At 42.5% G+C, this 130,269-nt stretch overlaps 1 protein-coding gene and 1 non-coding gene across 3 annotated transcripts; one reads left to right on the forward strand and one right to left on the reverse strand.

Annotated features, from left to right (window-relative positions):
* Positions 1–154: 154 nt before the first annotated feature.
* On the reverse strand, positions 155–358 carry LOC114501134. The gene has a single exon (XR_003684899.1). It is a non-coding gene; the product is annotated as a small nucleolar RNA SNORA74 (small nucleolar RNA).
* A 36,084-nt stretch (positions 359–36,442) lies between these two features.
* On the forward strand, positions 36,443–99,815 carry RMDN2 (regulator of microtubule dynamics 2). Of its 2 annotated transcripts, none has more exons than XM_028516331.2 (11): positions 36,443–36,572; positions 48,157–48,623; positions 68,070–68,244; positions 69,548–69,650; positions 75,470–75,530; positions 82,037–82,112; positions 82,983–83,060; positions 86,455–86,553; positions 92,277–92,330; positions 92,417–92,497; positions 99,446–99,815. In XM_028516331.2, the coding sequence occupies exons 2-11, from the start codon at positions 48,172–48,174 to the stop codon at positions 99,497–99,499; spliced, it is 1,233 nt and encodes a 410-aa protein (XP_028372132.1). In that variant the 5' UTR covers positions 36,443–36,572; positions 48,157–48,171; the 3' UTR covers positions 99,500–99,815. The 2 variants fall into 2 exon arrangements, with proteins under 2 accessions (XP_028372132.1, XP_035883768.1); XM_036027875.1 differs by lacking the exon at positions 36,443–36,572 and adding an exon at positions 41,228–41,349.
* Positions 99,816–130,269: the final 30,454 nt, after the last annotated feature.

Raw genomic sequence — 130,269 nt, forward strand, 5'->3', positions numbered from 1 at the left:
GCCTTCGCCCCCAGGGCTGGGTGAGCCAGCTGGCTGGGGCGCAGGAGAGAACAGGTGGGTGAATAACGTTTTCTTGGGTGGGTGTAAAATGCTATGACAACCATGAGAGCTTTAAAAAAAAGTGTGTGTGTGTGTGTGTGTGTGTGTGTGTATAAGTGCCTTCTCCCATTCTAGAACTAAGCAGCCAAAGCGAATGCCTAGCACACTCTCAAGGAAGCACAGTCCTGCCTTGCACCAGCACCAGATGCCACCAGGACAGTGGCAGAGGCACCTGGAGGAAGGAGGCAGGACGTTCCTCTCCCAGCAGTGTGACCCCGTCCCGGCGGTGAGTCTGTCTGCACAGCTCACGGCTGCTTGGGGCCAGTGAGGCTTCAGACAGGAGACTGACGTGATCTGGTTTATATTCTTCAAAGATCACTCTGAGTTATATTTTTATATTTATGTTTTTAATTTTTATTTATTTTACTTCACTTTTTTATATTTTTAATAATTTTTCTAATTTTTTCTATTAGAGTTGACATTCAATATCAGTTTCAGGTATACAGCATAGTAGTTAGGTATTTATATACCTTACAAAGTGATCCCCCAAATAACTCCGCTGTGGGGTCTCCTTTAAAAGGGTGTTAATCCCATTCAGGAGGGCTTTACCCTCATGACCTAATCACTCTCAAAGGTCCCCACCTTTTATCTAGTTCTAATTGAATTTATTTGGGTGACATTGGTTAATAAAAGTATGTACGTTTCAGGTATACACTTCTCAATGCCTCATCTGTACAGTGTGTGTTCGACACCCCAAGTTAAGTCTTCCATCCCCATTTATTCCTCCTAGGCCCTCTTCTACCCATCCCCACCCCACTCCCCCTCTGGAGACCACTCCGTGGTTTGACATTTGCAGTGATATTTGAGCTGTGTCTTGAGAGCAGGTAGGATTTAGACCAGCGATTTTCAACCGGTGTGCTGCAGGAATCTTTAAAACATGCAATAGCTGACTGTTTAGTCAGGGGCACTCATCTCTTTTCAAAGCTTTTATCATTTTTTCTTTTCTTCTCTTTTCTTTCTTTTGTTCTCATTTCTCTTTTTTTCTCTCCCTTTTTTACCCCTTTCCTTAGACGTTCCTAATGAATTGACCATTATATTTCCTAAGTTCTGAAATGACCAAAAGACCCAGAAAGACATTTCTTTAGGCTTCTGCTTGAAAACGTTGTTATTTTTAAAATTCGACAATCTAAGGGAAAGGGGTCAGTGCCCCTGACTAAACAGTCATATATTTTCATGTTTTAAAAATGTGTGTCACACCGGATGGAATTCGCTCCTTTAGACAGATGAAGAGGGGAGCTGTGCCTCAGGTGCGGAGAGTGGGAGCACAGCCAGGGGGCAGGAGAGACGAAGACACAGACCGGAGCACCGCCCCGCAGAGGCCCGGGAGTGAGGGGACAGGCAGGGGAGCAGGAGACCCTCCATGAAGAAGGAAGGGCAGGAAAAGGGGGCCTTCCATAGAGGAAGCAGGGCAGGGGAAACAGGAGGCCAGGAGAGGGGCAGAACAGGGGGGACAGGGGACCCTGGGAGGGGCAGGGATAGGAAATGGGACCTTCCATGGAGAGAGTAGTATCCTCTGTCACCTGTCCTCATCCCCTGCCCTTCCAGCTCTTCCCCATCCATAAAAGGTCCCCTGTCATCCTTGCCCTCTTCCCGCCATGGAGGGTCCCCTACCCACTCTGCCCTGCCCCCTCTATGTTAGGGTCCCTTACTTGCTCTGCCCTGCTCCCTCAAAGCAGGTGTCCCCTGTCCCCTCTGCCCTGTCTTCTCCATGGAGGGTCCCCTATCCCATTTGCCTGTCCCGTTCGAGGAGGGTCTTCTCTACCCACTTCCCTGCCCACTCCACAGAGGATCCTCTATCCCTCTGCCCTGCACCCTCCAAGGGGGGTCCCCTCCCCACTCTGCCCTGCACCCTCCATGGAGGGTTCCCCATCCCCCCCGCCCTGCACCCTCCGTGGGGGGTCCCCCATCCCCACTGCCCTTCTCCCTCCATGGAAGATCCCCCCACCCCTGCCCTGTCCCATTCATGGAGGGTCTCCTGTTCCCCTGCCCTGCCCTGTCACTCACAGGCCTCTTACTGGCATGCGCTCTGGTCTCTGGTCTCCGGTCTCCGTGTCTCCTGTCTCCGGGCTGCGTCCCCGGTCTCTGTACCCGAAGCACACTTCTCACCCTCTTCATCTGTCTAAATCCCACCTGTGCTCTCAAGGCACATCTCAAATACCATTTCTAATGTCAAATCACCGCGTGATCTTCAAAAAGTGTAAATGAGATTATGTCATTCTCATGCCTAAAAGCCTTAATGGTGTGGTAGCATTTTCAACCCACCCAAGGGCCCTTCATCTGCCCACCCGCCCTGCCCTGCACCCCAGCCAGCCTGCTTCTCCCTGCCCTGGGGGAACTTGCTGTAGCTTTGGGGGCGGCTTCCCCAGTTCTCCCTGTGGGCAGCTCTGTCTCAACAGCCAAGCCTGAGTTTGAATATGACGAGATGTTGGCGAGCCCTTCCGTGCCCCTGCTGGGCAGCCACTGCAGAGGTCCCAGCCCCGCACTGTGGGGTGCACCGCAGCAGCAGGTCACAGAAGGAAGACAGGTCACAGTGGTGAGACTGGTCATACAGGTCTCACCTGGCAACCGTCCCGGGTCAGCCAGGTGGGCCAAGTAACCAGTTGAAGCTGGAGGAAGGGACCACAGGCCAAAGTTTTTGGGGCCCCTGGAAGCTGGGGTGGCTTTGGCAGGGACATGGGAAGGAACCTTCCCGTAAGGAGCAGATTCGGCCAGCCCCCATGAGCAAGGGAGGGGCCTCCCAGAGCCTGCGGGGAGGAGCACAGCCCGATGAACCCACCTCAGGTGTCCGACCCACAGCACCTGCGGCCCCACACTTCGTGGTGTGGGCCACCCGTCTGAGGTCATTTGTTCGGGCCACAGTGGAAATCCAATATTGTCCCCATCACTCCCTAGTCACATCACCCAAGTCCGTTTTCTTCATGGCTGTTAGTGTCCTCTGAAACGAAGTGTGGTTCTGGTTCACTGTCTGCCTCTCAGCCCCTCTCAGCACCCGAAAGGCCTCGCCCCGCGACCCAGGCTCGGTGAGGAGTGGAGGGCACACACGTTTCTGATTTCATACAATTTTATTTTTGTGATAAAACATTAACAGATGATGCCTTAAACATCTTTAGGACATCCCCCAAAATAAATTCACAAATGAAAAAAATCTTTTTTTTGGTCAAAACCTTCATCTTAACGTTCGGTCAGAGATGCAGTTGCCACTTTGTGAGCTGCTCGTGGAGGCTGAGACTGACAGCAGACCCGGTTCACACTAGGATTCGCCTCCCGTCCCCACAGGCCAGCCCGTTGGTCTTTGGTGGCCGGCTGACCCTGGCGTTGCTTCCGGCAGGGCCGGGGGACTCCCATCCTGGGGCTGTGACAGCTCCTTGAGTTTGAGTTTTCCCTCATTTCTTGCTTGGGGACCAGGAATTGCAGCCATTGAAAGTGGGGGCAGCTCGGGGGCTGTGTGCTCTGTATGCTCATGGCTACCGGCCTGTAGGGGGCGCAAGTGGTGCCAGGGTAGGGGGGTCCTCGTAACCCCCCCCCCCACCACTAGTTGGCTTGCTGCCTGGCCACCCCTTCAATAGCAGCTCCCCTCCAGTTCCGTTCAAGGTTCCCAGGGACGGTGTCAGGGATTGAGTGATGTCAGGCCATGACGGGACAGTCTGTGCCTCTGGCCACACGGGTTCCTTCACAGAATGAAGACAGGTCACAGTGGTAAGACTAGTCATATAGCTATCCTGGCAACCATCCCGGGTCACCCAGGTGGGCCAAGTAACCAGTTGAGGCTAGTTGAGGCTGGTGAACCTGAGTGTGGATGACCTTCCTCAGGCTGCGGTCTCGGTGGTAAGGGCCAAGCAGGGGGGTCAGAGGGCCTCCCAGCAGGCAGAACTTGGGGCACTGGAGCTGGACTGAGACTCAGAGTCTTTGGGTGTAAGGGGTGGCTCCAGCAGGAGGGCCATGTGCCCTCGCCCCCAGGGGCGGCCAGGGAGCCGGCCCCTCCAGCTCCTGACCTGCCTCCGGGGCTGTGGAGGCTCAGCTCTGTGGCTGGACATGTCTGGCTGCCAGATACAGCCAATCAAACAAAATTCTGCATGAGACATGTGTATTCTGAAAGATTATTTGTTGTTTATCTGAAGTTCACATTTAATTGGGGGCCCTATTGACAAGGCCATTGAATCCAGAGTCCCAGGAGCCCAGCCAGCAGGGGGCAGCAGGACTGAGTACTTGAGGCTCCTCTGCTGGTTGGGGGCCCTGACCAAGTTGTGGGGTCCCTCAGCCACTCAGCGAATGCTGGCAGAGCCGACTGGGACAGGAGGGCTGTGGGAACAGGAGTGTGGCTGACCCAGGGAGACCCAGGACCTGCCACATCAGGATATCCAGGGCTTTAAGGGGCTCCAGGCAACCTTGTCCCCAAACCAGGCTGCTCCCCACAACTCTTCCCGGGCCCCCACAGCCCAGCCCTGGCCCTCCTGCCTCCTTCACAGTGAACAGCTGGTGCGTCTTTGTGGTCCCCTGACTGTGGGGAGTGGGTGATGCCCTCCCCTTCCAGTCACTTCCTGAAGTGCCCGCAGGGCCCCTGCAGCCCTGGGCCCTGCTCACAATCTTTCCCCGCCCTGGCGGTGTTTAGGTGAGTGCTGGGAAAAGCAGAGGGTGCCATCCTCCCCCATCGTCCAACCACTGGGCCAGCCCTGAAATCACCAGTCCCCGTGTCGCCTCCTCCCCAACTCTGCAAGGCTCCATCTGAGCTCGTCCCACACTGGGGCTGCCCGGACAGGGCGCCTGCTCCCAGCCCTGGCTCTGGCCCCACATCTAGGGGAGCCAGGGCCCACTCCCGGAGCTTGCTCTGAGCCAGAGAGTCAGGGCAAATCCTGGTCTATGGGGAGGGGATTCACATACCCCAGGGATTTTTGCATATCCCTTCTAGCACTAGCTGCTCAGCATGGCTATGATCGTGTAGGCCTGCCTGACCACAGGAGCCAGGAGGCTCTGACCTCGACCAGCAGTCCCAGAATTCCTGGATCTCAGAACGGGGAAGGCTGGGTGAGCATGTGTACCACCTGCCATTCATTTGCCACCTTAGTCCAGTTGCTGAAGACATTCTTGCCTCTCAAACTGCAATGCCCACAAATGACTGGACTCCCGTTATAGTACAGGTTCTGGTGCCATGGATCTGGGGTGAGGCCTGAGGGTCTGCACTGCCAATCAGCTCCCCGGTGATATCAACGCTGCTGGTTCAAGGACCATGCTGGGAGTAGTGGGGGTCGAGAGCTCTTCAGCTTCCAGAGAGACAAATTTGGTAGATGTGTTGCCCGTAGCCAGTGCTTTAGGCAAAAACTGGATGATGCAACTCTGAAACCAGAGTGCAGCTGCCCTGAGGGTCGTGTGGGAGGGTTCTGAGCAAAGTCTTCACCTAGGAAAGAGTTCAGGGACTCAGGGACACACACAAGGGGGCTGGGAATCCAGGCTGCAGTGCTGTCCTTGGGGCACCCAAGCCTGCGCCCTGCTCTTGGGTCCCAGGCTCAGCACAACCACGGCTCAGTGTCCTTGGGTGACAAGGCACCTTCTCTCTGGGCCTCTGCCCTCCTCTGGAAGTGTCTGCCATGGGAGAGAGAGGTTACGCCTCAAAAGGAAGAAGGGCGGCATAAATAGCACTTACCACGTGCTTTTCTTGTGCTAGTGTCTTTAATGCTCACAGCAACCCTCGGACCTGGGTGCTAGACCTCTCGTTACCGTCTCACGGGTGGGGAGCCTGGAGCCCCCAGAGAGGAAGTGCCCAGGTCTCCCAGTGTCATAAGGCCCCAGGCAGCCTGGCTCCAGAGCCTAAGTCCTCACCCATCTCTTCCCTCAGCCTGTCCAGGGTGAGGCTGGGTGAAGACCGTGAGGAGAGGGATCCTATCCGCCCCCTCGCCCCACAGCCCTGAGGCTCCGCTGCAGACACAGCTGCACACCGGACTTCCCCTCTACTCCCGGGCTGTTTGTAGACTGGGACCAGCCCGTGTGGGAGAACACCCCTGGGCCCCTCTCACCCCTGATTTGGGGCTGCCCTGCTTTAAACCAGCCCTGCTATGTGACACCTGAGCTCCCCCAGCCAAGCCCCTACCTCATTACATGGTCGTGGTCTGTGTCCTCTTCTGTCCCGCCCTAAACTGCACACTCAGAAACAGGGTCATTTTCCTTCGTTTCTGATCTTCAACTCAGCCCCTGGTGCACAGTAGGTGCCTAACTGACTTGATGCCCACAGGTTCCATGACAAATGTGGGAAGGAGAGTGGGTCCCCTGACGGGTGTGGCTCAGTTGGTTGGGCATCGTCCAGCAAAGTGAAAGGTCACCCATTTGATTCCCAGTCAGGGCACATGCCTAGGTTGCAGGTTTGGTCCCCGGTTGGGTGGTGTGCGAGAGACAACTGATCCCTGTGTTTCTCTTGCATTGATGTTTCTCGTCCTGTCTTTCTCCCTCCCTTCCCCTCTCTCTAAAAAGTAAGTAAATAAATATATATATTTTTAAACTGCCAGGGTAGTGGAGGGCATGGGGAGGGGTACCGTGGAGAAGCATTCCCAGATGTCGCCACCAGAGGGCAAGCGTGCACAGCAGCTGGAGCACTGGCCCGGCCAGGGAGAAGGTAGGTGGGTCCCTGGCAGCCCAACCTCCAGGCCTGGAGGCAGAGGAAGGCCAGACAGAGGGGCTTGGGCATCTGCCCACTCCTGCAGATTCCAGCCTGAGCTCCAGAGTCCTGCGTTTCTCTTCCTCCCTTTTTCCTGCCATCTCTCTTCCCTTTCCTCTCTCCCCTTCCAGGTTCCTGGGTCAGTCTTGACTTTGTGTGACTTTGGGCCAGGCACCTTTTCTCTTGAAGCCTTAGTTTCTTCATCTTACAACAGGAAAATAATGATAAGACCCTGCTTTTGTGCACTTTCCCTAGCTGGGGATTTGGCGCCCTTGATGTAGGGCTACACTTCCCTTAGCACAGACCCTTCTCTGCTCTCAGGAAGGAGGTCCAGGCTGTGGAAGAGGCACAGTCAGGTGCCTCAGGTGTCCTCCCTGGTGGGCGGTGTCTCCAGGCAGGTCCGTGGGGCTGGCTGGGGCTGGCTGGGGTGGCTGGACCAGAACCGCCACCCCCTCCTCAGCCTGGATGCTGCTGTATCCACTGGTGCTAGGATGTTCATAGGACGTCACCTGGGTGTACTCCGTTCAGGAATAGATGAGCAGGCAAGAAGGAAAGCACTGAAAAGGTAACCTGTGAAGGCCTCTCCCGTGAGACCCAGGTCCATCCAGGACCACAGAGGAGCAGGTGGCACACCTGCATTGAATGAGTTTGGGAGTGAAGGGCTATTTTCTGATTTTATAAAATTAGTTTTGCAATAAAACCAATTCATTAACATATAAATACATATGATTTTTTTAAAAGATTTTATTTATTATTGCAGAGAGGGGAAAGGAGTGAGAAAGAGGGAGAGAAACATTGATGTGTGAGAGAAGAATTGATTGGTTGCCACTCACATGCCCCCAACTCCAACTGGGGACCTGGCCCGCAACCCAGGCATGAGCCCTGACTGGGAATCGAACTGGCAGCATTTCGCTTTGCAGGCTGGCACTCAACCTACTGAGCCACACCAGCCAGGGCTACATATGATTTCTTAAACCTCTTTAGGAAATCCCAAATACATAAATTCATGAATAGAAAACTGAGGCCTTGTTTACGTGTGATATACAAGACAATGTGACCCTTCCAAGGTCGCATACCTTGGTAGTAGTGTCAGAATTAACATCTGACTTGTAACATCTGAATGTGTGACTTAGATGAAGGGAATCTGTTATCATCATCTGCACCTCTGCTCTGTATACAGAATGATTTCAATGATGTGAAAATACTTGAGCCAGCAGCAGCAGCAGATTTTAGAATTAGAGAATGATTGTTTTCATCATACTTCTGAGGTTCTATTTCCTTATTATGATTTTTAACATCTATTTTGGAAGAGCCACGTGGCTTGAAGGCACACAGATTTTTAGTGAAAACAACATCCTTAGAAGTATCTTCAAATTTCAGGACAGGTGGTGGCTCTTTTCCTCAGGAGATCCTGGGACCTAGACAGCTACTTAGAGGTGGGGACTCCAGGGTGGAGGTTTTACATCTGGAATCGGGAACCTGCGGTGGATGTCCATCTCAGAAGTCCATGGAGACGCCCTTTCAGAGCATTTGTCCCTGAACTAGTCTGTGCCACTCTGATGTCTTTAACTTCCCCAGGGCAAATACATGCAGCCCAGGTCTGGATGTGAAGGAGTCTTACTGCCCTTAACTAATCAGGGGCCAGTACATCTTTGTTTTGCTTTTTTTGTTCTTCAGAGATTATAAAGGACAGAGAGTAGTGATTAACAAAGCTTACCACTTGGCTGGATTAAAAGAGAAACAGACTCATAGATACAGAGAACAGACGGATGGTTGCCAGATGAGAGGGAGTTTGGGGGCTGGGTGAAAAAGGTGAAGAAATGAAGTACAAATTGGTAGTTACAAGACAGTCATGGAAGTGTAAAGTACAGCACAGGGAATCTAGTCAATCATAGGGTAATAACAATGCATGGTATCAGGATACTAGGCTTATTGGGGCATCACTTCAGAAGTTCTGTAAATGTCTAATCACTGTACAACTGAAACTAATATAATACTGTATCTCAACTGTAATTAAAAATAAATTTAAAAACAGAAGCAAAGCCATTGCTTTCCAATGAAGACCAATAATAAATTTTACAAACTTAAGGAGAAATACAGTTTCTTCTAAAGGCTAAGAGAGTAGTTATTATCAGGATCCAAATGGCACTAAAGTCCTGGTTCTCGTGACGGGAGATACGAGAATAATAAAACCCCAACTGCATCCCACTGGGAGATTAGGTTTGGGCGGCTTTCATCTTTAATCATGGACTTGGGGACTTCGTGGTGCCCGAGAGGTGGGGGAGGGGTTCGTACACGTTGCTCTGTGGGTGCCTCACATGTGGTGCCTTCCCACCCTCCTGCCACAGGGCTGTGATTGTCACGGTCAGTGTTCCCTATAGATGAGTCCGTGTCTGGTCGTTATCTCCGGATTGAACTTGATTCGCCGCGGTAGTCCCACAAATGCCGGGACTTTGAGAGGCTCAGAAACAGGCCTCCAATTCTTTGAGAGGGATGAGGAGCAGGGAGATGCAGAGGGGTTGAAGGATCAAGGCACTACCCAGGCTGGGGTCTCAGGACGGAGGGTGTCTAGAGGGCCACCCACCGGGCAGCCAGGGCCAGCAGGGGACCCTGCGGGGCACAGGGGCAGAGGGGCTACGAGGGGGGAGCAGCGATGGGTGCGTTACACTGTGCTTTCGCAGCACCGTGTGTCTGGTGGAGCTTGAAGGTTATCAGAGTGCTTTTCTACAAGACTTTGTTTTTGAATGAATTGACGTGGCAAAAATGAACAGAATTTGGTTAACCTAACAAACTAAAGAAAAGCAGTCATCCAACATGGTAGAAGGGCTCTTTGTTCCAGACATTGAAAAGCGGGCTCAGGAAGTAGCCTGAATGTTCCTTTCAGGGCTTCTCTGGTGCGGGCTGCCCCCCACCGGGCTCAGCACAAACCAGGCCTGTGCTGCACCCGCGCACGCCTCCGTGCCCGAGCACCCTCATCCTCATTTTGTTGTTGCCCAACACGATCAAAGCTCCTGAGCAGTTTATTTGAAAAACAGTTGAGTAATTTAGCTCCTAATGGCTTCAGTATGTTTGGTATTTCAAACACTAAATACATTACTTTAAAAATGAAAGGGAAAAATGTTTTCCCAGTGGTTCCATTAAACAATGTCTATTTCCTGCATAAAGAAACCAAATTAAAGAACACAACCTTCAATATGGGACAACAGTGTGTCTGAAAATGATTAACCTTATTTGAAAGACCTCCCCCCACCAAAAAAAAAAAAACCACACACACACACACACACACACACACACACACACCAAAAAGCCCAAAAGAGCAAAATAACACAAGAACTTGTATTTTCTAAAGACAGTCAGTTGGAGTCTATCTAACAATGTAACATTTCCCATATGGTTAAGAGAAGTAATGGCAGCTGTGTAAGACCAGAGATTTCAAGATCAATATCAGGATAGGCCCCCTAAAGGGCTCCTACTGTCCTCAGCCCTGCAAAGACCAGCAGAGCTCAGCGGTCCAGAGGCTAGCGGGGCGGGGAGATGGGGAGCAAACCACACCAGAGCCTTCTTTACCATAATGCCTGTACTCTAGCAGGGGAGGGGGAAGCAGGAAGGAAGGAGGTTGGGTAAGGGGTGTGGAGAATAGAGGCAACCAGCTAGCCAGGGCACCTGTGTCCCATGGATGCATGAGTCCTGTGGCCCGGACTCCTGCTCCAGGACAATAATGTTGTGGCCGAGGCAAGTGGCCTTGCAGTCGTACAATGCACCTGCTCGCCCCATAACTCACCCAGAGCTGCAGCAGGGCAACCAAGCCAGCTGTTCCCATCCTTCCAGAGGATGCTGTGTCTCCCAGGTAAAGGGATTGAGGCTCAGAGAGGCTGGGCCACCGCAATTCTGGCCTCCATGCATGCCTCCTCTGGGAGAAGAGGCCCCAGGCTCCAGAACGCACCTCACTCCACACGGGGCACACGGCAGTGTGGCCACGCACATGCCCACCCCCTTCTCTGAAAAGCACCCTTTGTAACTTCTTTAAACAGGAAATACCTCTACCAGGGGAGGAGCATTATTTGCTTCTTGTTAGAACAGACTTTTATTTAGGATCAAACTTCGTGGGGGCCCCATGCCCACAGGAAGCAGTGAAGGAAAGAGGAGGAAGAGGTACCCCAGATGCACTTGTGGGGGCTGGTATAGGAGGAAGACTGTGGAGAGCTCAGAGAAGGAGGGGGCTGCAGGCCCACAGACCCGGCCTCTCTCAGCTGGAAACCCTGCTCTCCCCTCCCCAAGCCTGTCCTCTGGAAGGGCCCAAGAAGTAACAGACAGGCAGTCATTCTGGGTGCTTAGTGGTTGGGGTGGCTTAACCCTTAGATGCTTGCCTGTCCTTCCGGGGACAATTGAAGCTAATCATTCTTTCACTGATTGGGCAGCTCTTTGCTGAGCACCTACTTTGTGCCAGGCCCTGTGCCATCATGTGCACACAGCAGGAGAGCAAACAAACTTGCTTCTCATCCCCCCCTGAACTTAGAGGCAGAAATTAAAAACAATCGCACAGACAGCTCTATAATCACACACAGGATAAAGTTCCTGAGGGCCTATGGTGGTGGCCCTGACGAAGGCTAGGCAGGGATTTTCCTGCAGAAGTGAAAGAATCTGTAAAAGTGGGAGGGGAGAGGCAGGGGTGGGAATCTGAGCACTGTACTTTTAGAAGCCAGCGGGCAAGTCACAGTTACACCATAGTAAGGATGCTTTAGGTGCTCAAAACCAAGTTCAAATAGTGGATCAGGGACATGGGTCATTGATTCCTGGCAGGAATTGAGAAGCTGAATCTGTGCCCCCCACCCCCACCCCGTCAATCCCTGGCTGGTGTGGAGGGTGCGTTCTTCTCTTGGAGGGGCAGCTTGAAGCCTGGCAACTGTTGCCATGAGACGCCCGGGCCCTAAAGCAGAAATGACAATACCTACCATCGCCTGCAATGTCTGTAAATCTTTTGTTAAAAGAAGAGCAGAGGATCGTATGGTATGATTCTACTTTTAGTTTTTTGAGGAGCCTCCGTACTGTTTCCTGCAGTGGCTGTGTGAGTTTACACCCCCCCCCCACCCCCCCACCCCCCCGCAACAGTGTGCCACGGGTGCCCTTCCCCTGCATCCTCCCTGATGACACCCACCCTGACAGGCGTCAGGTGGGATCTCCTCCTGGTTTTGATTTGCACTGACGTCATTAAAGACGCTGAGTACCTGATGGCCAGCCATGGGAATTCCTTCTTTCCATTAGTGTCTTTTTTTTTTATGTCAGGCATATTTCAATATAGCTCTTTTAAAAAGAAAAAGAGTGGAGGGAATGTGTGTGCTTTTTGTGAAAGGCCAGGGAGAAGGTCCAAGCAGGCTTCTTGAGGGTTATGGCCACCTCTGCAGCTTGTCTACCCAGTCTGCCGGTCTGAGTCCCACAGACACGCACGCCGGCTGCCTCCGCCCCTGGGCACGCGCGCTACTGCAGAGGACCGGTCAGGAAGGGACGTAGAAGCTAGCTCAGCTCACTTACGTGCTTTGGATTCAAGTGTTCTTTTGTTCAACTTTCTGGGTCGCTGAATAATAAGCTAAATATGCCTTTTATGGCTGAAAATACCTTAGTCCCTTCACTTTCATGAATCTAGTACACCAAATGTTATTATTAAATTACTCGTGGACAAATGAGGAAATTGAACACTCAAAGTCTTTTATTCTGAATTTCAGTTTTCGTTGTATTATGAATTGTACCCATGGGTTGAGTCATGGAAAAAATGAATAAAACCTTATTTGGATATAGGGCATTATAATTCCCAAGGTGTTTATATTACATTACTGTATTTGACCCATGCAATAGTACTGGGGATTAGGCAGGAAATATTTCAGTAATACAGATGAGGAAACTTATGACCTAAGACATTTAAGTAACTTGACCAAAGGTCATATAATTAATTTATTTTGTTTTCATCATATTCCTCTGTATTATCTGCAGAACTCTGGAAGATTCTATTTAGATTACATAACTAAACTCATCATTATCTTAATATTCATCTCTTCCTCAAATTATGGTGCAGAAAATAAAGCTGTCTGTAAAAGAACTCTAAATTTAGTGTTTGTCTGGATAGTGAAATTTTACCATATTTTGTTCTAATAAAAATTTGCAAATACCCCAGGAGATTTCCCCTAAAAATCCAAATTAAACACAGATGGATCATAGGAGGTCTGTCCGGAAGAAGCCTAGCCATTGTTAACCTAACAAGAACAGTTTGTGAGACATCGATGTAATCTGCATCAAATTTTGCGTTAGGCTTGAACATTCATCTACAGAAACTATTCCATAAGTATACGAGGTCTCTTTAGAAGGTATCTGGTCATGTAATATGAAAAATAGAGACATTTTTTGAAGAAGATACAAGATACAAGAAATATTGTACACAGGATAATGATACCTCAGTCCCCTTCAAAGTAGGCACCTTGGGACCTCACACAGTTCTCCCAATCTCCATCAGCTGCTCCATCATATTTTCCTGAATTTCATCAACAGTCTGAAATCTCTTCCCTTTCAAAGGTGACTTTAGTTTTGGGGAAAGCCAGAAGCCACAGGGCACCAAGTCTGGGCTGTAGTGGGGCTGAGTCTCCTGGGTGATTTGATGTTTTTCTAAAAAACTGCACCTGACATGATGCATAAGCTAGTGCGTGGTGGTGATGAAGCTGCCAATCACCAGTTGCCCACAGCTTTGCCCTTCTGAATCATCCAAATAGTTTCCGCAGAGGAATGTTCCTGCTTAAGGCAAAATTTGATGCAGATTTGTTGCTCTACTCGGTCACTCATTTTAAATGTGCCAGACAGCCACACTATACACATGCTCACTCAGTGAGGTCTACTGCCCCCACTGACTAGTACAGTGAAGTCATCACTGTTCACACATGCGCATTCCAGTCCCCTCTCCTTGGCTGCCAGGTTACAGTGATGCCGTGAAAACCATTCTCATTATATTAACAATGGCTGGACTTTTTCCAGACAGGCCTCGTATATACAGTGTTTGACAAAAGTAGGTTTACAGTTGTGAGTGCATGAAACACAGTTCATTCTTGTATTATTAATTAATTATTGTATTATTTATTGTACCACTGTGAACCTACTTTTGTTCATCCTGTACATGCAGCTCATTTGCATGGCAGGTCCATATTTTTAATTCCAATCTTTCATTGGAATAAAAATCTTTATTTTTTCATCAGTTTTTTTTTTCATGGCAAAGGAAAGCAGTGGGAGCTGAGTGGTACATTGGCATCTTTGTCTCATTTGGCAATCACCAGTGCCATCTACTGTCAAGAAATAAAATTATGAAGGATGGCAACAATTTGCTAGTGCAAATCAGGGCTGAAGGAGGCAAAGACAATTTTATAATTCTAGGACTTAACTGATATAGAGTCGTCTTCCCATTTTGATTTTAGATTATGATTATGACTTCCTCAAGCCACCTACAAAGTCAGGTGAAATTAAAACGTAACTATTTATGTAATAGTTAAGAGGACTGACTAGCTTTGGATGAGGATAAAAACACGGTGAGTCCCGGCTAAACCACTCAGTAGATATGGGACTTCTCTTACCGTCAGTCTTTTTATCTGTAAAATACAAATAATTATTGGGTTATTTTGTTGACTAAATGATACATGGAAAGTCTACCCAAAACTAGCAGGACAATGTGGCCATTGTCACATGACACTTACTGAGCACATGCTACGTGTCAGTCTGTGCTGGCAGCTTTCTTTACAGCAGTCGTGAGAGGTGGGGAGACTCTGAAAGATCAGGTACTGTGCCCAGGATTGCACAGCCCAGTGCGAGCCAGGTTCGAATCCAATTTACACATGGTTCCAAAGTTACTATCATTCCCGTCAGCTTCTGAGGGTGTTCACTCTGGGGCCTTCGGTGAGAATACGCTTTTCATTCACTGATGTGAGCCGAGTCCGGTGTGTGCTGATGCACGTGTGGGTATGTGGATGTGCCGAGTTTGCCTGACCGTGTTATACACGCCTGTTTAAGAAAGCAATTTCAGGAAGACTCTTAGTTGGATATGTAACCTTGACCATAACCAGGGATGAAAAGAATGATAAAGCTGCACCTCCATGAGTCCTCACTACATTTTGTACAGATTTCTCTGTTGCTGTTGCCTCGCTATGTCATCGAAGTTTTTTTACAAAGTGCCTTTCTTCCTGGAATAGAATTTCTCAAGGGCAGAATTCATGTTTGCTAAGTACATAAATGGTAACATATTTCTCCCACCGTGAAGAGGTGATGCCTCTGGAGGGTCTTTGAGGACAGGGACCTTCATTCTCTGCACTCCGGCATATAGCATTTATCTGAGATTTACTGACTTGAGTCAGGTTGGCTAAAAACTGCCCTCAAGGTATTTTCTTGCAGATAAACCACTTTAGAGTGCCATTCTTTCCCCTTTTTTAATTAGATCTAAAAAGAAACACTTTTAATTCAAATTTCTTCTGTAGGGAATGTTGAGAGGATTTTACTGAGGTTCAAAAATATCAATAATTGTAAATGGATAAAATACATAATGTAAATCACAAAATTGTATTCCTAAAGTTGGTTTTAAAAGTAGGGATGCTTTGGGAGGTAGGGAGTGGTCCAAGAGGGTAAAGGGGGATAAATGGTGATAGAAGGAGACTCAACTTTGGGTGATGAACACACAATACAATACACAGATGATGTGTTATAGAATTATACACTTGAGACCTATATAATTTTATTAACCAATGTCACCCCCAATAAATTTAACAAAAATTTTAAGATAAACCATTGCAAAGCAACTAAGGGTGTTTTGGCATGCATCTGTTAAAAGTAAAAAGAATGAAACTCAACTGCACAGAAGCATTTTAAGTATTAAGTGAAGTAACATGTAGAGCATCTAGCCAGGGCTTACTGAATTTCATTCTTTCACTTAAAACTGTATTTCCTGAGCTTCTACTGTGTGCTGGGTAGGCGGTGTTTTAGGCACTGGTGTGAGACAGTGAAACAAAGAGAGAAAATCCTGCCCTCACGAAGCTTACACGGGTGTAGTGGATGGGATGGCAGTAGTGCAACTGACAAGTAATCAGATGAAAAGTGCAGAGCAGGGGCAGGAGGCCAGAGGGCCGGGAGGAGCTGGTTTAGACAGAACGGTCACTGAGGGCCTCGCTGAGTGGTGATTCCCGAGCAGAGAGCTGATGAAGTGAGGGAGTGCGCCATGAGGATATGGGGACGGCAGTGGGGACAAGAGTCTCAGACGAAGAGGGCAGGAAAGAGAAGGGCCCCCTACCATGGAAGTATGCCTGGCCCAAGAAAGGCCAAGAGGTGCTCCTTCCCACCTCTGCTCCCACTCCTCAGCCCTTGGGTTTTCCTGAGGATGGTTCCAATGATCATACTGATTTAAGGTGCAAAAGTATTGGCCACACCTGTTACACAGATGTAGGGGCATGAATGACAAAGGCCTGGTCCTTGCAGTGTGCCTCAGAGGATATAAAGAAAAGTAGCCGAGGCGAAGTTCTCTGTGGCAAGACCATTCCAGCTGTATGACTATTGGATTCACCGATTTGTTAGGGCGCCTGGGTTTCCAGACTAGACCACAGGCCCTTGCTTTCTATCTAATGTAGATGGAATATGGGGCATTGGTGATGGAATGCAGTGGAAAACAACTCTGCTACACAGCATTCTAAATTCTGTTTCAGCCCTGACATGCTATAATTCCGTGATCTATGAAAGGAGCAAAGGGGAAATTCATTACCTCTACTGTGGGTTGAATGGGCCTTTGTGGGTTGACTCGGAGACCCGACAAACACTTAGAACATTCTCTCCACAGAAAAATGAGTTCTGGGTTTCACATGCTGCACTCACAGACATTCTGAACGCAGGCCATTCATGAATTGGAGATTTCCTGCGGTGGGTGAGAGCGTCCCCAGTGGCTTGGGCCGGATAGAGATTAAAGAGCAAGGCAAGGAACTACGGTAGCTGGAGCATTATTCGGGAAACACTAATCATGACAGAGGGCCCAGACAGAGTCCTTAGAGAGCTGCGCTGCAGCAGCCATGACTAGCTGCTGAAACATGGGGCAGCCAAACCACAGTTTGTGGAACTCACTGCAGAGCCGCCTCCGGAAGCCCACTGATACAGCTCTATAAGGACAAGCCTAAACATGTCCATGTGCTTTCTCTTTTCAGTTGGGGAGCACAGGCCCCTCTCTGCATGCAGCCTGAGGCATCATCTGTCTCAAGGGTGAACATGGTTGCAGCAGGAATGCAAGTGGGGAAAAATATTTTGAATAATAGCTTTAGTTATTTGAAATAGGACTTTGTATCAGAACACTACGCTTAAAAACCAGGCTTAATTCATACAGTTGTTCCCAATTCTTTTATTTCCTTCCTTTTCTGACATACGAAAATCCACTAGGGTGAACAAAATTCATACAGGAAATAAAAAAGAGGTGAGAGACGAGTCTTTTTCTTGAGACCCAGGAAGTGAGCAACGGCAAGGGGGAAGGATGCTCCCTGAGCGGCTTAGACAGAACACTTCCTCATACCCGCTTTGGTGTGAAGAAGCTTGAGTCACCAATGTGAACCAACTCACTGCTTTTTCATCAAGGAAGTCTTATTAAAAATCCTTAAAAAGCTGCCTTACCTACCACAGTGGGCTTAATGACATAATAAAAACTGAATGTCATCAAGGCCATTATGTTCAATTCAAATCAATCTCTCTATTATGTATGTATTAATATGGGTGCTAATCCATACTAATAGTTGCTTCTTTTTTTAATATTTTATTTATTTATTTTTAGAGAGAGGGAAAGGGAGAGAAACACTGATGTGCGAGAGAAACATTGACCGATTGCCTCTCACACACCCCCAACCGGGGACTGAACCCACAACCCAGGCATGTGCCCTGACCAGGAATCAAACCGGCGACCTCTTGGTTTGCCAGATGACACCCAACCCACTGAGCTACACTGGTCAGGGCAACAGCTGCTTCCTGATGAGGCATAATCGCTGTGGAGGGGAAAAGTTCTACCAAATCAAGAATGTCTGAACTATGAAATGAGTTCACTGTGTTTTTTCATGTTAAGAAACCAGTTTAGTCGCAGCTTTTGTGGATGTGAACTGGACAGTCAGACTTGCTTATTTGTTTGATGTTTTCAATACATTAAAATGTCATAATACTTCATATGAGGAAGGAAGGCAGCGTGACTTCAGTGATCGGTAAGGTCAAAGGGCAACCACACACAGAAACATTAGGAGCTGGGAAGCACAGCTTCGGCATGTTGGATGACCGTAGTCACAGGTGAGGAAGGTGATGATCTTCATGCAGCACACCAAGGAAAAGTGCATGGAACACTTGGGCATTTGGCAGAATGTTTTGAATTTTTCTATTGAGAGAAGAATTACATATAGGAAATGCACGGATATGGAATCTATGTCTTTCATTAAAAGGTTATTTAAGCCCTGGCTGATGTGGCTCAGTTGGTTGGAGCGTCGTCTTGCACACCCAAAGGTTACGGGTTAGATCCCCGGATGGGGGCGCATACCGGAGGCAACCAGCCGATGTTTCTCTCTGACATTGATGTTTCTCTCTCTCTCCTCTCCTCTCTCTCTAAGATCAATAAACGTATTTTTTAAACTTTAAACATTATTTAAATATTCTATTGTAATGAGGGAAGAAAACACTAGAACTTCTACTTTTAAATTAAAGTTTATTACATGTTTAATATTGAAGATATCAGTAAAAGGTTCCACGATTCATGAATAACATGTACGTATACTGGGGATGTGGGCTCCAGCAGTTTTTGCTCATTGGGGTACATGGTCGATAAGGTCTGGAGTCCACTGGATCCGATGAGAGAACTGTCAGGATATTTCAGCCTGGCAGTTAAAGATTTGGTTTCCTTAATTCCCCCTTGTACTTGTTCCTGCTGATAATGTCCTGCCATGTCTACATGGCTATGTGGAAAGAGAACGTTGATGGTACAGACTTTGACTATTTCCAGACCCGTGACCACGATTTCTTATGCTAAAGTAATTAAAATGGTTTCTGGTTATGATTTAATTTGCCATGCTGCTTAACTACAGGGAAAATACCTCAATAGTCCAGCCCATTTTTCTCGTTGGGAATGCAGTTGACATTTCGGTGTTTAATTCAGTTTCCTGAAGTTCGGCTCTAACCCAAGTTAATCTCTCAGGGTCTGAGGAGCCTGAGGCCTTCCCTGAGGGGGTCGGGAATGGGGATCCCCGTAGGGAAGGAGGGCTCGTGCAGGAGGTATCCAGCCAAGACCTGCAGCCGCCGAGGGCCTTCTTTTCACCAATGGTTTCCACTGGAGCATTACCCTTCCTCGGAGGTCTCCGTCCATCCCACCCCCACCTCACAGTTCTGCTTTAATCCCTTTTATATGCTGAGCTTTGGCATCAGGTTTGCTTCCTAGCAAAGCTGGAAAACTCCCGCCTTAGCTGACTGCCACCGTTTGTTTCTCTTCTCCATGCTGAGTTCTCTGGGGTCATCTAATTTGACCTGTCTGTCCCCAGACTGTCTCTTCCCGGGATGAGCGTTCTTTACCCGGCTCCATCTGTCCGCCTCCCTGTCAGTGGGAGCGCTTCCTGCTGTGTGTGATCCTGAAGGGACACTCCCCACTCTCAGCTCAGCTCTTCAAGAAGTCTTGGACTCCCTCAGCAGCACCTGTGCCCACTTCTGCCTGCGGCCTCCTTAAAGCCAGAGGTTCTCTGGTTGTCTGTAGCTCCTGTGGAACCAAGCCCCTTCTACACGGTAGCTGCTTAATGAAGGTTTTTGTTGGTATGAATTACTGATGAACAGAACAAAGTGTAAGAAAATCAAATTCAAGGAAGCAGTAACAAGACTTTAACTGATGAAATAAAGGCTTGTCCCATTATAGGATCCGTTTTATGGTTGCCGTAGAAACCAGGTGGCTCTTCTGGCCTCGCAATTTGAAGGCCAGATGATTGAAGATGGTTGCTGGGGAGAGAATGCAGCAAAGAGGCCATTCCTGGTAAAGAGTGACCGTGGCCCAATTATTCAAGCTCCTCATCTATGAAGCCAGACATCTCCATCCCTGGGCTGGTATTCAGCTTGTGTGTTCCCGTAAAACCACTGCAGGTGTTAATTTATTGAGATGCGGTAAACAGTTACTGGCCCACTTCCCCTAAGGGCTCCCCTCCAACCTCCTTCTCCCCACCCACACTGTCCGGACTGTTTCTGCCCCTCCCTGTTCCCCTTGGGTCTCCCCAGGATCTGGCAACTGGAGAGCTAATGCCTGACTCAGCAGGGATTTTCCAGATCCAATCCAACCCTATGGCCTTGATGAATTACTAGTGTCCCCACCCTAATCAGGCTCCTACCATATGTAGCAATCCAGCCTCCCTAAGTCCACAAAACAAAACAAAACAAAATTGGGGAGACCCCCCCCTTGAAGGATTGGGTTATATCAGGGAGATAAAGATTTGTTTACACGGGAATCACTCAGCCTGGCTGTCCCAGTCACATCTCAATCTGTATGCATGCGAGTGTTGCTCAGGAAAGGCCTGGAGAGAAGGAAAAGGGGCAATCCGTAAGGATAGGCTTGGAGCCTGCAGCCGCAGAGGGGCAGACAGATCCGTTCCAAGTAGTGTGTGGCTCAGTGGGACCTTCCTCTGTGGAGGAAGAGCGGCTTGCTTGGATTTGTTAACTCGGGCCACGGCCAATGCATCACAAACTCGAGGCCATTGTTGAAGATGCAGGAAAGTTTTGTATGAAATACTGAGCCGGAGGAAGGGATTGGAGGCTCACATCCACCGAAATGCACCTGAAGACTCGAGAGAACTTCCTGGATTCCTTTTCCTGCTTTTCACATCTTATTTAGGGCTTGCATTGATGGCTAAACCCTGGCTTAATATGTCAATATCGTAAAGTGATTTGCAGTCTGCCCAGAAGTTTACCAGAAACAACTACAATGCCATGCTGGGAAGTAATTAATTTGACTCAGTTTATGAAGAAACTCAGAGAAGTTCAATAACCTTCCTGTACCCCTTGGGAGTCAGGCCCTCATACTGTAAATGCAATATCTCCTGTTTCATCATGTTCTTACTTAAGTCCTCTTGTTACAGAACACAACAAGGGGGGCCTGGGATGATATACTATTATTGAAAGAAGGCCCTAGGTCCATTATGTCTGCCACCAGAGGAAAGACGTCTCTCAATGCCAGAGATTTGTGAAAAGGAAAGGAAATGTTTATTTAATGCTATACAAACTTCAAGTAGTGACCTAATGTCTTCACCAAAATCCCAAAGTCCCTAAAAACACCCGCAAACACAATCCTTCCTTCCTTCCCCCTTTGCCCAGTCCAGAGTACCGTATCTCAGGAAAGGAAATAGAAGTCCGTGGCTTAGGTAGTCCTCTGGTTCTTCCCAGTTAGTACTCGATCTCGGCTGGGAGACCTCCCTAGGTTCCCGGCACCCTCGGCTGAGTCGCCGGGATCTCTGCTAAAACCAGGTGGTGGTTCCCCCTTCTAAAGCTGTGGCGGTCCCCACTCTGCCAGGCCGTGTGGTTCTCTCCTCCAGGGCTGCGCATGGCTCTCCTTCCTAAAGCAGCATGGTTCTCCCCCTAAAGCAGCATGGTTCTCCTCCCAATGGCCGCCAAGTCTGGGTTTTAAATCCCCGCGGCCAATCTTCCCCTGCAGCCCCATTTCCGACTCCTCCCACATTCGGCTTCACATGCCAGAACTCGTATCCTTCCAGCTTTACTGGGCTGCCATCATGAGTCTGGGCAGGTGTGGCCCCATGTCCTGGAGCCAATCCTCTCTGAGCTCCCACGCAGGCGCTGTAACTCAGGGGACCTGCCCCCCAGTTACATCTGGGTGGGGAAGTTACTTCCATTCCCCTGGCTTAGAGCTGATCACAGCTATTTAACATATCTGAGCGACCAGCCAAAGGCTATAGATATGTTAAATGACCAAGCCAGAGGTTAGCTGCAAGGCTGTTGCTATGCAAAACAGCTCTCAATGGCCCTGCTCCATTTGTCCCTTCCCCCAACCCACACCCTGGGCGGGGAGGATGGAGACATCTTAAAATCTCCTGGACACCTTAAGTTCTGGACCCCATTTCAAATGCCTATTTGGGGCCCCCCTCTTGGCTGCACCCTGTAACACTCTGAATAAAGACAGTGCCCTCTTTTGTATGACGTAGTGGGAAGGAGCCCAGTGAAGCTCAGCGATGCACATCCCTGAAGCGAGGAGGTGGCAGCATGTTAGATTAGGTGGAGGTTGAAAAGAAATATATCCTGGGAGCTCATGGCCTTGTGAGTAAAACAACACATATACACATGAACCTCTTAAAGAAAAATAGGAGAATCCATCTTATTTTTGCCATAGGAACTGACCCGATTCCTCTACACAGGAAATATCAGATGAGTACTATTCATTGCAAAGTTGCCCTTTGAACAGCAAGAGAAACAAATACAAAACCCAGCAGTGAGAAGCTTACTTTTAGGATGTGCACCCATAAGCAAGGAGGAAGAGGGTGGCAAATATGGTCAGTGCAGAAGAATTTCCCAGGATTGAGAAGAATGCAGAAGAAAGAAGGGCAACCTACTCTGTAACGTCGGGAGAGGCATAAAATCCAGGTAAACTTGTTTGCTGACCCCCCTGAGCCTTAGGGGGGGTCACACAGGAGTACTGAGGAGCAGGCTGTACACATCCTCTCATCCTCACCTGTCTGGTTTCTACTGCATGGATCTTCCTCTGTGGAGAAAGAGACTAAATAACTTTGCATGACTTTGTGATCTTTTCGTCTGCCATATGTGTAAAGAGACGAAGATGTTTTTATTATTTCAGGTGAATTCTTTTTCCCAGGACTTCCATCCTTGTTAGGAAAACACTCGGCAGGGCCGCACGGTGCAGGGTTGCCTCTGGGAAGCAGGGGGAGGGTGTGTGTCGGGGGTGCTGGTGCCACAGCCTTGGGAGGAAAGGGCGTGCAGGGCAAGGAGATGGGACACCTGCGCCTCCGCTCCTTGTGGAGGGACGGGGTGGAGCCAGGAAGTCGGGGAGAGAAGAGAGAGAAGGGAAGGTACAGGAGATGGCAGAAGTGGCATCACCTGATCACCTATAACAACTCTGTGACACGATTAACTTCTAGAAACGCTTGGCATGACCAGTCACAGAGACCTCGAAGGGCCTGAATTTCCGGGTTGAGGGGAAGCAAAACACAGACACATTTGTGAAGGCAGGAGCCCAGCCTGGTTCCATGAGAGGGCTCCCGAAACCCCCAAAGGGCAGGGCGGTCTCAGGTGAAACCTGGGCCCCATAATCACCGTAAGACATTTTTAATATCTGAGCCAGTACACATTGCTCGATTTCCTAGTTTTTGATTTGTGGGGTCATACCAGGCATCTTTTCGGTCCTCCTCAACCCCAGACACCGTGATTCTTCCTATGCTCTAAATTCTGTTTCTGAAAATCTGGGTTTTGAAGGCCCTGCAGGTGGCCTGTGGTTGCCCAAGTACAAGAAGTAAGTTTTGTTTGAAGCGTATTTTCTGTTAGAGATTTGGGTTCTCCATAAGGGGTACATGGATAGATATTTGAAAAGTATAACCAGAAAGATGGTCATGTCCTAGACCAAATGCCTCAAATGGTGGAGTGGCAGCAGCGGCAGCGGTGGTGGTGGTGGTGGTGGTGGTGGTGGTGTGGGTGGGTGGCTGAAACAGAAGCTTTCAGGTACTGAGTGATCCAGGGGATTTTCCTTCACTGTGTGTGGCTCACAGTCTAAAATCTCATTTGGGTTACAGTGAAACCACCTATATGACACTAAGAAGTCAAATTACTTTGAGAATCTTTAAAACGAGTGTTTGTAACTGATACTTCAACTGACAAGATATCCTGACCCTACACCTTTGCAATTTCATTTCTGACCACAGTGAAGGGTTATCCTGGCCATGCTGCCCTCGTTTATAGTCTTGTTTCTAGTTGGATAAAACACTACTCCGCTTGGAAATTCAGCGCCGAATCCTATTTATAGGGGGCAGTTAGGGAAGAGATTGTGTAGGAAATCCATTTCCAGAAAAGGTCTTTTGAAAACCTTCATTAATCATTATCATGGTAACTACTTTCTAACTTCAATATTTAGAAATGCTGTTCTATTCACTGTTTTGAAACCATGGCAAGAACGCAGATCATTCAGAGAGTAAGAATTTGGTGGCAGTATAGTTTTGCTTAATCCCTCCAAATCATAAAAAAAAAAGAAAAGAAACAGACATAGCTACTGGGACGATAAAAGAAAAACACAGAGGACATCTTTAACAAAGCTAGTTGAAAAGGAATTCCAACAACCCCAGAATATGGATGGGTGTGCCGAAACAGGAGACAGTAGCAGGTGTGAGAGAGGAAGGAAGTCCAGAAAGTTCTTATGAGCCAGAGAATCAGTAAAGTACCAGCAACACTCTCCCCTGAAAGGAGAGGGCTGTACACTCTGTGAGAACCTCAGTGAGTAAACTTGAAAAACATCCAGTGAGAAAGGCTCGCATGTCGGGGGCAAGGTGGCTGGACTGTGTCATGGTGGGGGGCTGAATCACAGCCCCCCAAACCTGTACTCTATCTCCCCAGTCTTCAGAAGGAGTCCAGCACTGCCCACACTCTGATTTTAGCCCAGCAAAATCCATTTTACACTTCTGACCTCCAGAATCATAAGCTGACAAATTTGTGTTGTTTTAAGCCTGTGGTGATTTGTTACCATAGTAATAGGAAACTAATAGAGATGGAAACTACATTTCCCAGAATCCCCTTTCCTGTATGTCCTGGTTAGAGTTGGCCAAAAGAATGTGAGCAAGATTTTGGAGGCCGGAGTGAGTGGAGCAGGAGCCGTTTCTCTCTGAGGGTCTTTGTGATGAGATAAGGTGCTCTGTAGCATCCTCACTCTCCTCTGCCTGGCATCCAGCTCTTCCTCCAGGCTGCGGGCCCTGCTGCAAACCCATCAGATGATTGGCGGGAACCCACAGCAGTCACAGCTGCACTGAGGCCAGAGCTCCTGGAGAGCCCCCACACGCCCCCCTTCATCAGCCCTCGTTAGTGCTGGACACTCGGCTTCTCGGAATCCATTGCATTCTTGAACCCGTCCTCTGACACCAGAGCCTTGGGGAGATTGGTTAGGAAGGGTCAGCGTTTCTCAGCGTGATCATGCCATGAACTTTGCAGTGAGTGGAAGTCGCTGTTATCCCATGACCTGAACGACACTTGATATTGGCTAATTCTTACATTTTGACCAAACTAGGCTATGTGCTGAGATCTCCTTGTGGCTTTCATCTGCATTTTCCTGATAACTCGTGAGGTTGTGTATCTTTTCATATTTTTAGTGGTCTACTGGATTTGCTTGTTTGTGAAGTGCATGTGGTTTTTGCCCATTTTTTCTACTAAGTTGTCTGCCTTTTTCTTATTGATTCATGGTTCTTCATATACTTTGGATATTAGTCCTTTATCAAGTATACATATTACAAATATCTTGTCCCCGTATGTGGCCTGCCTTTTCACTTCTTAAAAAAAGTTCTTGGTTTTGATGTGATCAAATTTACCGGTCTTTTTTAGTGTTTATTGTGCCTGAACTGAAACCCAGCAATCTACCCCTAGATATATGTGCCCTAGAAAAACTCTTGCAAAATTCTCCACGTGCAAGAATGTCCACAGAAACATTGTCCCTAAGAGGACAAACCTAGAAGCTCCCCAAATGTGCACAAGAGAGGAGACAAACCCAGGTGAGCATGGCCAAGGTAGTGGTCATACGAGGTGATGAACCACAGACACGTGAGTGCACATGGATTTGGGTCACAAACATACTGTTAACTAAAAAAAAAAAACCAAAAACCTAAACATTCAAAATCAGCTCAAGTCAGATAATACATTATTCAGGGATAAAAACAGAGGTGTTAAGCTCTAAAGAGAAGGAAGGGGGCAGTTCTCACAAACCTCAGGACTGAGGTCACCTCTGCGGAGGAGGGGACACGAGATGAGATGGGCACACGGGGGGGGGGGGGGGGGGGGGGGGAGGGGGAATGGGGGGGGCTTCCAAAGTGCTGGCGTTGTTCTGCTCTTTAGCCTCAGAGGGGTTTGCCTGTCTTTATTATCTTCTTTGACAAAAACGTGCTTGAACTACTCATTGTTATGTGATCTATTTTCTCAATAAAACATCTTAACAGACACCGTTCCCCTAACTATTGTGTTTGTCATCCTGGATTAAGGGAGCTGAGTCCAAGCTTCTGAATACTTTGGGGGAACAGTTCCCCAAAGCCAGCTGTGTGGAGCTGCCGCCTGAGAACCGTGCGGGCTGTGTATGAAAACCACAGACTGCCAGCTGCCCCCACCCCCAGGCTCCAGAATCAGAATGTCCAGGGTAGGGCTGAGGAATGGGGGTCATCTTGCCCAGGTAATTTTCTACCTAGGTTTGTCAGACCACTCCCCAGCACCCTGTCCTCTGCAGTAATCCTCCAGGATGCGTCAGTGGCTCCCTACTGCCCTCTCGTGGTCAGCTTTCCACCCAACCTGAGCGGAGTACGGCAGTAAGATGAGCAAGGGAGCAGATTCTGTCCCAGTAATAAGTGGTCTGTCTGGTTTGGTGGCAGCGCTGAGAACTTGCACTGTGGGGCTAGCTGCCAAACACAGCACCTGGAAACCTCTAGCTTGTCCTGTATTTCTGTTTCAAGTCCTCAGCCTGACTAACTTGCCTGAGGCTTATCTGCGCTCCTCCTGACAGGGGTGAATGAGCTCCTGGACCCGTAGTTTCCTTCTTTGTGCTCCAGGCCCTCCTGCTGCTGGGTCCCTGCCCACAGAGATGCCCTGACTCCGGATCCTACTCCCCACCTGGACCCCAAACCCACACACATCTGCCCTCCATCACCTGGTCTTTTCTGCCTGAACAAACTCTGCGGCCTGACCAGGCCACATGACCCCACCCTGCCCTCTGACTTCCACAAGACCGTGGCTGTTGAGAGGGTAAGGAGCCAGAGCTGCAGAGAAAGGCAGCCCTGAGGCAGGCCTGTAGTCTAAGGCTGCCTTGGCGGTGCTCAGTGCCTGCCGCTTCCTGGCCCCCGCCCTCCTCCTCAGGAGGTCAGAGTTTCTGATTCCTGACATTGAGCTTGGAATGGACAAGTTCCCTCTGAAAAATCAAAGGCGGAACCTAGACCAGACCCCCAAGGGCAGATTCCAAGTGTGTAGAGTCCACACTCACCTCGCCCCATCTCGGTCCTAGCACAGACCCCATGGGAGTCCTGGTTTAGACCCTGTTATTGAATAACTGGCCACTGACCTTTGGAGAGAGAATGAGGCCCTGCTTCCTCCCCAGGAGGCCACAGCCCACCCAGTGGAAGGCAGGAAAATGTAACAACTAAAACTATAAGTTTAGAATAAGAATCAAATTGGAATCTCTGCTTGCTTATAAGCTGAGTGTTCTTGGAATGTTATCTGAACATCTCTAAACCTCAATGTCCCCATTTGTAAAATGAAGATAATAATATTCAACTTAAAGTTTGTTGGGATTATCAAATGAGACAGAGCGTAAAATGCTTATCACACCTCATACACATGGAAGTACTTAATAAATACTGCTTGTTATTATTTATTATGAATTCCAGGCTATTCAGGACTCAAAGGGCTCTGTCTCAGGAGTGGGATCACTGCCCAAAGGCTCCTTTTGAAGCGGCCAGGGCCCCCGGACAGTGCTCCAGTCTGACTCCATTCTGACCGTTTCTTCCACACTCCACCGCAGCTCTGCCCTGTCAGCTGGGATCTCACCCTCCGGCCCAGGGCTCGCACTGCCCTCCCTGTCATTGGAGGACAGTGAGCCTCCTCTCCTGTCCTCTGCTCTCCCGCTGGCTCTCCCCCTCTCCTCCTTGGGCGTCCTCCCATTTCCCCTTCCAGCCTGTCAGGAATGAGATGCTGTCCTGCTCACACCCATTCACTGTCCCTCAGTGTCTGGGGACTGAGGCACCCGCTTCAGAGAACACTAGTTACGTGCTCCTAATGTAGGGTTGAATCCCTCAAAAAATTCCTCAGAGCACCCCAGGAAAACAAACAAAAAAACAAAATAACCAAGCAAACATATGTGCTTGATGCTGCTCTGCTGTGAGCCCTGCGCACACACGTCAGCACCCCCAGCAGACCTCTGCTCCTGCCCTCCAGCCTGCCCTGTTCACTCAGCGCTTCCTTCCTCCTGCGCTCACGCGTCTAGTCTCTTTGGTCAGTAGCAGCCTGTTGTGGATGGAAAGGGGGTTCTATGGAGAGCAACCTCACAGGGTGGTCTGATCATAAATTCCTGAGTGGGCAGGTCGTGGTGGGCAGTCACCCCTCAGACTCGTAACTTCTTTAGTAAAAGGCTTATCTTGGCCTTAAGTAAACCCCATTCATTGTTTCTATGTATTTAGGTTAACACACCTTTGAAATGCCCCCTTTCAGATTCCTCCCTCTAACATGTGACCACCCTTTTGAACCCCTCCTCCAAATGCTTGACCACCCCCAAGAGAGCACACAACCTTAGCCAGCCTGTAATCCAATCCTGCCTCGAGTTCTCCCACCTTCATGTACTCTTCCTCACATTCCCTCTTTAATCTCAGATGCATAAAATAAACTGCACATTGTTATTTTCCCAACGATCTGAGGTCTGGCTCCCCTGCCATTGTCATCAGTTTGGGTTCAAATAAACCCACAAACGTTTACAGTAACCATAAAGACTTCACGGTAACCATAAGACCTGAGCTATGGGCCCACTATGCGCTCACTGGCTATGTGACCTTGTGAAGCTAGTTTCTTCTCTCTGCGCTCCTCATCGGCAAAGGAGAGGCCACCATCAGGCTCACCGGTGCGCAAGGATGGCACAGCCGCTCTGTCTACAGCACCGTCCTTCTGAGACGCTGCAGACGTGCAGACAGTGTGTGTATCTGCTTCATTCCCCGGTCCAGCTTCAAGGTGAGGTCCTGGACTCATCTGTGACAAAGACCCTGTAAGGTGGCTTGCTAGAGGTCATGAAGTAAGTCAAATTCAGAGCTCCAGACAGCAACCCAGGTCTCCCTCCCTGCTTTCTTCCATCCAGACAGCTGAAAACAACCTCCTCCCTCCCTCCTACCACCACCACCACCTTCCCCAGGAAAATTCCGACATTTACATCCATGTGAAACTTCTTCTTAACTTAAATCCGAACTTTCAAAAGGATGTGTAGGTGAAATGATATCGGTGCGCTTTTTCTTGCCCTGTGTTGTAAAAACAAGAAACTTTAGTTTCTTTTTCTTTTTTAAAACCTCCTCTTTGTTGTTGGCTTGGGCTTTTTTTGAAACTTGAGTTTCTATGCGCAGTTCCCACGGGCACTCAGGGCCTGGTGGTGCTTTTAGCATTCTGCAGTTCTTCATTTGATTGGCTTAATGCAGTGCAGGCTGGGCAGCCAGGCTCCCTGGGGAGAAAATCACTGAAAGCAAACTTTTTCCTTCCCCCAAGGCAACATTATCTTATCTCAGATTTTGTTCCCTTATCTGAGAAGAGAGGGTCCGATTCTCCCCGGTTTCCCAGAGCAGTAATTGCATTGCAGGGAGCAAGGCTGATTTTCTTATTTTCTTCCCTCTGTCGTAATCTCAGTTTGTATGCAACTGTGCAAAAGGAAATTAAGGATTTTGCAATAGATCATGGTCAGGAAGTCTCTTTTTAGATAGTTGTGCTTAATTGTGTCACCATCATTTTTATGAAAAGGCCACTTTGTCTCCGAAAGTTCTGCTACTTCCCCTGGGGAAGGAAAGCAGGCAAGAGAAGGAAGGGGAGGGAGGGGAAACAGAAATGGCCAGAAAGCCAGGGACCAGAGAAAGCTGATGGTTGGGCCACAAAAGAAACAAAATCCTCAACCTTGAAACTAAAGGTCATGGAAATGACTACAGCCACCAGCAGCTGGAGCCAAAGGCGGGTGTGGAGGGGGGTGGGGGTGGTGGTCAAGGGAAGAGAATGGGAACAGAGCATGGCCACACTAGTGGTGTGCCAGGATGATGCAGGAGCCTCATCAAGAGTTTAGGTCACCCTTAGGGCAAAAGAGAGAAGGTGATGGGAGGCAGCAGCCATGACAGCAGTGTGGGGAAGGGCTCCATGTTTAAAATCTGGAAGTAACTCATTTCTATTCCATTGCTTGCTAATCAGGACTAAGGGTTCAATCACCAAATTCAGTCACAGATTCATAAAGAATGTAGCATTTCTGCATATTTGAATCTTGTGACTGAAAGGCTCATCTGCTATACTAGCAATATTTTGTTTTATTGAAGGATGTTAGAATGGACCTTTATAAGATATTTTTATCCCCCCCCCCAAAGTTAAGGCTGTTGTCAGCATGCCTTATAGTTAAATCTACTTTAGCTTTGATAATATCAAGGCTTTTTCTTAGTATCAAATAATAGAATGGCTCCATACTCCTAATATGTAATGGTCTCATCAGAGTTTCTCATACTTTAGTGACACATGAACCTATTTTAAAGAAAATGAAGCGGAATCCCTAGGTTGACTTATTTCTATTATAGTGCTTCTTAAGTAGGTACAAACATGAAATAAGTATATAAAATCCTTATGTTTGATGTCCCTTTATAACAATACAGGAAAAAACAGAAATATAATTAATACCCATATAACTCAAGGTAACAATATTAATTTAATGATAATTGATGCTGTTTTGCTGAAACTAAACTGCTACTCAAAGAGTGACTGACACTTCCGTTCGGTGTCAGCATGCTGACCCTCTTCCATATGCCCTGGGACCACTCAACCCTTCTGCTCCATTTCTTCGTTTTGCTAACACACAAGAAAGAGCATTCGAAGTTTGTCGTCATTGTAGCCCACGTGGATTGAGGGACCTCCTGGTTCAAGGAGTCTGAAGCCCTGAATCACTTGCTTTTTCTTATAAAACTGGGGCGGGGGTAACCCCATCTTCACTCAAGGTCTACCCTATCTCCGTACAAGGAAATTCATACTGCATCTCATTCTATTATCAGACCTACCACAGACTTCTCAGTGGGAAGTGAATAAAAATGTGTTCTGAGTGCAACTCAGCTTTGAAACCAAGATTTTTTAAATTAGTAAAACAAACAAACAAAAAGCTTAGGCATTCATCCACCCACGTACGCTTATTAACTGAGTTTGAGTGGTTTCACTCAAGTGTGAATATATCACTAACTTATTATTTCTCTTGGACATTTACGGTTTAACCCATTTATTTGTAAGTATAGATTGAAAATTCTTATGTAAAGGCAGTTCAGACATCAGTAATTTCTTCCTGGAGCTTGAGAGGAAGACGTGGATTGAAGAGGAGAAAAGTCAAACGGTGACTCAGAAGGCCTACAGGTAGATCCCACATTGCCCTTGCGACATGTGTGGATCCAGAAGTTCATATCAAATCTCTCTCACGGAAGATGGAGCTGGTCTGGTTAAGTGCCGGGCTTGTTCCCAGAAGTCTTTCGAGGCTGAGAGGAACCCATCAATGACTCCTGAGACCTGGAGTCAGCCCCACCATGTAGGCGGCAGGCAATTCGGCAAGTCTACAGCCTCGGTCCGTCTCTGCCCTCTCCCCACTGATATCCTTCCTGTGAAAGTGCCTGCGGAGTCCTCTGCTCCATGCACTACATAAACCTTGTTCTTTGCCACAAGAATCTCAGGCACGTTCCTGAACAATCTGACAAATTTTGGGAGCCAGTGTTGAGTGATGCCTCATATTATTCAGACCCCTGTTAATGATGTTTCTGGCAACATAATATGTTGCTGGAACACATTCTCCTTTCTTGTACAGGCATTACTCCTCGAAGTGCAAACGCATGGCAGCAGGAGTGTGAGCTAGCTCAGGCTGCTGATCAGCCTCCTGTTCCCTGAAGTCAGTCACCAGCTAGAGTTACTCTCACGAGACAGGACCTCTGGGCCTGAGTCGTTCTCATATGGAGTCACAGGACAGATCAGATCAAAGAGTTACTTATTATCCTGGACATTTAGATATTGTGAACATGGATGTAGATGGTGCATGGCCTCTGTACTATGTTTCCTGACTCCCTCCACCTAGGTTTTCGTTCTTTACCCTTCTCCACCTCCTGCCACAGCTCTTACTGAGTTATTCCCTTGTGCGATGTCCTTCAGTGATTGCGCTGATGACTCAGAAGGTCAGTCTAGTAAGTGCCTAAAACCACAGTGTTCAGGAAAAACAAATGGCATTAGGAGGCATTTTCCCTTTCAGTTGGAATCTTGAGAATGGTTCCTCAGCAACTTCTACAATGCATGTGGGCCTCCCTTGTCTTTGCTGGTTATTGCAGAGTCCATAGGCTACCAAGCGTTATCATTCTTATATTCCTGAGATACACTTCCAGAGGCTCTTCTGAGGACAGTTGTTAGAAACTGAAGCAATACTTCAAGAAGTAAATTTCCAATTCCTCGAGTATTTTGAACCTGCAGACTTAAATTTTCTTTGTCAGTTATTCCAAACTTACACTTGAAAGTATAAATGATTGCTCTATCTGGGTACAACTGTGACAGATTTCCCTCCAAGCTGTGCTGATAAAGGTCACAAGCACACACCCCCACCTTGCATAAGACCTCTAACTTTATTTGTAGAAACCTAGACACACTCACTGAGATGTCATCTGAAGGTATGTGGAAAGCTAAGTGACTTCCATGATGCCTTTCTAACTCTAAGTCTATGAACTTACAAACGTACCTCTGAACTTTGTCGCAAAGGTATAAATAAACTGTGTTTTACAGAAAAGCAGTGGAGTCAAAATAATCTGAAGGTAACTTGAAATCAATGCTAGATAAAGACAATGAACTTGTTTTATCATTTTTGAAGATGTTTCATAAAAAACTTGGCATCACTACAGGCAACTAGTCTGTTGTTAGCCATTTATTAAGAAAGGGTAGGGCATTGGCCAGGTGGCTCATTTGTTTGGAGCGCCATTCCCTACACCCAAAAGTTCTGGGTTCTATCCCTGGTCAGGGCACATACCTGAGTTGCAGCTTCAATCCCCTAGTCAGGGAGTATACAGGAGGCAACCAACAGATATTTCTCTTTCACGTTTATGTTTTTCTTTTTCTCTCCCTCCCTTTCTCTCTCTCAAAAATCAATAAATATATCCTCAGGCAAAGATTTTTAAGAAGTATAGTATTTTTATTCTTTAATATTGTTGAAGTTTTTCTGCTACTAAATAAATAATGCACAAAAAAACCCTTAAAATGAACTTTTAATTTTGTGCACTAAAAACTCTTTAGCACTATTTTACCTTGAAACTCAGAAGGACAGCAATGCAAGAATTAGGAAAGATCATCAAGAACAAAGATGTGTCATTAGAGACCAAGGTTAAGATCATTCATACCATCATATTCTCAATTTACTTTGTACAGATATGAACGTTGAACAATAAAGAAGGCTCATACGAGAAAAAATTGATCCATTTGAGTTATGATGTTGGAGGAGACCTCTACAGATACCCTGACCACCAGTAAGATGAACAAGTGGGTCATAGTGCAAATTAAGCCTGAAACATCACTGGAGGCAAAAATGACAAAGGTGAAGGTGCCCTATTTTGGGCACATCATGAGAAGGCATGCTTCTTTGAAAAAGACAATAGTGCTGGAAAAAATAGGAGGCAGCAAAAAAACAGGAAGACCAAATACGAGACGGATTGGCTCCGTAAAAGAAGGCACAGACAGGGTTCTACAGGAGCTGAGCAGGGCTGTTGCGGACAGGACGTTGTGGGCATCACTCACTCACAGGTTGCCAGGAGTCAGCATGGCCTCAGTGGCATGTAACACACTCATCTTGCCTTTCTCTGCATTCGCTGCCTGAGCCGATGCTTGCTATCCCTGCTCAGGCAATAGGCAGCAGAAATGTGCCCTAGCAACTAGTTGATCTAGAAAATCAAGAAGCAGCTCTCAATTGAGAATGAAGCGCACTGAGTTTCTATTTACTGAGTGACCTGGATACATCCCACTTCCTCTCTAGGAGGCTGTTTCTTCATCTGCAAAATGGAAATGAAAATACATCTTGGAGGTTGGGGTGACAATTAAACACAAACACATGAGCTATTTTTGAATACTCCAAAGTGCCCCCATGAATGCAAAGTGTTATGTGTCTGATAAAGGAGGCAGAAAGCATTCTCATACTTGTTTCATCAAATATTCAGTTGTGTCCACTGGATAGTCACAACCTCAGAATTAACTTGTGGAAGAGAAGTGATTTGGCAAGCAGAGACAATTGTGACACAATGGATTAATCTAGATGATGACGATAAACATGTTAGCCAACTACCGAAGAGCAGGTGCTGCTCACATGAGGATCACCTCATTTCAGGCCATGAAGTCTTTCCAGAACGCGTGGGTGCTGAGAGCTGCCAAACAGGCCCCAGAGCGGGGAGCGCCTCTGTTGGAAGAGGCTGAACAAGCAGGGCCGTTTCCTCTAACGTTGGGAGAGAAGGAACCATGTTGTGATGGCTCTCTCTTTGGCGGGGAAATTGGAAGGAGAATCCCTAACGAAGTGCCCAATTTACAGAAACAGAATTTCATTTGTTTTTTTTTTTTCAACAGGGTCATGGAACCTCTTTTTGCATAATAGACCAAAAATGGATAAAGAACAGAGTCAGCAGTAGTTCTTCTAAAACAAAGCTTCCTGATCTCATTTTACTTTACAAGTTCGGCAGTAGATCGTCACCTACATCGCTCCACGCATTGTTTCTCAAAGGGTGGTCCATGCGACATCCATTCAAGATAACATTTTGAGATGCAAATTTCTGGACCCCATCTCAGAACTCAGAACCTCACGGGTTTGGTGGTCCGAGAATCTACACAACCAGCAATGAGCCCAGCAGATTTATATTCACGTAAAGATCTCAGTTCAGTTTGCCATCTTAATTACAAATGCTACCTAAAAGATTTAGTGGGGCTTGCAAAGCAGAAACCAGTGACACTAAAACACTTTAAAGTACGTATATATTTAGAAAAAATTCCAAACAGTAGATAGTAATATTCTGATAAGAAAAGTAGTTTGAGAAACAGGGCTGGCTTTAGGTAAAATTTAGGTCTCCAAGGTGGAGTCAAAGGTTTCCAGGGAATTCTGGAAACTTCACTTTTCCATTCTCAGCCTCCCTACAATGAATTCCGTGACCCCTGGTGCCTTCTCCCCTATAAGCTACCTTTCTTGCATTAGTTAAATTTAATTAAAAATTTTAAAAAGCAATCACATAGGCATATGTGCAAACTTGCCAAACCTTCTGGTTGAAAATGGAAGATTTCAGATATCTAGATATTTTAATTTATCCATTAATTTCCTCATTCATTTAAGATATAGATTACTGAATATCAATATTGAGGGTAGAAAAATGAATGAGACATGGCCCACGTTTTTCAGAAAAGTTATTCAAAACATAGGACTTAAGAATTTACAGCATATTCTTTCAATGTTGGGGCATTGCTTAACAAGCTGACCCAAGCATTATTTACGGTAATTCTCTAGGAAAATGGACTTGTGTTTGACTTTGCTATTTCCTATTAACTAAGGGCTAGGATTCTACTAAGTTACGTGTTAATTTATAAATCTATCAACGACTAGTGAGTGGAGGCCAAAGATGCTGCTGAACACCTATGATGGAGAACTTGCCCTCTGACAAAAAACTCTCCAGTCCAGAAGTCAGAAGTGCTGAGGTTGAGAAACTGTCCTACAGAGATCAAAAGCCACTCTTTTGGGGCAACTAGGAGACCTTTGTCCTCCTTGGGTAAAGCAGCTTCTGTGAGGGTTTGGTGGTTTCTGCAGTGGACTAATAAAGAGAGGGAAGTCAGGAAGTGAAGTCTGCAAGTGAAAACTTTTAACGTGTTTGGTAGTGAAGAGTGTGAGATCAGTTAGTAAAGAGGAGAGGGGAGGCGTGGTTATAGGAAGACTAATTCGTGGTTCCAAAGTATTTTAAATTACATGGATCAACTGAAATTTGCATTTTCATTTAGATGATGGATGATTTTGAAGCCATCACCTAAGCTACAGTATATTATTTTAGTGAAAGATATTTACAGATTCCACATCTTAAAAACGTGGGGAAAATAGTGGTCCCTAACATGGTCAGAGCTGCATAATCACAAACATTTAGTACAGGAAAATGATGGGAGTGCCTTTGCGTCTAAAGTCGTAGCCTCACAATGAAATACTCAGTGAAAGCCATGTAAGCTTCTGTCACTCTAAAATCTTATTGCCGTTCAGTATGTGATATCTAAATTATTTAAGTAATTTGTTGCGAGTCTTGCATTAATCAAATACAGACACCCCTTCAGTGCTTTGTGCACCATGAGTGGCTGGCCAGTCATTCCATCCAGAGGAAAAGTTCCTCTTGACGCCCTTCTGTTTGAGAAATGGGAGGTGTCCATTGCTGGCAGAGTAAATGTCATTACTATGAGAATCGTCTTTTTTTAAGGAGCGTTGGAGAAGTTGTTTTGCCCTCGATGAAAAAGTCAAAGAGCCCTTTGGCTGAATGGGTAGTTCTTTTACAAACTTCACGCATTTAATAGTTCACATATTGTAAAAACATTTTGTCCAACTGATGAACATTCAACTTATTTTTACTCTGTCACAAACCATGAAACTGACCTTAACTTGTGAAGCCAACATGTATATGGTCAAGGATATCCTTGAACATTCTCTCTCGAGATGAAGAAAGAATGCAGAAGGGAGGGGCAAAACTACTCTTTGCTTTGAATCTCTTGCTTTCCTTTAGTGTGGATCCAAGGTTGCACTTTGAACAAGCAAGCTCTGAACTATTCCTACCCTGACGTGTCACGAAAAAACTGCCGATAATCATTGAACGAGGTTAGTATCAACTGGGCAAGACACAAGCCTTTCTGAAAATGACTGTTTCTTCACTTATCAAAAACTTAATTTCTGCAACAAAACAGAAAGTTTCTAATAAGAATTCTGTATTTTAATGTGGTAGTTATGTCTTTTTAATGAATTGATTCAACATTGAATTGCTAAGTAACAGTATATAAATATTGTTGCTAACTTTTCTTTCTTGCATATATTGCTATATACTGTTTCTGATGTATTCAGTACAGGCATATTGGGTCAACTATTTTCTTATATTTAAGTGATTAATAACTTATTACACTATTCACTTAGTCTTATGGAAATATTTAATAAACTTATCCTCATGCCTTTTTCAAAGAAAGCATTTTTGCCATGGAAGGTCCAATTTAGTCATAGTTATTTTTCAGAAATTTGCAGGGTAATTGTCCTAGGGGAAACTTTTTTTTAATGTTTTAGACATAGTATTCCTTTTCCTCTTTCCCCTAGACTGTATTCCTAGCCTAATCTGAATATGGTAGACCCACAACAATTATACAGCTGGTGGTTTAGAGATAATGGTAAACGCCACAGAAAAGCCCTCCATGGTTAAGGGCTCGGGTCTACGGATTCCGTCCCTCCAGCAAGAAGAGCAGGGAAAGATGAACTGCTCCGTGAGAAGCTGTGAGGTGCTTGTGAAAGGTGCTATGAAGAGTCCCCTTCAAACATGCCGTCACAGACAGTAAAAGCTGGCCCCCAGGGAGTGGTTCACAGGGTTTCTAAAACTGATTGTGTAGCCAGAGACAAGTTTCTTCATCTCTCTCAGCCTCTGTTTCCTTGCCTGTAACGTTTCTTCTTTACCTCAGTGGATTGGTGGGAAGATAATTCATGTAAAGAATGCAGCAGGAACTGACCATAAAACTCAGGCATGGTTTTTGCTGTAGCTGCCATTGTTTGCTATCTGTCCAGTTCACAGGGGAACTTGGAGCTTCAGTCGGGCCTGGCTGGCTCCCTCCTCCACCCCCGCTCTTTGTCGGAACAGGAGGACTTGGACCTATCTCCGCTCGCTCTCTGACTCGTTCTCTTAATGTGTTCTCAACTTTAAAATAATTTCTTCAGTTATTTAGCAGTGAAATACTTCCTTAATCCCATTTGGAATAAAAAGGTATATTTTGCTGTTTTGAGGTAGCAGTTGGAGATGACCTGGTGTTACTATGTTTACAGATCAGCCCTCAGTTTACAAATGAAGAAATTCAGGCTGTAAATTAGAAGATGTAATGTAGTGTAAGTTGTAATATCTGACTATCACCATTTCCTGAGCTTTAAAGTAAAACCCAGATACAATTTCTAGAATGAAAAAAATATATATTTCCAAGGAATGAAGGCAAAACTCTTGATTGCCTTCTGAACAGTTCAATTTCTGTTTATGTCCAAACCACACTGAACGCACCCGATCTCACTGATCTCGGAAGTGAAACAGTTCAATTTCTTTTAATGGTCTATTGACTAAGTTCATAAGTGATACAAGGATCTGCAAATAATTACACAAGGAACTATAAGAATAATTAACCATAGAGTATTTTGGTAATTGTCATAGAGCTAAAACTAACTTGTCATTTAATTGCTTCCTGGAAATAAAACCACTTGGATAAAATCCAAGAAATAAAACAAACAAAACCCCCGAACCTTTGACATATACTTATATTATTATTATTATATAAAGGGCTGCAATTTTTAAAAATATCTTATTTTTAGAAAGAGGGGAAGGAAGTGAGGAAGGGAGAGAAGCATTAACATAAGAAACAGTACACACCCCGATTGGGGAATGAACCCACAACCCAGGCATGTGCCCTGACCAGGAATCAAACCAGCGACCTTTCTCTCCTTGCAATATGATACCCAACCAACTGAGCCACACGGGTCAGGGCAAGGACTGCAAATTTCTTAATGCTTTTCTCTTGAGTGCACATATTACTTTCACAGAAATGTTTTCAAATATTTAATGGAAGTATGTGCAGTGCCAGACACTGAGGATACGAAGATAAACACATCCCTGCTTTGAGGTGTTCGTCATCTTGTGGACACAAGTCGTCATCTAAGGGTAGTAATACGGTGTACGTGACAGCGGCGTGCTGAAAGACCTCAGAGGGGAGTTTTATATCCACAGAGGTTTTGATTGAGTACTTCTTCTGGGGAAGAGGAGAATGGGTACAGTAGCTTCTCAAGAAAAGCAGACTGGACTGGATGGGTTTGACAGGTGGCCAAGAGGAGGGTACTCAGGCGCAGAGAGCAGCCTGTAAAGGACACAGAAACTAGCAAATGGTGGCCTATGGAAAGATTTTAAGTAGCTTGGCTATAGCAGCCATATAGGATGATGCCTGGTGGAGTGGTAGGGGAACGCTACAGCAGTAGGGGGCGACAAATTGTGAAGAGCCTGCAGGCCACTGGTGCCTGGTGATTGTGAATGCTGTGCTGGTTTTGATGAATTATAGTGCCTTCTTTTGGGCTGCTGTAACAAATTACCAACTGGGCAGCTCCAGTAACATTTGTCTCTCACAACTCTAGATGCTGGAAATCTCAGATCATAGTGAAATCATGGTTGGGCTCTGGTGAGGATCCTCCTCTGGGTTGCAGACGGCTGGCTTATTATACCCTCACAAGGTACTGGAGAGAGCGAGCGCTGGTCCCTGACTTTTCTTACAAAGGTATTACGTTAACACCATGCTCGCAGGCTCCAATCTCATGACCGGTTTATTTCCCAAAGGCCCCCTCCAGAATACCATCACATTGGGGATTAGGGCTTAAACATGAATTGGCAGGGAGCACATTCAGTGTATGACACACAGCCACTTGGAGATTCCAAGTGGGTTTTTTTCCCCCCTTCAGAAGTTCTTTTAAGACTACACTCCTACTAAAGGTCGGGAGTGGGTGGCGGGTGGGGGGTGGGGGGAGTCATTTCTTCTTTTTTACATAATCCCTACAAGTGCCTGTAAAGGTAACTCCCCTCTTTGCTACTTAGCTTTAACTTCATTGAAGACAATGGCTACCATTACCTGAGTTTCTTTCAGGTAATTTTACTGATCAAAGAACAGAATCAAAGGTACTGGAGAGAGCAGGCAGAGGAACTGGGGTTACACAGGGATAAAGAGTCCAGCTATTTTGTCCTACTTCCTGAACTTCAAGAACTAGTTAGTAACAGCTCACCAGCTACCCTTTCCTCTTGGAGCAGAATCAGTAAGGCCCTGTTCTCAGCCCACACCCCACATTTATATCGAAGATTTCTGTGCTGTGTGCTGGGGATGCAGCAGTGAAGAATTCAGCGGGCTCCTTCTGGAAAAGCTTAACTCTGAAGGTGCTTTAAGCTTCCTTTTAAGTATTGGAGAAACAGCAAAGTTTTTTTTGTAACAAAATCTTGTTTTGTTTTTTTAAACTATTATCATCATGCATGACAGATGTACATTATATTCTAATTAAGGCAAATTTTAGCATTATAATAACTTTGCAAACCATAATACAATAATAGCATTGGAGAGTGGTTCTTAGGAGTGATTTACTAGTTTCAAATCTTAGAGGTTAAGGTCTGTGTCTTCCAAAACATAACTTAGTTTTAATAAAATGACTATGGCTAGGCTTACTTATTCTTGAATGCAGCAGCTCAAAGCTCAAAAACCCATATAATCTTAAAAATTCTACAGAATTCCCATCAATAAGGTTTTTATAGACTGTAAAATTAGCCTTATGATTTTTTTTTACTGAAGAAGCTCTTGGTTTTTTGATAGAGGAGTGTACCCATTTTCTTTTAAGATTTTATTTATTTTTAGAGAGGGAAGGGAGGAAGAGACAGAGAAACATCAATGTGCATTTGCTGGGGGCCGTGGCCTGCAACCCAGGCGTGTGCTCTGATTGGGAATCAGTGTACCCATTTTCAATTCCATTCAGTCCATTGGTGGGGAATTTAGTAATCAAGACTAAGTTCTCTGCAAGCCTGAATTTAAAGCTCAAAGTGAGGGATATACAGAAGAGCATGAGTGTGCAAGTTGTTAAAAGTTTATTTGGCAGAATTTTATTTTCATTATACAAACCACAGAACGGGAAGCTTAACTCTCAAGTGCTGAGCCTCTGAGAAGATGGTGGTTTTCACCTGAACGACAACTTAGAACGGTGGGGTGGGGGGTGGGGGGGCAAGTTGGTAGTGCTTATTTAAAAGACACGAGTTAAAATGAAGTTAGGAAAACGTGGCTTTGGCCATCGCTAATTAGTTGAAGACACCAGCGTTTGTCCCGGCCACGCAGAGGTTGTGCCTAGAGAGGGGCGCAAAAGGGTAACACTAGGGGAGGGGAGGGGTTTGGGGAGCGGCAGCGATGGGAAGGATCGCGCAGGGAGGGGAAAGTGGACACCAAGTCTCCCCGGGGGCCGACCGTGGGTGGCCCTGAGCCAGGGTGGGGGGGGGGGGGGCGAGCTTCCAGGGGAGGAAGCATCCGGGCTACAATGTCCGGTACGACCCGAGGGGCCGGACGGAGAGCTGTAATTCCCCCTCCCGGTATAAGGAGAGCGGGGCACCCGCCCCAGGTGAGTTAACACCCGGCGCTTAGAGGCGGGACCCGAAGGGCGAGGGGCCGCGGGCTCCTCCCCCGGCGCCTCCACTAAGTGGGGCAGGACGCGGCGCCTCTGGCGCTGGACCTCAGGACCTACGGGCTGCAGGACTACCGTCCGCTGGCCGCTTCTCTCCCACCGCCCTCCCCGCAGGTTCCCGGTACCAGACCCCCGGTCTCCGACCGCGGAGAAGCCGGCGCGGCGAGCACACGTGAGTGCAGAAGTGGGCAGTGGACGGCTCGTCTGGCCCAGACCAGCGGCGCCCGGGGCTGGGCAGAGGGCTGAGGCAGCACTTCCGGTAGTGGGCATGCACTTCCGGGTCTCGCGGACCGGGTTTGGCTGCCGCCTGTTTGCTCTCCCGGGGGCAGTGGGGACCCTTTGGAAGCTGCAACCCCGCGGGGGGGAGTGGGCGGGTCGCCGCCTCGGCCCGGCGGGTCCCCGCAAGCCCCGATGAGTTTGAGTTTCTGCCGGGGACACTTGGGTCGCCTCGCACCTCGGCTCCCTAGTATTAACTTTCGGCCGCCAACAAACGTTTTTGTTGTGTACCAAACAAACTTGGATTTTCTACTTTTACACAAAACGTAGGGCCGATTCAGTGCGACAGACATTTGCAAATAAGCCAAATATCAGCGAGTCCTTGATTAAAAAATTATGAAATAAGGCAAATTATGAAAATCTGATGAAATATGAGTGTTGGAATTCACTTAAAAGTTATCAGATTATTCAGGTCGCTGTGGGGAATGTGATCACTAATTCCAGGTCTCAGCGATTCCTAGGGAAACTTAAACCTCAGACTTAGCTATAACCCATAATGTTTCTTTACCCCTGTTGCAAAATTCTTCATACCTCACTTTACCAGTTACACATTTTATGTATTGCTTCCTAAGAATCTGCTGATGAAATAAGTGAATATATGCTGGATATTGCTGAAAACTTTATAATTAACTTAGTAAAGCGTAAGTTTTATTAAAAAGTTAATTTAAACTAGACCATAAAAATTAGTTTTCTGAAATTAATGCTTCATGATATTCTATGGAGAAATTTCAGTGTAGAAATTTCTTTTGAATTAACATTTTGATGGTTTATTCCAGTAGAATTCTTGATTCTCATCTCTAAATAACCTTTAATTAATTACATATTCATTTTAGATGCCAAAAATTTATATTAAAATGCCTGTCAATTTCCATTGTTATTACTAGCACCTTACAAACTGAAACTTGTAACAGGAATAATACTTAGCATCTGATTATCTAGTCAAGAGGTTTTTTGAAAACTGTGTTTTTATACTAAAGTGCAAGTATATACTAATTTGATAATTAAACATATAAAAGTTATATAAGTGATGTAATATAACCTTTGAAAGTATACTGCAGGTAGGCAATGTTCTGACTTATAAATTTTCTACATTAGTATTTTTGAGTGGCATTTTTCAAACTATTTGCTTAGAAGCACATTTATTCTATACATGATATGAAACTTAAACATAGCTTTAGCTACTAGTCTCTAGTTGTGGTTATTAGTCTCATTGTAGCTATTAGTGTCTGTTGGTTATTAACCAATACCTGTTCTATTGATTCTAGATTTTTCCAGTTGATATTCATAGTTCCAAAGTCATATCTCAGCTCCAAACATCTTTTGCACAGTCAACATTCTCCTTCATGACCTTGCTATTGTGCTCTGAATCCTCATCATGCAGCAGTGCATTCAGTAGTTATCAAGGGTGACAGTTCCCCTTCCTTCTTGGATGACCCCTCAGTGAATAACCTGACATGCCTCAGTTTACTTATCTGCAAAATAGAGATGATGAAAGGACCTGCCTCCAAGAGACAGTGTGGGGATGGTCCACATAATTCCTAAGGAGGTCAAACAGAATTTGATACTCTTTTCCACCTGTTTAAACCTGCTACCATCTCAGGGATAAGATCTTCCTAGGTGTATTTTGATTTCCATTTATTTAATTATTAAATGAAAAAAAATTTAAGTTACACTATGTTATTTAATGTAAAGTTCAAGGAAGGCCCAGCAGGGGTGAGCCAAGAAAGCAATTAGAATAGAAATATTTCTTTTTATAGACTTCTACATCAGCATATGAATATCCTGTATCAGTCTTGTTACTCCCCCAAAAAGAGCCAAGATAATCAAGCTTGATGCATGATTATTAGATGTATGCATATGTAAGTCAGGGGCATATAGTGGCTTTTTCTTGTACCATCGGCTTTTTGGAATAGGCTTTTAACATAATTTAGTTTTGTGATATGATTATTTTCTGGAAATAACATTTAACAACTAGTAATAATGACCTACAGCTTTAGCTGAAGTTACAAATTGATCTGAATCTACTGCTGACAAGTCTCCTGGATGGGATGGGAGTGGATAGATGATTAGACTTTCAGTTCACAGTTATACCAATAAGGTAAAAATACTTTTTGCTTAAAAAAATTACACATAAACTGGACCCTGAGGTCAGGTAAGGTAGATTTAAGCACATGGACTTTCTACTGAAACCCTTGGCTTCAGAAGAGTTTCTTAACACTCTTAGATATAATATTGACCAATATCTGTGGCAATTTCTAACAGGTGATTATTTTAAAATCAGTTGTCCTTTTCTTTTATACTTAGACCTGTAATGAACTGGGTATCTGAATAGGATACTCCCTATATTCAATGCATACGGTCTAATATATTAGGAATCTAAAGAAAGACATTTTTTTAAAAAATATTTATTTTTAGAGAGAGGGGAGGGGAAGGAGAAAGAGAGGGAGAGAAACATCAATATGTGGTTGCCCCTCAGGGCCCCTCATGGAGCCCACACTGGGGACCTGATCCCCAACCCAGGCATGTGCCCTAACTGAGAATAATTGAACCGGCAACCCTTTGGTTCACAGGCTGGCACTCAAGCCACTGAGCCACACCAGCCAGGGCCCAAAGAGAGACATTCTTTTAGGCAGACTTCTTAAAAATAGAAGCAACTCTTGCTTCTTATTCTCACTTTTTCATAGGGCCTCACTGGAAACATTACATTTACAGTAGTTGGCCGTAAGAAGCGATAATGCTTTGCTTGAGTATGTGGGATCATAGGATATAAATCAAAGGAAGACAAATTTGGACATACAATGTCCAAATTGCATTCAGAATTTGTGTATTTCCAATATCCCTTCCCCCCATCCTCTCAGCTGTTTGTTTCCTGTTTCATCTGGAACAATTAAGCAATAAAAGAGAACTTTCATAAGATCCCACTATCCTATCTCCCCACCTTCCTGACTCTGCTCACGTGGTCTGCCTTGTCTTTCATTACTGTGAGTGAACAGTTTGTTTCCATCAAAGGTCAACCTCCACACTTGTGCACTGGAGACCATTCAACACCTTTGCCTTCTCAAGTTCACTGCTGCAGCCATTCTCTAATCTTTCTTTTACTTCATTGATTTACCTTCTTTTAAAAAAATTGGGTCTTTTCCATTGGCTGACAGAATTATTGTTATATCTCCATCATTTGGTACCATTCTCCCCACATAGTCTTTTTAAATTGATTTTGAGAGAGAGAAACATCCATTTGTTGTTCCACTCATTTATGCATTTGTTGGTTGCTTCTTGTTTGTACTGTGACTGGAGACCGAACCTGCGGCCTTGGCATATCTGGACAATGAGCTAATGAACTGAGCCTCTGGCCAGTGCCCAAGTTTCTGTCTGTTATCCTTTTCCTTCTGTTTGAAGAACCTCTGTTAGCATTTCTTATGGTGCATGTCTGCTGACAATGAATTCTCTTAACTTTTCTTTGTCTGAGAAAGTACTTTATCCTCATGATTGAAAAATATTTCACTACGTATAGAAATGTAAGTCAATAGTTCCTTTTAGTACTTTAAAGATGTCCTGTCATTGTTTCTTACTTGAACAGTTTCAGAGTTGAGTCTCTGAGACAAAGGTTGCTATAATTTTTTTTGTCTATACATAATAAATCTCCCCCCCACTGTCTACTTTTAAGATTTCTTCTTTATCACTTGTTTTCAGCATTTTAATAATGCTGTGCCTTGCTTTGGTTTCCTTTATTTATTCTGCTTGTATTATGTTGTTGACCTTCTTGGATCTCTGGGTTTATAGGTTTTGTACAGTTTGGAAAGTCTTTAGCCATTTTTCCTTCAAATCTCACCTCTCCCTCTCCTGTAACTTTAATTATATATATTTGGAACTGCTCGATATTGCCGCATAGGCTCTGCTTGGGTTTTGTTTTGTTTTGAATCTGTGGGTTTCATTTTGGATGATGTCTTAGTCTCTTGGGCTGCTGTAACAAAATACCATAGGCTAGGTGGCTTATAAACAACAGAAAGGTATTACTCACAGTTCGGGAGGCTAAGAAATCCAAGGTGAAAGCACAAGCAGATTCAGTGTCTTGCGGAGGCCCACTTCCTGATTCATAAATGGCACCTGCTATAACCTCACATGGTGGAACAGACACCGGATCTCTCTGGGTGCCTTTCATAATGTCCCTAATGCCATTCATGAGAGCTCTCCCTCTGAAAGGCCCCACCTCCTAATTCCATCACCTTGCAAATTGGGATTTCAACGTGAGTTTTGGGGGGACACAGACATTTAGCCTATAGCAGATGGTTTCTATTGCTATGTCTTCTGGTTCACTGACTTTTCCAACATGTTATTATCTTCTGATATTAATCTCATTCAGTAAAATTTTATTTCTGGTATTTTATTTTTTATCTTTAGAAGTTCTGTTTGGTTCTGCTCAACACCTTCTATCTTCATATTTTGAATATTTATATGAAATAGTAAACATATTTGTAATAATAGTTTTAACATTTTTCTGCTTTTTTGCATGTCTAGAAATTTTTAGTAAAAGGCGGAAGATTTATACAATCTGAAGAGAAACCAGAGTATGCATGTCTAGTAATTTCTGATTGGTGATCAACATTCATGACTTTCGTGTTGTTGAGTCCTGGATTTTTTTCTTATTTCTTTAAAAACTATTGGGCTTTCTCTTTCTCTTGAAGTCAGTTAAATTACTTGTGAATAAGTAATAAGAAATAAGTTTGTGAATAAGTTTGCTCCTTCAGAAGATCATTTTAAAGCTCTTTTAGGGCAAGTCTAAGTAGCCTTATCTCTAGGGTTCATTAGCTTCCTTACCAAGCATTACCAAGGCATTGCATTACCTTTCTGAGTTCCCTGTGGAAAGCCTCTTGTATTTCATAAGCACTGTGCAGTCTGGCTGGTGGGAATTTGAACACTTCTTAATTCTGTGTAATCTTTAGGAATTTAAGGAAGCTAGCTTTAAACTTATAGCTAGCTCCCTGGAAATTGCATGTGCTGAGTGGTATTCAATTAAAGATTCAAGGCAACTCCTATACATCTTTCTGGAGCTATTTCTCTGCGTACCTCCATCTTCAGTCCTGTGCCATACAAGTTGTAGGTGCTTCAGTTTTTCTGAACTCTGATCTCTGTTCAGCTCAGCAAGACCAGCAGGCTCTGTTTGGTTTCCCCCTTCCTGTACCATAGTCCAGATGTCGCCTCCAATTGTAAACCTGGGGAGATTAAAGAATTTACCTCCTTTCTTTCCTTTTGCTTGGGGATCATAGGTGGTAGTGCTGTAATAATCTCCTTGAGAAAGTGTCAGGAAAAACAAACCAAAAATTTTACAAATTAATATTCTTTAATGGTTCACCATTGTTTGTACCATTTCTCCCAGGTTGCTAACAAAATTTAATGCAGGTGTTTATCTTTTTATAAAATAGAGGAAATTGATGGGGAATCAATTTTGGAAACTTCAGTCTGTAAAAAAAAATACTGTATTTTACTGTAATTACTTAAGTTTTTCATAGTTCTAAATGCTTATTGCCATTTTAAAGTCTCAGAAGGAGAGGGGGCCTTATATTATTATTGCTTTTCTTTAATGGCCTCCTGGCTTTAAGAGCAGAGATAAACAATCAAACTGGTGAGGATGGGGTATACCAAAGAAAGATTAGGTGTTACTTAGTCGAAGTACCTGAGGGTATATTGTGGGCCTTATAAGGTGGGCCAGAGTTTGGGCCTTGAATGCAAAAAGGTGAAATTTCAGAAGGAGAAAAAGAGTCAAAGAAATGACATTTTGTTACTTTCTTTTAAAGTGAAAATTTGAAGGAAAGGAAAGCATTAAGACCTTAGACAGAAATAGAAACGTTAGGAGCAGACGAATTCGGGTCATGGGAAGAAAGCAGACGAGGGCTGCACATCTGGTAGCATTTCTGCTTTCCACGTTGGAAAACACGGGTGGGGGCTGGGTCACTGACTTGCCGAAGCTCTCTAATGTATTTTGTATCTCAGAGCCCTGGGGTATTAAAATGTTGTTTATCACTCTAAATATAAATAAAAATGTGCTAAGAGAGAGCTTCTTTATAGCCTTTATCAAAGAGTAGGTAAGACTACTAGTTACTTGTATACAAATAAAAAGTTCAGACACAGTTAAGCATGATTTGAATTTTTTTTAAAGATTTTATTTACTTTTTGAGAGAGGGGAAGGGAGGGAGAAAAAGAGGGAGAGAAACATCAATGTGTAGTTGCCTCTCATGCACCCCCTACTGGGGACCTGACCTACAACCCAGGCGTGTGCCCTGACTGGGAATCTAACCTGCAACCTTTTGGTTCTGAGGCCGGCACTCAGTCCACTGAGCCACACCAGCCAGGGCTGAAGTTTTAAATAGTTTTTTCAGAAATTTACAATGATGCTTTTATGTTTATTTACCACACCTTTAAAAAGGTATAGTACAGAGTAAATATGAAGTCAGTCATTAGGATACAAGCTCTGAGTTAAAGTTGGTACTTTACAATGACTTAAGTAATATCCTTAAAGTAAATATTTCCACCTGGCTACATATATTATAAAGGTAATATATGTTAGTTTATGATTCATGATTTATCAAGTTGTTTTGTGTGTGTATATATGTAGACTTGGCTTTCGTTGATTGACAAAGCTCTAATATTTTTGTTTTGAGCAAAGACAGAAACAACACTTATTTACATTTATGCTTTTTAATTTTAGAAACAAAAGCCAAGAATGCCTCATTCCACAACCAAAGAACTGATACTTGGCATCATGGTGGGAACTACTGGAATCAGCTTGCTTCTTCTGTGGTACCATAAGGTTCGTAATCCAAGGACAGCAATGAATTTACCTAAATTTCTTTCTCTGGGTAATGTGTTTGGTTCAGCGACCTTGCAAGATGAAATGCATAATGGCCAAGGAACAGCAGCGATCTTTCAAGGAAGGCAACTTCAGATATTGGAGAAGTTAAACGAGTTACTGACAAATATGGAAGAACTCAAAGAGGAAATCAGAATTCTTAAAGAAACCATTCCAAAGCTGGAGGAATATGTACACGGTGAACTTGGAAGGAAGACAGCTGCTCACAGGATTAGTCCTCAGCACAGAGCTAGGAAAAGAAGGCTTGCCACAGCTCAAAGTTCAGGAACCAGTAATAGTTCAGAGGAAGCGGAAAGTGAAGGAGGGTAAGCCTCTTTAAGATGTTGCCCATATTGAGTTGATTATTTTGTTATTGCTATTATCTAGGTACTTTTATTATGCATTCCCAGTCATATGCAGGGGTGGGCAAAAGTAGGTTAGTAATAATACATAATACAATAATAAATGAATAATGCAAGAATAATCTCCATTTCACATACTCACAGCTGTAAACCTACTTTTGCCAACCCCTGTATTCTGCTACAAACAAGACATAAAAGTGTGGTTACTTTGGCTCATATTACAATTAAAGCCATATTCAGTAGAGGTCAGTCTTTAAGCTAGTATAGACTGCATTGACAAAGAGAATGTAAGTAACTTACTAGTGCTAGGTAGCATCGTGTGCATGTTGAGTACTTGCACAAGTACAAGACAGTACTTGTTTGCCAGAGTTTGTCACCCTTTCTCATATGCGGCCGCTGGGTGGCCTGTTCTGTAAGAACGGCCCAGTAAGTGCAGTCCAGTAGAACGTTGTGTGATGACGGACATGGTCTGAAGTTGTGCTGCGCGATGTAGCAGCCACTTGAAGTGTAGCTGGTGTAACTGGGGAACTGGTTTTTAAATTTTGTCTAATTGTAATTAAGTTTAAATAGCCTGATGGGGCTAGTGGCTACTAGACCAGGCAGTGGAGACCTAAAAAGATTTGGGAAGGTACAAGTGATTCGGTTTCATCCTCGCATGGGGTAATCCATTGAATTCTAAAACCAAGAACATACATAATGTTCTCTTAGAGGGAAAACAAAATGATTTGTGAATGAAGAAATCGTGCCTGTCTAGTGTTTTTGAAGAGCAAAATAGGCAAGTAAAGGGGCACTAGTGACTGTGACAGAGCCTGGTACTCTTGGGGGGGGGGGGCCTGTGCTTTCATTGCTCTGTGCTCACATCTAGTGTTGCTGGAACACCCTGTACTCGTTGGCCTAAACTACGTACTTTTTTGTTTCCTGTTGTATTTAAAACTACTTGCAGTCTGGTACTGGATCAGTTCAAACCTTTGATCATGTACTGTTTCTTTCTGTTTACTAGATAGCATTTAGAAATGACCATCAAGTGAATTAATTAATCTTTCTTTTGAAAGATGCTAATAGTGGATAGGGAAAGTCTAGAGATAGCTTATTGAATTGTTTGGTGATCCCCAAGAAGTACCATTTCTTCCTTTCAAGTCACACAAGGATAACTGTGCTTTCTAAGTAGCAAACTACCAGCAGTGAACCTGTATGGATATTGTTTAATATTGTAATGAAAAAAAAAAGTTAACTGGGTGCTAATTTAGTGATGAACATTGCTGTTACTTTGCATAATTGGGTATATGTGGTAAGCTGTTTATACAAATACCTATAATTAGTGTCATGGATTACACAATTTACATTCACTACACTCAGATCAGCTAAAAACGTAAATGTACATTCCTCTTTAACTGAATTCAGTTCACTAGCTCTGTTTTGGATAATATGGGAAAACTTGAATTTGTCAATCAAAATTAACTCAGTCAGTTCGAGTTTAGAGCTAGTCTTTTTGTGTTAAAGACTCAGTCAAATTCAGGGTTCTCCCCTCTTCCCCCTTCCTCCTCCTCCCCAGGTATAATCTAGATTCCTTGGGGACTCATCATCTAGGATCCAAGAGAAGGGGTACTCAGTCCTGATATCGTTTGGTGTCCTTCCTGGACTCCAGCTCAGGTAGGAGGCTTCTGTGAGGTATCCTCAAAGGCCCTTTTAACTTTTACTCTGAGGGGTTTATTCATTACCCAGATGTTCTAGACAGAGCTACTCACAGAGTGCTCTGTGGAACAGAAGCATCACTATCCCATCTAGTGCGAGAGCTTAATGGAAATGTACATTCTTGGATTCACCCCAGACCTCGTAAATCAAACCTCTGGGAGCAGTGCCCAGGAAACCGCATTTTAACATGTTCTCCTGGTGCCCCTGATGTACCCTAAAGTTTGAGAAGCTTTGTTCCAGAAGACAAAAAGACGTATCATGATGAAATTGTAGTTTTAATGTGTGGCAGTTACGGTTACAAGGAAACAAGATGTCCATGGGGCATAGTGAGATACATCACCATGGAGTGTTGGTCTTGGTGGGGACAGAGTGGCCGAGGTGAAAATAAGAAGGTTCAGGTGACCACAGGACATGAATGCGGAAGGTGCTTGGGGTCACAGAATGGACAGAGTAAGAGTTGGGAGTGGACTGAAGGAGCAGTTTCAGATGCACGCCATTATGAGGGGTTAATAATTTGGGTGGGGGGCTAGATCTCATTACAGTTTTCTTTAAAGTAAGCAATGAGGGCAAATTTGGGGATAGAGATTTAGATAAATACTCTATCCAGAAAAATATTAAACAATGTCATATTACCCACACTGGTATGTGATTTCCTTTCAAATGTCTGGGCAGATCTGGATTCTTCTTCCCCACCCCCCAAATACACACACCCAAACACTTTTTTAAAAAATTGATAATCATAGATTTACATCCACGGTGCAAGAGTGGAATGATCAGACCTCGTTTACTGACTCCTTTGGGCAGAAACGCTTGTCAGCATGGGGATCTGCTCATGACTCTGTTTCCTTTGGGGTAGCGCAGGGGGTGCATGCTCCTTCCAGAGCGGGGACTGTTCAACAGCAAGCTGGCCCGATTCTGGAAAGAGCAGTTTCTTATAGAAACTTTCTGTGCATTACATAACCTACTGTTTTGCTATGCAAAAGATGTCCTTTTGGAAAAGGTACTCATGGAGCTTAGTGTGACTTAGGAACAACCGACAATTGTGTCACCACACGGGGAAAACAGTAATGGATGGCTGTAGTGACAGCTGAGCTCTGGGCATCTTACATCCCGCCCCCCCAACTCCTGGGCATCTTACACACCGTGCTACGTGTCCCAGGAAAAGGCATTGAGCCCTTTTTTTCTTGACTTTTATAAAAAAATTGAGACCTTAGATTGAGTTCTCATGAATTCTCCAAGGAGCTTCTGTTCTTCCTCTTCCCAAAAGCGACTAGAGGTGACCTCTGAAAGTGGTTTGCTACTCACTTGACCCAGAAAACCAGACACAATCACGCAAACCAAGGGGTTCAAATCTTGATGTTTATTTTAAGGACACTCATGAAACTTCCCAGGCCATCAGGAGTGTGCATATTTGAAAAGCCACCAAGTGTGTGAAAGATGTCACTTTAAAGAAGCAATGTGTCCCGTTCTGTCATTACAGTGGTGGAGTTGGCAAGTGTGCCCTGGCCCAACAGTGTGGTTGGGCACACAGTTGGTGGCCCAAAAAGAGTGCTGAGTTTTTGCTGCACGTGCTTAGAAATGCAGAGAGTAATGCTGATCTTAAGAGCTTAGATGTAGATTCTCTGGTCATTGAGCACATCCAGAGGAATGAAGCTCCCCAGATGCAGTGTAGAATTTACAGAGCTCAAGGGCAGATTAACCCATCCCTGAGCTCTCCCTCCACACTGAGATGGTCCTCACTGAAAAAGAGCAGGTTGTTCCTAACTCAGAAGAGGAAGTTGCACAGAAGAAAAAGGCAGCCCAGAAGAAACTAAAGAAACAAAAGCTTAAGGCCTGGGAGTAAATTCAGCATAAAATAAATAGTAGTACAAGTAAAAAAAAAGAGAGAGAGACTATATTTTTTAGGGCAGTTTTAGATTCACAGAAAAATTGAAGAGAAGGTACAGAGATTTCCCATATCATCCCTAACCCCACACATGCATAGCCTCCCCATTATCCAGTACCAGACTAGTATGTTACAATTAACGAACATACATTGACACATGATAATCGTTCAAAGTCCATAGTTTACATTATGGTCCACTCTTGGTGGTGTTTATTCTACGGATTTGGACACTTGTTTAATGACATGAATCCACCATTATGGATTCACACAGAGTATTTTCACTGCCTGAAAAATCCTCTGCGCTCTGTCTATTCATCCCTCCCTCCCCCCAGCTCCTAGCAACAACTGATCTTTGTGCTGTCTCCATAGTTTCCCCTTTGTCAGAATGTCACATAGTTGGAATCATACCACATGTAACCTTTTCCGATTGACTTCCTTCACTTCGTATTATGCATTTAAGTTTCCTCCATATCTTTTTATGGCTTAACAGTTCATTTCCTTTTAGTGCTGAGTCATATTCCATTGTCTGGACGGACCACAGTTTATGTATTCACGTACTGAAGGACATCGTGGTTGCTTCCAAATTTTGGCAAAAATGAAGACAGCTGCTATAAGCATTCACGTGCAGATTTTTGAGTGGACATAAGTTCTCGTCTCATTTGGGTAAATACCAAGGAGCATGATTGCTGGATTGTATGGTAAGAGTATGTTTAGTTTTGTAAGAAACCTCTCAACTGTCCTCCAAAGTGCCTGTCTTTACCTCCAAGGTGAACCCGTTTGCATTCTCACCAACGAGTGAGCGCTCCTGTTGCTCCACATCCCCACCAGCACTTCGGTGCTGTCAGTGTTCTGGATTTTGACCACCCTTGTTTTAATTTGCATTTCTCTGATGACGTATGATGTAGAGCATCTTTGCATGTGCTTATTGGTCGTCTGTGGATCTTCTCTGGTGAGGTGTCTATTAAAGTCTTCAGTTCATTTTTAAACTGGCCTGTTCATTTTCTTATTGTTGAGTTTTAAGGCTTCTTTGTATATTTTGGATGAGTCCATTTTCAGATATTTGTTCTGTAAATATTTTCTCCCAGCCTGTGGCTTTTCATTCTCTTGACCTTGTCTTCCACGGAGCAGAAGCTTATCTGTTATTTCTTTCATGAATTGTCCCTTTGGTGTTGCTTCTAAAAAGTCATTGCCATACCCAGCTTGATCTAGGTTTTCTCCAAAGTTATCTTCTAGGAGTTTTACAGTTTTGCCTTTATATGTAGGTCTGTGATCCATTTTGAGTTAATTTTTGTGCAAGTATAAAGTCTGCATGACCATCCTTTGTCCTGGCCATTTCTCAGGGTTATGGTGACAAACCTTGAGGAATGAGAGAATGTTTTTCTTCAAGACTATCAGCAGGTTTAGCAGATTTACCTATTGCTTGCTTTAAAAGTGATGGATTCCCTAAGCTCAGTGTTCCTTTCTTTGTGACACAACTCACTGCACGCAGTGTTTCTGGGCCCTCTGCATTGCCCTGCGAGACCTGGGACCAAGGAGAACCAGCACAACTAAGCTTGTGCTCACATTGCTGGATTTGCTGTGGGTAATAAAGTCCTTGGCCTCTGACCCAAGAACAGTGTATCTTCAGTATCCAGGCAACGGTAACAGATTAGTTTACTGGCTTGTAGTAAAATCAGATGTAGGGTAAAATCAGATTACAAACCAACAGTGAGAATTAGAGAGCTTTAGATCTCAGAAAAGAAATTTGTTCAAGGGTTTCCCAAAGAACGTTGTTAGGAATGGAACAAAAAAGAGCAAGTGGTAGGAGGGTATTCAGGATATTGAGAAGTAAAAAAATATATTTGAGAGGGTGTTTATTTCCTAAGTGGCTATTCACATGCACCTATTATGTAGCCAGACAGTGCTTCATGTGGGTTTGGAAAAGGAGAGGCCAGTATTTTTTTCTAATGATTCTGCTAATCTTGCCTTTAAATAGGTAGGAGTTGTTTCAAGGGGTTATAAGCAGAGGCCCAGCAGATCTCCATAGTCTCCGCATGTGGGTCACGCAGTCCCATGGGACACCCCACTGCCAAGGTGGAGAAAGCCCGCTTCATTCAGGGAGTAATAACGTTTGCTGTTTAGGCTTTGTTACCTTCTCAGTATATCTTTGGATCAAACTTTGTAACAGTCCCTTTTCCATATTACCAGAGGGCGTAAAAATTGGAGGGAAAGCGTGTTCAAGTGAAAGAAGAAGGAGTTAGTAGGCCAGCGGTGTAGGGCGGCTGGTCAAAGAGACGGTCCCAGCTCAAGGACTGGGCAGACGTCATCTGTGTGAGGGCCTTTGTTTTGCTGCCGTCTCGTCCCTTGGTTGGTGGGCTGACTCCTTCAACATCATGAAGTTAGAACACATGTTCCATAGTCACATGACTGGAGCTTTTCGGAAAGGTGAGCCACAGGACAGTTCCATTCTAAACTGAGGTCGTTAGATTCTAGAGTCTCCGTCATCACATTCTGTGTTATTGCCATGTTCACTCCACGTGCAACCCAAACATTCAGTCTTCTGACCGGTTCCACCTACACAGGGCATTTTATGGCCTAAAGGTGATGGCTTAGAAAGGAAGGGAAAGATTTATTTTTGCTTAAAATATGGGGAAATGTTTAAGGTAAGCTTTTAAAAAGAAAAAAGAATTATCTGTATGTTCCACGTAGAAAGGGCATTGATACATTTATAAACGAAGCTTTAATGCTTCTTTAGTTTCCCACAATAACTGAACATCTTGAATACCTGGATAGTCTGGGTACTTACCTGAAATACTCTTTAGAGAGGTTCTGTTTCATATGGTTAATATTTTAAAATGCGTGAGTCCACAGGGTGTAAACTTTCTACTTAATTCCTTTCAATGTAGTAGTTTACTAGTCTCGAAGCAATAGTATGGCTTATTACTTTTAAAACAGCAAGTTTTGCCTTTTCCTTCAGGGTGTGCTTTAGTTCTGGTGCCCTCTCATGCGCTTCACCTGACCTCCCTTTCCATCCGCTTCCCCGAGTCTTCCCACTTACCTTCCCAAGGGTTCACAGACTTGGCAGGTATGTGGATGTAATAAGAGACTATCTTATATTTAGACTTAGGCGTTCTTTTGGGTCCTTCTGTCTTTTCCATATTGATAAAGTGGAGGCTTGGTAGGTTTTCTCCGCTGCTCCCTCATTTGACACTGTTTCCCCCCCCTCGTTTGACACTTTTCTCACTCCAGCTGCTGGAAGGAGGACCAACCAGATTTTCCTGTGGATCAAGTTCCTTCAGAAGCCCTGCACCACAGAGTCTCTTCCATCACTCAAGCATCGGTACCTCATCTTGACCATGAAACAAGCCATCCTAAGCTCCTTAGAGTCAGTTTATCTTCATGGAACACACCCAGCCGTCCGTCCTTCTGTGGAAGAAGACCTTCGTTGTTGGTGAAGCTGCAAAAAAGCAGCACTTCCCTTCAGAGTCAACAGAGTAGAGTTAACTTTGATTCTCAAGAAAAAAGCAACTTTGGTGATTTAAAAGCTCCCTCAGAACATTTTCACTTTAAATCCCGAAGACCTTCCTCCGCCCCTAAATTAAGTATAATTTCCTGTTATGAAAGTGCTTTGTCTTTTGATCTTCAACCAAGTTGTGGCAACATATTTAATCCAAGTGAAACTGACCTACTTTATCAAAAGTCAAATATTACTGACACTGAAAAAGGTGTAAGCTCTTGTTCTCATGACAGTAACATTAAATGTTTTATGAATTTTGAAACACAAGTTAATTCCTCAGCCAGTCGGAACTCGGTTGCTAGAAACAACTATGAACAAAAAAGCAGAGCAACCTCCCTTTCTCTCCCAGCTCACATGTCCTGTTCTTACCAAGAAAGTGAACTTGCCACTGATACTCAAGAAAGAAGCCAATTAAGGAAAGATTCTCTTCATTCTGGTTCTCAAACTCACAGTACAGATCACTCTCCAGCTGTGATTTAACAGCATTCCTTTCCAAGTGTAACTTCTGTTCCCTATAACGTTTGGCTTTTCTTTGTTTTATAGGCTTACTAAAAGCTTTACCCCATTTTTAAGTGAAGCTATCTCAAATTCCTCTCAGGGTGAAAGTATTGCTAACTTGTCTGAAGATGAAGACGAATCTTCACCTATTGAAATTCTAAAATAAGGTCGCCTCAGATGTAAGCCTGTCTCGGAAGGGCAGCTCACATCAGAGGCTCTCCCAGCAGGCACACGCAGTGGCCTGGACAAATCACTGCCCAGTTCTCTCGTAGACGTCTTCTCCCTTTCTAAGCTTCCCCGCATTTTTTGAAAAAGATTTCTATGTTGCAGTCTAGATGGAATTTTAGCTTCTGTGTTTTTGAAAGATAGTTCATTAACATTATTGGAATATGGAAGTCAGTTTATTCATGTGTTTCAGGCTTTTCACAGATTTCCTGCTTGCAGATTGACTAGTCCCAAATTTCTGAGTGACTCGTAATACATCTGTGGTCTGAAAATAACATCAAGCTTTGATATGCAGGCCTTCTAAACGTAATGCATTCTTTTACAGTCTGACCCCTTTTAGCCTAGTCTAACCCTCAGAGGTAGTATTCCTATCTGATCTACAGGATAGAACAAAAGTAGGTTTACAGTTGCTCATATGGAAAACAATACAATAATAAATAAATAATAATACAAGAATAAACTGTTTTGCGTTCTCACAACTGTAAACCTGCTTTGCTCCTCCCTGTATGTTGCTCTATGTATCAACTGAGAAATTTTCATTTGTATGAGCCTTGTTAGCTGTATTTCTCATGCCACACATTCCACTGGCAGATAATGTTTTTACTAGTAAGAGGATCAAACCCTAAAACACTGTCATGGAATTATGTAGGCTGTATTAAAACCAGATATTTTAATTAAATACTTTTAAAAAATTATATTTTATTGATTTTACTGTTACAATTGTCCCGGTTTTTTCCCCTTTGCCCTCCTCCCCCCAGCAGCTGCCACTCCCTCAGGCAGTCCCCACACCATCGCCCGTGTCTGCAGGTCGTGCACATGTGTTGTTTGGCTGTGCTACTCCCTGTGCTGTACTTTACATCCCCACGGCTATTCTGCAACTACCGAGTTGTATTTCTTAACCCCTTCACCTTTCTTACCCATCCCCCAAGCCCCTTCTCATCTGGCAACCATCAAAATGTTCTCTGTATCTGACTCTGTTTCAGTTCTACTTCTTTGCTTAATTTGTTTTTTAGATTTAATTGTTGACAGATCTGTATTTATCACCATTTGTTTGTCCATACTGTTCTCAAATAATTCATTTTAATATTTCCTATAATAATAGTTTGGTGATGATGAACTCCTGTAGCTTTTTCTTGTCTAGGAAGCTCTTTATCTGCCCTTCAATTCTAAATAATAGCTTTGCTGGATAGAGTAATCTAGGTTGTCATGACTTTGAATTTTCTTATCAGTCGCTTCTAGCCTGCAAAGTTTCTGTTGAGCAATCAGCTGATGGTCTTGCAGGAGCTCCCTTGTAAGTAACTAGCTGCTTTTTTCTTAAGATTCTCTTTGTCTAACTTTTGTGGCATTTTAATTACAATGGTCTTGGTGTGGGTCTCTTTGGGTTCACTTTGTTTGGACCTTTCTGTGCTTCCTGGACTTATATGTCTGTTTCTTTCACCAAGTTAGGGAATTTTTCTCTCATATAGGTTTCCAGTTTCTTTTTGTCTGTCTTTTCCTTCCAGTACCCCCATGATGCAAATTTTGGAATGCTTGAAGTTGTCCTAGAGGCTCCTTACACTGTCCTCATTTTTTGGATTATTTTTTCTTGGTGCTGTTCTGATTGGCCGTTTTTGTTTCTTTATGTTCCAAGTCATTGATTTGATCCTCAGTTTCATCCACTCTACTGTTGATTCCCCGTAAATTGTTCTTCGTTTCAATTAGTGTATCCTTCCTTTCTGACTGGTTCATTTTTATGGTTTCCATGTCCTTTTTATGCTGTTGAAGTTCTCTGAGTTCATCTGCTCTTCCCTAAAGTTCACTGAGCACCCTTATAACCAGTGTTTTGAACTCTGCATCTAGTCTCCATTTAGTTTAGTTCTTCTTATGGAGTTTTGTTCTGTTCTTCCATTTGGGCCATGTTTTACTTACTTTTTTAATGATTTTATTTATTTATTTTTAGAGAGAGGGGAAAGGAAGGGGAGGGAGAGGGGGAGAAACAACAATGTGTAAGAGAAACATTGATCAGTTGCCTCTTGCACGCCCCCAACTGAGGACCTGGCCCTGACTGGGAATCAAACTGGCAACCTTTCTTTTCACAGGCTGGCACTCAGTCCACTGAGCCACACCAGCCAGGGCTCATTTGCACTATGTGTTAACTACTTTTTTTTCTCCCAGAGAAAATGATACCTTTAATCATATTTGAGTGTATTTCTTCTCATTCTATTTTTAAATTTTTATTTTAAACAGTATTTTTTTGTTTTTTAAAAATTTAATCTTTATTGTATTTTTTTACACTATCTTCATGTCCCCTTCTACCTCTCTGCCCTGAGCAATCACCACTGTTCTGCCTATCCACAAGTCCTTTTTCCTCTTCGCTCAATCCCTCCATCCTCTCACCTGCCTCCACTAGCTGTCATCCTGCTCTCCATCTATGAGTCTGAAAACTGTTTTTAATACACATGTATGCATGTGTCTGGGAATTCACAGAACTCTAAAATCAGAGAAAAAAATGTATATGTAAGTTATTTTTATTTTTTAAAGTTAATATTTTTCAGGTTTTTTCCAAAATTTTTATTTTATACTTTTAAATAAAATTTTATTTTAAAAAGTATCTCTAAAATTTTTATTTTTAAGAGTGAATATGTTTTCGAATTTTTTCTGTTATATTATACAATGTTTATAAATATACTTATCAGAAAAACTAATAAGTGGACAATGAATATAGGCAGTTAAAAATCCTTAAGTTAGAATGTAATTGATCGTTTTTTAAAAGAGTTTTGAATTTATTTTTAGACATAGGAAAAGGGAGGGAGAAAGAGATGGAGAGAAATATCAGTATGTGGTTGCCTCTTGCGTGCCCCCTACCGGGGACCTGGCCTGCAACCTAGGCATGTGTCCTGACTGGGAATCAAACCAGCAACCCTTTGGTTTGCAGGCTGGCACTCAATCCACTGAGCAATACCAGCCAGGGCAGAATGTAATTAGTCTTTTTAGAGGAAAGAAATTTGCATTATTTTCAATTATTTGTCATAATAAAATATCCCCTAAATTTTTCATTGGGCTAAGATGTTATTTTTCTGTTTTCTCATTTTTTTTCTCCCAGAGAAAATGATACCTTTAATCATATTTGAGTGTATTTCTTCTCATTCTATTTTTAAATTTTTGTTTTAAACAGTATTTTTTTTACTTTTTAAAAATTTAATCTTTATTGTATTTTTTTTGTTGGAGACTGCCTTTTTTTCCCTTAAATAGTTTTATCAAAAACCATTTTACCACATACCTCGGGGTTTACTTCTAGGCTTTCTATTCTACTCTACTGATGTATATGTCTGATTTTATGCCAGTACACACTGTTTTCATTAGTATAGCTTTGTAAGAAGTTCTTAAATCAGGAAATGTGATACCTCTAACTTCGTTCTTTTTCAAGATTGTTTTGGCTACTTAGGATCTTCCATATGAATTTTAGGATAAATTTTTCTATCTTTATAAAAGACATTGTTGAGATTTTGAGAAGGATTGTACTGAATTTATAGATCACTTTGGGTAATATTGCCATCTTGACAATATTAAGTCTTCTTCAAACCCATGACATGAGATTTCCATTTCTGTCTTCTTTAATTTCATTTATCTATGTGTTGTAACTTTCAGCATACAAATCTTTCACCTCCTTGGTTAAGTTTATTTCTCTATATGTTATTCTTTTTGGAGGCATATAAGAGTCGTTTTCTTTATTTCCTTTTCAGATTACTCATTATTAACATATAGAAACAACTGATTTTTGGAAGTTATTTTGTATCCTGCAACTTTGCTGATGTTATTAATCCTTAATTTTTTGTGAAATCTTTAGGGTTTTCTACAAACAAGGTCATGTCATCTGTTAAAAGTTAATTTTACCTCTTCCTTTCCAATTTAGATGCCCTTTATTCCTTGCTGTGGCTGGATTGTGTTGAATAGAAGTGGCAAAAACAGGCACTTTTGTCTCGTTCCTGATTTTAGAGGAAAAATTTTTAGTCTTTTGCTATTGAGTATGATGTTAACTGTGGGCTTTTCATATATGGTTGTTGTCATGTTGAGGTAGTTTCATTCTATTCCTAGTTTGTCCTGTATTTTCATCATGAAAGGGTATTGAATTTTGTCTAAAGCTTTTTTTCTACACCAGCTGAAATTATTATTGTTTTCCCCCCTTGCTTCTATTATTGTGGTGCATTACACTGATTGATTTTCCTATATTGACTAATCCTTGCATTCCCAGAATAAATCCCATTTGGTCATGGCATATAAACATTTCAGTATGCTTTCAAATCTTTTTTGCTAGTGTTTTAGTAAGGATTTTTGCATCAATATTTATCAAAAATATTGTTCAATTTTTTTTTAAGTGTATTTGTTTGGCTTTGGTGTCAGGGTAATGGCCTCATAGAATGAGTTAAGGAATGTTCTTTCTCTTTAACTCTTGGAGGAGTTTGAGTAATACTCATTTTATTTTATTTTATTTATTTTTTTGTTAAAAGAATTTATTTATTTATTTTTAGACAGAGGGGAAGGGAGGAAGAGAAACATCAATGTGTGGTTGCCTCTTGCATGCCCCCTACTGGGGACGTGGCCTGCATTCGAACCAGCGACCCTTTGGTTCACAGACCAGTGCTCAATACACTGAGCCACATGAGCCAGGGCATACACATTTTAATTATTCTTTAAATGTTTGTGGAATTCAGCAGTGAAGTCATGTGGTCCTGGTGTTTTCCTTGTAGTAAGAGGTTTTTAATTACTGATTCCATCTCCTTACTTGTTATAAATCATTCAGATTTTCTGTTTCTTCCTGATTCAGACTGGGTAGGTTGTATATTTTTAGGAATTCATCCATTTCATCTAGGTTATCCAGTTTGTTGGTATACTATCCTTCGTAGCACTCTCATAATCCTTTTTATTTCTGTAAAGTTGGTAGTGATGGTCTCTCATTTCTGAGTTCAGTTATTTCATTCTACCCTCCTTTTTTCTTTAATTAAAGGTTTGTCAATTTTGTTCATCTTTTGGAAAAATCAACTTTTGGTTTTGTTAATTTTCTCTATTTTTTTTATTCTCTATTGTGTTTATATCTGTTCTATTCTTTACTATTTCCTTACTTCTGCTAGCTTTGGGTTTAATTCACTTTTCCCCCCTGGTTCTCCAGGTGTGAATTTAGGATGTGATTTGAGACCTTTCTTTTTAACGTATGCATTTACAGCTACAAATTTTCTCTTTTGCACTGCTTTTGCCATATCTCTTAACGTTTGGTATAGAGTGTATTTGTCTTCTTTTGACTCAAAGTATTTTCTAATTTCCCTTGTGATTTCTTCTTTGACCCATTGGATGTTTAAGAGTGTTTTGTTTAAATTTTACATATTTGTGGATTTTCCAGTTTTCCTTCTGTTGTTGATTTCTCATTTCATTTCTCTGAAATTAGAAGAGATACTTTATAAGATTTTAATCTTTTAAAAATCATTAAGGCTTGTGTTGTGGCATAACATATCTACCCTGGAGAATACTACACGTGCACTTGAGAAAAATGTCTACGGTTGTCGAGTGGAGTGTTCTGGATATGTCTGTTAGGTCGAATTGGTCACTAGTTATATTCAGTTCTTCTGTCCTGTTGATCTGTCCAGTTATTCTATCCATTTTTGCAAGTGAGGTATTGAAGTCTCTAATAGTATTACATAGCTGTCTATTTCTCCGTTCATTTGTCAATGTTTGCTTCATATATTTAGGGACTCTAATGTTTAGTGAATATGTTTATTATTGTTACATATTCTTGACAAATTGAGTCTTTTATAATTATATAATGTCCTTTGTCTCTTGTAAGTTTTTAAGTTAAGTTCATTTTCTCTGATGTTAGTATAGTCAGCTCTGTTTTCTTCTAGTTATTATTTACATGAAATATCTTTTTATCTTTTTACTTTCAACCCATTATCTGTCCTTAGTTCTAAAATGAGTCTCTTATAGACAACATATAGTTGATTCTGACTTTTTTATCTATTCTACCAACCCGTATCTTTTGATTGGGGAATTTAATTCACTTACTTTTAAAGTAATTACTAATAGGGAAGGACTTACTATTGCCATTTGTTATTACTCTTCTCTGTGTCTTATATACCTTTTTCCTTTCATTTCCTCCCTTAGTGCATTCCTTTGTGTTTACTTGATTTCTAAATGTATAAATTAAATTTACATTTTTTTACTTCATATAAGTGAAATAATGTGCTATGTACTCTTTTGTGTCTAGCTTCTCTCAGTTGACATTATTTTGGGATATTCACCCATTTTGTTGTGTATAGTTGTAGCTTGTTCATTCTCATTACTAAGTATTCCTCTATTGTGTAAATATACGACAGTATTTAAATTTTCTATTTCTAATAGTCACTTGATAGTTTCCTGTTGTAGAATATTATGACTGGATAAACATAGGTACACATTTCTTTATTTTTTTAAAGATTTTATTTATTTATTTTTAGACAGAGGGGAAGGGAGGGAGAAAGAGAGACAGAAACATCAGTGTACACATATCCAGCTTTCAGCTGCATTGCCACACACATTTCCAAAGCACGTATACCTACTTACACTCCCATCAGCCATAGATGAGAGCTCTGTTTTCCTCACATCCTCCCCCACCCTTAGGATTTTGTCTTTTTCATTTTAGCTGTTCTGGTAAGCATACAGTTAGAAGTGTATTATTTAAATTATTTTTAAATGTTTAGTTTTTGTCCACTACTTTTTAGTGGTGATTTCTAGTTTAGTTGCATTGTGAACAGAGAACATAGTCTACAGGACAGATCGTTACCTTCTGTGACCTGCTCTCTGACCTTGAGCACATGGCAGCTTCCCTAAATATTCTGTACGTGCTAGAGAAGAAAGTGTTTTCCAGATGCTCCATGTCTAGTTCTGTATGTGTTGGTTAGATCCAAGCTTGTTAATTTTGGTGTTTATATTGTATCCTTATTTTTTTTATATATATTTTATCCATTACTTAGAATTTTATGTTAAAAATCTCCTAACTAGTGGATTTAATTTCTTTTTGTATATCTTTTAATTTGTGCTTTTTATATATTTAAAGCTTGTGTTTTTAGATGCATAGAAGTATTATTTTATGTCTGTCTTTAAATTAATTGCTTTTCCCCCTAAAGAATATTATGTCTGATATTAATGTCATTACTTTCTTTTTATTATAACTTTTTAATTATATATCTGGTGCATAAAATTTAATTAAAAATTCTCTTTAGCTCATGCAGACCCTCATGATTGGTTTATGCATGTATCACTTTTACCCATTTCTTTGCTTAGTTGTAGATAATGTAATAAGTATCCATGAAGCCTCCTCCTAAAATAAAAGATAGGACCTAAACAATAATCCTCATGAAACCATTTGATCCCCTGCCAGCCCTTAATTCTGAATCTATAATGTTCATTCCTGGCATTCTTTTTTTGTATAATTTTATTGCAGGTGTGTATTCCTTAAAAAACATTTAACTTTCATTGTTTTTATAGATGGGGGATCATACTGCATAGGATTTTAGGAGCTTATTTTTCCACTTAATATAAGAGTGTTAAGACTCCTCTGTATTTAGCATGTGCACATCACCGCATTTCTCTCATTTCGACTGTTGTTTGATACTCATCCACTCGCCTGTTGGGCATGCAGGTTATTACCCGGCGTTTGCTCCTGTGAAAGTGCTGTTGTCGCTCTCCGCACACAGCTCTCCTTTGGTACATGCGTAGGGGACATGGGCTACTGGGCTCTGGGTCTGTGGAGGTTCAATATAGAAAGATGATGCTGAAGTGCCTTCCTAATTGGTTTTACCAGTTCACATGCACATTGAGCCCTGTGGATGAACTTCCTCTCCAATATTTGGTGTTTTCGGACTTTTTAAGTTTTGTAAATGAAAAGGTATAAAACGGTGGCTCTTTGTGGTCGTTATTTGCATTTCTCATCACCAGTGAATGTTTGACGTCTTTTCTTGGCTACCTGTATTTACTCACTTGGGAAAGCCTATTTGTTATAGTTTTGAGCATATTTCTATGGAGTTTACAGTGTTTTTTGTTACTGAATTTGGGAGATATTTATGTATTCTTATTATTAATGTTCTCCAGTGAGGTGTGTCACAAAATACCTGTTTCTGGCTTTTAAATTGTTTTTGTATTTTTGAAAGTATCTATTGATTAGCAGCAGTTTTTCATTGTAATATAGTCAATTTGATTACTCATCTATAATTAATAATTCTTTATATTTAATGCTTTTTTACTTAGTTAAGAAATATTTTACCCCAAAGAATGAAAGATAATCACCTATATTCTCTACTTAGAGTTTAAAAACACTTTTAATTCTTTATACCATCTAGAGTTATTTTTAAATATTAAAAGGTAGAGACCCAATTTCACTTTGTTTTTGTAGAGACAGCCACTTTTTCAGCTCAGTCCATACTGACGTGAGATCTGACATACCGTCTCTGTTACGTTCCACATTTCCATGTATGAGGGGAGACCCAAAAATGGGATTTATTTGTAAAAAGTCGTGTATTTATTCTTACATGTTTAAACTTCAGTCACCTTCAAAGTACTCTCCATTTGATTCAATACACCTAGCAAGATGTTTTTTTTCCACAGCTCAAGACAGTTTTTGAACTCATTGATTTTGGTGCCTTTTAGTGCTTCTGCCATTTTTTGTTTCACCTCTCCCACATTGGCAGAATGTTTCCTCTTAAAGACTTTTTTTTCATCTGGGGAAACAGAAAAAGTCACTCAGGAGCAAGATCAGGTGAATAGGGAGGGTGGAGCATCAGGGTCAGGCCGTTTGGGGTTAAAAACTGCTGAACACTCAGCACAGCGTGGGCAGGTGCGCTCATAAAATCACCCATCAGGAGATGGGCAGAAAAAGTCTTCAAAAAATATTCGCTGACCTGAACGCAGCCTCTCACTACACTGCTGGTGCACTGATACAGCACAGTCACCTAGTGGGGGCAGCCGGTACTACAAGGGGCCGCCCTCCAGAAGATAATTCCGGTTTTTGGGGGGGTTCCCCCTCATATGAATCAATTTGTTTCTGGGCTCTGCTCTATTCCATCACTCACCCACTTATTCTTTTTTTTTTTTTTAAATCCTCACAGGAGGACATATTCTCATGGCTCTTTTTTTTAAAGATTTTATTTATTTATTTATTTTAGAGAAGGAAAGGAGGGAGAGAGAAAGAGAGAGAGAAATATCAATGTGCGGTTGCTGGGGGTTATGGCCTGCAACCCAGGCATGTACCCTAGCTGGGAATCGAACCTGCGACACTTTGGTTTGCAGCCCGCGCTCAATCCACCGAGCTATGCCAGCCAGGGCTCTCACCCACTTATTCTTGTACCAGTACACACTGATTTTAATTATTGTAGCTCTGTAATTGGTCCTCATTTCTGGGAGATAAGTCTTCTTCCCCTGTTCTCTTCCTTCACAATTACTCTGACTATTCCAGGCTCTTTACCTTTCCATATCACTTTTAGAGTCATCTCATTACATTTCATGAAGATTCCTATTAGTTTCATGAAATAGGGATTACATTGAATCTGTAGATTAATTTGGAGAGAATTTATGTATTTATAATATTGGGTGTTTCTAACTATGGACATGATATTTTTCTCATGCATAATAGGTCCCTTTATAAGCATCTTTTAATGCATCTTTTATAATGCTCTCCATTGAATTTTTCCATATTTTATATTAAATTTATTCCTAGGTATTTGATATTCTCTGAGATCATTATAAATTAAATATTTAATTATGGTTTTTAGGTTTTTTTGCTCGTAATATAGAAAAATGAAGCTGACTTTTATATGTCAATCTTACATGTAGCCAACTTGCTAAGCTCTCCTGCTGGTGTTACAACTTGCAGATTTTTAAATGTTGTCTATGTAAATAATTATAGCATCTTCAGTAAAAGAGGGTTCTATTACATTTGAAAAAGTGTGTGAAACAGGCAGGGAATTGAACTGCATGGTTATACAGGGAAGAACAGACCAGGTAGAAGGGACAGCCAACACAAAGCTGTTGTATCGGGACTGTGACCGATGTGTTCAAGGACTCTCGAGGAAGCCAGAGCGCCTGGAGCGCTGCGGGCAGGGAGGGGGGCAGTAGATGGGGTAGGGGCACTGGGTTAAATTGTGTAAGGCCTTGTGGACCACTACAAGGACTCGGATTTTCATTCTGATCTGGACACCCCAACATTGGAGGTTTTGAGCATAGGGTGGCATAATTTGAATCAGGTTTTTCAAAGACCATTCTGGCTACTATGTAGAGAATAAACTGTGAGGATCAAGGACTGCAGCAGGGAGATGTGATTACAGTAATCCAGGTGAGAGGATGGTGGCTCAGACCAGGGCAGTAGTGGGCAGAGGTGCTGATAAAGTGGCTATCTTGTGGATCGACTTTGAGGATAGAACCCAGAGGAATTTCTGACAGACTGGATATTGCCTAGGAGAGAAAAAGAAGAGCCAAGGATGATTCTAAGTGTTTTGACTGGGTGACTGGAAGAATGAAGTTTCCATTAATAACGTTGTTGAAGAAGTTGAATATCATTTCATATAGCGTCTTCTTTATAAGGGCTTTGAAATAAATTTATTTTGTATTGGATACAGTTGCACTTCTCTCAAAAACTTGTTTCATTTGCATCGTTGTTAGTATTTTCTGGGGACTGTGACTGTATTGGCTACTGGAAGATTTGTGTCCCTTGTAGTAAGGATATAGATATTTAAAGTATATGTATTTTTTTTATTTACCTCACTCACATTTGGCCTTGTTTTTATCTTTTCTCACTACTTCTAATTAGTTCTCTTATATGTTAAACATCCTTACATACCTCCTTAAAATCTTTTTAGAATAGGACAAGTTTTGAATTTAAAAAAAAAAGGAAAATGTGGAAGATAGTGTGAATTTTTAAAAACTAAGCATTAGAACATCATCTGGAACTATACATATGTGTGTATGCACGATTGTATTTGAGTCCCTGCTGAGCATTCAGGAGTGTTCAGTGCTGTTCTAGGCAGTTGATACATCACTTGAGAAAACTAAGAACCCTGTTGTCAGGGAGCATGCAGTCTAGTGGGGTGATACTGAAAAAAAATAGCATATGCAGTATACTGGTAAGTTATATAGTATAGTAGAAGATGATACTTACGGCAGGAAAGAAATGCCAAGTGTGATAAGGGAGACTGGCCGTGGAGGGGATGGGTGGGTTGCAGGGTGGAGGTTGCAGTATCTGACAGAGTGGTCTGGGTGGGCTGCATGGAGATGACGACGCTGGAGCTGAGACTCCAAGGAGGTGAGGATATGAGGGAAGCGCATTCCATCAGAGGGAAGAGCAAGGGAAGGCCCTGAGGTAGCAGGGTGACTAGCATGTCTAAGGTGCAGCTGGGCCGCCAGTGTGGAGCTGAGCGAGTGAGAAGAGTGGAGGGAACCAGAGAGGCGGTGTGGGCTGGGAGACAAATCGCTCAGGGCCTCGTGGACTGTGGCGAGGACATGAGCTTTTTTTCTGAGTGAGAGGGTTTCAGCCTAAGAGTGGAATGATTTTAAAGGAGCACTCTGGCTACTATCCTATAACTTTCAAGAGAGTTGATGATTATTTCTGTGATTTTAGGTATATTACAGCTAATACCGACACAGAAGAACAGAGTTTCCCAGTCCTCCAAGCCCTGAACACACACACTGAGGAACTAAACTTGGACGTCCTTCTGCAGAGGGCGGATCACTTACGCATGAACGAGTTCAGCAAGATGGAGAGTTTTGAACTACTCTGGGACCACAAAGAAAAGGTAAGAGAGATATGATAATAACATGCATGTATAGTTTTGATTTTTTATTTAATCTATCCTATTCATATTATAACTGTAGGAGTTGTGTCCCTTTACAGGAGCTAAATGACTGATGCAAAGTGTTTCTGTGATATGACTAAAAACTGTATAATGTATTTATGAGAGTTCATTAGGCTCTAAGATGATAAAAATGGGAATTAGAGATATGAGTATTCAGATTTGCTCTACTTTGCTGTGTATAATACACACTGTTTGCCCAACTTTTTGAGGGAAAAATAAGGATGCTTATTATACCTGCATGGGTATTATGATTACATACCATGGGTATAGTAATGGGTGTATAATCCCATGTATAAAGTGCACAAAAACATGGGTGCACATTATGCATGGCAAAATGCAGGGTACTTTGATTTTTATTAATTTGTTATATTTAATAAATATTTTATAAAAGATAAATAATAAGACACATTGCTACTCTTGGGGTAAAAGAAAAGTTACATTTTAAGTTTTCTAACTTATAGTTATTAACATAATGATTATTAATATAAGTATTTTAATCTACCTCTGTTCTTTAGTGTTTAACATTGGGACGAATTGGGGAAGCCCATTCCTACCATTGTCACAATCACCACCACCAACACCATCACCACCATCACTACCAACATCAACACCAATATTATCACCACCACCATCACCACTAACACCAATACCACCACCACCACCACCATCACCACCAACACCGACATCAAAAATAAGAATTTGCAATATCCCAAGGAGCAATAAATCTCTTTCCCATAAACAAATCTAACCTTTGAGGATTTAGCAACTCTAAACACATTGTCTAGAAGTTTTTAAATCTCTAGGATTATATTTAGGTAATTTAGGTAAAAAAAAAAATGACTGCTCTTTTAAGTATTTGTGATCTGTAATAACTTACGGATATTATCTGAAATGCTCATTGAAACTTTGCATTGATAGTAGATAACTTAGAGAATAAATAAGAAGAGGATACTACAATCCAGGGAGAGTGTGTGGATTCTGGCATCTAGCAACTCTGTCTTCTACATAGGTGTGGGGCTAATGTCTGAATAGTATTAATTGGTTTTAAGTTCCAAGTGTAACACTATATTAAGTCATTTTTGTAGCCATGAATATTTTAATTTAAAACGTTACATGCACAGGAATAGATTCAGTCATCTGTAAACACCAGCTTGCCTACCTAATCTGTTCAAGGTGCAGTGGGAAACGTTTTTGGTTTGGTCAAGGTGCTGAGTTAGGCTGATGTACAGTTCTGTCTTTCCAGTTCAGAGATGAAATAGAGTTTATTTGGCGGTTTGCTCGTGCCTATGGAGACATGTATGAAATATCTACAAACACACAAGAAAAGAAACATTATGCTAACATTGGTAAGTATTTTGTAAAGATTGGTTGTCCGCAAGTGGCAATTATTGCCTACAATAAAACACTAATGATTAATGATTAATGATTTTAATTAAAGCTAAATTATCTTAGCTAAAACCAATATGTTTAATCCATTCTAGTATATCCTGGTACTGAAAAATACACATAGTCTAAAGACAGAAAGGTTTTTTAGGACTAAGTATATGTTCTTTAAGAATGTTTGAATATATTAGAGTGAGCAGCTGGAAAACTCAAATTTTAGCTTTTAACGTTTATATAATAAAGCCACAGAAAGATGAAACATGGAGTGCTAATGTTTGAGAAGCAATAATAGGCAGATGACACTTATCTTCAAAAATAGTCTTTTACCACAATTAAAATAACTTTCCCACCCACTTCCTATAAGATAGGACTCCAGGTGCCACAAAAAAAATAACTACTCAGACTTTAATTAGTTTTTTTCAAAATTTATCTTGATAAAACAAGATTAACCTTGAGTTGATAATTGTTTTAGCTGAGTGATACGTGCCTGGTGGTTTATGATACTGTCCTCTGTACTCTTCTGCTTATTTTTGAAATTTTCCTTGATGAAAACAACAAAACACAAACAGCCAGAATGTCAAGCTGTTTGTACAGACATACTTCACCTTGACTCTCACTGGACAGCAAAACTCTTTCTTGCAAGAAGTCCCTTCACTGCCATTTCGGTGAGCTTCAGGGTCATGATCTGACTAAAAACTTCTTTAATTCTTCTTTAATTCCAAGGTCCTCTCTTTCGCAAGCTTTCCTTGTCTAAGATAACATGAGGAAGAAACAGCAGGAAGATGATGATACCTCAGATTTCCTCCCAGTCTCTTTTTCTGTCCTTTTTATTTCCAAGAAGGAAGTATTTCCAAACTTCTGTAATTACATTTCTTACGAGGTAGATTTCCTTGCCAGTTGACCTCTGCACTGTGATTCTCTCTCAGTGGGGGGTGGATGAGAGGAATCCTCTTGTTCTTCACAAATCCATCATCAGTGTGTGGGGCAGTTTTTCCACAGCAAGTCATCTTGCAGGCCACAGACAAAATGGAATTCTAGAGAAGAGATTTTTTAACCTGAAGGTAAATAACAATGTAACCAAAGAGAACAAACTGATTTTTTATATCTACTAAGAAAATCAAAGTATATCAATATAAATTGTTCTAAGATTCATCATATTAAATACATTTAAAAAATTTATCGTATTTTTTCCATTACCATTTAGCCCCCTTCTACTGCCCACACCCTGGCAGCTGCCACCCTGTTATCCATGCCCATGAGTCCTTTATCCTCTTTGCTCGATCCCTCCACCCTCTGACCCCCAGCACCCCACCCCCCGCAGCTGTCATCCTGCTCTCTATGAGTCTGTCTCTATTTTGCTTGTTAGTTCAGTTTGTTCATTAGATTCCACATGAGTGAAATTGTATGATATTTGTTATTCTCTGACTTATTTCACTTAGCATAATGTTCTCTAGGTCCATCCATGCTGTTGCAAAGGGTAAAATTTTTCTTCTTTTTTACAGCCATATAGTATTGCATCGTGTAAATGTCCCATCATTATTTTATCCCTCATCTACTGATGTGCACTTGGGCTGCTTCCATATCTTGTTGATTGTAAAAAGTGCTGCAATGAACATACGGGTGCTTATGTTCTTTTGAATTAGTGTTTTGGGTTTCTTCAGATATGCTCCCAGGAGTGAGATTGCTGAGTCAAAAGGCAGATCCATTTTTAATTTTTCTGAAGTATCTCTATACTGCTCTCCACAGTGGCTGCACCAACCTACATTCCCACTGTATCCTCACCAGCACTTGTTGTTTGTTGATTTATTGACGATAGCCATTCTGACAGGTGTGAGGTGATATCTCATTGTGGTTTTAATTTGCATTTCTCTGATGGTTAATGACATTGAGCATCTTTTGTCTATTGGCCATCTGGATGTCCTCTTTGGAGAAGTGTCTGTTCATGTCCTTTGCCCATTTTTTAATTGGATTGTTTGAGGTTTTTTTGTATTGAGTTTTGTAAGTTCTTTATAAATTTTGGATATTAACTCCTTATCAGATGTGTTGGCAAATATGTCCTCCCATTCCATGGGTTGTCCTTTCATTTTGTTCTTGGTTTTCTTTGCTGTGCAAAAACTTTTTAGTTTGATATAATTTTTGTTTATTTTTTCTTTTGTTTCCCTTGCCTGGGGAGATATAGCAGGTAAAATATTGTTACAAGCAGTATCTGAGATTTTACTGCCTATGTTTCCTTCTAGGATTTTTATGGTTTTGGGCCTAACATTTAAGTCTTTAATCCACTTTGAATTTATTCTTGTGTGTGGTATAAGAAGGTGGTCTAGTTTCATTTTTCTGCACATATCTGTCCAATTTCCCCAGCACCATTTATTGAATAAACTACCTTTAGCCCACTGTATGTGCTTTTTTCCTCTGTCAAATATTAATTGACTGTAAATGTGTGTGTTTATTTCTGGGCTCTCTATTCTGTTCCATTGATTTGTGTGTCTGTTTTTTATGCCAGTGCCATGCTGGTTTGATTACTATGGCTTTATAGTATGGTTTGGTATTAGGAAGTGTGATTCCTCCAACTTCGTCCTTCTTTCTCAGGACTGCTGTTGCTATGTGGGGCCATTTGTGGTTCCATATAAATTTTTGAAATATTTGTCTAGGTCTGTGAAATATGTCATTAGAACCTTGATAGGAATTGTGTTGGATCTATAGATTGCTTTGGGTAGCATGGAAGTTTTAATGATGTCAGTTCTTTCTACCCATGAACACTGTATGTGCTTCCATTTATTTGTATCTTCTCCTATTTCTTTCTTCAGTTTCTTATAATTTTCTGTGTATAGGTCTTTCACATCCTTGGTTAGGTTTATTCCTAGGTATTTTATTCTTCTTGAAGCAATTGTGAATGGGGTTGTTTTCTTACTTTCTGTTACTTCATTGTTGTCATATACTAAATGCAACTGATTTCTGGATATTAATTTTGTGTCCTGCTACTTTGCTGAATTCATTCACTGGATTCTAGTAGTTTTTTGATGGAATCTTTGGGGTTTTCTATGTACAATATCATGTTATCTGTAAATAAGGATAGTTTTACTTTTTCCTTTCCAGTTTAGATCTTTTATTTTTTCTTCTTGTCTGATCACTATGGTTAGGACTTCTAGTACTGTGTTGAGTAAGAGAACTGAAAGCAGACATCCCTGCCTTGTTCCCAGTCTTAAGGGGAATGCTTGTAGTTTTTGCCCTTTGAGTATGATGCTGGCAGTGGGTTTGTCAGATATGGCCTTTATTATGTTTAGGTATGTCCCCTCTATTCCTACTTTGCTGAGAGTTTTTATCATAAATGGGTGCTGGGTTTTTATCCAATACTTTCTCTGCATCATTCACATAATCATGTGGTTTTTATCCTTTATTTTGTTCATGTGGTGAATCACATTTATTGATCTGTGAATGTTGTACTAACCTCACATTTCTGGAATAAATCCTACCCAAAGCATTAGGTCTCCTTCTGTATTTCAAGGTAGAAATAGTATAGCAAAATAGACATGTTCTCTGACTGCAGAGGACCTTACGGCTTTGTGGGGGAGGCAGTATTATTCAAATAATCGTACACATAAAGAAACAAACTGGAAAACGTTGCTAGTAAAGAAGGAGGCCTGTGTGCAGAGAGCGTGTAACAGGAGGATATGGCAGCGCGGGCGGACGTTGGCGCGGGGCAGTCTTCCCTATGGAGGCGATGGTGTCACGTAGGTAAAACTGCTTGGGATCTGTTTCCAAATGGAGTGGGAGTTTAATCGAGTTAATGTATGAGCTGGTAAAAATGGAAGAAGAAATAGGCTGGAGGAAATTTAGAGAAAAGAGTGGAGTATAGATTAGAGTAGGATGTACCCAAAATAAGAAAAAAAGTTTATTGTGTCAAAGAAAAAGCAGTGAAGCCTCAGAGGTGTTCATTTAGATATTGAAGTAAATTTAAAACATTGCTTTTCTTATGCATTTGAGAAATATTTATTTAAAATTACTGAGTCCAGGAGCAATGGTAGAATGAAGGGTCAAGGGAAGGAGAGGAGGGAGGGGAAGAGAGATGTAACTATGATCAAGACAGTGGGACACTAAGGAACTTCCTGTGTAGAACAATACGGAGGCAGCCAACTGTCACTCAGTGGACAGGTCATAAGTGTTTGGTGATGGCAAAGGAAATACATTGGAGCTGAGATCAGCCATTGAGGGACATTGGAACTCGGTATGAGGGACGAAGAGTGCTGAGTGTTCTTTCTCATGATAGCATCTTGAAATTGCTACCCGAGGGAAGATTTGGTTCCTGGAGAATGCAAAATTCCTTCATAAAGCTCAAATTGGGATATACCATTTTGTAGTACATCTTTTTGAAGTGCTGTGATTGATCATAACCTGTATTAGATGTAAAATGTGAGTCTTATATCTAAAGGAACGTTGTTATAATTTCCAGAATTAAACGATCGAGACAAATGCCTCAAATAGGTCACCAAATACAATTCTGTAAGGGAAATGTCTTTCCTCCCAGCCCTCAGCTGCATAAATGAGGTTGTGAAACCAGACTGTATATTACCCAGCTTTTTTTTTCTATTCTCTCCTGCATTGTAGGCTTGTGGTAGTGTACTAAAAGCTGTTTGTGTTCACTTGGCAACATAGCTACAATGTCAATTTGGCTGTATTGTTTGCACATTAAAAAGTATTTATGCTTTACAATTGTTTATTTATGAGTTACAAACTCTCTTAATATATGCCCACAATGCAATATCAGTTATTATTAAAATACTTTACTGTTTAATTTTTTTTCCAGTTTATGGAGCTTTCTGCACAAAGTACTTCTCTTAGTGGCTAGAACTCTAAATTACCACCTTAACAAATTAACAAATAGGAGAATAACTCTTATAAAGATTTATAAACATTATCTCAGCTATTTATTTAGAGGGGCACTTTGTGAGTCCTTGAATATTCTTTCCAAGGCAAAAAAGAGAAAAAAGAAAAAGAAAGTGGAGCTGGGAAAAAGGAGATGGTATAAAATAAAATAGACCATTTTTGGAAAAATTTTTCAGAATGTGGTACAGGTTTATTGCAAGCGTTTGGATTTTTCAAGTCAATAAGCAAACCTCTATTCAAAGTAATTATTACATTATTAAGAGTTATTCTAAACTAATTAAAATGATCTGGGAGACTTATTTACGTACTGAGCCTGTTTTTTACTGTGAATGACACGGTGCAGACTTCTCCGGGCTGCCTTCCCTTGCTCGTTTAGTGGAGTTACTTACTCTGTTCTCTGCTGTGCTTTTTTTTTTTTACCTTGCTTTTATTTTTTTACATGTAATTTGTTTGTTTACAGGCTTGTTTATATGCCTACTGTGAGCCCTTGGAACTCAAGAACTGTGTCTTATTTGACTTTTTGCTCCCAGAAGCACACGTAACATGGCACTTAGAAGGCACTCAACAAATGTTAGTTAAGTCAGTTACAAAACAATTTCTGTTAATGCTTTTAAACAATAACTGAATGACTTTTCTTGCACTTGGTTACATCGCTTAGTCTGGTGGGTCTCAAACTTGAGCATACATCAGAATCACTGGTGACTTGTTAGAACACATTGCTGAGTCCCAGAGTTTGTGATCAAGTAAGTCTCCTATGTGGCCCAAAATTTGCTTTCTAACAAGCTTCCAAGTGATGCTTTTGGTCTTGGGACCACACTTTGGAAACCACTCATCTAAATCAATAATCTACCCATTACCAACTCACATCGAGGAACTAAGTGTCAGTACGTTTATCTTTCAGGAAAGACATTAGGTGAGAAAGCTATAACTAGAGCACCCATGAATGGACATTGTCATCTGTGGTAAGTACATAGAATTTATGCAGTCTTTTAAAATTCTAATGTGCCTCTGTTAATTACAATGAAATTTAAAAATATGATTGACCATTTAACCTTTCACATTCACTGAAAAATATATCTAGTAAATAACACTAATGGTTCTTGTTCTGTTTATTTTCATGTATTTTTTAATATGTATATTTTAAGTATATTTAAGGTAAACTTTCATTGAACATCTCATAAGTAAATCTATCAAGTTCAGTGGCTTTCAATTTGATGAATTCTAATTAAAACTAACTTAATATAGCATTTTATTTGAAAACAAATACTAAAATGATTCTGTGATTCTAATTCAAATGTAGAAAGAATGCTTCACAGAATAAATGCTCATCAGCCATTTCTCATACCTTGATGAGTAAAGGTGTGCAAATTCTGCAGGGCAAAGAAAAGCTGTTTATAATATAAGAAAGCTCACACAAAGGATATTTAATGAATGGGATGGGTGTAGGTGAATGTCCTTGGAGCAAAAAAAAATTTATCCTTGAGTATGTTTTATTTTGAATTCTTCATATGTATAGAATTATAAAGCACAAATAAGAAGAAATATTTTTAATCAATATTCCTTTTACTTGTAGTTGCATTTTTGTAATATTTTTTAGTTTCCTAGGTTTTTTTTTCCTCCCTAGCAATACAAGTACTTTAGGTAGTAGGAAGATATAGTAATAAATTAATTATGAGCCTTCTCTTAGACCTAAGTTTCCAGAAATCCGTTCTTCTTCGAGATTATTTTATTCTTCTGGGGCACTCTGAGGCAAAATCTCTCTCAAAATGTGTCCCTTTCCACAGGTCGACATCTGTCCCACAGGAAATTCATTTTTGCCCCATCAACTCTGGAAATGTACCCAGTTTCCCCACAGCAGACGTGCTTCTTGACCCTGCCACCAAGCAGGGGGGGCTCCACCCACAAACTTTCATCTCAAAACTTCCCTGGGCAGAAGTCATCATTTTTTTATGTCCCCTAAACTCCAAGGGACACATGCAAAACAAGAGGTCTTTTGAAGCTGCCCTCACTTGCCTTAATACGAGATGTAAGCCTACCCGCTGCCCTCTCCCATAAGAAGGTGAGAGGTGGAACCCCGCTGTACCTACCACTTCTCTTCATAGAACTCTCACTCCATGTATCTCGCCCACAGTGAATTCTTTGCCTTCTCTTAGACAGCCTGGAGAGAGGTGAAGGGCTAAGCCTGGGAGTACCTGCGAATCATTTTCTTAGCATGTCACGCATGCATAGTAGACTGCCTTGCTTTAGGAATTGGAGTAGCTAATAGATCAGTATTGTCCTGTGCCCTGGGTTCCTCTGCCAGAACTCTAGCAGAAAGGTAATTTTGCAGTCAACATCCCGGTACATATCTTCATAATAATGTCCCCAATATATAAGTTTCTTGGCTATTATTTCTATAGCTAACTATACCTTTCTTATCCACTTTGTATAATAATATTAACAAGTTAACATGTATGCATTTGGTACTTATGTTCTTCTACTTTTAATAGTAATAGCAATGAATTTTTACTGATCCAGCCACACTCTCTTCATCTCCTTTGATGTTGGAGGTGTTTGGGAGCTAGTTAGCTAGATTTAGATCCAGAAGAACACCCGGTTCTTCTCTTCACTAAGCTGTTCCTCCTCCTCTTTCTTCTCCCCCTTCTGGGTTGCTTTTCCTCTGCTCTCCTCTCCCATTGCCCGTATTGCATCTGCATCCAAGAAGAATCACATTAAAAATGTACATTTGATGTTCATTCTCAATTTGAGGGCACTTACCAGTGTGAGCTTCCAAGTTGTCACAGGGGAAAATGTTGACTCTTCTTTGGGGGCTTCGTAAGTACCATGACATCTGTCTTCTGAGGACAGATGGAGCTGAACCCTCCCTGAGCGGGTTGCCCAGTCTCTAGTGCATTAACCTGGCTGCTTCTCCTTTGTTCGTCAGGGTTTTTTACACTTTTTGTTGTGAACAAATTGTTATTTTTATGACCACGGGATTTAACCCCGAAGTTAAGTCTTATCAACACATACCCATAGTAATGATCCAATTGTGTTCCACATATTTCTTATTCAAGATCAGCTTTTATAATAGTAAAAAATATTAAAATCTAATCAGCTGATTAAAATGTAACAAATTCTAATGTCAGTTTTGTCTAGATTCTTGAAATGTATATAATATATTTACTGAATACAAGAGTTCATATTCATATAAATAGTAGAGGTTTAGGGTGATGAAAAAAAATTAAAACTTGAGAAGCAATGGGTCAAATTTAGGTTTACCAATTCCATTATTAAAATAAAATGTAGTGAAAGGGTCGTATTCTGCTGGAATCTCTGTTAGTCTGTTAAGACATTTTCTTATTCATTCAGCATAAATGACACACTGGCCTACAGACCAAAGCCAGCTACCTTCTGCTGCAAGTGAAGTCTTATTGGAGCACGGCCCCACCCTGCACTTGTGCCCAACCATGAGTGGGACGGTTGCAGCAGTCTGTCTGCCCCCAAAGTCTAACGTGTTTGCCAGCCGGCCCACCGTTTACAGGGTTATGTGATGGTTTACGAGCCTTCCTTCTGAAATAAAAGATGCAGTCTTTAGGGATAATTATTGTAAAAGATGAACATCAAGGGAATAGTTGAAAAACAGCATTATTTTAAAGGCTTGTTTTTCATCTTCATGTAACTTTAAGGCTACATGAGCTTTCTGTTCTGGAATCAAGAGACTAAAACCACCAATGAATTTGCAGTTTGTTAGCCAAAGTGGCCTGACCTTAATTATAAATAATGTCTTACATATTTTGTGCTCTACTGTGCACAAATTATGTCCATATGCCTCATAGCATGTGATTCGCAGGACAGCTTCTTTTCATTTTATAGATAGGGTAAGCAAGGCAACGTGTGTGTGTGTGCGCGCACACATGTGTGCATGTGTGTGATATGTAGATTAGTAACCAGTGTTCACGCAATAAGTGGAAAAACAAGGCAAACCTTATATTCTTAAATACTCAGGGTTCTCTTACATTGTTCTTCCTCTGCTTTCTCACAGTATAGATGGCATTCATGCTTGGTCAGAAGTGCTGCAGGGAAGCTAATGGAGTTGTTATAGTAGTTATTGAAACAAGAATGTTTGTGGATTATTAAATATATTCCACATCAATGCCACTAAAGAATTTTTGTCAAAATGCGTGTGGTTAGAACGACCTCTAGATGGAGGTAATAGACCATATTGTGAACTAACTTCCTTCAGAGTTCCCATCAGCATAAGAGTTTAGGAAATGAAACTTTAAATTACCATTTTAAAGATGAATACTAGAAAAAAACACAGCACACACCCAGAGACACAGGTAGAAAAGGAGTGATGATCCTTCCGGGACAAGAGTGCAGGTGAACTTTGCATTTATGGTATGTAGGGAGATAAATAACTGCTTTAGACTTTAAAGAAGCAGGCTTCAAAGGGATTCTGGAAAACAGGACTCTAGTGACAGGTTGTATAAGGGAAAACTGTACCTATTTCATATGACGATATTCATAAGTCACGGTGTTTTTCTTTCTCGGAGTAACTCGGAGAAAAGGTGGTGAGAACACTGTCAAAGCCTAGAACGGCATGTATCAACCTCATTTTCAGAAACAGAAGATTGATTCCACCGCTGTACGTCAGTGAACGTAGAACCTTTCCCTCTGATTCCAGTGTTGATGGTCAGGTTGTTCTGTGACTCTGTGGATAAGGACATTCAAGTAGATGCAGCATAGACTTTTCTAAAGATGTGACATGATCTTTTTTTAAATTTATTTCTTTGCTAGAAGGCATTAAGGCAGGTCCACTCCTTAAACCCTTGTGAACGAGATGTAGAAATGCGGGCAAGCTTCTGGGCTATCCATGCTGACAGGAAGGTTGGGGCCTCAGTTATTCGACAGAATAACTACTGACAACATGATTGTCGGTCTGGGGATGGTTCTAGAGTTCCAGGTCCTTGTCTTAGTCATTTTGTCCATGGGTGAAGATATGGAAGGTGTGCTTATAAAAGTTTCAAGATAACACAAATTAAAATGAACAGGGAGTATGATGGATGACAGTAGTAACCCCAAAGATTTTCTACTATGCGGATAAAACTACTATGGGACATTTACACAATGGAATACTACTTGGCCATAAAAAAAGAAAATTTTACCCTCTGAGACAGTATGGATGGACCTGGAGACCATTATGCTAAGTGAAATAAGCTGGTCAGAGAAGGACAAAAACCATACAGTTTTATTCATATGTGGAATCTAATGAATAAACTGAACCAACAAGCAAAATGGAGACAGGCTCAGAGAGCAGGATGACAGCTCAGGGGGTGGGGAGGTTGGGGGATGGAAGGGTCAAGCGAAAAGGAGAAAGGACTCGTGGGCATGAACAACAGTGTGGTGATTGCAGGGGGGAGGAAGGTAGAAGGGAGATAAGTGGTATTGAAAAAATACAATAAAAATGAATTTTAAAAAAGATGCTGAACAAGGTGTTAATAGGGGTAAATATGGGGGGAGGGATGGAGAAACAATGTCAAAGTTTAAGGACATTAGATAAAAACAGATAGAAATTTGAATAAAGTAGAGATTAGTTAATAATTTATTAATGTTGATTCATTGTAAAAATGATGTATCAATATTGTATGTCAATATTGGTGCAGTTGTGATAAATGCACTATAGTAAATTAAGATGTAAAAAATAGAGAAAACCAGACATGGATATATGGGAACTCTGTACTATCTTTGCAACTCTCTTGTAAATCACAAGCTATTTTAAAATAAAAGTTTATTTTTTGAAAGTAGCCTAAGGTATTAAGTCCAAATACATTATGATACCCATGGCAAAAGCTGGGAGTTTGGAGATGCAGTCCTGTGGGATTTTGCTCCATGTTCTGGAACTCTTTGAGAGCAATGACAGAACAGAGTGACAGAGAGCATGTCAAAAAACATGAGGAGGCTGGAGGTGACAATAGCAGTTGTCATGAGTGAGCTCGAGAGTCTTTTTCCTGGAATCTTTCCTTAAATTCTCTGGTGGCTGCAGAGATGTAGGTGAAGTGCCGTCTGATTTTACAATTTGCAAGTAGTAGTATCTCCTCATCTGGTTAAGTTCTCCCATCACTTTTAGTAGGTTGGTTTGGCCATCACTCTTGCTTCTGCTGTCACAGGTTCCATTGATTGTGTAGAAACTGAAAATTCAAGAGATCGAAAAGTCATCATTGAAAAGCAGCCATTTCATTGGTTGTGCATAAGTTATGTGAATTATGTGATCTTTTGCATCCAGAAATGGTCTTACCATTCCAAAAGGAGAAAATTGTTTGCTTCATATTTATACTCAAAAGTTATGCTTACCCACAGAAACAACAAAGATAAATACCACTTAGAGTCACCTTTTTCAGTTCAGTTATGACAATGCAAGTAAAAGTGAACACCTACTTTTGAAATACTTAAGTAAATGAATATTTTGCCTCAGACAGAAACACTCTAAAATAAATACTCCAAAGACTTTTGAACAGACAGAAACACTCTGAATGTGAAAAGTAATATATCCCCAATTTTTAGAGTAAGCAAATTACTGAACAAATATCACACCCAATTTATAATCAATAAATAATCATTGATTGATTATAAATTATTTATAATTTATGTAAACTTTGTATTCCCAATGGAAAAAAGTAAATAATCCATGGACTTCTCTATTCTAATAATACAGGTTTCCATGGAAGGATTGAAGGACACGGGGAATTTCTTGGAAAAGCATATTCTCAAATTATCTTTGACTCTATTTAGTTTTTAGTCATGATATTTATTTTTGTTTTGAAATGACATTAAAGGAGGCCATGAATATTTTATTTTTATTGAAGAAGCAAGGATTTCTTGGTACAATATATATATATTTTAAAGATTTTATTTATTTATTTTTAGAGAGAGGGGAAGAGAGAGAGAAAGAGAGGGAGGGAAACATCAATGTGTGGTTGCCTCTCATGCCCACCTACTGGGGACTTGGCCCACAACCCAGGCATGTGCCTTGACTGGGAATCGAAGGGGTGACCCCTTGCTTCGCAGTCTGGTGCTCAGTCCACTGAGCCACACCAGCCAGGGCTGATACAATATATTTTTCAACTTAATACTTATATGATTAGATTTTTTCTGAGATCCTCTCTGTGACTTTATTGTTGGTGATGGTGATAGTAGTAGCCTGCATTTTTTGAAACTCACTGTATACCAGGCCGTATTCTAAGCAATCATGTGTTTTAGGTATTTACCCTCACAGCATATATACAAGATAGATGGTGTTAGCATCCCCAGTTATAGATGAGGAAGCTGGCCTCACGTTAATGTCAAATATTTATTATTTTGGGGGCCTTTGCATCTACATGAATATTTTTGTTAAATATTAAAGAATGCTTCGGAGACATTTTTTAACTGTTATGTTCGGTGGTATTTGATTAAAAGTTCACACAATATCCATTGTTTGTACCTCTTTCAGGTATGCGGTTTTGTGTGGCTATGTATCTGAGTTTGAGGGTTTACAAAACAAAATCAACTATGGACATCAATTCAAGGTATTTCTTGATATTACAAATGATGTAATGTAGCCATATGTTCCATTAATAGGTCTAAATCAAATTATTCAACAAATTAATCTCTAGGAATTTATCTTTTTTATTTACATGAAATGGCATTCTTCAAATAGTACTATGCCAAAAGGAATCAAACTCTTGGGGCAATTAAAGATTATTATCATTCTAGATTCTGAAAAAAGTCATCTGGTAGATGAGTATAATATTTTCAAGGATAGAAGATTAGCCTATTGGTCATGAGCTCACCAATACTGTAAACATGACCAGGACTAATTAGTTAACATTTTCTACATACTGACTCACAAGAGGAGTAGAATCCAATCTAGGGCTTATATTTACCATGACAGATGAATGAAATAAGTAATGCAATACATATCATTTATATTATGCCTGCAGTTGTAATAGCTCAATAAAGAACCCCCCCAGGGCCAATAATTACAGTGACAGAGTCGTTTCCCACCTCCCTGTAACTATTTGACAGCATCGGTGGGGTAGATCCCTCTGCCACCTAGTTCTGCTATTTTTTCCTCCATCACACCCTAATTGTGTGATATTTGTGTGTCATGGGCAGACAATAATGCAACTGAGTGTTTTCTGTTTCTATAGTGACATCTTGGCTTTAAATTACCCATAGCCTTATCAAATCATAGTCACAGTTCCAATTCTTGTTCTGAGCAATCATTTTTCATAACGAATTAACTGGTAATAATGAACCGTATTAATTGTCAGTGATGGGGACTGAGGAGGAGGATGGACAACACTGTAAAGCTCCTTTGAGTTTACTGGGTGCGGTTCCATTCAACACTTCCTCAAAATCTTGGGAGATGATACTTCTTTGGGGTTTTCTTTCAGGAACATCTAGATAAAGCAATCGAATTATTACCTGAAGAACCTTTTTTGTATTACCTCAAGGGGAGATACTGTTACGCTGTAAGTTGATTTCTTTTATCTATAAATCTTACTTGAATACATTCTGATTGCATGATATATTTTCAGTGACTTACTTATTATTCTTTTATTGTTTTACCTAGCACCTACTATATGGAAATAGAGTAAAAAGACATATTTTATGAGTTTATATATTTATATTTTATAACATATATTTTGTTACATATAATGTAAGATTTTACGTAAGTATGTGTGTTTTCTCCTTTTACTGCCTTTCCATTTCCCCATGGAGCAGTCGCACTGTCTCTCGCCCTTTGTGCTCTCTCAGGGGGGCGTCTGCCACCAGTGTACAGGTGGCCTGTCCTGGTGCACTGCTCTGTGTTCTGTGCAAGGACATTTCTCATTCAGAGTTGACTGAGTATAAATTATGGGCTCACTGGCCAGAAGATAAATAAAACACTGTCCTTGTCATCAAGAAACTTAATTTAGAAAGGGACATGAGATATATAGAAATAATGGTGGCTGGTAAGTCTAAGACCAAGTGTCTTGAATGACATTAGTTTATGGAAAATTAACAGAATATGAAAATATGTCTTAAGAGATGCATGAAAAAAATTACAATGAAGAGAAATACTATTTGTGGACGAGAAAATTGGGGTAAGCGAAAAAGGAAACTTTTAGAATGGGGCTTGAAGAGAATTGAAGATGAAGTGGGAAACTTGCTTTTATTGAACCCCTGCTACGTATCAGATGTGCATTTCATGGTTCACACTCCTTATCTCAAATTCTTCTTCTAACAGCTCTAATGATTATAACTATCTCAAACAATCTCTTATAAGCAGTTTTTATTATGCCACTTTTAAGAATCTAAGTCTTCCTGAAGGTCGGAGACCCCACTAAGCTTTGAAAACCATTGACCCAGTCTCACTCCATGTATATTATTACATGTATATTATTTGTTTAGGCTTCAAAACCCAAGAAGGAAATTTTAATGCAAAGTGGAACCAGATCTTCATGCTGTAGACAAATGGCAGAAGCTGATGTTAGTCCTCCCTGGAGGAATGTAGCTTCACTTTATGAAACTCTCGCAGAGTGGCCCAGCACTATCAAGAACCATAGAATACACAAGAAATAAGCCATCAGGAAAGATGATCAACAAAAACAACAACAAACAGAATAGATCTAAAAGGACTTTAGATTTTGGAAACATAGAACACAGGACATTAAATAGCTACCTATCTGTGTGTGTGTGTGTGTTTTAATAAGAGGAACTGGGCAGGGGCAGGGGGAATGGATGGGGAGCGTAAGACTATAAACATTACCAGGTACAGTTGAAAAAGATGAAACAATTTTTTATATAAAGAAGTATATTATTTGGTGTTAAAAGAAAACTCAATAGAAAATTGTAGCAGTAGATAGGTACCCTTAGAGAGGGAATTAGCAAACTTTAAAATAAATCTGAAAAAGCTACCTGGGATGCAGCACAGAGGAACAAAGGGATGGGAAACGTGGAGGAGAGAGAAAAACGCCTGGAAGGCAAGGACACTGCGCAGTGGTCAGCTTTCACCCACCTCTTTGGGTAATGAATGGAACAAGAAGACAAAAAAGTGTCTTAAGTTTGTAAACATTGGAGCCTCGCATTTAATAACTTTGATCTAAGACACATGTATGAAAATATGTACCTAACTAGTGAAGGATACACATTTTCAAGCATACATAGAATGTTTATGAAATTGACCATGTACGAGGTCATGAAGCAAGTCTTAATAAATTTTAAAGAATCGGTACCATACAATTTTTCTGATCATAATACAGTTAAATTAGAACCTAAAAGACCAAGCAACTTAAGCAAATCTTTTTTTTAAGATTTTATTTATTTATTTTTAGAGAGATGGGAAGGGAGGAAGAGGAGAGAAATGTCAATGGGCAAGAGATACATCATCCAGTTGACCTGGCCCACAACCCAGGCATGTGCCCTGACTGAGAATTGAACCTCTCTGTTCATAGGCCCATGCTCAATCCACTGAGCCACACCAACCAGAGCTAAAAAAAAAAAAATCTTGATATTAGAAATAATGAGAAATAATAATTAAAACCACAAAATGACATGCCATTTTTACCTTCTCACTCATCTGATAAAATTTAAAAATACGGCGTGAGATGTTGCAAGGCTGTGGAGCAACAGGAATTCTTGCACTGCTGTAGGAGCGTACACTGGCACAGCCAGCTTGGAAACAGTGGGGTGGTATCTTCTAAATTTGACCACTTGCCTACCACATGACCCGCACTGGTGCCTACCCTAGAGAACCTCTTGCAAATGTGCTTCAGAAGGCATAGGAAAGAATGCCTCTTGCAGCCTTGTTCCTAAGAGCAAACAAAGAGAAACGACCCAAATGTCCATTGACAAAAGAGTGGAGGAAAATTTGTTGATGTATGTTTAAATGATGGAGTATTTCACAGTTCCGTAAGTGACTGAACTTCAGTTATACTGAGCCAGGATAAGATCTCAAAACTGTAATATTTAAGTGAAAAAGTTGTGCAGCTTAAACCATCAATAATATAATATTGTATGTCAACTGTAATCGAAATATAAAAAATTATTTTAAAAATAAGTAAAAAAACCTCAGCAAAGGAAATAACACATTTTCATAAAGTTGGTGTTTTTTTTTAAAGCAAAAAATAAATGTAGCCATCCGTAACACTGTGTGCAAAAGCAAAGGAACAGTGTTTTTGAATCGAGGTCAGTGGCTGCCCAGGAACCTAGAAGGTGGAATTGGGAAGGAAGGCGCTTGACGGGGTCGGGAAGAGCATCAGGGCCCTTTTAAGTATTCATTTCTGAATCTTTTATGATAAACATCTAATATTCATATTCGGGGAAAATGAAAAACATTTTAAAGAAAACAAAAAAGAACTTTCCTCCTGGATTGTAAGTAGGTACACTGGGCCCTCACTCCACACTCCCTCTCGGTTGAGAATCCTTGTTCTGTTTAAATTTCTGAAGAGCCGCCCTCTGGGGCAGGCTGGCAGCTGGAGCGGGCAGGAAGAGAGGGAAGGCGGGGCCTGCAGCTCGTACACTCGCGCCAAGAGGTATTTGCAGTCACCTGAGAATCGCCAGTCAGATGAACAGGCAAGGTCAGCATTATTCCTCACCCCCACCCCCTTTCCGTCACTGAACACATATCTTCTTAGGAGTACTTCACGTTGGTTTTGTAACCAATGCATTCAGAGTTTGTAGTTTGTTAGCATTATAAAAAAGGAAGGTAAAATATTCATACCATAAGGCTGGTATCTCTCTTATACATTATTTATGGGTATGTCGTTACATGTTTTATATGCTTATGTGGACATAGATACATACACAAACCTGTAACTGGGGAGAGATTATTCATTCAAAAGATGCCAACTTTCTAAAAGTGATGTTGCTCTGTATTTGCAGGTCTCAAGGCTGACCTGGATTGAGAAAAAAATGGCTGCTACTCTATTTGGAAAAATACCGTCCTCAACTACACAAGAAGCTTTACAAAATTTCCTTAAGGTATATGTTGTCTCTCCATTTTTTGAGTGTCAAACCAGCTACTGTCTGCACCTGTCCTTCCTACCATTGCCAAGGAAATTTTTCTCTCCTCCACGTGTAGATCTCTAATGGTGTGAATCCTGGTTCTGTTTTGAGCCTCTCATAATGTGAGTTATGTTTTAAATCTAAAGTACTTCTTACAACAACTAGGTATGCCCTGGGTTTCAGGTACAACAGGCCTTACTACCAAATCCAAGAGCGACTCTCTGGGCCATGTGAATTTGTTTAAAAGAATTTGTGCTCTGACTATGAGACTTGGTCCCAGATACTCCTGATTAGCCTAATATACGAACAGTTTAATCTTAAAGAACTAAAAGATGCTAAAAGGAAGAGTTATTTTAAAAGCCATTCCATAAGTTGCAGGCAGTTCTATGGAACATTTTGGGGGCGTTAGAACAAATCAGTATTTTCATTTGTGTCTTAAAATGTATGATTGCTGTGCTAACAAAACTCTGAGCAGAAATGTGTGTGTGCACACATGTAAGTGTGCAGTATACCCACCCATATAACCAGCTTCCCGTTGTGTTAATCCCTTCACCTTTGTCTGGAACCAATTACAGAATTTTATAGATACTAAGGTATTTTTCCCCCACCTACAATTTCAGATTTGTAACAATATAGACAGAATCATACTTTGACCTGTATTGTCCAACTTCTTGTACATGCTGATTGTTTTTTGTGGTATTTTAAGGATCGATTCTGTAGAACTGAGAGGAAATTTGGAGGTCACATAGTCTCAAGTGAGAAACAGGTTTCATGGCACTTTCCACCTCTGAACGGTGGCTGGTGGCTGACTAGAATGTGTGGGGAAAAGTAAGTCTTCTGACACCCTGGCCAGGTGGTTCGGTTGGTTGGAGCATCATCCCGTACACCAAAAGCATGCAGGGTTGATTCCAGGTCAGGGCACATACCTAGGTTGTGGGTTTGATCCTGGTTGGTGCGCATATGGAGGCAACTGACCAATGTATCTCCCTCATATGGATGTTTCCCTCTCTCTCTCTTTCTCTCTCTTTCTCAGTCTCTCTCTATTCCCCCCCCCCCCCACACCGTCCTCTCTCTCTAAAATCAATAAACATATCCTCGGGTGAGGGTTAAAAAGAAAAAATTTTTAAAGTGTCCCAAGATTAAACATAAGCCCAGTGGAAAAGAGTGCTGGGAATAAAAGTACTAGGGCCACATGTTTTTTATTTTTCATTTAACGTGATCTTTTTTGTTTCATAAAGAGGGAATCAGGACTAGGAACTTAATTTTTCCCAGCGGCACACCGTGGTAAATCAGAGATAAGAGTGACGTCTAAGGCCGCGTCATCCCCGTTTCTTACCCCTTGGCTCTACCACTGAGAAGGGGTTCTCCCATTTTAAATTTTATAAGATCATGATATGTTTCAGATAAATGATTTACATAAGTTTAGAAAAAGTGTCATTGGAACTTAACTCTTTTTTTCATAGTAGCAAATCTATAATTGTGGTTCAGGTTGTCAGGACACTGTACAAAAGTTCTTAAGGTGCTAATGTACCTTTGATATACAAATGAAATTAAAAGTCGTAAGAGGCCCACTGATGTAGAGGTAAGTATGCAAACTCTGGAACCAGACCACCTGGTTGATTTCCAGTTCCACCACTCACTAGCTGATTAATATCAGGCAAGTAACTTAACCTCTCTGTCTCAATTTAATCAATAACGTGGAGATAATAGTACCTGCCTCAGCTTTGTTGTGAAGATTAAATAACTTAGTACAAGTGAATTGCTTAGTGAGTGCCCAGCACCTCTAAAAAGCTCACAGAATTTATACTTCATTAAAATGTGAACACCTTGGCAGACCATCTTGGGGACCTCACCATGCAGTCATGACTTAGCTTCTGACTGAAAATGCGTTCCATGGTCTGTGTTAAGAGAGTGACGGCCATCAGGACTGCTCCACCCCGTATTTACTGCAGCAGCTGAGGGTGCTGAGGAGCCCAGAGTGCTGAGGGCTAAGGCAGTGGGGGGCTAAGGCACCTGGGAGGTGGAGAGGAGGGGCGGGAAACAGACTCACCTCAGATCCCACACACCTTAGGGGAGTCACCCCCCCGGAGGCCATGTTGTTGGAGCCCAGATGTAGGACTCCTGCCCTCCCTTTACTCTGCCCCTCCAGAGAGCATTCACAGGAGCCACGAGTGTGTCCCCAGAGCCATCCAGTCGGACCTGTAGAGATCAAGAGCACTGGCTTTAGAATCGGCTGGTTTGAGACCCGAGCCTTCCCTGTCTGTACGACCAAGGCATGTTTCTATATTTCTCCTCATCTTACATTCTTCACCCGTACCTACTTTACGTGGTCTCTGTGAAGAGTGCATAAAATAACACATGTGATTTTCTTGGTCCGGGGTCTAACACACTAAGTGCTCTAACCAAAAATGAATGTTAGCTGCTCTTATTTAGCTCTTGTAACAGGTGAAATCTTGTCCTCCACAGCCTCAGAGCACCCAGGGAGGTGGCATCCGACCAAGAGCCGTCTGTGAGCCCCCTGTCGTTTCTAACTATAGCGTCCTTCCCACCTCATCAAACGTTCTGGCACTATTCCCTCAGGCACTGGTTCTCAACTTTGGTTATATATTGGAATCATCTGGAAAACTTTAAAAAACCGTCAGCTCAGGCCATAAAGCAGGCTCATTATTTCAGAATTTCTGATTATATCCAAGTGTAGTTTATACATAATAAAATGCACCATGTAAGTGTGTACAATTCAGTGAAGTTTGATAACTTTATACTCATGTAACTACCACTCTGAAAATACAGAATATTTTCATGTCCTGAGAGACTTATCCCTGCCCTTTTACTGACATGGGAACTGTGACAGCATCCACTGACCTGCTTTCTGTTGCTGTAGGTTACTTTCACCTGTTCTGAAAGTCTATATCAGTGGAATTGTAGCAGTTGTACTTTTGTGTGTACCTGGCTTCTTTGGCTCACCATAATCTGGCTTCTTTAATCTCAGCATGTTGAGATTTATTTATTTTATTGGGAGTATCTGTAGTTCCTTTCTGTTTTGGGCAATATTCCATTATATGGATATACCACAATTTCTTATATATATGTATCTATTAATGGGTGTTTACACTATTTTTTTTAATATTTTATTTATTTCTTTTTAGAGAGGGAAGGGAGAGCGGGGGAGAAAGAGAGAGAGACATCAATGTGCAGTTGCTGGGGGCCATGGCCTGCAACCCAGGCATGTGCCCTGACTGGGAATCGAACCTGCAATGCCTGGTTCGCAGCCCGTGCTCAATCCACTGAGCTACGCCAGCCAGGGCTACATTATTTCTCATTTGGGGCTGTTATGAATAAAGCTCCTGTGAACATGAGGATGTGTGTGGTAGATGACAGGTGACGAGGTTGGGGGATAGGCCACCCTGATCTGCCCACTGTTTGCAGTGATCCCCAGATCTCCCTTAGTGGTTTCACCAGCTTCAGAGCTTTCTTCTGCATGCTGATATGATGGGGGGCTGCTGCTCAAGGTTATGAGATGTTTTAAAGCAAAACTAATTTATTCAGCGATGTTTATTAAGGACATACCTGGAACAAACAGAGTGTCAAATGTAGGGAACTCAGAAATGACCGACACAGCTCCCGCCTCCAGGGAATCAGACAGCCAAGACCAAGCAAACAACCACACTAGCCTTCGCCAGGTGTTACACTGCAGAGTATCCTAAGAGCCTAGCTGGAAACTGCCCTTTAATTAGAACATTCTACTAAGTTGTTTGGTGTTCAGAGAAGGCCTGTGTTCCTTTGGGCCTTTTTTTTTTAACCATGAGAAAACAAAAAGAGATGTTCTGATTTAAAATCACTCTGGTAAATTAAACAGAGTGTGAAGGTATATATACAGAATTAAAATGCCAACATTAAATAAACATAATCACACATGTATACAAGCATACAGGAATAAGTATGTTTACTCATCATTATTAGTAAGAAGCTGCTTGTTTACATATTTTGGGACAAGTTATCCAGATAGAATTTGGACACAGCTCGGTACAGTTACTGAACATGGAAGAACTTACAGTTGAACCAAGCTCGGTTTGTTCAATTGTTCAATAGGTTTCTCTGATTAGAATAGCTCAAGAAATGCACTTAGCAAACTCAGAGAGCTGAAATGGAAACAGTTGGACAAGACAGGAGGAGCAGGAGCACCAGAATCCGTCAGCGCTGTGGACGGCTCTGCAGGACGTTCAGAGTTCTGGCTAGGACTGAACTGCAGCGTCCTCCAGTCTGTCAGCAGCCTTGCAGGTTCGAGGCCAGATCCACAGTTTATCTGCTGTGTCTTAAAGAGTTACACCCAGTCTGGCTCCCAAGAGATTTTGTCCTTCCCCTTTCAAGACCCCTCCTTTTCAGATTCTGCAGAGAGTAGCTGTGCTTTACCAGAGACAGACTTGCTTAAGCTGTCCGAGTGCTCCTCAGCACCGGGGTCTTGGGTTCCCCCCCCAATGATATCCATCTTTAAAACAATGTAGCTTTGACTCAGAATTCAACTTCTAGGAGTCTCTCCTACAGACATAATCACACATGTACGCAAGCATGTAGGAGTAAGTATGTTCACTCATCCTTATTAGTACGTGAGCAATAAGCCTAAATAAATGTCTAAGAGAATGCTTAATTTAATTATGTATCGTATAAAATACAGCTCTTAGAAACAATGGAGTAGATCTGTGTATGCTAACTTGAAAATGTGTAATATGCTGTGGAAAAGTGTTTTGGACCAATATGTAGAAAATGATCCCATTTTATTATTTTTAAACCAATTATCTTTTGGGGGGAGTTCTATTCTTGGTAAAGGTGTGGTAGGATACATGTCAAACGGTAGTGATTACCACTTGGGGAATGAGATTGAAATTCAGAATAAAATTAGAACAGAGACACTTCTAGTTTTTAATATTGGAACTGTCTGGAATGTTTGCATTTTGTAAAACAGACATTTTTTGTAAATTTTAAAAAGTATTCCTCTTCTCTTGGGCTCTGCATCCCTCTGGGGTGGACACCGGGGCCGGGTTGGGAGCTTACATGCGTAGGCCCTCATAACCGCAAAAGCCGGCTCAGGCAAGACTGTGTTAGGGTCTATGAAGAGCTCTCTGACTGCTGTAGCATGCACCCAAAAGAATTCTTACTTACCGGAGATAAAGAGAAGGAACTGGTACATAGGGATTAGCAGATGAGGCGTAAAGTACCCTCATAACTCCCACTGCTTCAACTCAGCAAGCAGGTCTCCTGCTTGGGCTGGTTGTGTCAAGGATCTGCCTTTTCTTTAGCAGTACCGGAGGTGGTGGACTTCAGATGTTATTCAACTCATATGGAAGATGTTGAGATTAAAGAAATTAAATGTGAACGTGGTGGGAGATGCCGCCGTGGGGGAGCAGTCACGCCACCCTCGCTTCCTGAATGAGTTGTGACACCTACAGGACCTGTCTGGGCATGGTGGGGGGAGGCAGAAGCTTTATGACCAGAATCATAATTTCATTTTATTGGTCAAACTAAAAAGCTGTATTTGCATCCAAAGGATACTTTGATAAAAAGGACTCAGATGTGACACAAGCAACCTAAATTCTTAGGTCAATTTGGTTAGTATTTGATTTACTGAAACATGTCCTCTTCACTGGGTATTGTTGTTTTAATATCACCCTGTTTTTCTGTGTTCCGTTTTCCCTTAAAATCAGGTTGAAGATCTGTGCCCTGGTTTTTCTAAGATCAATTACATGTTCCTTGCCAAGGTAATGAAGACGGCTGTTTTAAGATAACTTTGAATCTATTACCTAAAATGAGATTACCTTTAACGTTGTTTATGTCCCATTTCTAGTGTTCTATGGACCTTAAGCAAACAGAGGATGCTGTGAAGTTCTGTGATCTGGCGATGCTGCTTCCCTCTGTTACCAGAGAGGTAAGTAAGCCCAGGCGGTGCCGATGGGGCCGCTGTTCCCCCAGCACTACTCCAGCGTCACGTGTGAACAGTGCCTTACACACACCTGGGGCGCTGTCCCATACCAAAGCATCTTGACTTGGATCTCACGTGTACTGTGAAGTTCTAAAGATTGCTGTTGGTCACACTTCGCCAGGAGACCACTTGGATCTTTCAGAGGCTCACACACGATGTGCTAGACGTTAAAACATCCTGATGCCCGTGAGGCGTTAGACAGCAGGTCACGGGACGAGCCCCACTAGGAAGGAGGAGGGACAGCAAGCAAGCTCAACAGGCCTGCCTTAGAACCAGAGGAGTGTCCATGGAGTTGCCGCCATCAGTCCCCAGCTCACAGCGGGGTGTTGCTATCCGAGACCACACAGAAGACTGAAAATGTGTATTTATGTTTTCTTGGTCCTGGAACACCTACCATTGGTGAAGAGGAAACTATTGCATGGATCCTTCCCTTTGGTTCACTAACTCAGAATTCTGGATGTGCTCTGAGTGTTAGGAATTTCACAGCGTTAACAGTTCAGTCCACGTTCTCATGAGGCATTCGCTTGTATGGTGGGAACAAGAGGAAATACATCAGTCGCTAAACATCATCATCCTCTGAATCACGGTTGAAAAGAAATGCCTCGAAATAAGCGCTCCTCTTCCTCTCTGCTGGAGTGATGCAGGCTTAGGCATTTGCTGGGATCTGGGGCATAAACGTACAAGGCATGCCTGTTGCCCTCCGGGCGCTTACAGCCTGGAAGAGAACACACAGCATATGTTCAAATAACTAAGCTCAGGGTGGAAAGCACGAGTGCCTGGGGAGATACAAATAACTGGTTATGGGAATATTAAAAAGGGAGAAATTACGGTTACCTGAAGACATCAGGTGGCATCAGAGATGGAAAGATGTCATGCGAAGGTGTGGGCAGAAGCACATTGTCTGTCGTGGACAAAGGCCCAGAGGTGGACAAGCAAAGATTTGTTGACGGAGTGTTGGGGGCAGCCGTGGGAAATCAGGCTGAAAGAGGGAAGAGAAGCGAGGCCTGCCGGGAACTGCAGGGTTCAGGGATGCCTGTGGTTTCGAACACGGCTAATCGGGCTCCACTGGGCTCTTCATCTCCCGCTGCAGGTCTGGGACTGCTTATACATTTGGGATTTCACACAGGGCTGATCGTCCTTCTAACTGGGATCCCTTAGTTGGTTCCGTTGGTTAATAGTGAAAAACAGCAGTCTCAGCAGCAACGCTCCTTCTCCAGAAGACAAGCTGTGTGATTTGTTGAGCAAACACAGATTTTTGTCCTGTTGGTTGGTTGCTCCATGTTGGCAATGGGACCCTACTATCTTCTGAATGTTGTCGGTTTGGATTGCATGCAGTCATTTAAAACTGAGTGTCCGCATTCTTGCTGAAATGTGAGATTAGAATACAGTATGATAATGAGGTACGATACCTCGTTTGACATGCAAATGTTTATGTGTGAAATGTAGGGCTTTCACAAGGTGAGGTACTGACTAGCCTCAGGTTTTGATTCTTGGTACCTAAGTCTCTTCTCTCCCCTTTCCTCCTCCCTGCCCTCCAAACCTACCTCCATGGCTTCAAATGCTTTCCACCTGCCAGGGGCCCTCAAATTTCTGTCTGTAGACCTCTCTTCTGAGCTCTAGGCCTGGTTCTCTAGTATCTTACTTGGCATCTCCACGTGAATGCCTTGCAGACATCTCCAGCTTCTCTCGTCATCAGGCCTTTGCATCTGCTCTTCCTCCATCTTCTCCTTTCAGTAAATGGCTCCCCCATCTACTCAACTGGGAAAGTTGGGAATCATCCTTGACACCTCCTTCCTTCTCAGCCACTCAGCCTAGACCTCTACCCCGTCACCACACTCTTGGAATTCCTCTTTTAAAACATGCCTTGGGCCATCCGACTGCCGCCACCCCACGCGGCGCACCACGCGGGTCCTCCCATGGGTCTCCTCACAGCTTGTGCCTCCTGCCCCGTCATTCTTGGTTTTCCACAGCAGCCAAAGCAACAGATTAAACTGAAACTTCAACATATCACATTCCTGCTTTAAAATCTTTTGCTTTTAGGATGAAGTTCAAAAATTTTAACAAGCCCTTCAAGGGTCTGATCTAGCTCCTCCCGATCTCTGGAATTTCTGATGTCCTCTGTGATGTCCCCTCCTCTGCACGTGTTCTTCCCTCAGGATGTGCTGTTCCCTCCTCCTGAAACACTCCCACCCGCCTGGGCTGCTCCCTACACCAGCTCCGCTCCTCCTCCTCCTGCAGGCTTTGCCGTAAGCACGCTTTCCTCAGGAGAGACTGCTCTGACACTCCCAGGCAAGCAAGCACCTTGTACTTTTCCTCCACATAGCACAGTTGTGATTATGTAGTTATTTGTGTGAGTGTGTAGTAACCAGGTGCGTTTCATTCACCACTCTATATCAAGGCCCAGTTCAGTGCCTGGGACATAATTAGGACTCAGTAAGTACTGGTGGGAAGGATGGAAAGACTAATACCATACAAATATAATAGTGCTAATAGCAATAATAAGCAGGACTAGTAATAAGGGTGACTAAGAAAGCTGGACACTGTGGAAATATTATGTTATACACAAAATAGCGTTAACAGATATTTCTCACATTACTTTTTACTCCCCAGTGATGTTTCCATTTGTATTCCTAGTAGTTCTTTTTTGTCCCCCAAGTAGTAAATGTACTGCCAGGAGTATCTCAGTTCCTTAAAATTAAAAAATAGGATGAGGGGAGTTATCCATAGTACCCCTATATCTATAAAGTTTTTGCAGATTGATCCGTACCCCACTAGTGATTTGGCTGACCAGTCTATTCACTTCCAAAGCGTCCAGCAGTGCCACTGACTAAAACGAAGGAAACACAGCCACTTAGTGTTCTCTCCCTCGTGAGCTTGCAGAACATGTTTGCTTCTCTCCTGTGGCACTTGCAACTCTTCCTGGCATTGTGGTTATTTGTGACCTTGGCCTCTGTCCCTGTCATGGTACACAATCCGCTGCACCACCTGTTGGGGGTGTCAGCCCTTGGGCACTAGCGGGAGACACATGTATGGGAGCAGCCTCCATTCTCAGGACTTGAAACTGCAGTATTCTGTCATTCGTGTGGAGTTTTCCCGACCCTGGGAAGGTAAGCTCCCGGGTCCCGGAAAACATTCCTTTTCTTAAATTAAAAGGGATTCCTGTGTCAAGGCAACGTGAGAATGATTGCCGAATGACACTGTGATTACACCAGCAGGCCGAACATTGTTTGCCGGGAGGAAGCATTTGAGTTATTGACTTGGAGTACTCTGAGGAAGCTCAGATACACAAAGCATGGTGTGACACACACACATACACACTTACAGTGAGGGACGTGCTAACGTGGTAAAGAAAAAACTATTTAAAACTTGTAGTATTTTGAAGTGATGCTAACTGCTTTTCTAAGATGAACTCTTAGAGGACAGACAGTAAAGACAATGTCCCGGAAGGAAGCACGGGAAGAAGTGGACTCTGGGAATGCTACAAGGAAAGAATGCTTGTTCACATGAGCAAGTGATACAGTTGTCTTCGCAGTTGTGTGTTGTTTAAAGTCATGGACTACGTTTCCTACCTTTTAAGTGGACTGAGAATCTTCCTTGTCATTAGGAACTCCTTAGTGATGAAATCCTAGTCCTGCTTTCAGCTTGTCTAAATTATATATCACAAATACAGGGATATCCCTTCTGCTGGCGGCTTGGGATACAATGAGAAAGAAACAAATACTTTCTCATGGGGAAGACAGGCACTGAACACCTAATAGCAATACAGTGCGGGGAGCGTTGTGGAAACGAAAGCACAGACATTTACGGGAGATTACACCTGGGACTGCAGCCTGGGCCCGGGGCTAGGGAGAGCCTTCCTGAGGTTTTGCTGTGTAACCTGAGATTCTAAGGAAATTAGAATTTTAACCCTGGGATTTACATCATTAAGATTTGCTTGGAAGTAGAGGCTTATTAAAAATACAGATTCCTGGCCTTTTGCTGGAGAGAGAGAAGCTCTGCAGAGTGTGGGGGCACCAACCTCAATGTCATGTGAGGCTGGAGAACATCCTAGGGGTATAAGCTCTGAAAATCAGAGGAAACTTCCTAGCTGGTTCAAGGGGGAGAGCTGTGGGGCAACGAAGATTTCCCCAAGGCCAGAGTCCCAGCAGGAAAGTCTTAAAAGCCAAGACCTGACTTCCACGTAGAAGACGTGTAGGAAGGAGCCACCTAGTGTCGTGGTAAGATCCACAAGGGCGAACCTGTTCCTCCGTGTTGGAATTGCCCTGTGAATCGGGTGCGTAAGGCAGGATTTCAGCTTGAGGGCAGGGAACGTGTGCCATCTCAGCGGAAAGTTTTCGATGGTTGGAACCTGGGGAAGAAAGGCATAACCTGAGCTCAAAACTGTAACTGAGTTCTTACAAGAGGACAGCTGCATAAATATTGTCCCTATATAAAGTGCTTGAAACCTGATGAAGACCTCACAGGTCCTCAGATAGCTCTGCAGTTGACACGCTGCACAGGAGAGAAACACACCTGGTGAATGCCACCGCTGTGGCAGACTCTAACTAGAGATGATCACCGAATGATCATCTTCGAGTCGGTGTGTAGAAAATGAATAGATACACGGATATGGGAAACCTTTAGTGGCCTCCCACTTCTTCCTCACTAGCAGAGATTTCGCTCTGGAGAGGAGTTCTTTGAATAGGTTGGAAGTGGGGAGATACTCACTCACAGCTCAACAGTGACCCAGCGCGTGCTCACTCACGCTGCAGAGAACCCTACGGTGAACGAATGTGGGAAAGCCTTCAGCCAGGGAGCTGCCTCTTGTTTGTATCAGGGAGCCCATGCAGGAGGGGAACGCTGCGGAAGTGCCTCCAGTGACAATTCATCCTTCAAGTGGCGTGAGCGCATTCGCCCTGCAGAGAAACCCTACGAATGTCATCTCTGCGGGAAATAGCCGTTAGTGATGCTGTCCCCCCAGCCATCTTGGCACGGGGCCCACTGGAGAGAAACCGTGTGACCGTGATGTATGAGGAAGAACCTCAGCCTCATCTAGAACCACCAGAGGCACCAGGTAGTTCACCCAGGGAGAGCCCTGCAGCCTTCAGCCAAAGCTCGAGCCTGGGTGTGCGCAGAAAACTTGGGGTGAGCCAGGGAGGAAAGCTGCAGGTCCTTACCAGGTGGAGGAAGCCACTTGGGAATAAGGGGTAATTCAAGTTGGAGAAGCAGTTCAGTGAACTAGACATGGGGGCCGTTCACTCACAGAGCGTCACTCCAGGACGTGGGAGGGTTTTCACCACATGAAACTCTCGCCGTGTCATGGCTGAAGGAAAGTCTTCAGTAACGCACATGCCTCAGTCGACCTGAGAGTTCTCATACTTGGCAGTTCCTCGGGCCTCATGTCCCTGTAGAAACGTCTTCATCTTGAGTTTATATAAGAACACTCAGACTGGGAAAAATACTCTATCAGGAACCCTTTAGTACACAATTCAACATATGATTTACACTTTTGCCAAATGACATATTACTGAAAACACTGTAAAGATACAGGATTGTGATACATTCTTAGAAATGTTGAATCAGAATTCATGAAGACATCATAAGCAATGAGATAACCTCTCTCTGGTAAACTAATCCGTGTTGTTGATTAGAAATCTAGTACATTGGTAGTGGTCTTCAATACCATGGAAAAGATCCAGAAACTTGCTAAGTGGAACCTTTCTCCTTTACTGTTTCAGTACTCATCAGTTGACTAGTTTCTATTTTTATGCAACTTGAAGCATATTTACAAAGACTTTGTTTAATCAGGAAACAACATTTAATGTAACTGAAGAAATGCAGAACACGTAATGTGTTCTAATTATTATATTACTTTTGAAATGCATGTCTGGAATGGCAAGGGTATATGGAAACATGGACACATAAGACACGCTTTGTAAGTGACTCAGATATCCGAGGGAATCCTCCTGTGGGTTAGGGTTAGCCTTTGTGTGTCTCCTAGTGTTCCTGTGTTCCAGCATCTAACCACTGATGTAGCAGACAGTTAGGGCTTCTAGGTGCCAGGCACTGAGCTAACCCTAGGGTAACAAAGATAAACACAAATCGTGGCTTTTTATAAGTTCTTTTAACTAATGTAGTAACACCCTAGATTCATTTGTTGCATTTTATCAACAATTTTCAAAAAAATACTGATTTGATAAAAGGTAAATTTCTAACTGATCTAACACTACAATTGAGTCAGTGTATTGATGGTTATGATTAAAGCTATTAAAGAATTTATAGTTTTTTTTTAAAAAATCTAGGTAGCAGCTACTTGAAATACCTGTTTTGTCCATTTTTTCTCATCTGTTTATTTTAAATTTAATACATTCCTTAAGTTCTTTCTGATAGGTGCTCAGTAAATGTTTGATAACTTCAAAAATGCATAAGATACCCTACCACCTGAATTTATTGCCACTCTTTTTAACTTACACACTTAAAAAAAATACATGTAGAATCCTATAAAACATACTATAGGACTAAATCTCAAGTATAAAGCCCCTGATAAAGTCAATAATTGAAATGCATATTTGTCTGCCTGGACCTTACAGTGGAATCTCAGATTTCTTCACATCCAGCTGCTAGGGCCGGGACTTCTCCCACGTCGCACAGCTGAAGAAGAAAACAGTGTTTTCATTGACACACTGTCCTTCCTGTCCCCCACCACTCCGCACCTGGTGGGGGGAAGCCGGGACACAGCTCTCCACGGGGCTTCCATTCTCAGAGACCTGAATCCACCCCCCACCCCGTCCTAAGAGATCCCCTGTTTCTTTGCTCTTTCAAAAAAGTCTTTCCTCAACAAAATCTACTTCAAAGTACCTTGAGTATCAGGATGAATGTGTGAGTTTTCATTGTCTATTTGTGTTTTCTTTCTAGGATAAAGATGCAGAAGATGAGGTGAAAAAAATAAGCTCTACCTTGAAGAGGTAAATAAAAGAACATACTCGTCAATGAATCAGATGTGGGCTACTAAATTTTAAACTCATTAAAGTTGTGATTTTTGTTAGTTATCCTTTTCTCCCTGTATGGGTAACGTGCTCAGATTTGAAGGTGAAACCCCGTTTCTGCAGAGTGCATTCACTAGCAGCCCTACAAAACTAATCATGCTATTTGGAGAAGTCTTTTTCCTATAATGTCAGTACAAAATGTTCTTTAAACGTGTATGCTTTATATTTTTCCTGTCGATAAACTACCATACTCTTCAGAGTATTTCTTTAAATAAAATACTTAAATCAATCCAATAAAATGAACTCAAGTGAGTGTTTTATTGTTGTTTCGGTGGAAACTTTTTTTTAAAGATTTTATTTATTTACTTTTAGAGAGGGAAGGGAGGGAGAAAGAGAGAGAGAAAAAACATCAATGTGCAGTTGCTGGGGGTCATGGCCTACAACCCAGGCATGTACTCTGACTGGGAATCGAACCTGCGACACTTTTGGTTCGCAGCCCATGCTCAACCCACTGAGCTACGCCAGCCAGGGCCTCGATGGAAACTTTAAAAACAAAATAATTTTATTAACATGGAGGAAAAATAGAAAAATGTGCAAAGGATATGAACCAGTCATTGGTAAAAGAGGAAAAACAAAGGGGGAAATATATTGTAACTAGTAATCACAGAAACATGAGTAAAATTGAGAAGATACTGTTTTACCTTCAAACTAGCAAGGATGTTTTGTCTTTCAAGGAACCTTCAATGCTGGCAATGATGCTCTGAAGCAGGACTTTCTCATACGCTGCTGGTAGGAGGGTATTTTGACACAAACATTCAGTACAATGTATCCAGAGCCTTAACTGTGTATTTTTAATCGTGTAATTTTATTTCATAGAAATAATCCTAAAGAGAGAAAGTAGATTTATCCACAAATGTTCATAACAGCATTATTGATTACAGCAAAACACTGTCCCATAATAAGAAAACAGTTAACCATTTTAAAATATAATAATAGTATTATTATTTTATCCTCATCCAAGCACATATTTTCATTGCTTTTAGAAGAGAGGAAGGGACAGAGAGAGAGAGAGAGAAACATCGATTGGTAGCCTTCTCTTACATGCTCTGACCGGGGATTGAACCTGCAACCTGGGTGTGTGTCCTGACTGGGAATTGAACTCGTGGCTCATCAGCCTAGGGGATGATACTCCAACCAAATGAGCCACACTGGCCAGGCCAGTAGATACTATTTTGACATTAAAAGTAACTACGAAAGTGATGTAGCGCATGCTTGGATACTGTTTTGTCTTGTCCTCGCAGGTAGGATGCTCTGTGCATTCGCCTGGGTCACTCCCCCAGCTTCATTCTTTGTCAGACTAGGTTTGTTTGCATTTCCATATGAATTTCAGAATCGGGTTTTAAAAAAAAAATTTCTACTGAAAAAATTCACTTGGAGACTAATTGGGATTGTGTCGATCAATTTGTCTCCTCCATTCAAAGAGATCGTGGGACTCCTCCTGCAAGGACCCCTCTCTGCCCGGGGCCTGGAAACTCGCTCAGCGCAGTAATCTGGGACATCGGTGGGGCTCACTGTGTTTGTGACCCATCTCTCAGGGTCACTGTCCTTCCTTTCTTGCTGTCCAGCATCTTGAAAATCATCCATTTATGTGTTTTGTCCATGTTTTGAATTTCAAAAGACAGAAATTGTAACTCTGGGGAGTTGTAATCCTACAACATGTTCAGTCCTATAAATCATTACTTCATATACATAGAGCAAACTCAAACATACTAAATTTCTTTTTTAAAGTTTCTGTAATGTTCAAATGTATTCATTCTACAAAATAAAGCAGGTTGAGCAAATGTACTATGAAATTAGTTACTCGATTGGACTTTGGTTAGTACTCAGAATATTTTTGTTTGCTTTTAGGATTATTCTTAAGCTTTGCCAAATAAGTTTGCATATGAAGAATTAAGTTGTACCTTTCTGCCTTCTCAAATACTTCATATTTGCACATCCCAGCTGATTAACAGTTGGGAGACCTGATTGACAAAGTAATCTGCTGGAAATTACAAGTGGAAATGGCATTGGCATTAGAAATTATTATTTTTAATAAAGATTTTATTTATTTTTAGAGAGGGGAAGGGAGGGAGAAAGAGAGGGAGAGAAACATCAATGTGTGGTTGCCTCTTGCACGCCCCCTACTGGGGACCTGGCCCACAACCCAGGCATGTGCCCTGACTGGGAATTGAACTGGTGACCCGTTACTTCTTAGTCTGATGCTCAGTCCACTGAGCCACGCCAGCCAGGGCATTAGAAATTATCAATGCCACATAACTGTGTGTCCAGCAGAGCCCAACTGGACAGCCACTTCCACTTACGCAGACTGGTCCCTTCATGGGGTAGTGTGGCATCCAGAGCCCAACATTGTCCTAATTTTTAAAAGGTCCCAGTCCTGAAGATTTTCCAATCAAGTTACTAATTTGATCATTTATTTTGTCTCTGTTTGAAATGCATTTTATTTCCTTAGTGTTCTTCATTCTTAGAAACTCAGCATACTTAGCAGCTGTAATTAATTCAATGTTTATTGAGCTGATATTATGGAATCATCCAAGGGCTAATCCAAATTTGTGGGGCCTTGAGCTTAAATAATTGGAGGATTGTTAAGAAAAAGAACAGCCCTGACTGGTGTGGCTCAGTTGGTTGAACATCAACCCACAAAGAAGAAGGTCACTGGCTTGATTCCCAGTCAGGGCACATGCCTGGGTTTTGGGCCAGGTCCCCGGGTGGGGGTGTGTGAGAGGCAGCCTATTGATGTTTCTCTTACACATCAAGGTTTCCCTCCATCTCTCTCCTTCTCTTACCCTCTCTCTAAATAAATAAAATCTTTTAAAAAAGAAAAAATTAAAAATTTCAATTACAAAATTAGGTATGAAAGGAACCATTTAGAATTAAAAAAATCACAACAAATTATAAAATATGAAAGCCAATAAATCCCACAAATATTGCAAAATTTAGAAAAGTAATATATTATTTTTTAATTATGTGGTACACTTCTAGGATGCTTTCTTCCTACATTTTGCCACACACTCTTTGTTCATTTTGTCATATAGCTTTAATTTTTTTAACATCATTTTCTCTAGTGAGCATAGTGGATAGGAAAGTTGGTCTTTCCTCTAGCATGATGGATCGATGTTTATTTTTTATTCCTGATGGTTCTCGTTAGTCATGCCGCAGTGACCGAACTCTGGAGAACTCTCCAGCCCTTTGAGCACGTTGAGCAGGCCCCTATGGCCCTGCCGCCGCTGGGCCAGCCCTGCCCAGCTTTGGTGCCTGCCCTGCCTTGAAGCCTAGGTCTTAGCCTTGAGCAGGGAGGGAGTCAGGCAACGCCTTGTTCATACTTTCTCCTTGGAGTCAGTCAGGGTCTGAAGCCTGATGCAGGCCCCAGGATTGAGTTGTCACTGGGGCCAGTGGAGGTGGAGGTTAGAAGCCACCTGCTGAACCCACCGTAGGGTGCACAGGGGACCCCCAAGCCGGGCAGCTTCCCACGCCTCTTCCTGGGGCTGCAGATGTTCTTGTGTGGGGTGAGGGCAAGGAGCAGGAGGGGGGTGGGCACAAACCCATGGAAGTGAGGTCCCCAGGGGAGAGTAGACAATACCAGTATCTTGCCATCTTCTTCCAACTAACCCCAGCCCAGAGGCCAACGTCTTCAGCAGGGCTTCCCAGACACCCGACAATCCTGCGCCCCTACCCAGGCTGTCTTTGCAGAGTAGTCTCCTCCACCTTGCCCTTACACACACACATGCGCACACACTGCATTCCTGACCGACGGAGTGGTGGTTGCTCCAGGCCTGCCTGGTGTTCTGCCTCTGGCTTGGGCTTTTCTGTGGCGTAGGCCCACCTCCACCTTCCCAGGACCTACTTGTGGATCCCCCCACCCACTACAGGCCTGGCTCAAGTGACGGAATTCTGCCCAAAACCTTCCTGATTCACATGACTGGACACCCTCTCTCCCTCCTAAAATAGCAGGCACCTCCAGATCTTCAGCAAGCTGAGGAGGACAGCGGCCATCTGTTATGCCCCTGTCTGTCTCCCGTCTAGCCACATACACTCAATCGACATGTCCATCTGAGTAAACCCACTCAAGAAAGAGAAACTCACTTCATAGATTCCCAAGTTTCCTAAAAGAGAAAACTGAGAGTCACTTCTCCCCTCCGATGTGATGTGCCAGGGAGAGAGCAGCGGGGAGGGTGGTGGGGGAGTTGGGGCGGAGGCAGGAAATGGAGAGGCCCAGTATACCAGGGACCAGACAAGAGACAGTAAGTCTGAGGCGATGCCAAGACCTGCCCTTAAGGCTTCAAATTCGTGATACTCTCTTACTCCCTGAAACCATTATAGACATGCAAATGTTCTATTTCTTCCATTTCTTTTTTTCTCGTTACTACTACAGCCTTCATGAAATAGAACATAGGCCACATACTAGGCTTTGTGGCATTTCTATGACCCAGTTGCATTTTTTTCTCTTTGAAATTTTAATTTTTTCTCCGTTTCTAGGCTTCAGTTTCCAGCCTGTTGTTTTGGCAATAAAGTAACTCCTACAATACCCCAGTGTGAAATTTAAAACTATTTGGAGCACTCTCAGCGGACTCTTCCCGTCACCCTGGCAAGAGTGAGTGCGGGTCTTAGGGGATTCTTAACCCCTGTGCTCGCCGGGAAAGGAAAAGATGACGGAGCCCGTTTATCGCTGGAGAGTCCAGGTCCTCCAACAAGCACGTACATTGCGCTTGTAACATCTACAAAGTTTTCTTCTCACTGAAAAATAAGTCCTGATTTATGTTGATATTAAACTTTTAATTTTCAAAATGTTATCATATCTAATATTTCCATGAAAGCCTTTTACATGCTGAGGCAGGTTAAGAAAGTGGTGCCATTCTCATTTGCCGGTGGAGGACACTGGACTAAAGGTTAGTTTTGCTGGAGGTCAAGGTCACATACCTAGTTAATGAGAGAACTGGAACTGGGCCCAGCTGTCCTGACTCTCGGCCAGGGCCGGCACAGCGAGGGAAGACCTGTCGGAGCCGAGCCGTACAGCCAGTCTTAAACCGTTTAAGATTTAACATCCTCGGGAACTCTCTTTCTTTTGTTGCCATTTACCTAAAAAAGTGCTTAAGGCAGCTAAAAAAGATAGACGTCTAAGAACAAAGAAAGACTTGTGTGACCATTAACTTCGCCAAGAATATACTAGTCTCCCACAGAGGGCGAAACGGTTCATTGGAGGGAAAACAGTAATTTAAGATGGACTGTGGATAGGGAGCTTAGTGTCCACATAAGATAAATTCATGGGAATCGCCTGGAAAGGTGCCTTATTCTACTTAGGGAACAATTTTCTTCCATCTGGCTGTGGTAATTTCCCCTCAAGAGGTTGCTCAGAGTCCTCCTTTGTTTCCCTTTTCATTTCGATGTAATTATGTGAATTTGCACTGTTCCATAACTATAATTTCCGTTTCACAACATACTTGGTTGAGATTATGACCTATCGCACAGCTTCAAATGCCCCAATCAGGACTGTTCCCCTCGGCTCACTGAGCTGGCCACAGAAACCTGGGGGAGAGGGGGCAGTTTGTGTGCATTTTCCCAAACCCAGCTAGTGTTACCAACACCCCGCTTCTCTACACAAAGGCCAGCTTGTGGGGCGGGGCGGCGGAAGGAAAAGCTGCTCGCTCTCCTGACCTCCCACGTCGGTCTGCGGCTGGAAGTGCTCTCCAGGCAGGAGGTCTCCTCCCGGGAGGCTCAAGGCCCGTGAGGAATGCTTCTCAACACAGTTAGCTGGACCCTGACTTCAGTTTCTCACTCAAAAGAGAAGCCAGTGATCTGAAGAATCATCTGACCAGGCGGGCTCTGCACCCAGCTCACAGCTCGTGACTTGGCCTCGGTCCTGGCGTGGCATTTTAGCAGACTGGGCCCCAGCAGCTCACCGGTCCGTCACCAGCAAGGGGTTCTCTCAGAAGTGACTGTTCTCTTGCATTGGTTTGCTAGACCCTGGAGCCTGTTCATTAGAAGGGGTGCGGGCTTCTTTTGCATCAGCTTTACTGAGATATAAATTACATTTAATAAAATGTAAGTGTACAGGTTGGTGAGTTCAGACAAATTCAGGCCACAGTGTAACTTCTACCACAATCAAGATGTAATATATATACATAATTCCAGAAAGTTCCCTTGTATCCCTTCCCACTCAGTCTCCCCCCTGCACCCCAGTAGCAGGCAATCACAGATCTGCTTTCTGTCACTGTAGTTTATTTATTTATTTAGAATACCATGTAAATGGGATTCTTTCACTGAGCACACCTGTGAGATTTAGCTCACATTTGGTTTGTCAATAGTTTATTTCATTTTGTTGCTCTGTAACATTGCACAACTTGAATATACCACAAGTTATTTATCATGTCACCTTTTGGGAGTTGCTTACATTTTGAAGTTGTCATGCATTAGGCTCGTATGAACATCTTCCTGAGGACATGGAGAGAGGAAATAAACTCCTAGGCATGGAGCGGTTGTGTCGCTGGTTGAGCGTATGTTGCCCTCACGGGAAACTGCCCTGCTGCCTTTCAGGTGGCTGAACCACGCTGCAGTCCCCTCAGATATACATGAGAGCCCCAGTTCCATGGCCTCACCAACACTCGAGTGGTCAGTCTGAGTCTCTAATTTCAGGTTTTAATTTGCACTTCCCTAATTAGTCATTTGAGCCTCTTTTCCTGAGCTCTTGGGTACGCCTTCCGTGACTCAACTGCTCTGACCAGCACGATGACACTACATTCCATAACCCTCCAGCCCCAAACATCCTTGTCAGTTGCAGGTCAGTGCCCCAAACATCCTTGTCAGTTACGGGTCAGTTTCCTTTTTCTTTTTTGCCTTAACAGCAGCCTTAGAGAGAATAGCGGAAAAAAGCTCTAATTTCTCCCCTTCCCCAGGGTCAGATCATCAAAACAGACCTTCTGAAACCCCTCGCCTCGAAAGTTGAGCAGGTACCAAAAACTGAGAGAAAGGAGGTAGCAATGGTGTGCACCTCTCCACGCCCCCCTTGCTCTTCCGCACTCACAGGAAGCCCTGTTCCCCAACACCCGGCCCTGAGTCCTCTGACCTCCCACAACACAGTCTGTGCTTCTAGTTTATTCACTTCTGTATTCCTTCGAGTTGTTTCCCACTCCATAGGCACATGTACGCCTTCCCTAAATAGATGAAAAGACAATGCATCTTATCTTGCTTCAGTGTTCCGGTAATGCTCAAAAAACATTCTAAAAGTTGACTTAAATTTGCAATTTTACACATACACACACATGGAGAAAGAGAGAGACTGAGACTGAATTTTATTCTGGATGTGAACCCAAACTTTTCATCTCCAGGACTTTCGGAGATCTCTCCCACCCCCAGCACACACACGCACTCCCTACTCTTGTTGGAGATGTAAAAGAAACCGCAGTTAGCCTGGAAATTATCGCCATGGAATAAATCAGCATATTGTTTTGAGTTGCTGCACTGTATGTATTAATTTGAAAAGAACACATGCCTTGGTTCAGTGAAATTTGCAGAAAGCCAGACATCCCATAAAGAGAATTTGTTGGTTGAGATGTTTATCCCTCCAGCTATCTTTCCCCTTTTTATGACTACAAAGAATACTGGTGTTTCTTCACTTTTCAGAATCCTCGGCTCAGGAAGACTCTGGCAGCGGCCCACAGGAAGTCCCGCTGTGCTGAAGCAAAGGGTCTTTGTGAGTCTGGCTCCTTCCCGCCCTTTGACTGCTCTGCCCACAGGTGTGTCGGCTGCCACGCTGCCTCTGCCGGAAAGCGCTTCTTTCAGCCGGCACATTCTACCTGTGCAAGGCATGGCCCAGAGAGGCCAGGCCCAACCACTCCGGTTCACCCTGTCTCTCTGCCTCTATCGTGCTGTGGAGCTTACGTGATGGGGGGTGAGAGGTGAGGGGCTGGGGGAGACCAGGGTATCGCTGCTTCACTGGAACTGGCTGATATAGAGGAAGACATTCAGAGGGCCACAAAAATCAGACTTCTGAGGAGAACTGAGGCCTTCTAATAACTGATCCTCAGTTAACCCATCTTCCATCAACAAATGAATTAACCAATATCCATAATGATGATCCTACAGTGTTCAAGATCCTGAGGTGACTTCTACATATAAAAAAGAGAGATTAAAATGTATGTGATAAAGGTTGATACTTTAAGTAATTTTCCTCCAATCTTCTAACCCCATTGGTCTCCAATTTTTTGATAGCATGCTTGAATCAGTTTTTTTTAATTGGCATTCTCCCAAAATATTTATGTTTATTTATAAATTATGCATATTGATACTCTACTAAATTGTTCATAAAAAACACACACACACAGAAAACATTTTAAGGGTAAGATTATTTCCTTTCTTGATTAAAAGCAATTCTTAGCAGAGTGGAACTAAAGGGACACTTTCTTAACATAATAGAAGATGTGTATCTAAGCCCATCATGCTTATTGACACAGAATCTAGAAGCATTTGGATTGAAGTCAGTCATGAGACAAGGCTGACATTATTGCAAAACCATTGTTTAATATTGTTCTGGAAATACTAGCTCTAACTAGAAAAGACAAGTAAATTACAGTATAATATTTGAAAGTAGTATATTAACAGAGTATAAGAAATATCATTATTTATTGGGTTGGCAAAAAGTCCATTTAGTGTTTTCTGTAAAGTAAAATACATTTTTCCTTTTCACCAGTAACTTTATTGATTTGGATATTTTTAGTATGTTGGCTATCTTCCATGTGGTATAACATCGAGTGTTCTCAATTAATGTCTCAGTTTGATCACTATCAACTTCAGCTGGTCTACCTGACCACGGAGCATCGTCCAGTGAGAAATCTCCAGCATGAAACTTCACAAATCACTTTCGACAGGTTCGATCAGTCACAGCCCCTTTTCCTACAATGCACAAATCTTTTTTTGCATGTTTACCCTTCTTGAAGTAATAAAGCATAATATGCCAAAAATCTTGCATATTTTCCTCCATCTTCAATATTAAATGGCTACACAAAAATTCACCAATTTTGATAAGTTTTTTTAAATGCACGCTGATATGACAACTGTCACAATATAACAAAATTGTTTTGAATGATATTAAAGACAACTAAGCGCTACTAGAGCCATTTTACAGGGGAAAAAAAACAAAGGAACTTTTTGGCCAACCCAATATATAGGTAAATAAACTTATATGCATGAAAAACCTGAGAAAATTAACTTTAAAACTATTGTGAACAGGAGAATTTACCAACATAATGCAGTAAAAAACTAATGTGTAGGAAAAAAAACCATCACCAATACAAACAACCACCAGTTAGAAGATGTAATAAAAGGTAATACCCCATTTATCCTAACCACATAACAAAATCAAATAGCTTGGAATAAACCTAAGAATCATGCCTGATAGGTAAGCAGAAATCTAAGTACCCAAGGGATTGAACAAATAGAGAGACATACTATATTTTGATAAGACATCATTCTAAAGTTATCAAAAATCCCTTAATCTATAAATTTAGTGCAATTCCAATTAAAATACCAATGAAATTCTTGTTGTGTTCTAAGATTCCACTAGAAAAACAAATCGCAAGAGTTCTTGTGGAAATTCTGAAAAAGTGGAGTAAGGAAGGGAAACCATCCTTACCAGATATTGAAAAAAAAAGTAAGTCTATAATATTTAAAGCAATATTGTGAATGAGTAGAAGAAAGATCAGTGAAACTGAATAGAAAGGCCATAAATACACAAAATACACATACCAATGTAATATGATAGATAAAAGTGGCATATGAAATGAATCATTCAAAAAATTAGCCTTCTTCCAAAAATGGAAGAAAAAGAGTGAGAACAATGGGATATGTCAAATTAAGCAGCAGGTTTAGATCTAGTATCACCAGCAGGAGGCGGCAGTGTCCTGAGATCCCTCTCCCATCACACCAGGGTGGCCACAGACCCTCGGAAAGGGCACCAGCGGTGTTACACAAATTATTGTGTTCCAAGCGCGCACCGCGGCCTCTGGAGCCACACACAGCCCAGTAAAGGTCCGCACAATCTTTAGCCTGGAATACCACAACAGAGAAAGGTATGCCAATTAAGAAGGAAATCAAGCTCAGAATTAAAGAGGACAAGCCCTGGCTGGTGTAGCTCAATGGATTGAGCTCGGGCTGCAAACCAAAGTATTGCAGGTTTGATTCCCAGCCAGGGTACATGCCTGGGTTGCAGGCCATGACCTCCAGCAACTGCACATTGATGTTTCTCTCTCTCTCTTTCATCCTCCCCTCCCTCTCTAAAAATAAATAAATAAATCTTTTAAAAAAAAGAATTAAAGAGGACAAGTAGAAAAAGAGGAAAAGGGACAGAGAGAATAACTCAGTTGGGCACACAGCCAGGGGACCCTTGCTGATGGGCCCAACTTAGAGATAAAGTGGGGCCCAGGACAGAGAACCGCGGAGCTCTCCTCACAGAGGGATCTGCTGTGTCACCTGGGAACACCCGTCACCTGCATGCCAGCCATATCGGGAGCCCAGAGGCATGGCTCTGTGTGATCTTGAGCAAGCCAAGTACCTGTTGTTGGGACACTTCCTCCTGCCATGTCCAGCTCATAGGGCCCACATATGAAGGATGTGATGGGACAAGTGTGAGTAGACTTTGCAAAATCTACAATTTACGGTAGTCATTCACTTTAAATTGAGCCTCGCTTGTAGTATGCACGCACCTCACTGTCACCGCCTTTCATTGCCTGAGGATCCATGGTGTCCATGGACCATGTAGACCCAGCAAGGACCCAGATACCCTCCCCAGAAGAAAGTTAAGGGTGAGAGCGGTGAATTCATCAGCATCTTCTTGCTGCCCTGTTTCGATGCAGGCCCCGAGAAGGAGCGATTACCCTGCGAGATTACCCTGCGAGATCACCCTCCTGCTTCAGCTGCCTCCATCCTGCCGGCAGTGAAGCGTCCTGCAGAACCTGATTAAAGACACAGAACTCCAGCCAGAGCACGGCCGGAGCAGCGAGGGCTTTCCTGGATGCGGAGCTCACGTCAAAGCTCTCTTCTTCCCTGTTGACATGTGTAACTCTTTAACTGGTCTGATAACACATACAGGGACAGGCTCTCAGCTTCCTGTGGGGGAAACGGAGCCAGAGAAATGCTGAACTGAGCTGGCAGGTACGGTGTTTTCTTCAGCAGAAGTCTGATGGGAAAGCAACCAGGCCCTACATCCGCTGTGTGAAGGATGACCAAGGCTGCCTCAGGCGTCCTGGTGTCCTTCTTATCTATTTCCAGAGAAAGAGGGGGAGGGGTCAGGAGCAAAGATCCTGGGAAAATATGCTGCTTTATCACTGGAGTTCATTTATTTCCCAGAAACGTTGGCTTGGAGGGAAAGGTGACATGATACAGAAGAGAAAAAACCACTGGGTTCCAAACCGAGTTCAAATCCAGACCTGGCCCTTGCTACATGTATGAACTTGGGCAAGTGAGTTACACTCTCCCAGCCTTATTTCCTCATCTTTAAAATAGTAATAAAAATTCCTACGGTGAAGAATTTTGCAGGAAGATCAAATACTGTACATAAAATAATTGGCACATAGAAATGGAGAATTTCTCAGCTTCCCTCCTGAGAGACAGAGGGGTTCCTGGCTGTTTATATCTTCCCTAAAGAGTTCCACGTTGGTTTTTATCTGCAGACCCCTGCAGAGCCACTGAAGCTGCTCACATATAAGAATTGGGTGGGTGCTTGTTGACTATTCCCTAGATTCTGGTGTTGAATAAATTTCTGCAGAAACAGGCTTGGCAATGAGCTCACTGAACACCAGACCCCCTGAAGAAGCCCACGGCGGCATCAAAGGAACTTCGCACAGGTCGTGGGAGAGAAGCCGCGAGTTTCCTTCCTTCACACACTAGACTGCACTCACACAGATGGGGAGTCGGTGCTGGTTTTCCTGACTTCACTGGGTCCCGAAACATAGTGCAGAACCCTGGGGAGACTTTCTTGAACTCAGATTTTTTTGTTGGTGTTGCCAGTGGCCCATTGGCTATGGAGAGTTTGGAAGAAATGCAAGAAAGGAAACCCACGAACTGTTTGTAGACGAGAATGTTTCATGCTTCACACCCTTGGGCTCCTTGAATGCTCCCCGCTGGGCCGCTGGGCCCATGTCACAAGAGCTAAAACACGGGGTCCCTTAGCACCAATAACTCACACAGAGTGACAGAGCTAGTGACCCTGAACTGGCAGTCACACCCAGCCCTTTCAGAGTGAGATGGCGACAGGCTGGGAATTTTAAGAAAAGATAAAAATGCCACATGTTCAGGTGGTTTATAAGCCTGGAGACGCCTCTAGGGCCTGGTGGTTGTTGACTTCACTTGCACGTCTGACATCCAGGACTCTGCTACCCTCCTTCCCTCTCCTCACCTCTGTTCTCCCTCATCCCCTTCTCTGCTTTGTCCATTTCTTCCACCATTTAGACTATCGAGAGGCACAGTCTGGCTCCATTTTAGTCGGCAGACACTTCCTGAGCCCAAGGGGAGGACTCTGGGGACTTTCCATGGGAGAATGCCTGCCTTGGTCTCCAGACCCTCCACAGAGGCCAGCGCCCCATCTCCAGGCGCAAGGAGCATCTGGGCCAGGCGGGATTGACCACTCACTGTGAGTGCCCCTAGCACAAGGCATGCTACCCTTCCTTCCCTTGCGGTGTTTTCAGTTTTTTCCAACAATCAGATGAGCTGTGTTCTCTGTTACTGGTTCAGTTATCTCTGTATGTGGGAGTAAAAGCCAAGGAGAAAACTGATACCGGTGTTGTGTAAGCCGTTTTCTGGGAAATTTGTCTCTTGCAAGATTCAGGGCTGCTTATCACTGTCTGCATCCCTCACCCTGAAGCATCTGCACCTTCCGTGAGAGAGCCTAGGCGTGGAGTGGGGAAGGGGCACGGCATGGTCCGTATCCTCCTTCGGTCTTCCTGAGCTAGAGGGCAGCCAGACAGAAACCATACCTCTTCAGTCTCTGTGTCCCAGCGCCTGGAATAAAACCTGCCACATTGCAGGCACCCAGTAAAAGTCTTTTAGAATCAGAACCAAGAGGGGCTGGGCCACACGGGTGCTTCTCACTAGCCCACATGGCTGGTACTGCAGGTACATTGTGGACAGAGACCTGGTTCTCGAGTCCACCTGGGTCCCATGGAGGTGTGCCCCCTGGAAGTCAAGCAGGGCATGGAGTTCCTTTGTGTCCAGCTTTAATTGTAATTGTATAAGTGATGATGAGGATAATATTTTTTGAGCAATGGTTACAAACTCAGATATTATTTGACCTCATTTTAATTCATATGGTTGTCTTACAAAGGATGGTGTTCATTTTAGGATTGTCCTCTAGGATTTTGGTCATTTGGGATTGTCCTCATCTCAAGGACACGCAGACCCAGAGGAGAGCCCCGAGACTGATAAGTCTGCCTCCGTAAGCGCAGGGCAGGGAAGAGGAAGAAGAGGCTGCCCACCCAGTCTGGCAGCTAACAGAGTTCATGAAGAGAAGCTTACATAAGAGGCGCGTCTTGCGCAGCAGCAAGACTGAGTGTGTCCTGTGCTGCTTCGCAGACACCGAACAATTGCACGGGGTGAAAGGGGAGACAGGCACAGGTGCTAGCACAGGCACGCTACCAGGTGCGGGGAATTACTTTACCTGCTTGACCAGGTCATGACCACGATCTGCTCCAGCCACCAACAACGTGCAGTGAGGGGGGGGCAGGGCAGAGGTGCTCCTGTAGGTCACAGGAAAACATCCATTTCGATCAGACAGCCTGTAGGGCGGCTGTGGGACACAGTCTGTCCCTCCGGCTCAGGTCCAGCTCACAGGTCTGGGTCACATCATGGAACAGCAGTCTCTCCGCCGCGTTCATTTTACAGACAAGATAACTGTTGCCCAGAGCAGCCAAGTAATTTGCCTAAGGTCACACAACTGGTAAGTCACAGAAATGTGATTCTGACTCAGGCCTGTCTGGTTTCAAAGCCCACTGATTGGCTACGAGTGGAGGCAGTTTTTCTTGACTCCCCAGGCCCTCTGTTTTCTCGCTGCTTCCTCGGAAGCCACAACTTCCTTCACTCGAGGGGCATGGGCCCTCCCACCTACACTCCCTGTTCCTCTCTGATTTCTGCTTGGATGAGAACATCCACCCTCCCGTTCACTCCTGTTGCTAAGGAAAAGGCCCTACCTCCACTCAGAGAGGAATTACTTTTGAGCACAATAAGGGAAGACCGCTCTCCCTCCTTTGCCAGAAAATCACCCAGCACCTGAGACTGAACCGTGGGTTCCCTGAGCGGTCAGGACAACAGGGTGAGATGCTGCGGTGGCCCTGCCCTCCTACGGCCCTAACGTCTCCATGTCACCATCTGCCCCACGATGCCGAGAACCAGGCCTTGCTGTGAAGATCGAACGACACGTAAAGGCGCCCAGCACGGTGTCTGAGAAAACACACTGAAACCCCTACTTGCCCTTCCCCCCACTTCTTAGCATCTCCTCCTCTCCTCTGGGGGCTCTGCCATCCTCCTCAGCGGGGCTGCCCGATGCACTGCAGAATCAAGTCCGGAGCAGGAGGAAGACCTCTGCCTTCTGGCGCCAAGAGACAAGCAGCAAAACCCAGTTTCAAGATGGGGGAAGGACGATGTGGGGTGGGGGGACTGAGTGCCAGCTCTGAAGCCCAGTGCTGTTAGAAAGATCAGGAGGGATCGAATTTTTGTCTTCATATATGAATGACTCTGTGTGTGTGTGTGTGCGTGTGTGTGTGTGTGTGAGAGAGAGAGAGAGAGAGAGAGAGAGAGGGAGAGAAAGGGAGGGAGAGAGAAAGGAGGGGGGAGAGTAAAGACATGGCGAATGGGGGGAGAGAGAGAATAGTTATAATTAATCGTCACCATTTTTTGAACACCTATAATCTGTATCTGAGCTTGAGTCCTGGCCCATTCGTAACCATCTATGCGACCCTGAACAATTCATTTAAACTCACTAGACCTGTCTGATCTTAGGCTTTACTATTCTGAGAAAGGTATTATTCCCATTTATTTTACCAATGAACAGACTGGCTCAAGTCACAGGGCTAGCAAAACTCCTATGATTACATATTATATCCCAAGCTTCATAATAAGCATTTTTATGTGCTATCTTATTTAATTTTTACAAAAATGCAAGAAATGTTAATAGTCTTATTTTACTGTTTAAAAAATAAAAAGTCTTAGAGGTAATAAGTAATTTGTCCAAGATCTTATATGAAATGAGAAGATTTAAGGTGAAAACTGGACTAAATGTAGTCCCAGAGGATAATAACAATAAAATAATAACAGCATTCATTACGTGCCGTGTGTTCTTGACCTTGCACAGAGCACTTTACACGCATTTTTTCACTTCGGGGACTTTGAATAAAGCTGCTGTAAACGTTTTGTGTGCAGGTTTTTACACAGACAAGTTTTTAGCTCATTTGGGCAAATACCTAGCAGTGTGATTGCTGGATTATGTGATAAAAAGTAAACTTGGTTTTGTAAGAAACTCCCAATCTGTCTTCCAAAGTGGCTGTGCCATTTTGCATTCCCACCAGCAGTGAATGAGAGTTCCCATTGCTCTACATCCTTGCCAGCATTTGGGGTTATCAGTGTTTCGCATTTTAGCCACTCTAATATGTGGGTAGTGGTTTCTCCTGGTTTTAATTTGTAATTCCCTGTGACATGTGATGTTGAACATCTTTTTGTATGCCTTCTTGCCATGTGTATGTTTTCTTTGGTGAGGTATCTATTCAGATATTTTGCCCATTTTTTTCTGGGTTGTTGGCCTTCTTATTGTTGAGTTTTCAGAGTTATTTTTATAATATGAATACAAGTCCTTCATCAGATAGGTGTTTTGCAAATATTTCCTCTTGGTCTGTGGTTTGTCTCTTCAATTTCTTTACAGTGATTTCCACAGAGCAGAATTTTTAATTTCAGGAAAGTCCAAATTATCAAATTTTTTCACTGATTATGTTTTGTTGTTGTATCTATAAACTTATCATCAAACACAAAGTCACTTTGGTTTTCTTTTAGAGGTTTAAATAGTTTTGTGTTTCACATAGTTCATAATGCATTTTGAGTCAATTTTTTGTAAAAAGTGTAGGACCAATATCTAGATTTCTTTCCTTTTTCTTCTTTTTTTTTTTTTTTTTTTTTTTTTTTTTTGGCATACGGGCATCCAATTGTTCCAGCACCATTTACTGAAAAAACCGTTTTTTCTCCATTGCCCCTATTTCTAGATGTCCTCTGTTGCTCCTTTGCCCTGTGTGCCTATCTTTTTCATTGCCGTGCTATCGTGATACCTTCACATTACTCTGGAAATCAAATGGTGTCAGTCATCAGCTTTGTTCTTCTCAGTATTGTATTGGCCATTCTAGGTCTCTTGCCTTTCCATACAAACTTTATTATTTTTTATCTTTTTTAAAAAATTATATTTTATTGATTATGCTATTACAGCTGTCTTCATTTTTTCCCCCTTTGCAGCCCTTCAACTCAGCACCCTCTACTCCCTCAGGCCATCCCCTCAGTATTGTTCAGTTCCATGGGTCACACGTGTAACTTCTCTGGCTACCCCATTTCCTGTACTGTACTTTACACCCCCATGGCTATTCCATAATACCTAGTTGTACTTCTTAATCCTCTCACCTCTTCACCCATTCCCCCAAAATTCCCTCCCATCTGGCAACTATCAAAATGCTCTCTCTACCCATGATTCTGTCTCTGTTCTTCATGTTTGTTTAGTTTTTTTTTTTTAGAATCAATTGCTGATAGATTTGTATTTTTTGTCATTTTATTGTTCATAGTTTTGATCTTCTTTTCCTTAAATAAGTCCCTTTAACATTTCATATAATAATGGTTTAGTGATAATGAACTATTTCAGTTTTTTCTTGTCTGAGAAGCTCTTTATCTTCCCTGAGGTTCTAAATTATATCTTTTCTGGGTAGAGAAATCATGGCTGAAGTTCCCGCTTTTCATGACTTTGAATATTTCTTGCCAATCCCTTCTAGCCTGAAAAGTTTCTTTAGGGAAATCAGCTGACAGTCTTACAGGAACTTCCCTGTAGGTAACTAACTTCTTTTCTCTTGTTGCTTTTAAGATTCTCTCTTTATCTTTGAGCTTTGACATTTTAATTATGACGTGTCTTGGAATGGGCCTCTTTGCATCCATCTTGTTTGGGACTCTCTGTCCCTAGACTTGCATGTCTATTTCCTTCACCAAATTAGGGGAGTTTTCTCTCATCATTTTTTTCAAATAGATTTCCAATTTCTTGCTCTTTCTCTTCTCCTTCTGGCACCCCTATAAGGCAAATGTTGGAATGATTCAAATTGTCCCAAAAGCTACTTACACTATCCTCATTTTTTTGTTTTTTTTTTCTACCTATTGTTCTAATTGGTTGTTTTTTGCTTCCTTATAGTCCAAATCATTGCTATGATTCTCTGCTTCATCCACTCTACTGTTGTTTCCCTGTAAATTGTTTTTTATTTTAATTAGTGTATACATTTCTGACTAGATATTTTTTACACTGTTGAGATCCTCACTAAGTCCCTTGAGCATCCTTCTAACCAGAGTTTTCAATTCTGCATCTGATAGGTTGCTTATCCCCAATTGTTTAGTTCTTTTTCTGGAGTTTTGATCTGTTCTTTCATTTGGGCCATATTTCTTTGTCTCTTCATTTTAGCAGCCTCCCTGTGTTTGTTTCTATGTATTAGGCAGAGCTACTATGACTATATGTCTTGGTAGTGTGACCTAATGTAGTAGGTATCCTATAGGGTCCAGTGGCACAGCCTCCTCTATCACCCAAGCTGGGTACTGGATGTGTACCCTTCGTGTAAGCTGAATACACCCTCCTCCTGTAGTTGAGACTTGGTTGCTGTTGGCAGGTCAATTGGAGAGATTTACCCAAGTCAGTTAGGTGCAAAGAATGGTCTGTGACCACTGACCACCAACCTCCAACCTGCGTGGAGGATCAGCTGTACAGGGGGAGGGTGGTGGTACTCTGACCTAGTCAGTAGCTGTCCACTGGTTTTGCTGGCTCTGGGGTTTCCCAGGTGGCTCAGGCCAAGGTCAGCCCCAACCTGTGTTTTGCCTGGAGTTACCTTGCCTAAGCTATAAAGCAATCTGAGTTGGCTGCTACTTGTGCTGGGCTTGGAGATTCCAAGGCAAAGCCAAGCTGTGAATCTAGGCTGGCTGCTGCTAGTGCTGGGCCTGGGACTCACTGGGGCCAGCTGTTGCTTATTTGAGAGGATTTAGGAAGTTGTGCAGCAAGAGCCAAGACCAGCCATTCATATGGAAAAGCAGCATGGGTGTGCCCAGAAGTTGGGTGGGGCAGAGTTTCTAGAGGTCTCCAAGGCAGGTTAACAGTGTTAGCCAGGTTCATAGAGTCTCAGATATGGCACCAGCTTGCTGGCTCTGTAAGGGGAGGGTTTAGAAATGGGAAAATGGCCTCTGCTCAGCTTGATGCCAGACATTTCAGTTTCTCCCTGTATACCACTGGTACCTTTCAAGTTGCTACCTCAGTTCTGGAGCTCAGAGGGAGTGAGTCTGCATAGGTGAGTCCATGTGTGTGTTCTTTAAGAGGAACCGCTTGGGGTTCTAGGAGTTTTATCCTAGACTCAATGCCTGCTGGTTTTTGCAGCCAGAAGTTGTAGGGACTTATCTACTGGGCAATGGAACCCTGGGCTATGGGGCCTGGTATGGGGCTAGGACTCCTCACTCCTGAGATATCCCTCCCAAATTTTTACCCACCACACATGGGGGAGGGACCAGGCTGTTCTGCATCTGTGCCCCTCCTACCAATCTGGATGGATGTGGTTTCTTTAAGTCTGTAGTTGTCAGGCTTCAATTGAACTCGATTTTGGACAGTTCTGAGTGATGGTTGTTCTATATTTTAGTTGTAATTTTGATGTGGTTGTGCAAAGAGATGAGCGATGTTTGACTACACTGCCACCTTGACCTGGAAGTCCCACATAAGCTTTAGATCAGTTTTTCACAACCTAAAAAATAATTTGATTTTGATCAGAACCACACTAAATTGTACAGATTAAGTTGGGAAGGATTGACTTCTTTATATATTGAGACTTTTGACTCATGACATATCTCACTATTTATTTAGATATTCTTTGATTTCCTTTATAAAAACTTTGCAGTTTTTCACATATAAATTGTGTCCATATTTTGTTAGACTTATAAGTAGCTACTTCCTTTCTTGCATATTATTATAAATGGTACAGTTTTTCATTTTAAATTCCCATTGTTCATAACAGATACATAAGCAAGCAATTTATTTTTTTTAATTAATTTTGTATCCATGCCCTGACTGGTGTGGCTCAATGGGTTGAGTGCAGGCTGTGAACCAAAGGGTCGCCAGTTGGATTCCCAGTCGGGGCACATACCTGGGTTGTAGGCCAGGTCCCCAGTATGGAGAGGCAACCACACACTGATATTTCTCACCCTCTCTTTCTCCTTCTCCTCCCCTCTGTCTAAAAATGAAGAAATAAAATCTTAAAAAAAATTAATTTTGTATCCTGTGGTCTTGCTCTATTTTTTTAATAATTTAAGGAGTTTTTGTTCATTCTTTGGGATTTGCTACATAAACTATTACTTTATCTCCAAACAAAGACAGTTTTATTTATATCTTCATAATTCATATACCTTTATTTTCCTTTTAAAAACTTTATTGTATTAACTAGGACTTCTAGTACAATGTGAATTAGAGTGCTGAGAAGCGACAGGTACACCTTGTTCCTGATCTTTGGAAGCAAGTGTCCAGTTCCTTACCATTAACTACAATGTTAACTATGGGCTCTTTGTAAGTCTTCTCTATCGAGTTACGGAAAATTCACTCTATTTCTATTTTTCTGAGTGTTTCTTTAATCATGAATGGGTGTTGGATTTTGTGAAATCAATTTGATCATTGATTTTTATCCTTTAGCCTCTTGGTGGGGTGGATTACATTAATTGACTTATAGATGTAAGGCCAGCCTTGCAAACCTGGAATAAATCCCACTTGTTCATGGTGCATAATTCTTTTTATACATTTATTATTTGACTTGTTAAATAATAAACAAGTCAAATAAATATTTTAAGAATTTTTGCATCTATGTTCATGAGTGGTATGGGCCTGCACTTTTCCTTTCTTATACTCTCCTCATCTGACTTTGATGTTAGAGTAATTAATGCTGACTTATAAAATGAGTTAAGAAGTGTCCTTTCTGGTTTATAAAAGAGATTATAGAAAATTAGTGTAATTTCTTCCATAAATGTTTCATAGAATTCCCTAGAGAAATCATCTGAGTATGTTGTTTTCTTTTCCGGGAGGTTACTAACTACTTATTCCAATTCCTTAGAAGATACAGGTTTATTCAGATTATTTCTTGTGTGAACTATGGTAGTTTGCATCTTTCAAGGAATTAGTCCATTTCATTTAAGTTATCAAATTTGTGATCACTGTTTTTATTTGTATCCCTTGGGAAGGAAATTAGTAAGGGGTTTTCACAAATTGAACCAAGTTCTGTATTTCTATGAGGGTGAGAAGGAATGATACGTTAACACACTTAGCAACAGGATTGACAAATAGAAAGCGCTGGCTGCTGTTATGTGTATTATTTTCAGTGCTTACTAGATTCACAAATTCTATCCATGTGTGTTTGAGCTGGATCTTTTGCTTCTCACCTGCCCTGATTTTTAAAAAAGGGAGGGCAACAGATTCCTCAGAGGCAGGATGTCTGCAACGGTAGAACGAGAAGCTTGGAAACTCTTTCTCCAAAATTATGGTAAAAACTAGACAAAATTTTTCAAACAACTGTTTCGGGACTCTGGAAATTGATCAAAGACATATAACAAATTGAGAGCATTAATTAAAGAAAAATCACTGAGCTTTTGCTAAAAACAGTGGGAATTTGTAGCATTTTTGCCTGGAATTGTTCTTATTACTGCCTACCCCTAACTCAATTTGTATGGTAGTTATACTAGGGTGTGACATGCAATGAAAACTTGTAGCTGCTTTGCCAGGGCTGCTGACTTGATTGGAACAAAGGACGGAAAAACTCAATGCCAGTGGGTGTGGCAATGAACAGTAGCAAACTTGGTGAGAAACAAATAGGGAAAGCCAACATCGCAGCTAGCCTGAAGTTGTGATCCTGACTGAGGCAAGCAATAGGGAGACAGATTAGCTAGAAACTTAACAGTATCATCCAGGAAATGAGCTAGAATTGGTGAGTTCCCACATATCCTGAGAGTCTGAAAGGCTGCACACATGCCCATAGCCACATACCCACTCAGAAGAGACCAGAGGTGTCCCTGATTATTCACATATCCTTGGCTGAACATGAGCTATTGCACATGTAAAACACAGAAGAGCTTGAAAAAAGTGAACATCTGGGGTGGACTCATAAACTGTCTGAACTTTGAGTGCATTTTCCAACCCACACAAAGTTTCATTGGCAAAGGATATAAAACTATCTGATTCAAAGTATTTAAGCACAACCTTTAACCTATCATTCCTAGGCTGACCACTAAGCTACGCTGTGACAAGGAAAAACCTAAGGGAACCAGGCTTAAGAATGAAAATAAGAATAAGAATAATAGTTTTTTTAAATTTTATTTTAATCATTGTTCAAATACAGTTTTCTCCTTTTTAAGAATAATAGGTTTTTTTGAAAACTAAGCAGAGATATCAGCAATAGAGAAAGGGACAGAAAAAAATATTTGAAAAAATAATGGCAAAAAACTTTCAAAATTTAATAAAAAATATTGATCTTACCCCTAAAAAGCTCAAAGTAAACTAAAAAAAAAAATCCACACCTAAGTACATCATGGTCAAAGTGTTAAGGTCCAAAAACAAAAAGAAAAATCTTGAAAGCAGCAAGAGAAGAGTCTCATTATATACAAAGAAACAATTAATAGCTGACTTTGCATATGAAAAATTAGAGGCTGGAAAGAAGTAGGATGGTATCATCAAAGTTTCAGATGGAAAAATTGTCAACCAAGAAATCTATATCCAGTAAAACTATCCTTCAAACATGCAGATGAAATAAAGACATATTTAGATAAACAAATGCTGAGAGAATTCATTGTCAGTTGAGCTTTCTTACAAGAAATCCTAAAAGAAATCTTGCAGACAAAAAGGAAATGACATCAGATGAAGACTTAAATCCACATGAAGAAACAAAGTGCACTGGAAAAGGTAAATATCTAAGTAAAAATAGTTTTATATAAATATGTCCACGCAAAGACTTGTTTGTGAGTGTTCATAGCACCAATATCTATAATAGCCCAATGGTGAAAACAACCCAGATGTCCATCAACTGGAGAAAAAATAAACAAAATTGGCATATCCCAACAATGGAGGGCTATTTAGCAATAAAAAGAATGAACCACTGAGAAGACACAGAGTTGATTTATAAAAGCCTGAAATAGCTCCAGCTGTGAAAAGAAAGCCGATAACTCAAAATTGGAGTCAAGACATCTGGAAAAGAGACTCTAACAAATGATAGAACCACCAGGTTGCTATAAATCCCATTGAGTGAAAGCTGCTTCCTCTGGGGCCAATCTGCAGAAGAAACGAGTTGTAGCAACGTCTAGGCTACACCCTGACCAAGCCATGCAGGTGATGGGAAAGACAGGCTTTATTAGCACCAAACCTGCATCTTAAATTCAGGGAGAAGTATAAAGCTATGAGTTGGCAGGCTTGCAATTCATTTAAAACTCACCAGTAGATTTTCTTTTATTCTTTATATGTTTTTTTAAATTTGTTGTAGTCACACTGCATAATAAAATTATATAGTTTTCAAATGCACAATTCTATGATACATCATCTGTATGTTGTATTGTGAATACCACCCAAAGTCAAAACTTCTACCATCACTGTTTATCTGCACCCCCTTAACCTTCTTCTTCTTGCCCCACTCTCCCTTCCCTCTGGTAATCACCATACTGCCCCAGCATCCCCATGTGACATGCATCCCAGCCCCCAGTTCCTTCTCAGGGACTTGACTCCTCCAATAGGCTCCTTCTTCTTCTGCCTCATCCTTTCCTCTCCCTATTGGACCAATGTGGCCAGCATATGCACATGCCTAAGCATCACTTACTTTGAAAAAATACCTTTCATGACCATATATCTCCTTCCATATATCTCCACACACAGCACCAGTTTCTTTGATTCTCTCCTCCTGTTCCTGAAAAAGCAAGCATGTGACCAGCCCATCACACTGTCTTCACATCTCGGCTGTTTTTGTGGAACCTTAAGACGTCCATAGGCCTGTGCCCTGCCTGACAAGATGCAATCTAGTTTTCGGTTGGGCAGAAGAGCTGGCCTGGATATCCTTCTGTGATAGGACAGTAAAATGCTAGGCAAGTGGGATGGATAAGAAAATTAAACAAGGCCAAACCATTTACCACAAGCCCTTATCTTCTCTAACCAAGGACACTCAAAAGCAAATGGTTTATATCTCTCCTCCCTAACCAAAGAATACATAGCTTAAATCCCCCTGGTCTGGGAAATAGAGAACAGAGAGACAAATAATGCCATTTGTGCTGGCTAAACCCAAGGACAGATAAAGTCAGGGAAAGAAATAACAAAACCCCATTAAACGCCAGGCAGACCCAAGATAAAAATAAAATAGTATAGCAGACCAAAGTATATTTCCCAAACCCCCTTATAAGCTCATTTTAACACACCAGGATATTAAAAAAGCCTGGAAAGCTCATGAATATTCTGCTGAAACCCTTCTCTAAGGTTCTCACCCAAAGAAAAAAGATGAAAAGCCCTCAGAACAGAGACTCAGGGTGGGCTTTCTCCAGAGCCTGTCCATGGCCCTTCCCAGGTATGAACCTTTTACGTTCTCCTAAACTCTCCATGTTCCCAGGAGACTTGTAGCCAGGGGAGCAGTGGACAGTGGCAGCTCAACCAGTGCTTACCCCCTGATCCTGTCTCCAAGGCCCCTTTACTCTGACTTTCCGGTGAGCTAACAGCAGCCCGCCTTGGCTCACTCCTTTCCTGTAACTTTTCTAGGGAGCCCAAGCCAAGCACCACCTAAGCGCTCTCCTATTACTTGTACTCTAAGTCCTTCTTTTGTTTCACTGTCCCCAGCCTTAATAAACATACTTTTAAAATCACCTGGACTTGTATTGTGAAATCTTTCCTACACAAAGTCAGGCCAGCCTGAGGCAGATGTGCTCCAGGCTGTCCATGTCCCATAACACTACAATGTCCTAATTTCTAATCTCCTGGTCACTTCCTTAAGAACTTGGAATCAGGAAAAATCATGATTCTCTGTGAACTCCATGTACATTTCTTAAGGTAAGAACAAAAGACCATTTCACTACATGGTTCCGAGTGATTACTCTCATTCCTCACCTATTGAGTTGGTATAATAACATGTGTTCTATTAAATTATGATTTATGTGATTATCTGTAGGATCTGTGTAAACAGGAAATCTGGCGATAAATATAAAAAGGTCTTGAAAAGGTAAGCACTCTGTAAAAACAAGACACTACTTGAAAGGCATGAGTTTAAGAAATTGGAATGGGTTCTTATTTAACTTGGGGTGATCATTCCCATGTTTTTATTTATGGTTTCCTCTCGTGCTCTAACAGAAACGTCACAATTTTAAATTTAATAGTAGTTCTTACCCTGAATCTAGCTTCCTGGCTACAAAAGTGATGAACTGACATTTAGAACTCAAGTTTGGCAACTCCTGAATGGTCAATGCCTAAGAATCAGAAGGAAATGAGACAAAAGAAGCAGCAGACAGAGAAGGCTCATGGGTAATCTTTGCTTCTGTGAACCATCCACCTGGAAGAATTACCTGGAAACTATCACATTATTTAGGGCACATTTCTATAAGCACCAGAATCAGAGTTGTGGAGAGGGAAGGGCAAGTTGTGACATGGCCTGGTGAGACAGGCTGCTTCCTGGGGTGAGGGAGGGGGAGGGGGGGGGCCTCTTCCGGGGGAGACATAGCCAACTCTGGTGACAGGGATTAAGACTTACTCTAGGGCCATGATACCTCATTAGCTCAGGCTTCATTAATCTGGAATTCATACAATTAGATGGAGTCTGGTTTGATGTTTATCTTCGATTTACCAATCCTTTCTTCAGGGCCGTGCAAATTCACAGTGAAAACAAAATTTGGAGGGGACTGTTGAATACAGTCAACCCTTCACACTCAGTCGCGATATTATGTCTGGAGGCATTTGTGGAGGGCAATGGGACTTTAAATTCCCTCTGTACAGCGCAGTGAGGTGGAAGTGAAAATGTTGAGTGAACTTCATACTCTTAATGATTCTTCGTAGGACTGCTTCTCTTTGTTCTTACTGCCATCACCAGCGGTTGCTGTTTTTTTGCTGGGGCTATTTCCTACAAACTACTTTTGTTAAATCAGTTCCCACAGGGACTCTGAAGTCAAGTAGAAAACACTCATGCTACTTTGACATGAGAGCGTGGGCAGTGGGCTAGGCTTGCTAGCTGATGGATTCACCCCCGTGCTCTGGCCTTGCTGTCCATGGGATTCAAATCTGTGCCTCAGCAAAGTCACCACATGGGACCAAACCCTCGGCCACTGCCTCCAGGACCACCCAATCTGCAAACATCAGGGCTCTGTTGTCATTCAGAGCAGTGATTATTGACCCCAGTTATATCTAAATTCATTGTGAGACTGAAAGTACTGTGTTCCTAAAAATAAAATACCAATTAGTACAAATCATGTTACTTAAAAATAAGTAAGAGTGACTGTGGTTGATTTAAGTTTATCTCTATGGTAACATAGCTTCTTTTCCTTGAGTTGTGATAAGCTTTTCTGAGTAAGAGAAAAAATAGTGCCATCCAAATACAATTGCCAGCCCTGGCTGGATAGCTCAGTTGGTTAGAGCGTTGTCCTATATACCAAAGTTGAAAGTTCAATCCCCAGTCAGGGCATAAAAATCTACCAGTGAATGCAAAACTAAGTGAAACAGCAAATCAATGTTTCTCTCTCTTTTTCTACAATCAATCAAAAAATTTTAAACAACAACAAAAAACAAATATAATTGCCAAAGATCCACAGCCTGTTTTACTTAAGACCAAACATTCAATGACAAGTGGCCATTACTGACATATCAAGAGTTCAGTATCTCAGTACTATTATCTTAACTGCGCTGGAAAGTTTGGGGGTTTCATGGGAATTTGAAACTCGTACATGTTGTCTACTGTATGTGCCAGAGCAGGAGAGAGCGTCAGGAGTGCTGCTGAAGAAAGAGTACAAGCTCTTTCCAAGGGCTCCAAGAAGTACCATTTATTTGTCTATGGACACATAAAATATTAAGCTAAAATCCAGTCTCATACAGTCCCTAAAATGTTCCCAAATAACATGTTCCTAAGCATACATACATACACACACACACATACACTCTCCCATCCCACCTGGGCTATCACCACCCCCAAGCACATCATATCCATTTCTTCAACAGATAGTCATTGAGCACATATGAGATGCCATCACTTCTGTACCTCACCCTGGGGACTCACAGGGAACAGGACAGGTGACCATGCCCTTCCATGCCTCAGGGACTTGTTCAGGATCTTTTCATCTCCCTTCCTCAGCATTGCATCTCTCTGGTCAACCCCTAAGCATCTTTCCTGGCCCAGCTCACGTAGCACCTCCTCTGTGGAGCCTTTCCTAACCCTAATCTCCCCGTGTTCCCTAGGAGAATGAGGTGTTTCCTAATCTTTATTCCCATAGCACTTCATACATAGGTCTCTTATACCACCCATCACCCTGTGTTGGATGGGGTGTTTGAGTGTGTCTCCTGGAATAGAAAATGAACACCTCTGAATCAGAGAATGTGTTTATTTTTATAACAGGTTTATTTTCTAACAACTTCTAATAGTACTTAATGTTTAGAAACAAAATAGATACTGAATAAATTCTGGCTTGACTGATCTGAATGTATTAGACTTGATTATACTTTATTTTACTGTGTTCTGCATGTAAGACATATTAGAATTCTTCAAAAACACATTTCTGAGTGACCTCTGTGACGATATAAGAGGAAGAATTTAGTTTATTTGTTACATAACCTTAGAGTATGTGTGCTAATTGTGAAACTGTGGTACACTCTCAAATGTGATAAAAGTACAGAGACCAAATAGTTTGGGAAGAAGAAAGTAATTGAACAAAGACTGCATACCCTGAAGCCACAATCTGTTTTTCAATTTTGTTTTAGTGCTGCTATTACACTGCATGGGTCTGAATTTTGCCAGAATTTAACTGCTGGGTCCTCTGTCAGTGATAAAACACCTATATTTTCAAACAACTTGGAACATCTCCTTCATGAAGAACGCCTTTGACTGGCTTCTGATCCCTAGTGACCTCAATTGGGGTGTTGGCTTTGTGAGTTCATGTGTCTCTGTGAAGCAACATCAGTCTGCCAAGGCCCCGGCCCTCTCCAGGACGGTTCAAGGCCAAGGTAGAAACGATGCGTGTAGAAGTGCTTTGTTAACCCTAAAGTTCTCGAGAAGCATGAGGAGGTTTCCATTATTATTAGTTGGTGCCGTGAGGAGCTGATGGTGTGGACCAGGTTGGCACACTTTTCTGTAAAGGATGAGTTGGTAAATATTTCAGGCTTTGCAGGCTGTGCGGCCTCTGTCACAATTACTCAACTCTGCCACTGTGGCAGGAAAGCGGTCGGAGACAATAAGTGTGTTTGTGTTCTGACATAGCTTTGTTTATGGATACTAAAACTTGTATTTCATAAAATGTTCGTGCGTCATGAAATACTATTCGTTTTTTGATTTTGCCAATGATTAAAAAATTGTGGAAATCTTCATAGCTTACAAGTTGTCCAGAAGCAGGTGGACGGTCAGATTTGGCCCACGGCCCATGGAGCTCTGAAGATTCATCTTTTGAGATGGCTAGTAGCCAGCGGAGCTCACTGAGGCTGTCTGAACAGTATTAGAATAAATATTCAGGAAATATTTAACTTGTATTAGTGATCCTAGAAAATCACACTAGTCCTTGGGTTTTTTTTTTCTTTAAATATAATTGTGTTCCTCACATGCCTTGTTTCTTTGATCTGAGTTTGTTTCCCACTGGGAGTGTTGGGTTCGTCAACTCTGAATGGAGGCCAGGTCAACGTGAGTCAGCCCGTACGGGCTCGGGGAAGAGGTGAGTGAGCCTGGGGCAGAGAAGTCAAATCAGAACTCCGAAGCCCTGGGAACCACAACTCTGAATCTTCTTGTTTGGAGCTCACCGTCCCACCAGATTATTATTTTACACATATTCCCTCCTTTAGTGATCAAGTGTTGCAGGTTCTCTGCTTCAGAACTGAGGTAATGGACAGTTTTCTGGTTCAGACCCAGCTCTCCCAAGAAGTCTTCCTGATTTCCTAACTTGAGTTGGAAAATACAAATCTCTCCTTCCTTTGAATTTCTCCAGCACTTGCTATCTACCTCAAGACTCTCGATCCATATCTTCATATTATATGTATCTTCAGATCCACTTGTTGAAAGAGGCAAGGTCTCTGAATCCTCCCCCTACGGCTCATATTTCTTATCATGGTGCCTTACTCAAAGTAGATACCAAAGACATAGTCAAAATTGACTAAGACAAAAATCCAATAAGCTGGCAAATTGATACATCTATAGCAGGACTGTCCGGGCCAATAGAATTTTCTGCTGTGACGGAAGTGGTGTATGTCTGTGATGCCTTCAGCAGTGGCCACTGGAATATGGCTGGTGTGACTACAGAACTGCCCTTTTCATTCTATTTCACCTTACCTACTTTACATTTAAATAGCCACATGTGACTAATGACTACCTTATTGGATAGCATAGGTCTCTAGGACAATAATTCATTTCTTTTGTGAGTGGGTTATTTATTTGGGCAGTGAATTCAAACCATGTGAATTGAAAATACAATGCAAACCAGCTGTTGGGTATTGTGTAAAAAGCCTGGCAGGATGATTAGATATTCCACTTTTCAACCAACAGAAATATACCCAACCCTGCAGCATTTACATTCTGGGGAGGTAGGTCTGATAGAGACAGACAATAAACCATAAACAAGATTAAAAGCTTAAATCTATGTGAGATTAACAGGAGACTCGTGCTATGAAAAAGAGAAGAAAAACAGAAAAAGTAAAGTCAGACACGGTGGGTTGAGAGCACCTGGCAGGGCCGGGCAGACGAATATTAACCAGAGTAGTGTAGATAGGGTTCATTAACAAGGTGGGATCGGAGCGCAGACTCAAGGTGGGTGAGAGAGGAGGGGCGAAGAAAGGGAGAAAGGTGCTGAACTTGCAGAAGCAAGTGGCAGGTCTGTATCATGAACCAAACTCACGGACACGTTGTCACAAAGAGAAGGGGCCCAGTGGGGCACTGAGGAAGGAGGACACTTTTGTTGATTTTGTTAACAAAGCCATGACAGATGTTTCCAGAACCATCTCTTAAAGTTAGAAATTAAAACTAAGTGGTAAGCAGGCTCACTCTACTTTTTACTGCCTTAGGTTTCTGGAAACCACAGTGGAAAACACAATAGTAAAAACATCAACCTTATTCCTCCTTCTCTTTGTCCAGGCTATGTTTCCCACTCCTTTCCTCAAGGTCAATGCCAGACACTAGGAAAGCAGAGTGCCAACTGGACTTGCCTGGGGGCTGTGGAAACTCCAGAAGCAGAGTCTTAAATTAAAATGGCTATTACTGTGAAGGGCAAGTAGAGAACCGAGATGCTCTCTGGCCCAAAGCAGGCCACCAGTGAAATGCAAGCTGGGGGAATAGAGACCAGAGGAGGTGTCCGATGGGCCAGTACAGAGCCTGCCAGACTAAAGGCAGCAGTGGTGGCTTTCTCTAAGTGCAGGGGTGGAACTGCGTGGCCCTCTCTAAACTGGGTGTGACATGAGCCCTGGTGTTCCAAGACCTAGATGACAGCAAGAGCTGTCATTAATGTGGTAAAACAGTGAAACGAGGCACAACAAGGAAGCCATTTCCGGATGAGCAGTACCGCACCTGGGATGTCAGACCCTGGAAACAAGAACTCAAGGCCGCTCAGTAAGCACACTGAGATTAGGGTGAAAATTCTTTTCTTTTCTTTTCTTTTTTCTTTTCTTTTCTTTTCTTTTCTTTTCTTTTCTTTTCTTTTCTTTTTTTAAAGGTGTTACTATTATGACTTATTTTCTTTATGTCTTCTTTTTACTTTTTTATTTTTATTTTAATTGTTGTTCAAGTACAGTTTTCTGCCTTTTACTCCCATCCCAGCCCACACCCCAGCCCTCCCCACCTCCCTCTCATTTCCACTCCCCCTAGTTTCCATCCATGTGTCCCCCATACTTGTTCCTGCAAACCCTTCCCCCTTTTCCCTGAAATTCCCTCCCCTCTCCCCTATGATCACTGTCAGCCCACTCTCTGTTCCAGTGTCTTTGGTTATATTCTGCTTGTCCTGTTGATTAGGTTCCTGTTAAAGGGGAGATCATATACAATCACACATAATGAAAGGACCGTTCAAGGGCCAGGGGTGGAGTCTATGAAATGTTCCAGAAGAAGATCCATTATCTGTTTCAAAGAATCAACTTGAAATCCTTTGGTGCACCTAAAATTAAGAATCAGTAGGCCCTTTTAACTTGTATCTTTCAAAACATCATTGTCAAGTATAATAGCTCCAACATTCTTCCAGACAGGGAGGACCTGCCCCCTCCTTTCTTCAGGAATGGTTTGGGTGCTCCCAGGGGCACAT

This window comes from Phyllostomus discolor, chromosome 6 (genome assembly GCF_004126475.2).
Source record: "Phyllostomus discolor isolate MPI-MPIP mPhyDis1 chromosome 6, mPhyDis1.pri.v3, whole genome shotgun sequence".
Taxonomy (NCBI): Eukaryota; Metazoa; Chordata; class Mammalia; order Chiroptera; family Phyllostomidae; genus Phyllostomus; species Phyllostomus discolor.

Excerpts from the sequence above, each read along its gene's own strand:
- RMDN2 (XM_028516331.2), top strand. The coding sequence starts at position 48,172 with ATGCCTCATTCCACAACCAAAGAACTGATACTTGGCATCATGGTGGGA. Across the intron at positions 48,624-68,069 it reads GAAGCGGAAAGTGAAGGAGG|GTATATTACAGCTAATACCG; the intron begins GTAAGCCTCTTT and ends CTGTGATTTTAG. Across the intron at positions 92,331-92,416 it reads ATTACATGTTCCTTGCCAAG|TGTTCTATGGACCTTAAGCA; the intron begins GTAATGAAGACG and ends TCCCATTTCTAG.